Genomic DNA, 144,179 nt, shown 5'->3' on the forward strand with positions numbered 1-144,179 from the left:
CCACCGCTGTGGTGGTCGCTCTTGTGCATTGCCCCATATTCTTCTGTAGAATTGCCGGGTTCTCAGGAGTGAGCATTCTAACAATTGCGCAGTAACTTCCAACTGAAGCACAGGCTGGGACAAAGTACAGGAAATGAGGACAGGAACTAGCACTGCTATGTGCTCACTCCTGTCCTGTCTATCAGACTCCTGTCTGAAAATAGAGAGCAGGGGGTTACAGAGCAGCCTGCAATGATTGGATAAAGAGACACAGCACAGCAGACTCAGGGAGGGAGTGAATGCATGGTGAGTGAGGACATGCCCCTTGTAAACAGTGGATAAAAAGCCGCGTAAAGCATCTGCACGGCCTAGTGAGTAACATATATAAGCACTTTGTAGTGATATAACAGGTACACTTCAAGGATAGTAGATGTTCAGTGTATCTGGCCTCCTCAGCTCTGTGACCTGCACGTACTCAACATTAGTCATACTGCATTAATCTATGAGTAACATCAATAATAGAAGCGATTTCCTCTAATCACCGATGATAACCAATTCTGTGTTAGTGGTGAGTGTTAAAGCCGTCACTATAGGTGTGACCCCAGCGAGTGTGAGAGTTCCCAGAACACATTACCGTGGACCTGTTTGATTGCCTGATATTTGTCCGCATGGTGCTTGTTCAGATGAATAAACTTTAATCCACTATTAATATCACTATCAGCAATATTCATTGCAGTATTGTCCCCAGTCCTTGGGGCTGGTCCTCTTCCTTGTGTTACGCCGAGCGCTCCGGGTCCCCGCTCCTCCCCGGAGCGCTCGCAACATCCTTGAATCGCAGCGCCCCGGTCAGACCTGCTGACCGGGTGCGCTGCGATACCTCTCCCAGCCGGGATGCGATTCGCGATGCGGGTGGCGCCCGCTCGCGATGCGCACCCCGGCTCCCGTACCTGACTCGCTCTCCGTCGGTCCTGTCCCGGCGCGCGCGGCCCCGCTCCTTAGGGCGCGCGCGCGCCGGGTCTCTACGATTTAAAGGGCCACTGCGCCGCTGATTGGCGCAGTTGGCTTAATCAGTTCATTCACCTGTGCACTTCCCTATTTAACCTCACTTCCCCTTCCCTTCCTTGCCGGATCTTGTTGCCATCGTGCCAGTGAAAGCGTTTCCCAGTGTGTTCCTAGCCTGTGTTCCAGACCTCCTGCCGTTGCCCCTGACTACGATCCTTGCTGCCTGCCCCGACCTTCTGCTACGTCCGACCTTGCTCTTGTCTTCTCCCTTGTACCGCGCCTATCTTCAGCAGTCAGAGAGGTTGAGCCGTTGCTAGTGGATACGACCTGGTTGCTACCGCCGCTGCAAGACCATCCCGCTTTGCGGCGGGCTCTGGTGAAAACCAGTAGCAGCTTAGAACCGGTCCACTAGCACGGTCCACGCCAATCCCTCTCTGGCACAGAGGATCCACCTCCTGCCAGCCGAATCGTGACAGTAGATCCGGCCATGGATCCCGCTGAAGTTCCACTGCCAGTTGTCGCCGACCTCTCCACGGTGGTCGCCCAGCAGTCGCAACAGATAGCGCAACAAGGCCACCAGCTGTCTCAACTGACCGTGATGCTACAGCAGCTACTACCACAGCTTCAGCAATCATCTCCTCCGCCAGCTCCTGCACCTCCTCCGCAGCGAGTGGCCGCTTCCGGCCTACGACTTTCCTTGCCGGATAAATTTGATGGGGACTCCAAGTTTTGCCGTGGCTTTCTTTCACAATGTTCCCTGCACTTGGAGATGATGTCGGACCAGTTTCCTACTGAAAGGTCTAAGGTGGCTTTCGTAGTCAGCCTTCTGTCTGGGAAAGCTCTGTCATGGGCCACACCGCTCTGGGACCGCAATGACCCCGTCACTGCCTCTGTACACTCCTTCTTCTCGGAAATTCGAAGTGTCTTTGAGGAACCTGCCCGAGCCTCTTCTGCTGAGACTGCCCTGCTGAACCTGGTCCAGGGTAATTCTTCCGTTGGCGAGTACGCCATCCAATTCCGTACTCTTGCTTCCGAACTATCCTGGAATAATGAGGCCCTCTGCGCGACCTTTAAAAAAGGCCTATCCAGCAACATTAAAGATGTTCTGGCCGCACGAGAAATTCCTGCTAACCTGCATGAACTCATTCATCTTGCCACTCGCATTGACATGCGTTTTTCCGAAAGGCGTCAGGAGCTCCGCCAGGATATGGACTTTGTTCGCACGAGGCGTTTTTTCTCCCCGGCTCCTCTCTCCTCTGGTCCTCTGCAATCCGTTCCTGTGCCTCCCGCCGTGGAGGCTATGCAAGTTGACCGGTCTCGCTTGACACCTCAAGAGAGGACACGACGCCGCATTGAGAATCTTTGCCTGTACTGTGCCGGTACCGAACACTTCCTGAAGGATTGTCCTATCCGTCCTCCCCGCCTGGAAAGACGTACGCTGACTCCGCACAAAGGTGAGACAGTTCTTGATGTCAACTCTGCTTCTCCACGCCTTACTGTGCCTGTGCGGATATCTGCCTCTACCTTCTCCTTCTCTACTAAGGCCTTCTTGGATTCCGGATCTGCAGGAAATTTTATTTTGGCCTCCCTCATCAACAGGTTCAACATCCCAGTGACCAGTCTCGCCAGACCCCTCTACATCAATTGTGTTAACAATGAAAGATTGGACTGTGCCGTGCGTTACCGCACGGAACCCCTCCTAATGTGCATCGGACCTCATCACAAAAAAATTGAGTTTTTGGTCCTCTCCAATTGCACTTCCGAAATTCTCCTTGGACTACCGTGGCTTCAACGCCATTCCCCAACCCTTGATTGGTCCACAGGAGAGATCAAGAGCTGGGGTACTTCTTGTTTCTGTTACGCCGAGCGCTCCGGGTCCCCGCTCCTCCCCGGAGCGCTCGCTTCACTCTCCCTGCGGCAGCGCTCCGGTCACGTCCTCTGACCCGGGGCGCTGCGATTACTCGCTCTCCGTCTGTTCTGTCCCGGCGCGCGCGGCCCCGCTCCCTAGGGCGCGCGCGCGCCGGGTCTCTGCGATTTAAAGGGCCACTGCGCCGCTGATTGGCGCAGTGGTTCCAATTAGTGTGTTCACCTGTTCCCTGGCTATATCTAGTCTCCTCCCTTGCACTCCCTTGCCGGATCTTGTTGCACTTGTGCCTAGTGAAAGCGTTCCCTTGTCTGTTCCTAGTCCGTGTTCCTGACCTCCTGCCGTTGCCCCTGACTACGATCCTTGCTGCCTGCCTCGACCTTCTGCTACGTCCGACCTTGCTTCTGCCTACTCCCTTGTACCTCGCCTATCTTCAGCATCTTCAGCAGCCAGAGAGGTAAGCCGTTGCTAGTGGATACGACCTGGTCACTACCGCCGCAGCAAGACCATCCCGCTTTGCGGCGGGCTCTGGTGAAAACCTGTAGTGGCTTAGAACCGGTCCACTAGCGCGGTCCTCTCCATCCCTCTCTGGCACAGAGGATCCACTACCTGCCAGCCGGCATCGTGACAGTAGATCCGGCCATGGATCCCGCTGAAGTTCCTCTGTCAGTTGTCGCTGACCTCACCACGGTGGCCGCCCAGCAAGCCCGACAGATCGCCCTTCTAACCCGTCAGCTGTCGGAAATGTCCACCATTTCGCACCAACTTCAGTCGCAACTTCTCCAGCAATCTTCTCCTCCGCCAGCTCCTGCACCTCCTCCGCAGCGAGTGGCCACTCCTAGCCTCTGCCTGTCCTTGCCGGACAAATTTGATGGGGACTCTAAGTATTGCCGTGGCTTTCTTTCGCAATGTTCCCAGCACTTGGAGATGATGTCGGACCAGTTTCCTACTGAAAGGTCTAAGGTGGCTTTCGTGTTCTGCCTTCTGTCTGGAAAAGCCCTGTCATGGGCCGCACCGCTCTGGGACCGCAATGACCCCGTCACTGCCTCTGTACACTCCTTCTTCTCGGAAATTCGAAGTGTCTTTGAGGAACCTGCCCGAGCTTCTTCAGCCGAGATTGCCCTGCTGAACCTGGCCCAGGGTGTTTCTTCCGTTGGCGAGTACGCCATTCAGTTCCGTGCTCTTGCTTACGAGTTGTCCTGGAATAGTGAGGTTCTCTGCGCGACCTTTAAAAAAGGCCTATCCAGCAACATTAAAGATGTTCTGGCCGCACGAGAGACTCCTGCTGACCTACATGAACTCATTCACCTTGCCACTCGCATTGACATGCGTTCTTCCGGATGGCGTCTGGAGCTCCGCCTGGATATGGACTTTGTTCGCACGAAGCGTTTTTTCTCCCCGGCTCCTCTCTCCTCTGGTCCTCTGCAATCTGTTCCTGTGCTTCCCGCCGCGGAGGCTATGCAAGTTGACCGGTCTCGCTTGACACCTCAAGAGAGGACACGACGCCGCATGGAGAATCTTTGCCTGTACTATGCCGGTACCGAACACTTCCTGAAGGATTGTCCTATCCGTCCTCCCCGCCTGGAAAGACGTACGCTGACTCCGCACAAAGGTGACACAGTTCTTGATGTCAACTCTGCTTCTCCACGCCTTACTGTGCCTGTGCGGATATCTGCCTCTACCTTCTCCTTCTCTACTATGCTCTTCTTGGATTCCGGATCTGCAGGAAAATTTTTTTTGGCCTCTCTCATCAACAGGTTCTACGTTCCTGTGACCAGTCTCGCCAGACCCCTCTACATCTATTGTTTTTACAATAAAAGATTGGACTGTCTCATGCGTTTCCGCACAGAACCCCTCCTAATGTGCATCGGACCTCATCACGGAAAAATTGACTTTTTTTTCCTCAGGTTCTTTGGCCCCAAGAAGAGGGGGAGACCCAAGGGGGGGGGGTACTGTTACGCCGAGCGCTCCGGGTCCCCGCTCCTCCCCGGAGCGCTCGCTTCACTCTCCCTGCGGCAGCGCTCCGGTCACGTCCTCTGACCCGGGGCGCTGCGATTCCGCTGCCAGCCGGGATGCGATTCGCGATGCGGGTAGCGCCCGCTCGCGATGCGCACCCCGGCTCCCCTACCTGACTCGCTCTCCGTCTGTTCTGTCCCGGCGCGCGCGGCCCCGCTCCCTAGGGCGCGCGCGCGCCGGGTCTCTGCGATTTAAAGGGCCACTGCGCCGCTGATTGGCGCAGTGGTTCCAATTAGTGTGTTCACCTGTTCCCTGGCTATATCTAGTCTCCTCCCTTGCACTCCCTTGCCGGATCTTGTTGCACTTGTGCCTAGTGAAAGCGTTCCCTTGTCTGTTCCTAGTCCGTGTTCCTGACCTCCTGCCGTTGCCCCTGACTACGATCCTTGCTGCCTGCCTCGACCTTCTGCTACGTCCGACCTTGCTTCTGCCTACTCCCTTGTACCTCGCCTATCTTCAGCATCTTCAGCAGCCAGAGAGGTAAGCCGTTGCTAGTGGATACGACCTGGTCACTACCGCCGCAGCAAGACCATCCCGCTTTGCGGCGGGCTCTGGTGAAAACCTGTAGTGGCTTAGAACCGGTCCACTAGCGCGGTCCTCTCCATCCCTCTCTGGCACAGAGGATCCACTACCTGCCAGCCGGCATCGTGACAGTTTCAAGGACTGTCTTAAACCGGTTCCCAGTACTCCCTGCCGTGACCCTGTGGTTCCCCCTGTAACCGGTCTCCCTAAGGCTTATATGGACTATGCTGACGTATTTTGCAAAAAGCAAGCTGAGACTTTACCCCCTCACAGGCCTTTTGACTGTCCTATTGACCTCCTCCCGGGCACTACTCCACCCCGGGGCAGAATTTATCCTCTGTCCGCCCCAGAGACTCTTGCTATGTCTGAATACATCCAGGAAAATTAAAAAAAGGGGTTTATCCGCAAATCCTCCTCTCCTGCCGGAGCTGGATTTTTCTTTGTGTCCAAAAAAGATGGCTCCCTATGTCCTTGCATTGATTACCGCGGACTTAATAAAATCACGGTAAAGAACCGCTACCCCCTACCTCTTATCTCTGAACTCTTTGATCGCCTTCAAGGTGCCCACATCTTTACCAAACTGGACTTAAGAGGTGCATATAATCTCATCCGCATCAGGGAGGGGGACGAATGGAAAACTGCATTTAACACCAGAGACGGACACTTTGAGTATCTGGTCATGCCCTTTGGCCTGTGCAACGCCCCTGCCGTCTTCCAAGACTTTGTTAATGAAATTTTTCGTGATCTCTTATATTCCTGTGTTGTTGTGTATCTGGACGATATTCTGATTTTTTCTGCCAACTTAGAAGAACATCGCCAGCATGTCCGCATGGTTCTTCAGAGACTTCGAGACAATCAACTTTATGCCAAAATGGAGAAATGTCTGTTTGAATGTCAATCTCTTCCTTTCCTAGGATACTTGGTCTCTGGCCAGGGACTACAAATGGACCCAGATAAACTCTCTGCCGTCTTAGATTGGCCACGCCCCTCCGGACTCCGTGCTATCCAACGTTTTTTGGGGTTCGCCAATTATTACAGACAATTCATTCCACATTTTTCCACTATTGTGGCTCCTATCGTGGCTTTAACCAAGAAGAATGCCAATCCTAAGTCCTGGTCTCCCCAAGCGGAAGACGCATTTAAACGGCTCAAGTCTGCCTTTTCTTCTGCTCCCGTGCTCTCCAGACCTGACCCATCTAAACCCTTCCTATTGGAGGTTGATGCCTCCTCAGTGGGAGCTGGAGCGGTCCTTCTACAAAAAAATTCCTCCGGGCATGCTGTTACTTGTGGTTTTTTTTCTAGGACCTTCTCTCCGGCGGAGAGGAACTACTCCATCGGGGATCGAGAACTACTGGCCATTAAATTGGCACTTGAGGAATGGAGGCATCTGCTGGAGGGATCAAAATTTCCAGTTATCATTTTCACCGATCACAAGAATCTCTCCTATCTCCAGTCTGCCCAACGGCTGAATCCTCGCCAGGCCAGGGGGTCGTTGTTCTTTGCCCGTTTTAACTTTGAAATTCATTTTCGCCCTGCCGACAAGAACATTAGGGCCGATGCTCTCTCTCGTTCCTCGGATGCCTCGGAAGTAGAGGTCTCTCCGCAACACATCATTCCTCCTGACTGTCTCATCTCCTCTTCTCCAGCCTCCATCAAACAAACTCCTCCAGGGAAGAGCTTCGTTTCTCCACGCCAGCGTCTCGGGATTCTCAAATGGGGTCACTCCTCCCACCTCGCAGGCCATGCGGGCATCAAAAAGTCCTTGCAACTCATCTCTCGTTTCTATTGGTGGCCGACTCTGGAAACAGATGTTGTTGATTTTGTGCGGGCCTGTACTGTCTGTGCCCGGGATAAGACTCCTCGCCAGAAGCCTGCTGGTCTCCTTCACCCTCTGCCTGTCCCCGAACAGCCTTGGTCTCTGATTGGTATGGACTTTATTACAGACCTACCCCCATCCCGTGGCAACACTGTTGTTTGGGTGGTCGTTGATCGATTTTCCAAGATGGCACATTTTATTCCTCTTCCTGGTCTTCCTTCAGCGCCTCAGTTGGCAAAACAATTTTTTGTACACATTTTTCGTCTTCACGGTTTGCCCACGCAGATTGTCTCAGATAGAGGTGTCCAATTCGTGTCAAAATTCTGGAGGGCTCTCTGTAAACAACTCAAGATTAAATTAAACTTCTCTTCTGCTTATCATCCTCAATCCAATGGGCAAGTAGAAAGAATTAACCAGGTCCTGGGTGATTATTTACGGCATTTTGTTTCCTCCCGCCAGGATGACTGGGCAGATCTTCTACCTTGGGCCGAATTCTCGTACAACTTTAGAGTCTCTGAATCTTCTGCTAAATCCCCATTTTTCGTGGTGTACGGCCGTCACCCTCTTCCCCCCCTCCCTATTCCCTTGTCCTCTGGTTTGCCCGCTGTAGATGAAGTGACTCGTGATCTTTCCACCATATGGAAAGAGACCCAAAATTCTCTTTTACAGGCTTCATCTCGCATGAAAAAGTTTGCCGATAAGAAAAGAAGAGCTCCCCCCATCTTTGCTCCCGGAGACAAGGTATGGCTCTCCGCTAAATATGTTCGCTTTCGTGTCCCCAGTTACAAACTGGGACCACGCTATCTTGGTCCTTTCAAAGTCTTGTGCCAGATTAATCCTGTCTCTTACAAACTCCTTCTTCCTCCTTCTCTTCGTATTCCCAATGCCTTCCATGTCTCTCTCCTTAAACCACTCATCATCAACCGTTTCTCTCCCAAACTTGTTTCTCCCACTCCTGTTTCCGGTTCTTCTGACATCTTCTCTGTAAAGGAGATACTGGCCTCCAAGACGGTCAGAGGAAAAAGATTTTTTTTGATAGATTGGGAGGGCTGTGGTCCTGAAGAGAGATCCTGGGAACCTGAGGACAACATCCTAGACAAAAGTCTGGTCCTCAGGTTCTCAGGCTCCAAGAAGAGGGGGAGACCCAAGGGGGGGGGTACTGTTACGCCGAGCGCTCCGGGTCCCCGCTCCTCCCCGGAGCGCTCGCAACATCCTCGCAATCGCAGCGCCCCGGTCAGACCTGCTGACCGGGTGCGCTGCGATACCTCTCCCAGCCGGGATGCGATTCGCGATGCGGGTGGCGCCCGCTCGCGATGCGCACCCCGGCTCCCGTACCTGACTCGCTCTCCGTCGGTCCTGTCCCGGCGCGCGTGGCCCAGCTCCTTAGGGCGCGCGCGCGCCGGGTCTCTACGATTTAAAGGGCCACTGCGCCGCTGATTGGCGCAGTTGGCTTAATCAGTTCATTCACCTGTGCACTTCCCTATTTAACCTCACTTCCCCTTCCCTTCCTTGCCGGATCTTGTTGCCATCGTGCCAGTGAAAGCGTTTCCCAGTGTGTTCCTAGCCTGTGTTCCAGACCTCCTGCCGTTGCCCCTGACTACGATCCTTGCTGCCTGCCCCGACCTTCTGCTACGTCCGACCTTGCTCTTGTCTTCTCCCTTGTACCGCGCCTATCTTCAGCAGTCAGAGAGGTTGAGCCGTTGCTAGTGGATACGACCTGGTTGCTACCGCCGCTGCAAGACCATCCCGCTTTGCGGCGGGCTCTGGTGAAAACCAGTAGCAGCTTAGAACCGGTCCACTAGCACGGTCCACGCCAATCCCTCTCTGGCACAGAGGATCCACCTCCTGCCAGCCGAATCGTGACACCTTGTTTACATTTTCCCTTGAAAATCTCTTAAAAACTGAAACCTTTTCTTGATTTCCATTGATTCTTATAATTATTGTGTCTAATTGTACTTTAGAGTTGTTAAGTAGCCACAGTAAGACTGTGTTCACTCATATCTAGTAAACATGTTTTACCGTTACGTACTGCAGTTTTCTGGTGTGGTTATTGCCATAAAATTGTCACATGCTACAGAAGAGAAAAGGATGGGTGCAAACAATGGCCAAAAGAATTAGAATTAAAGACCAGGAAAGAAAGGCTGGCCACTACAAAAGACGCACAACCAATAAGATATACATTTAAAACCACTTAAAAAACAATATTCATGAGGTGGAGGGATGTAATCTTCTACACACCTACCTCCAAGTAGGTACAATACAACCAAAAAGGAAGGCCCCTGACATGGTAAAGAAGTATTATGAACCAGATAAATAGGTGCAGTTTCAGATGGACTACAAAATAGCCAATCGAAGTGTCACTATATATAAATACTCACATACAAATGTATGGATAAATGTATGGATACCTAAAAGTGTCAGCAGCCAAAAAGTGCACACATATATATATATATATATATATATATATATATATATATATATATATATGAAAATACTGGGATGAATGCCAAATGTGCGGCCTCACACAAACACCCGTATATCTGTAAATGAAAAAAGTATGTCACTATCCATGTAGCAGGGCACCCTCACCACCCTGAGGGATACAGCAGCTCCACGTGTTCCACTACCAAACGGTAGCTTCCTCAGGAGTAAGTGTGTACTGATAGGACTTCATTTTTATATACCTACATGTATTAAGAAATATAAATCACCTGTAGTGTGGGACCCATGACCACCATTCTTCCTCCTCATTGCTCAGCAATAGATTCCGGCAGCGTGTGACGCAACTGGAAGTGGGGCAAAGTTGTATGTATAGCGGAGACTGGATGTGTGGCAGAAGCCTGCGTCACACAAAACCGGAAGTGGGGCATAAATAACATCTTCTGCTCTGACAGAAATGGGGCCAATAGGGAGCATGAGTGTAAACATTTAACTAAATATGTACTTCCATAGGATTGCACGCCCTCTGTGCCCCCTGCCCCCCACAGAAAACAGGGGGGGGCGGAGGACGCTGCACCCGATCCACGCAGCGCAACATCAAAGCTCCATCGGACCCACACATAATATCTAAGTCTCCCTAGTGGTAGCCAAATAAGTACAAAATTACAAAAGAAACCATGACATAGATAATGAGCAATAATAAATGAAAATCATAATACACAGCCCGGGCATGTAAAGAAAATGAATGATAAAATAAAAATAAAGATGTAAAAAAATATATAAATGAACATAAAGAAAATTATATATTAAAGAAAGGAGAATTATATATTAGTCATATAGAAGATGCAACTTCAGAAAGTGCAATCCTGATTCGTCCTAGAAACGGGTGACTGTATGAGTGTTCCAACATCCGGGCGTGGCGAGGAACCCCCCCCCCCCCCCCCCCCCCCCACTGAGGTCGGGCACCCATTCAGTCAATCCCTGCCACCAAATATAGATAAACACCCTAAAAACATCACTATATACAATTGAAAAACCTATGTAGCCTAAGAGTGTTCAGGGGTTCCATAAAAACCATAGCTGTTTCCGAAACATACATTGTCCAAAGGAGACTATTACCGGGGCAGTTCATGCCTTCCTTCTTCTAGAGGCCAAGGCCATTTTATGACCATACAGTAAATCCAGTAAAATAAACACAGGAATCCACTTAAATGGCAATAGCTTTGTCCAGGGATATATGGTCCAACAGGAAAAATAAAGTAAGCAATCCACAATTATACAAGTGCAGGGCATCTTAAAGCATGCTCAAGGATATTTCATAAAGAGTATATGATGATCCCAGTATGATAATAGCCGGAAACCATTTCGGGGCCAGTGTTCATACGGAAGAATGATGTGAACTGTAACAAGAATTCCACTGTAATATAAAGAAACCAAAAACCACAAATGTACTACAAATCGATTCAAAAAATGTAAGTGAAGGGAGAGAGAAAAAAAATTATAATTTGTTTATTTGAATGTGTGAAAAATGTGTGTGTAAAAAGTGAAGTGTAGAAATTGCATAATTAATAAAATGATGTGAAAAATGATGTGTAATTGTATAGGTCAGTGTGCAAGAGAAATGTGTGGATGAAAAAGGAAGAGTAATAAGACGTGTATGGCAATTGTGGAAGTGAGTGAATGTGAATGCAGAGATGTGAGTGTGTAATGTGTGTGTGATTGTTCATATAAAAGTAAACAAATGAAAAAAACAATACAAACCAAACCACTCCAAAGCACCCACAAACTGCGTGAAAAAAACAAACAGACAAAAAAAACTGTTCATTCAAAACAATATAAATATATAATACTTTAATACAATATTAACCAAGAAATCCAGTAAATGTCAATTCCTCATTCAAGCCATTGGGCGTGACCGAATTTAAGTCGAAAATCCATCTCGACTCCTGTAAGGTGACCCTTACCTGTTATAAGCACACCTCTTCCCTGACGTCATCAAGCATCGGCCTGACAAAGCACTTCGGCGCGAGAACGGTCCTTCGCCAAGCTTGAATACCCCCGCATGTATACCATCTCGCTCCCCTGTCTGTAATCCTGCCTTCACGATGCAAGTGAAATAAAGAAATCCCTTTACCACATACCTGGTGAGTTGCTCCGCTTCATTCCTTGGTTTTTGAAATTGTCTGCACTATATCCAACAGCGTGTACAGCACCACACAGTTCACAGGTGTGACTTCAAGATATAGCATTTTGCCACTGGTTAACATTAAGACTTGAACAGCAGCAGGTAGCTAGTGCTGGTACCACATCTCTCCCACACATTGGCTCTTGAAATAAAGTTTTTAGAGTATCCTCTGGCCCGTAATCGGTCAGTCAAATCTTTTGCATGTTTCTTGAATTCCTCAGGTTCAGAGCAATTCCTCTTTACTCGCAGAAATTGGCCCATAGGGACACCTTTAAGTGTATGTTCCAGATGAAAGCTATCAAAATGCAAGAGGCTGTTAGTTGCTGTTGTTTTTTGGAACAAAGTTGTAATAATCAATCCTCCTTCTTCAACAACCTCAAATCCAAGAATTCAACCATAACATCTGAAATCTGCCAGACCAACTTGATATGTACATTGTTGTTGTTGAGTTGTTCAATGAATTCCACACATTGTTCCTTTATACCTGTCCAGAAAAACAGAATGTCGTCTATGAAACGGAACCCTTTATGTACATGTTTTTTATATGGATCAGATGGGTACACGTGTGCCCCCTCCCACCACCCCAAAAAGAGGTTGGCGTAGGAGGGGGCACAACAGGCACCCATCACGGACCCAGATGTTTGACGGTAATATTTGCCCCCAAAAAGAAAGTAATTGTGAAAAAGTACAAGTTATAACAAATCAATAAGAAAAGAGTCATGCATCCTATTGCGATTACCTTGGGAGTACCCCAAGATCTCAGAGACCACCTTAATTCCATCCACGTGCATAATATTTGAATAAAGAGATTCCACGTCACATGTGACTAGTAGAAAATTTTCCGGTAGACTGACATCCTGCAGCTGTTCAATAAGATGCATCAAATCCCTCACAGAGTGTAGATCCAAGACTAGCGGCTGCAAGAAAAAATCAATGTAAGTGCATGCCTGTTCAGTCAAACTGCCCATACCCGCCACTATCAGTCTACCCGGTGGGTTGGCAAGGTCCTTATGTACCTTAAGTAACATATAGAAAGTCGGTACCACAGGCGTTGTCACACACAGAAAACGATACTCCTTATCTGTGATTATTCCATATCTTTTGGTAGATCCTGTTTCGGAAACAGCTGCGGTTGTTACGGAACCCCTGGACTCTCTTAGGCTACATAGGTTTTTCAATTGTATTTAGCGATTTTTTTTAGAGTGCTTATTTATATTTGGTGGCAGGGATTGACTGAATGAGTGCCCGACCTCAGTGGGGGTGGTTCCTCACCCCGCCCGGATGTTGGAACACTCATACAGTCAGCCGTTTCTAGAACGAATCAGATTGACACCTTCTGAAGTTGCATCTTCTATATGTCTAATATATAATTCTCCTTTCTTTAAAATATAATTTATATATTTTTTTACATCTTTATTTTTATTTTATCATTCATTTTCTTTACATGCCCGGGCTGTGTATTATGATTTTCATTTATTATTGCTCATTATTTATGTCATGGTTTCTTTTGTAATTTTGTACTTATTTGGCTACTATTATGGGGACTTAGTTATTATGTTTGGGCCCAATGGAGCTTTGATCTTGCCCTGCACGGATTGGTTGCAGCGTCCTCTGTCCACCCCCCACCCCCTTGTTTTCTGTGGGGGGCACTGTCTCTGATCCAGGCCGTGTGATACTATAGAGGTACATATTTAGTTAAATGTTTACACTCATGCTCCCTATTGGCCCCATTTCTGTCAGAGCAGAAGATGTTATTTATGCCCCACTTCCGGTTTTGTGTGACGGAGGCTTCTGCCACACATCCAGTCTCCGCTATACATACAACTTTGACCCACTTCCAGTTGCATCACACGCCACCGAAATCTAATGGTGAGCAATGAGGAGGAAGAATGGTGGCCAATCCCACACTACAGGTGAATTATATTTCTTAATACATGTAGAAATATAAAAATGAAGTCCTATCAGTACACACTTACTCCTGAGGAAGCTACCGTTTGGTAGTAGAACACATGGAGCTTCTATGTCCCCCAGGGTGGTGATGGTGCCCTGCTACATGGATAGTGACATACTTTTCATTTCCAGATATACTGGTTTGTGTGAGGCCGCACATTTGGCATTCATCCCAGTATTTATATATATATATATATATATATATATATATATATATATATGCACTTTTTGGCTGCTGACACTTTTAGGTATCTATACATTTGTATGTGAGCATTAATATATAGTGAAACTTCGATTGGCTATTTTGTAGTCCATCTGAAACTGTGCCTATTTATCTGGTTCATAATACTTCTTTACCATGTCAGGGACCTTCCTTTTTGGTTGTAGTGTACCTACCTGGGGGTAGGTGTGTAGAGGATTACATTCCTACACCTCCTGAATGTTGTTTTTTAAGTTGTTTTAAATGTTGTATACTAGTTTAGGATTCCAATAAAGATTGTATATTTTCATCAATATCTTGTTGGTTGTGCATCTTTTGTAGTGGCCAACCTTTCTTTCCTGGTCTTTAATTATAAAATTGTTACATGGGAAACACATTTTGTTAACGATTTACCTTTGACCACATTGCAAAATCGTGGCAGTTTGTGTGGTTTACAGCATGGTAACAGTGTGGCACACTCCCTGTGTGAGTGAACCCAACAAATTAATCTCTGCACCCATTGATCTGTGGCTCTAATAGGAGAAGTTCCGAAATTGGGCAGTGAGTCTTCCTTTCTGAGAACTACACATTTTCATTATTCCTGCTTATACACCAAATATTGTTATGACTGGGGCACAGTAATCTTTGATTTACACAAGTCCTAAACTGGAGGACCACAAAACCATAAAGTGGTGACACTCATACACCACTAAATGGCCAGACAAAGTGGGAGATTGTGAAATGGCCGTAATTTTTCCTCATTCCATGCAGCGCCGGTTATTCTTTTTTCTTCTTCTACCTACCTTCTCTGACATATGAATTAAAGGGGTACTCAGCTGCTCAGCGTTTGCAAAACTGTTTTGAACGCTGGAGCCGTGAGCTCGTGACGTCATAGCCCAACCCTCTCATGACATCACGCCCCCCCCCCCCCCCCCTTAATACAAGTCTATGGGAGGGGGTGTGACGACCGTCATGCTCCCTCCCATAGACTTGCATTGAGGGGGAAGGGCGTGATGTCATGAGGGGTGGGGCTATGATGTCACGAGCTCCCGGCATCGGCTACAGCGTTCGGAACAGTTTGTTCCAAATGCTAAGCAGCGGAGTACCCTTCAAATAAAGTCTGAAGCTTGCATCACACTTTATGACTTTTTTTTAACTTGGATTGCATACTTTTATTTGACTGTGCACCCTCATGGCTTCATTCTGCGCAATGAGCTTTGCATCCATTTAGCTCTTCTTTGCAGGTATATACTCTAGTGCAGCAGTAGTTCCTCCCTTGCCTTCAGTCCTAAACTGTGGAGCTGCAAAACTTTTGTTTGTAGGCTCTTTTTACTTTTTGTTTATTTATAAGGCAAACAAGGAGATTTAACTGTGGCAGGTTCTTAAATAAGGTCCTCTCTGTGACAAATAAAATGATTAGATAGTACAAGATAAGCAATTAAGAAGTCTCCTCATCAGGGGGCAGCATCTGAGCCTCTAGCAAACATTATTAATGTGCAGAACCACACCACTCAGGAAACGTTTTATTGTAATTCACTAGGGGAGACAAGCAGCTGGTTGCACTTGTAGGACCTTCCCACTCAGTCAATCACTGACCGAGGCAGGACACCACTGCAGCTTGTGATTGGCTGTGGGTAAGGTCCTACAGCAAGCTGCTTATCTGTAAAGAAGAAAGCACAGAAGAACGAGATCTGAGACAGACCTACAGGGGACTGGGGCTAGGTAAGCATCAGTTTTCTTTATGTTTCCCTATACCCTAGTGCCGGGCCACCACCAAAATTCAAATGGGAGGTATTACTCATAGGATTTTGCGGGCAAATTATTGCAGTAATTGCGAATGGCTGATATTACAATTCTATTGTTTATTGCGATAAATCATGCAGCCCTATAATCCACACAATAAGCCAACACTCTTTCTACGCTTGTTTTTTTTTTTTTAAATGGTGGATATATAAACAGCACTGAAAGAATATCAAGGATGAGTACCACTGTCTTATTCTACCTATTGTGTGAATTGAATTTATTGACTTTTTGAGCACCACCTGTTTTTTGATTTTGCCATCCTCCTAATGGACTGAATATTTGCAGGATACTCAGTGCCATCTGCGTTTCTTTGCTTTATATAGACTTTTTATTGTAAGAACCTGTCATTAGAATTTACCGTTTATAACTATTGGCAACACCATACGAGGGCATAATAAGCTTTCTCACCATATCCTGATGTCCAACCAGGCCATTGGTAGTAGTGCAGAAAATAAGTTTTAAAGTCTCCTGCGCTGTATAGTTATAAGATGCAAGTAGCCATTGGGGTGTACGGGATCCTGAAGTAGTCACGGCGCTCCAGGCTGTAATCACTCTGGTCGATTTCACGAGCCCAGAAGCTTCTTGGACAGAGAAAACATAGCTTCTGTGCCTGCACGAGATTTAATTGAAGAACAATGACGTCAATGGTGCCCGGGCTGCAATCATGCTGGAGTAGGGGTGATTACAGACCTGAGCACCGCAACTAATTCAAGATCCCACATGCCCAGATGCTTGTACCCTATATGGTGCTGGAGAATTTTAAACCTTTTTCTTCTTTTTTTTACTATTGCTGATGGCCTGGAGGACATCAGAATATGGTAAAAAATAATAAAACATGTTGCCAACAGTTATACTGTAGAGGGTAATACCTGATGATAGGTTCCCTATAAATGGGTTAAAAAACGAAATAGGAATGAAAACCTCAGTGTTTTTATGTTTTCATCGCTCCTGGATTACTTTGTGGCCACAACAACTCTAGAATCTGCCTGTACGCAATACCCACCAAGCCTGAGTTATAATGGCCAAAACCCAGCAGATCTGCAGACGTGACAAGTGTACAAGGCTCATGCCGAGTGTAACAATTCACGCTTTGTCTTATTAAATCCTTACTGGAAACTCCCATTGAGTAATATGTCTCCAAAAGAAATCAAAATAGTGCAATTTATTACGTTATGTCAGTGTCTCCTTCAGTCCAGGTGAAACATTAACCACTTAAGGACCAAGGGCGTACAGGTACGCCCTGATGTCCTGGTACTTAAGGACCAAGGGTGTACCTAGGGGACCAAGGGGATGACTGCTGAAGTCATTTAGCAGGCACCCCATGCAAACCCCTGGGGAGGTTCTGAGACCCCCCCCATGACGGCAATCGATGGCCAATTCAGATCGTCGATTTGCGACGATTCTGGGTCAATCGGGTCACCGTTGACCCGGAAAAAAATGGGTGATTGTTACCTAACTCAGTGTTTCGCAACCAGTGTGCCTCCAGCTGTTGCAAACTACAACTCCCAGCATGCACTGATAGACCGTACATGCTAGGAGTTGTAGTTTTGCAACAGCTGGAGGCATACTGGTTGCAAAACACTGAGTTAAGTAACAAACTCTGTGTTTTGCATCCAGTGCCTCCAGCTGTTGCATAACTAAAACCCCCAGCATGCCACAGCAAATTTTCTGCCGCAGCTCAAACTTCCAGCAGAAAACTCGCTGTGAACCCCTGTCCGTGTGAATGTACCCTTAAAACACTACACTATGCCTACACCTACACAATATAAAAAGTAAAACACTACATGTACACATACCCCAACACAGAAAAGTCGTCAAACACCTGTGGGGTGTTAAGGCTCACTGTACCCCTTGTTACGTGCCTTGAGGGGTGTAGTTTCCAAAATAGTATGTCATGTTGTTTTTGTTTGTTTTTTTCCCGCTGTTATGGCACCATAGGGGCTTGATAAATGCGACATGCCCCCCAAAAACCATTTCAGCAAAATTTGCTTTCAAAAAGCCAAATGTGGCTCATTCTCTTCTGAACATTGTAGTGTGCCAGCAGAGCACTTGACATCCACATATGAAGTATTTCCTTACTTGAGAGAAATTAGGTTACACATTTTGGGGGGCATTTTCTCCATTTACCCCTTGTAAAAATTCTAAAACTGGGTCTACAAGAACATGTTATGGTAAAAAATTTAGATTTTGAATTTTCTCCTTCACATTGCTGTTATTCCTGTGAAACACCTAAAGGGTTAGCAAACTATGTGAATGTCATTTTGTATACTTTGAGGGGTGCAGTTTTTAAAAAGGAGTCATTTATAAGGTATTTCTAATATGAAGGCCCCTCAAATCCACTTTAAAGCTGAACTGGTCCTTGAAAAATTCAGATTTTGAAAATTTGGTGAAAAATTGGAAAACTGCTGCCGAACTTTGAAGCCCTCTGATGTCTTCCAAAAGTAAAAACATGTCAACTTTATGATGCAGACATAAAATAAACATATTGGGGGAGATTTATCAAAGGATTTAACAGTCAAACCAAGAATCTTTTATTGAAAAGAATAATGATAGCAGTACAAAAGGCAAAAGATAAATAGTAAAATGCCTTTACAGGCATAAAATCACATAATAACAGATAAAACAGAGAACATGGAGGTTACATCATCTCGTTGGTTCGCACAGAATACAGAAAACAGTACAAATACAGGGTAATGGCAGGATCGGTCGTCCCAAACAGTCGCCTCAAGCACATATAATACCTAGGAAAATTCCCCGCCCCCCAGTTCAATATAGAGAAAGGCAATTCTGCATAGGTGGGCAATAAGAGGAGGACTGCCATTCTTCCCATAATTTATCAAAATATTCCACCCTGTTCTCACGAATGGCAGACAATTTTTCACAAAGCATAATAAAGTTAACTCTATCGATTTATCAAAGGATTTAGACTGTTTTTTCCTGTCTAAATTTGTCGCACAGAAGGTCGCAGTCTAAATCTGTGCAACTTTTTAGCGACTTTTGCTTTAGAGGATTTTTAGAACATGATGCGTTCTAGTCTATTTTAGACAGAAAAATGCATTGCTGCTGAAATTATCAAAAGGGACTTTTCAGCGACAAGTCGCATCGGCTGAAAGTACGCCGAAATGTCAGACCATGTTGGAGCAGGTTTAAATACAGTCTAAAGCATAGACCCCGAAGTCCGTGCACAGAATTTATCAAGAGCCTTGCGCCTTTTGATAAATTAGGCGCACAATAGACCAGCCTAACCCTCTGTAGTTTGGTCTATATTGATGCGGGACATAGACAACTTTGATAAATCTCCCCCATTGTATATGTGAATCAATATATAATTTATTTGGTATGTCTATTTTCCTTGCAAGCAGAGAGCCTCAAAGTTAGAAAAATGCAACATTTTCACATTTTTCATGAAATTCTGGAATTTTTCACCAAGAAATTATGCAAGTATCGACAAAAATTTACCACTATGTTAAAGTAGAATATGTCACGAAAAATCAATCTCTGAATCAAATTCATAAGTAAAAGCATGCCAGATGCTTAAAGTGACAAGGGTAAGATGTGCAAAAAATGCTCTGGTCCTTAAGGTCATAATGGGCTTGGTCCTTAAAGGGGTACTCCGGTGAAAACCTTTTTTCTTTTAAATCAACTGGTGGCAGAAAGTTAAACATATTTGTAAATTACTTCTACTAAAAAATCTTAATCCTTCCTGTACTTATTAGCTGCTGAATACTACAGAGGAAATTCTTTTCTTTTTGGAATGCTCTCTGATGACATCACGACCACAGTTCTCTCTGCTGACGTTATTATAATACTAATAACGCTTTATTTATTGTTGTCCTTAGTATGATTTGAACCCAAGTCCCCAGCACTGCAAGGCAGCAGTGCTAATTACTGAGTCACCATGCTGCCCTTAGCATACATCTGCTATGCATGGTTGCTAAAATGGAAAGAGATGTCAGCAGAGAGCACTGTGTTCATGATGTCATCAGTGTTCCAAAAATAAAGGAATTTCCTCTGTAGCATTCAGCAGCTAATAAGTACTGGAAGGATTAAGATTTTTTAATAGAAGTAATATACAAATATGTTTATCTTTCTGCCACGAGTTGATTTAAAAGAAAAAAGGTTTTCACCGGAGTACCCCTTTAAGGGGTTAAAGGGGTAGTTTGAGAATATACCAATTGTATGACCTGCAGGAAATGTTATAAAGTACTGGAAATGTTATAAAGTACTGGAAATGTTACAAAGTACCAATGCAGCATTGGTCCCCATTGGTCTTTTTTTTTTTTTTGGGGTTCTACAGCAACTACGTCAACTATATATTCATATGATTAGTGTAGTCCTTGTGACTGCTGCAACTTATAGCTCAGGGACACTAAGTCACCTGAGCTATAGGTTAGAAAATCCAGGTAACACAAGTTGTGTGTTAGGTAGAATTTTCTACATTGTAAAACGGTTACTGACTTTTCTACAAACTGTTAAAGGGAAACTGTCATTAGTAATCTGTTAGTACAGGTGTGTAGTGCAGTGGGGCTGGGGTAGTGAAATAATACTGTTATTCAGAATAACATGCAGATTATCTGCATCATTTATAGAATCACTGCCGCAGAGCAGCACAATGACAGAGCCTGGAGGTGGCATCAGTATGAGGAGACCATATCGTGGCTGAATGACACAGCCTGGAGGTTTTGGCAGCATGAGTAGACCATATAGTGGCTGAATGACACCGTGTGGAGGTGTTGGCAGCATGAGGAGACCATATAGTGGCTGAATTACACAGCATGGAGGTGTTGGCAGCATCAGGAGACCATATAGTGGCTAAATGAAAAAAGCTTGGATGTGGCTGAAGCATGAGGAGACATATAGTGGCTGAATGACACAGCGTGGAGGTGTTGGCAGCATGAGGAGACCATATAGTGGCTGAATAACACAGTGAGGAGGTGTTGGCAGCATGAGGAGACCATATAGTGGCTGAATTACACAGCGTGGAGGTGTTGGCAGCATGAGGAGACCATATAGTGGCTGAATGAAAAAGCTTGGATGTGGCTGAAGCATGAGGAGACACATAGTGGCTGAATGACACAGCGTGGAGGTGTTGGCAGCATGAGGAGACCATATAGTGGCTGAATAACACAGTGTGGAGGTGTTGGCAGCATGAGGAGAACATATAGTGGCTGAATGGCACAGCCAGAAGTTGGCAGCAGCATGAGGAGACACTAGGCCTTCACAATCCCTAAGATTATAAGATGAATTCTGAATTTTAAACCGAAGATTTTGTGTAGCTAGTGCTACCATAACAAAAAAAAATTTCCCAGGTGCAGCAGCATCAGTAAACCATATACTGCCTGAATGACACAGCCTGGAGTTGGCAAAAGCATAAGGAGACCTTTGAAATATAAGAATTTTAAATAGAAATCTAAGATTTTGAAATTGAAATTGAGGATTTTGAAATGGAACTTTTTAACTCCCAAGTTTTAGTTTCCCCGGGCCCCGGCGTGTGGGTACAAAGGACCTAATCTAACAAGGAGTCACATGTCAGCACAATGACAGAGCCTGGAGGTGGCATCAGTTGGAGGAGACCACATAGTGTCTGAATGGCACAGCCTGGAGTTAGCTGAAGCATGAGGAGACCCCAGGGCTTCACAATCCCTAAGAAAAAAAGACGAAGTTTGAAATTTAAAGTGAAAATTTTGGGTAGCTAGTACTACCATAATAAAAGTTTTTATTCCCAGGCCCAGGTCAAGCCGCATCAGTAAACCATATATTTCGTGAATGGCACAGCCCGTAGTTGCCAGCAGCATGAGTAGACACCAGGGCTTCAAAATACCTAAGAAAAAAAGATGAATTCTGAAATTTAAACTGAAGATTTCAGGTAGCTAGTGCTACCATATCAAAATTTTTATTCCTAGTCCCAGCAGCATCAGTAAACCATATATTGCCTGAATGGCACAGCCTGGAGTTGGCTTAAGCATGAGGAGACCATATAGTGTCTGAATGGCACAGCCTGGAGTTTGCGACAGATAAGGAGACAATAGGGCCTCACAATCTCTAATAATAAAAGATGAATTTTGAAATTTCAATTGAAGATGTATGGTACCTAGTGCTACCATAAACATAAATAGGTAATGTTCTGGGCTCAGCAGCATCACTAAGCCATGTAGTTACTATATGACACATACAGGAGCAGGGAGCAGCATGAGTACACAAGAGGGATTCACAACCCCTAACATTAAAAGGTGAATGTTGAAATCTCTATTGAAGATGCATGTTAGCTAGTGCTACCATCCAAAAATGTAAGGCCCAAGCCCAACAGCATCAGTAAGCCAAGTAGTTCCTGAAACACACAGTCCAGAGCAGGCATCAGCAGTACACCAGCGGGTTTCATAACCCCTTACATTGAAAGGTCAATGTTGAAATTTCTATTAAGCATGTATTTAGCTAGTGCTAAACATCCAAAAATGTAAGGCCCAAGCCCAGAAGCATCGGTAAGCCAAGTAGTTCCTGAAACACACAGTCAGGAGCAGACATCAGCAGTACACCAGAGGTCTTCATAACCCCTTACGTTGAAAGATCAATGTTGAAATGTCTATTAAGCATGTATTTAGCTTGTGCTAAACATCCAAAAATTTAAGGCCCAAGCCCAGAAGCATCAATAAGCCGAGTAGTTCCTGAAACACACAGTCAGGAGCAGGCATCAGCAGTACACCAGAGGGTTTCATAACCCCTTACATTGAAAGATCAATGTTGAAATTTCTATTAAGCATGTATTTAGCTACTGCTAAACATCTAAAAATTTAAGGCCCAAGCCCAGAAGCATCAGTAAGCCAAGAAGTTCCTGACACACACAGTCAGGAGCATGCATCAGCAGTACACCAGAGGGTTTCATAACCCCTTACATTGAAAGATCAATGTTGAAATTACTATTAAGCATGTATTTAGCTAGTGCTAAGCATCCAAAAATGTAAGGCCCAAGCCCAGAAGTATCAATAAGCCGAGTAGTTCTTGAAATACACAGTCAGGAGCAGGCATCAGCAGTACACTAGAGGGTTTCATAACCCCTTACATTGAAAGATCAATGTTGAAATTTCTATTAAGCATGTATTTAGCTAGTGCTAAACATCCAAAAATTTAAGGCCCAAGCCCAGAAGCATCAATAAGCCAATTAGTTCCTGAAACACACAGGAGCAATCAGGAGCAGACATCAGCAGTACACCAGAGGGTTTCATAACCCCTTACAGTGAAAGATCAATGTTGACATTTCTATTAAGCATGTATTTAGCTAGTGCTAAACATCCAAAAATGTAACGCCCAAGCCCAGAAGCATCAATAAGCCGAGTAGTTCTTGAAACACACAGTCAGGAGCAGGCATCAGCAGTACACCAGAGGGTTTCATAACCCCTTACATTGAAAGGTCAATGTTGAAATTTCTATTAAGCATGTATTTAGCTAGTGCTAAACATCCAAAAATGTAAGGCCCAAGCCCAGAAGCATCAGTAAGCCAAGTAATTCCTGAAAGACACAGGAGCAGTCAGGAGCAGGCATCAGCAGTACCCAAGAGGGTTTCATAACCCCTTACATTGAAAGATGAAGCTTGAAATCTCAATTAAGCATTTATGTTAGCAAGTGCTGCCATAACATATTTGGAGTTAATATCCCAGTCTGAGTAGAATCAGAAAACAATATATTGGTTGAATGACACAGCCTGGAGGTGGCTGAAGCATGAGGAGACCATTGAAATACAAGAATTTTAAAAAGAAATCTAAGGTTTTGAGATTGAAATTGAGGATTTTGAAATGGAACTTTTAACTCCCAAGTTTTAGTGTCCCGGGTCCCGGTGTGTGGGTACAAAGGACCTAATCTTACAAGGAGTCACATGTCACATGTCAGCACAATGACAGAGCTTGGAGGTGGCATCAGTAGGAGGAGACCATATAGTGTCTGAATGGCACAGCCTGGAGTTAGCTGAAGCATGAGGCGACCCCAAGGCTTCACAATCCCTAAGAAAAAAAGACAAAGTTTGAAATTTAAACTGAAGATTTTGGGTAGCTAGTGCTACTATAATAAAAAATTATTCCCAGGCCCAGCAGCATCATAAAACCATATATTGCGTGAATGACAAAGCCTGGAGTTGGCTGAAGCATGAGGAGACCATATAGTGTTGAATGGCACAGCCTGGAGTTGGCAGTAGCATGTAGCATTGAAATCTATGTTTTTGAAATTTAAATTTAAGATTTTGAAATTGATATAATGGATTTAGTAATTGATATTTCACTACTCTTCCTGACATACTTATTGCGTATATGAGGGGAGTACAATACGCTTCAGTTCGCTGAAAACGGTATTTGTCTAGAACAGCAGCAGGTGTGTACTATTGGCTGTTATTTCGCAATATATAGACCCATGACAGATTAACAGGTACAAAATAGTACATTACTTAGATGTAGGTATGTGGTATGCACTAATGAGGGCAGAAAAATGTGCTACAGTACGCTTAGAGATACTTATTTTTACCTGTGTCCCAGATTACAAAATTCCTTTATAATCAGAAATTGTCAGAATACCACCTGACATTCAAAATAATAAAATTAGAGATATGTTCTCTGAAGAAAAGGATCCTTCATTAGATGACAATATGAGTATTGTGTGTTCCAGTGACATTAGCTCATCGGAGGAACAGGAAAACATGATGCAACTTAATTCTGCAACTGAAGAACCACAACAAAGAATGAATGACTTAAAGCCTACTGGAATTGAGGAACTTTAAAATGGTAAATCTACCACCTGGGATAGTCAGTCAATTCCAACAGCCGGTAGTCAGTATCCACAGTTCCCTTTTTCTGCTAGTCCTTGGCAATATTCCTTTTATTACTGGTCTGGTATCAACATGGCAAAAATGCTGGGAGAGTAACTCAAGGATAGCCACATGGTTCCTACAATACACAGTCAATATATGGAGACCATATAGTGGCTGAATGACACAGCCTGGAGGTGGCTGAAGCATGACGAGACCATATAGTGTCTGAATGGCACAGCCTGGAGTTGGTGGCAGACGGGGACAATAGGGCCTCACAATCTCTAAGAATAAAAGATTAATTTTGAATTCCATTGAAGATGTATGGTACCTGGTGCTAGCATAAACATATATAAGTAATGTTCTAGGCCCAGCAGCATCACTAAACCATGTAGTTGCTGAATGACACAGACAGGTGCAGTCAGCAGCAGGAGTGCACAAGAGGGTTTCATAACCCCTAAGATTGCAAGATCAATGATGAAATCTCAATTAAGCATCTATGTAACCTAGTGCTAACATCCCAAAAATGTAAGGCCCAACCCCCGCAGCATCACTAAGCCAAGTAGTTCCTGAAACACACAGCCTAGAGCAGGCATCAGCATGAGTTTACAAGAGGGCTTCACAACCCCTAACATTATGTTAATGTTGAAATCTGTATAGAAGATGTATGTTAGCTAGTGCTAACATCCAAAAAATGTAGGCCCAGCAGCATCAGTAAGCCAAGTAGTTCCTGAAACACGCAGCCTGGATCAGGCAGCAGGATGTGTACATAAGAGGGCTTCACAACCCCTAACATTAAAAGATTAAAAGATCAATGTTGAAATCTTTATTGAGCATGTATGCTTGCTATTGCTACCATAAAAACATTGTAGGTAATATCCAAGACAGTCCCAGCAGCATCAGAAAACAATATATTGGCTGAATGACACAGCCTGGAGGTGGGGAAAGCATAAGTAGCCCATATAGTGTCTGAATGGCACAGCCTCGAGGTGGCTGAAGCATGAGAATACCATACAGTGGCGGAATGGCACAGCCTGGAGGTGGCATCAGGAGTCCTGAAAGTCACCCAAATGCAAGGAATTTCTGAAACTGGGGACTAGCACCTTAATTATGTTTTGCAGTATCCATGGCCGCACAATGAGAGAGTCTAGAGGGGTAGCATCAGCATGAGGAGACCATAGAGCAGCACAATTATAGAGCCTGGTGGTGGCAGCATCAGCATGAGGAGACCATAGAGCAGCACAATTAGAGAGCCTGGAGGTGGCAGCATCAGCATGAGGAGACCATATGGCGGCACAATGACAGTGCCTGGAGGTGGTAGCATCAGAATGAGGAGACCATATGGTGGCACAATGACAGTGTGGAGGCGGTAGCATTAGCATGAGGGGAACATAGAGCAGCAGAATGAGAGAGCCTGGAGGTGGCAGCATCAGCATGAGGATACCATATTGCGGCACAATGACAGAGCCTGTAGGTGGTAGCAATAGCATGAGGAGACCATAGAGCAGCACAATAACAGAGCCTGGAGGTGGCAGCAGCCATGCCAACTGAGGGTTTAGTGTGAGGAACCCACTGACTGTTGACTGGGGTGTCGGATATCACTTGAGATGAAGTGGATGACCGAGTGAACCGATCAATCACGGTTGCTGGGTTGCACTACTTAGATGTAGGTATGTGGTATGCAGGTATGAGGGCAAAAAAATGCGCTACAGTACACTTGGAAGACGTATTTTTACAATGCATAGACTTGCATTGAGGGGGCATGGCCGGCCTCCACAGTGCACCCACAGCATTCGGAACTAAATGTTCCGAAAGCTGGCCAGTGGAGAACCCCTTTAATATATGAAATGGAGTGTTACACTGTGAGCCCTGGTCCTCACCACATGCACATTCTTCTTGCAGGGGTTAAAGGGGTATTCGGGGCAAAAACATCTTATCCCCTATGGAAAGGATAGGGGATAAGATGGCTGATCGCTGGGGGGGCCTGCTGCTGGGACCCCCGTGATCTCCCTGCAGCAGCCCGCATTCTATGCATAGCTGTGTCTGAAGTTTCGGAAACCGCTGGGCTTCCGAGACGGGGACGTGACGTCACGCCAGGCCCTCTCCATTCATTTCTATGGGACGTCACATCCCCGTCTCGGAAGCCCGGCGGTTTCCTAAACTTCAGACGCAGCTATGCATAGAATGCGGGCTGCTGCAGGGAGATCACGGGGGTCCCAGCGGCGGGCCCCCCGCAATCAGACATCTTATCCCCTATCCTTTCGATAGGGGATAAGATGTTTTTGCCCGGAATAACCCTTTAAGGGTGAAGTTTTTTAGTCTTTAGGCCCTCGTACACAAGACAGTAGTTTTTGATTATTGCTCCATTTAGAAAGGCCCAGTGATAGCTTATGAACAAGAAGACTACAACTGTTGCAAAACTACAACTCCCATTATGCTTTGACAGCTGTAGGCTGTAAGAACTCATCCTATGATTGTAAGAAACATATCATATCGGCACACTATGATAATATATTAATGATTAATAGTGTTGCTCGCGAATATTCGCAATTCGAATATTATTCGCGAATATCGCATATTCGCGAATTCGCGAATTTCGCGAATATAGCGCTATATATTCGTAATTACGAATATTCGTTTTTTTTTTTTTTTTTTTTTCTTCACAGTACACATCACAGTGATCACCCCTCTCTGCTTCCAGCATGTGTGGTGTAAAGAATTCTGTAATACTACTGTGTGAGACTGGCGTGCGAAAATTCGCATATGCGAAAATTAGCATATGCTACTTTTCGCATATGCGAATTTCCACATATGCTAATTTTGCATACGCGTATTTTCGCATACGCGAAAATAAAACGTGAATATAACGAATATGCGGATATTCGCGAATATATAACGAATATTCCTCCATATATTCGCGAATATTCGCGAATATTCGCGAATTCGAATATGGCCTATGCCGCTCAACACTAATGATTAATACCATCATTCAGTTACTGAATACGAACCAGTGCTACATAACAGTTTTGCACAGGCTCTGTAAACCATGCATTACCATGAGATTACAATGCAGTTATATCTAGTAAATACAGGGGGCGTCTTTTCTCCTCAGAGTAGTTCACTTTACCTTTTAATTTCCATCCTATCCAGGCTGCCATGAAGACTTCTTGCAGCCACAACTCTGCAGACTCCTCACTATTCCAGCACCATGTTCACCTTTCTACACATGAGATGTCTGATCGCGGGTGTCCTGCCGCTGAGGACCCCCGCGATCTCTCCTGTACCACCCCCGTTTTTCAGCTGCACAGAGCGAGGATCGTATGTAGATAGGTACTTAGGTCGACCCTTCCCTCCTAGGTTGAAAAAGAAAAGAGGAAAAAACAAACCAAACACAGATACTCACCTGTCCCACACTGCAGGCTCCTTCACACAACAGTTTTCTTCATTACACCGAGCCGCGTCCTTCTTCCTCCACAGTGCAGGCGCAGATGAGTGACGTCAGACAAAGGTTGCGGACTCCTGTGAGTGTAAGCTGTGAGTGTGTGTGCATACTGGTGAAAGGGGGCGCTCACTTACCTGGAGATATTAGCGGAGCGAGCTGGGGCCAGTCTCGGGGCTACGGGGGCCACGCCCAGGACTATAGCACTGTTAGCCCCACCGTCGCAACGCCACTGACTGGATCTATTGTAAACAATCATCTGCTGTGTGAGTAAAGCTAGGTCTTTTAGTCTTCTGAATATAAAGAATATTTCCAATCGATGACAGTAAGCAGGAATCATGGAAGTCGTGTAAGAGAAGGGATACCACTAGAAAAATTAGATCTTGAACAAAAGGAAGAATATATTAAATTTGGCCTCCCAATTTTGAGTCATTTTTTTTGTACAACCCCAAAAGTCATTGGGGGAGATTTGCCCATAGCAACCAATCAGATCGCTTCTTTCCTTTTTAACAAGGCCTCTGTAAAGTGAAAGAAGCGATCTGATTGGTTGCTATGGGCAACTGGGCAATTTTTCCTTTGCACAGGTTTTGATAAATCTCCCCCCATTGTCATTGGGTAGGAAGCCTCAGTGTCTAGGATAGAGGAGCCTGACTTACATGTTATTGTGATCATTATCCTAACATTTCGCTCTACATAAATGTCAGGTTGTAGTATATGAGCATGAGCTATCAGTATAAGCTTTAATTTAAAATGATGACTATTATATGGGCTGATACATAGGCACCAAATTAATCTGGGCACATGATTGTAATAAAACGCGCTTTATCCTGTCCTTCTTTTCAAGTGAACAGAGTTTATAGGATTATAAAATTAATATGTAACATTTTCTCTTGTTAAATCGTATTTACCGTGACTCCTGCATTCTCTTCTACCTCTATAGTTCACACATTAATTAATATTCTGCTCTCACTACTTTTATTGCATTTAAGTTTTACCTTTATGCCAAGTTGTACCAAGACACACACAAAAAAAAAATAATCATTTTTCTGTGTCAATGTAACCTTGGTGAGGACCTGTCAATCACCCTGCAGAAGCTCCACCCACATTCAGCTGCTTGACCAGTAAACTTTGTTGACAACACAGCAGATTGTACTATTTTCACAGGTTCTCCCCCTTCCACCCCCCCCCCCCCCCATTTATACCCTTTCCGATATTTGATGCACATTTATGTCAAATGTTGGGTTGCAGTGTATAGAAGGGGTTCAGGAGCTGAGGCCTCTTCACACACAGCAGGTGCCAACTGCTATCAGTGGCTGAAATCGGGAGACAACGCCCATCTCAGCCATTTAACCTATTAGATACAGTAGTCATCTAGATGGATAGAATCTGCTTGCGGATTCTTTAAAGGAGTACTCCGGCCCCAAGACATCTTATCTCCTATGCAAAGGATAGGGGATAAGATGTCTGACCGTGGAGGTCCCGACGCTGGGGACCCCCCGCAATCTTGCATTAAGCACCCACCTTGGGGAGCTGCACGCCGCGCTGCCAGCTCAGAATCTGCCGTGTGATGACCACGGGGCCAGAGTATTGTGACATCACGACTCCGCCCCCATGTGACATCATGCCCCGCCCACTCTATGCAAGTCTATGGGAGGGGGCGTGGCGGCCGTCACGCCCCCTCCCATAGACTTGCATAGTGGGGAGGGGCATGACGTCACACAGGGCGGAGTTGTGACATCACTAAACTACCCCTTTAAAGTAGCTGACACCGCCCCTCCACCCCCTCCACACACACACACACTCACACATATTTAAAGGGGTTATCCAGGAAAAAAATTTATTTTATATATCACCTGGTTCCAGAAAGTTAAACAGATTTGTAAATTTCTTCTATTAAAAAAATCTTAATCCTTTCAGCACTTATGAGCCACTGCAGTTGAGTTGTTCTTTTCTGTCTAAGTGCTCTCTGATGACACCTGTCTCGGGAACTGTCCAGAGTAGAAGCCAATCCCCATAGCAAACCTCTCCTACTCTGTGCAGTTTCCGAGACAAGCAAGTAACTAAGACAAGTAATTTACAAATCTGTTTAATTTTCTGGAGCCAGTTGAAATATAAAAAAAAGTTTTTTTCCTGGAATACCCCTTTAATGACGGAATATTTCCATTATGACACTTATAATGTGGTTGTCCAGCAAAAGTATTTTTTTTGACAAATAAAAGAAAACATGCCCCGGTTGCAACAAAAAAAAGTAAAATTGCTACTGTGGCAAGAAAGAGTCACACACTGATGTCGCACACGGAGTGGACATGGAGCAGAGGTCAATTCCAGTGCACATGAAGACGTCTCTCTCCCCCAGACTTCCCTCTTATAAGGTGACACATACTGTGGGAGGCTGGAGCGGCTCCTGCAGCAATTCTTATATTTTCCTATCCTCGCACTTGGCAGCCAATCCACTGTACATTCATTTACTGCTCATTATTCTGAGTGCCAGGACACATTCTGATATGTTTAATTGAACCACCAAGAACAACAATGATTCCCTCTGATGTTATTCGCTCCCATGGAAGTTTTATGTAGATGGGCGTTCTCTACCTGTCTTATGTCACTCCTCCTGGAGGAACACAATGGTGTCAGTGTTATTCCAGAGCATCAGGCGCAAGTTTTAACAAAGCGGCGAGGTGAGGCTCAGTATTATAGATGAGGCTGGTCCTTTCTCTCGATCACGCCCTGCCCAGGAAAAATCATAAATATCAGTGCCATGTTTATTTAACTCTTTTTACTACAGTACATCCATAAATCACGAAGGCTTCCACTAAGGGCAAGTGAATACCTTGTGATACAGAGACAGAGCAGATATACTGATGAAATTAAGTATACATACAACAACATTCCATAGAAAAAAACAACTGAAGTGGTCACTGAAACCCTATATTCCCAACCACTGAAATAATAAACTTGATTGAAAATAGACGCACATTTAAAATGAAGCAGTGTGCTGTGTCTCCTGCCTAATCAGAATACATGTGTAAGTTCCTGTACACCAGCTAAATCGGCTGGAATCTACATATAATATTCACATGTCGGACATGTTTGAGTTGTTGTCCCGCCTTAGGTACTTTGAGACCAGACATACAGTCTATTAAAACCAAAGACACAGTCCCCTTCAACGTTTCACCACATCTGTGGCTTTGTCAAAAGGCATATGGGTTATGGGTACATGCAACAACACTCACCTTCCATTGGAGAGTATGCTCTTGTACACAGCCTCAAGATGTCAGAGATTGAATAGAGGTGCTGTGGAGTGGGCTCCTGGACAATAGTCACTAGCTACAAACATCGTAGGGAACCCTATACCACTATAGCTACACTGTGGTGATCAGTCAGTTCCCTAGGTGTTACTTTGTGTCCCTGTTTACACTTTTACAGACCGTTATGTTAAATGATCGTTACCGTGAGCATTCCCATAAGGCTGTGATATGTCTCAGTTACGGTAATCTTCTTCTTTATTTAGTATATAAAAAGGTGCATTAAAAGGCATATACAGCATTCTAGGGAGTATGGTGCAGGATGCTGCTAATGCTCCATAAGGTATGACAGCTGTTTCACCCGCGTGCGTGGGCTTCATCTGACGAACGACATTTTGACCTTGAGGACACAGCTAATTTTAATTTTTGTGTTTTCTTTTTTTTCCTCCTTGGCTTTTGTCTAAAGGATATTCTATCTTGGCTCATATATGTCCTCTTGGTTTCCGACTCGGCTTGTTTTCTATATTGTGTGTTTGTTTGTTTTCCCTGAGTATTGTATAGTGTATATTTACCTTTTGTATTCCTGCCAGTTTCCTGACCTTTGACTGAGTTTTTTGTAGTTTGTTATTTTGACAGGATACTCCCAGCACTTAGGCAGGGACCATCTTCATGGGTTGTGGATCCATCGCATAGGGCAGATGTGCAATAGGAAAGGACAAGGGCTGTGGGTCAGTTTGGGGCCTCACTAGTTCCCTGTCCATACAAGGTACGGCAAACTCTCTTGTATTGCCCTTTGGAAGCTTTCTTTACCCAAAAAATAGGGGGTTTACAGTTTCTGGATCTTAGGGCTTATAACTTAGCTGGTCTTTTGCGACACAAAAAATAAAAGATTAGATCCATGGATCCGGTGGGTTTTTAAATTTATAGCTAGAATGTTCTTTATCGGCACTATGGGATTTAGAGACACTTCTCCACACCAAATTCAGCAACATACTGCACTAAGTATGGTCTAGCGCCCTCTTAAAGGACACTATTGTGGCCTGGAAAACAGTTTGTAAAATGTATAGCCTTTGCTATTTCAATTTTTTTTTTCCATTTTGGGCATCACTGTCCTTTCCCCAGGATAGGGATAATGGTTTGTTTGGCGTATGGAAGTGCAAGGGTAACTCTAACCTGGATCACCTCCTGGATGCCACTGCCACTTCTCTATCCTGCTGGGTTCAACTATCTGCCACTTATCCACTATCCCATTGCAATCCATTGTACTGAATATGCCAAAGATCATAGATTTATTGAAACACTTGCTATTTATTGGCATCCTTGGGACACTCAGGCTCAAAAAAATGGAAAATTGGGCTTTCTTTCACAAACACCCCAGGAGATATCCAACATGATCTCCGATTTTATTCATGTCATGCGACATTGTAAGACTGGTGTTAGTGGGTCTTTGGGGAAATGGAAAACAACTTGATTCCATATCCATTGTCCCTCCTACAAGCAATGTGATGTCACCTGTTTGTATCTAGGGGTATGTTTTGTATGGATTAGGGTAGTTTTTTGATTCCATATACAAAATTATTCTTGTTTTCAGGGAGACAATGGCCCTCATTTACTAAGAGTGGAGTGTAGGTTTCTTTGTGGGTTTTAATTCCCTACAATTTATTTTCCACGGTATTTACTAAGGTTTCCCTACATTTTCCACTTTCCCTACACTTTGCTTTTACTACACATGCTCTCATCTGTCGGGTTTTCCTCAGCTCAAATCCACGACATTTTATGTGGAAACCTTAGTAAATATGTTGGGTTTTTGTGAAAATGTCAGGAACACGCCCCTTTTCGGAGACCACAACCCCTTTCCCCGGTGGCCACGCCCCTTTTTTGGGTTTTCTTAGCAAAATGGAGAGTTAGTCACGTCACGACAAAACATGTCGGGTTTGCAATAGTAAATGAGGGCCAATGTCTTGCTCTGCTTAGTCCTTTATGCATCCTACCTTTTCCTGGAGGTAAGAACATACTTTCAGGACCTTACTCTCTGAGGTTTTGTCACGGCACTACTATAATATGACACTGGGTTACCACTGTCTTCTAGGAGGGCAAACGTGAACTCTTTTGGGTTGTACTTCTGTGCTGTGCTGTACTTCTGTTCTGTGCTGTACTTCTGTGCTATGCTGTACTTCTGTGCTGTGCTGTACTTCTGTGCTGTGCTGTAATTCTGTGCTGTGCTGTACTTCTGTGCTCTGCTGTACTTCTGTGATGTGCTGCGCTGTACTTCTGTGCTGTGCTGTACTTCTGTGATGTGCTGTGCTGTACTTCTGTGCTGTGCTGTAATTCTGTGCTCTGCTGTACTTCTGTGCTCTGCTGTACTTCTGTGATGTGCTGTGCTGTACTTCTGTGCTGTGCTGTACTTCTGTAATGTGCTGTGCTGTACTTCTGTGCTGTGCTGTACTTCTGTGCTGTGCTGTGCTGTACTTCTGTGCTGTGCTGTACTTCTGTGCTGTGCTGTACTTCTGTGCTGTTCTGTACTTCTGTGCTGTGCTGTACTTCTGTGCTGTGCTGTGCTGTACTTCTGTGCTGTGCTGTACTTTTGTGCTGTGCTGTGCTGTACTTCTGTGCTGTGCTGTACTTCTGTGCTGTGCTGTACTTGCAAGTTCATTGCTGACATGATTCTTTGTATTTGTGTGGTGAATCGTTATAATACTCTCAGTTTATATGAATCTGTTTTGTTTGCTCTCTCTTGTAAAATTCAATAAAATATTGTTAAAAAAAAATAAAAATGACACAGCCCATTTTGTCCTTGAGGACACAGCCAATGTTAATTTTTGCATTTCTTTTCCTCCTAGCATTTTAAGAGTCACAACTCATTTTTGTGCCACCAATTGTACTTTGTAATGACACCTGTCAGTTTATCATAAAATGTTATGAGTAACCCAAAAAATATTATTTGTCTCAATCTCTCATTCGCTGACATAAATCTGCTTTACATTCAGAGAGAAAAAAAAACACAGAACAAATATTTTTATATTTCACTTCTAGATTTTCTTTAAAAATAGATACTTTATTATAAATCTTATTCCAAATTAGTGTTACACAGGAGTAACAGAACTGTAACATGTACAGGTAGATCTGCATGGCTCCGTTCACACTGATACTACAGGAATCCATTCTCAGAACCAGCGATCGGCACACATGACTGTGCTTCAGTGAGTTGAATCGCCAAAATGTATTTTTTAAATAAGGCAATTTAAAGGGTTACTCCGCTGCTCAGCGCTTGGAACAAACTGTTCCAAACACTGGAGTCGGTGCTGGGAGTTTGCGACGTCATAGCCCCGCCCCATCATGACGGCACGCCCCGCCCCTCAATGCAAGTCTATGGGAGGGGGCGTGGCGCCCCCTCCCATAGACTTGCATTGAGGGGGCGGGGTGTGACGTCATGATGGGGGCGGGGCTATGACATCATGAGCTCCCAGCGCTGGCTCCAGCGTTCGGAACAGTTTGTTCCAAACACTGAGCAGCGGAGTACCCCTTTAACAAGGATGATAGGAAAATGCAAATGTGGATTCGGAGATAACACTTTATTTGCCAGGAGGTGATTTCAGTGAATTTTTGCTGGAGACAAAAGATGAAATGTATGATTATGACAGCATCTGCTATTTGATGGCCATGAATCGACCCCTGCAACAGAAATCGAGGTTTATAGAATAGAAGGTGGTCATCATTTTGTATAAACAATCAGATTTTTATAATGTAAATCCTATGTCTAGATGGGGAATTTCGAGCTCTGTATCAAAAAAACAGATGTGACTGCTATAAAAATGTATTACGAAATTAATGCTGAACCCAAAAATACCAAAGTGTTAACAGGTGACCCTGGAGCTTAAACCTTGAGAACTTTCTAACAATGTCAAACGTTTATCTCATATCAGTGTATGAGCTTTTCTCCATAAGGATCCAAAAAATTTTCCCATTTATAAACAGCATGGGGAGATCTAGGAAATGGTGAGGAGGTGAAACAAAAAAGAAGGGGAAATTCAAAACCTGGCTAGTTTTAACTTACACTAGGCAGTCTAAGATTGCGCCAGATTATTAATAGTGTATTAGACTGTTTGAAAATCTGGGGCATTTTACCAATGTTTACTCTTAGTCTGCCCCATTTTTTAGGTGGTATAGTTAAGGCAAGTTTTTTAGGGTGCTTACTATTTAAAATTTGGCACAATTTAAGCCCCATTCCTTGTCCGCCCTTGTTCTAAGGCCATAACCCCCCCCCCTTTTTCTTTTTCTTTTTTAAATGGTGCATTCAATTGGAATATCTCTACCAAGGTCTAATAGAAAGTTAAAAAAAACTTTTCAATTTACAATTATAAATCAGCAAAACCCATAGTCATGGATTTTGAAATTCTCTAGCAGCATATGCAATTTTAGTGGTCATATTCTGACTTTAGTTTGACAAGGATGGAATCAGAGAAAGGCACATAGAGGTGAATCAGCCACAATTCCTGAGATGGACATTATGTGGGAATAGTTAGCCTTCATTTAGCTTTTGCACATCCCCTATGTATATGCATTTCGCCACTGAACAAAATGTCATTTCTACCTCCGTAAATGAAGCTGAAATGGTCACTGATCTCTCAACAAACCTTTTAATAGCTGTTCTGTGTATGTACATAAGTAGTAGCACTATATCTGGCTATTATATAACATGTATATAGTATTCTTCACCAGTTTTTCCCTCTGCAAAAAAGAGATCCTGCCCTTATATCTTTATAGCACACCCTCAGAAACTGCAGCAGCATTGAGGACACTATGGAACAGTATTGAGCGGTGTAAGCTGTCAATCTAACACTGGGGGAGAGATAATTATTATAGCTTTCAGCAATCAGTTCCTTTGTGTCTCTGTCCATACCTTATTCTGTAACTCTTTTCTCCTCTGCCTCCCCTCTCCATAGACTTCTATTAACATTTGTAACTGATTCCTCAATGTACTGATCCATCTCCAGATAGACTTAAGGCACTTTTCTCTCATAAGATATATTATATATTTTTCTTTAAACATTAAACATTTTCTTACATTAGTTTGTACTATTGATTTATGTAAAGTTTGTTGAAACAACGGTGACCATTTATTCATTGTATTATGAAATGTTCTGCAACTTTCCAATATACATTTTCCCCCCCATTTTAAAGATTGTTTGCAGTCAACAAATAGGTAATTCTTGTGTAGGGACTGAAATCCTGTTTTTGGGTGCGTTCAGACGAGTGTATTTACAGTGCGTATTTTGCTGTGGATCCGCCGATGAAGGACCTCTGTATGCTGCCTTTACATGTGCCTGCTCAGAGCGGTAATACGCCGCTACGAGCAGACACACTGCAATGTGCGAGTCACCGTGCGCATGCACAGTATACTCACACATCGCGGCAGCTCTCGGCCTAGCTCATAGAGCAGGGGGAGCGGCCGCGATGTGTGTGAGTACACCGCGCATGCGCGGCTAATCGCACATCGCTTCAGTGTGTCTGCACGTAGCGGCGTATTGCCTCTCCGAGCTGGCACATGTAAAGGCACCATAAAGAGGTCCTACAGGAACGGATCCGCCACGTAAAATACGCTGTAAATCCGCTCCTCTGAACGTACCCTTAAACAATTTTAACTGAGGTTTTGTTACAAATGTATCCAGTAAACTATGTAAACTAAATTTCTGTCCTGAGGGTTTGTTACTGCCTTGAGTCTAGGCTGAGGATTATCTAGACCGGATAAAATGCAACAAACTGCTTTTCTGTTTACATACAGAATTTCAACCTCTGGATATAAATAGGAATTATCAGATTTATTGACATCAAGCTACTTTAGAATAGGAAGGGATCCAAGCACAAAGTTTTTTTTTAAGCATTCCAGAACTTTTCATCATATAATCATTGAGCATTATGTACATAAGGTGTTATCTGCAATTAGATTTATGTTTTGTTCATGTAATTTTGTTATTATAAGATGACATGATCTTTCCTCAACCAAAACTTTTCCCAAAGTTCATTAAATTGTATTTGACCATTTGCATAATGTAGGCACGGGTTAACAGCTAATGGGGCAATAATATGAATCATACCCTCGGTATTATTGATGGCATTTTCATAAGTGGTAAAATCAACTTTTAATGGCAGTATCCAAACGAAAACACATCTGGATAACGTAACAGGATTCTCCCGAAGCTGTGAGTCTGTTCAGCTTTTGTAGAATCCTGTTATGCTGTCCAGAAGTGTTTTCGTTCCATTACTACCATTGTATTCCAGATCAGGATGGCTGCAAAATGTCCATTATCTTCCATACATGCCATTCCTTTGTTATGTATGGTGTAGACAACCAGGATTTCACATTTTTCACGTTCACCCCCATTCTAATGTAACGTAATACACTATGGAGTGGTTTCCACTTGTATTTTAAAATCAAATTTATACCTGGATGTAAGTGTCAAGGAGGCGGAGCAAAGCTGCTAATGTGCAGCAACATTTCCCACCTCCTGGTACCCCCTTACCTCTATGATTAGCATGCAGTGTTTGGCTTACTGCACCAAGCCTTGTCTCCAGATCTCATTACTGCACTGTACTTACCAATGGCAGCGGATACATGGTGATGTACTGAAGCCACTGCCCTCCGAAGGATCTGTCACCATGTCTGCATGATTATGAAACATGGTGCAGTCAAGGAATTGGACAGGATTGGACACTGAGCTGAGCCCTGTATGTCAGACATGCAGAGCAGAGGGGGGAAGCGGAGCCAAGAGGCGGGGGATGCTGTGGCACTAAAGCGGCTCTCAGAAAAAAGCAAAAATAGATCAGCTCATCCACTCTTCATAAATAGCACACCTCCGAGATATGAGTCCTGGAGCACAGATGCAGGGAGCCACCACTCCCTGTAGACAATGACATGTCACTTAAAATAGACAGTGAACGGCAATGCATTTCGAGCTATTGCTCTTAGTCATGGCACACTAAGAGTGCCATGACTAAGAGCAGTAGCTCGAAACGCGTCGGTGTTCACTCTCTATTTTAAGTGACATGTCACTTGCCACTTGTTGTGGCATCCCTTTTTAAAATGTGCACTATTAAAAGTTAAGTTTTAGGATCCCTGTTTTTCACTAGGAGCTGGATTTTCTCTTTTGTATTTTTCCTCTCTAAAGCAGCCCTGCCACACCTACTTGACACTTTGCCTATGTTACAGTTTAATTTGAGTGATGACTTTCATTATTTTGGACCATCTAGTACAGTGGTCTTCAGCCTGTGGCTCTCCAGCTGTTGCAATATTATGACTCCCTTTTTTCTAGCTGAAAACCACAGGTTGAAGACACACGTCTAGTACATAGTATTATAGATATATATTTTTTCTAGATCAGTATCCTCCTCAGTTCTCCAAATATGCTACAATGTAACCTGTGACCGAAAAAATGCTTTGGATAGATTACTGTGGAGTTTCGCCTGATTCATGTCCTGCTTTGACTCCGTCTGGTGCTAAGACCTGAATACCATCCGCCCAGAGGACGTTTGCTCCATGCAATGACTGACCAAAGCCTCTTATTCCCATTTTATGGAATTTAAGCCCAAGTGGTGAACAGAGAAGAGATTAAAAGGCTGTGGTCATGAATTAACACATAAAGATTGTCTTACAAGTTTTAACATGCAAAAAAAGGCACTTAATGTGAAAGCATTCTCAAGTAAGTTACACTGGGAAACAGCTTCTTTCCCTTTTGCTTTGGCTTTTTTCACCCTTTCTACTGCAGTTTCTGGCACAATAATAAAGAACACTATATATACACTGTCCAATTGTTTTCCAAACACAGCAAAAATTCCCAGTCTTGTCTGTACAGACCCCATTAGTCACGGAGTTCTTCCATTCTCTTTCCTCCTCCATGTGGCTTTAACCTCTTCCCTTCTAGATAAAAGGACTTGGAGGGAAGATTTCCTTTACGGTAAGGGTCTGCACATAGGACGGATGCAGAGCACACACACCGGGTAACCCCCCAGATACTGTGGGCGCAGCTTGGCGCACTTTCTTGATGCACACATTATGTCTTTTTGTCTTTAGCTGGAGGAACCTCTGTCATTTGGGGAGGTGTTTATCTGTAATGTGGACGAGGCAAGAGAGGACCCTGATTCCAGCTGTTCACCTTCTTGTATATTTCCATCTAGTGTTTGTTCCTCTTGAGCTTCTTCTGGGGCATTTTCATTTTCCTCTTCGGTGTTATCTTCCTGGTGATGAGCCTCTTGTGCAAGTCTATTCAACTTCTCCTCGGCCTCAATTTCCTCTGAAGTTGGGATAGAATTTTTCTTTGGACGCCCTTTTGGCTTGGTGGGTGCCTCCTGTCCACCCTTGAGGACCTGTGGGAATATAAAGGAGGATTGTTCACAACTAAAATTGACCATTTTCTTACAACGTAATTTTACATTTGTATCTTCATGTCTGATTAATACTCAAAACTGTCATTATTAATATAGAGTAGGTCTGAAAACACTCTACATTGAGCTCATTCATAGGAGACCTCGGACTATAAACAGCATTTTGTGTGGGCAGGAAAAATCCACGGTTGTTGATGCTCTTAACTTTATATTGACCAGTGATCAACTTATAGACTTATAGAGATTTTCATACTATAAATTCTTAATATCTTTAATACTGTACATCAAAACAAATCATTTGTTAAATAAAATTAATGCATTCTGGGGACTTTGTTTGTTTTAATGTACAATTTCACACAAAGAAGAGGATAGCGGAGTGCTCACCGTATCAGATGACAGGCAGACAGATCAATCGGACATGTTCATCCACGGACTACAATCAATCCTAGCAGGGAGGCGGCAGGTGGATATGGGGGGAGCTCAGACACCGGGCTACGGACTGTATCACGCCCCTAGGTGGCCTGACAAAGCACCTAGGGGCGTGATATGGTCCGCCCCCCCGTATCCACCTGCCACCTCCCTGCTAGGATTGATTGTAGTCCATGGATGAACGTGTCCGATTGATCTGCCTGTCATCTGATACGGTGAGCGCTCCGCTATCCTCTCTTTTGTGTGAAATTGTATTGGATTCTGTCTGTTTCCAGTGTGTAGCACCACTCTAGCACCTATACCTGTCCATAGTTTTTAAAGGACTTTCTGGTCTGTTATTTGTGCTGGTTTCATTTGTAGCAGCGGTGCTGGCTATATTTGTCTTCCTCTTCGAGACTACATTGTTTTAATCTATATTTTCATCAAGCCATATTAACTAAAGGGCTTCTCTACCCAAATAAGTCATATCTGATTGTCGTCGAGGATAAACTGTTTAGCAACCACTGTCGTGGTCACCTGGAGACACTTTCATTGTAACTAGTGGGTCTCTGATTTCCCATCTAAAAGTGCTGCTGAACTGAGGGAAATACTTTATCCAGTACCCCTCCCCATATACTGCAGCAGAGGCAAAGATTTAGGGGTACAAAGGTTGCAGTCATAGATATAGATATAGAGGTGCAGAGATTGCAGTCAGGGAAATAGATACAGCAGTGCAGAGATCGCAGTCTGGAGAACACACACATATATATATATATATATATATATATATATATATATATATATATAACACAAATGTACCAGTTGCACCCTGGGGTAATATAAGAAGACACCAGTATATGGTCCCAGAAGCTTCCAGTTATGCCTCTAAGTATAATTAATTTCCAAGCGGGATTCCGATGCACAATGCACATAATGGAATTTTGGTCATCTTTTGGCAGAATACTCAAGTCAGAGATTCTGTACTCTGAATATAGCTTTACTCATCTATATACAATATGTTCTTTATTACTGGATTGTGTAGATGAGACATAATAAAGTTGCAACATTTCAATTGAATGTATTTTTTTTTGTTACATAAATTGGTGAAATCCAACAATATCATAATATCTAAACATCAGTATCTATGGCAGCTGCAGTAATTCCAATAGACCAGACTTACAATTTTTTTCCACTTCATTCTTCGATTCTGATACCACGTCTTAACTTGTAGCTGTGTCAAACCCAAGGACTGAGCCAGGTCTAGCCTGAAAATAAGAGGATCAGTCAGAACCAAAGGCAGAACAGGTGTCTTTATATACAGAAGATTATTCCCATTATTCCAGATTGTGCTTGCAAGACTAACAACTAAAGAGGGGAGTGTTTAGGGGGGACTGAACTAAGCATTTCATAGTGCTTTTATTCTGACACATTTAGGCTTTGTTTACATGGTGTATTTTCAAGTGTATTTTTTTTTTTTTTTGCGTCTGCATTTTCAAAATTAAAGTACTCTAAACTGTATGCAAAGAGAGTAAAGAATCGCACTCACCAATCCAGGGACATCAAGTAGCGGCTTTATTGAAGGAAATCAGGACATCAGCAAATGAAAAGCATTCAGTGTTCCAAAGCGGCAGAAAGTCAGAAGAGCGGGCGAGTGGAACACAGGTGAGGGGCGTAGGCAGTAGGGCAACGAATCGTTTCAAGTCATGAATGACGCTTCATCCGGCCTTCATAAGGGCAACGAATTGTTTCACGCCATGAATGACGCTTCATCCGGCTGGATGAAGCGTCATTCATGACGTGAAACGATTCGTTGCCCTTCTGGAGGCCAGATGAAGCATCATTCATGACGTGAAATGATTCGTTGCCCTTCTGGAGGCCAGATGAAGCATCATTCATGACGTGAAACGATTAGTTGCCCTTCTGGAGGCCAGATGAAGCATCTTTCACAACGTGAAACGATTCATTGTCCTTCTGGAGGCCAGATGAAGCGTCATTCATGACGTGAAATGATTTGTTGCCCTACTGCCTACTCCCCTCACCTGTGTTCCACTCGCCCGCTCACCTGACTTTCTGCCCCTTTCTGAGCAGGTGAGTGGAACACAGGTGAGGGGCGTAGGCAGTAGGGCAACGAATCATTTCACATCATGAATGCCGATTCATCTGGCCGGATGAAGCATCATTCAGACGTGAAACGATTCGTTGTCCTTCTGGAGGCCAGATGAAGCGTCATTCATGACGAGAAACGATTCGTTGCCCTACTGCCTACGCCCCTCACCTGTGTTCCACTCGCCCGCTCACCTGACTTTCTGCTGCTTTGGAACGCTGCATGCTTTTTGCTTGCTGATGTCATGATTTCCTTCAATAAAGCCGCTACTTGATGTCCCTGGATTGGTGAGTGCGATTGCTTACGCTCTTTGCATACAGTCTTCAGTGAGACTTCCATTACGCACCCCAATAATCGGGATCGGGTCAGTTGCCAGTTGCCCTAGCAGACCGTGATCATTAAGTTGTCCCAGTGGTGCCGCCCCCCCCCCCCCCCTTCTGCCTTCCTTGTATCTGTCTACCATTAATGTACTCTAATGTTTTTCAATACATTGATAAAAATTTGCATCCATATTTGCAAAAGGCATGTGCTCTATGTAAGTCTATAGGAAAATGTTTGTGCGCGCTGTATATATATATAAAAAAGGTTGTATTTTTTCCTTCTGCATAAATAAATAACATGTCGCTTATTTTTGGGAATGGAAAAAATACTGCCTTTTTTTTTTATTATACTGTGTGTACAGATAACCGCTTACCCAGAGATCACATGCATTTTTCAAATATGGATGCAAATTTTCAGCGATTTATCAACATATTGAACAAAAAAAATAGGCATGAAAATACGCTGTGTGAACATAGCCTTATTTGATGCATGTTCACTGTATGGCACTGTCATGTAGACCATTGGCCTGCAACCTCTCCAGTTGTTGTGAATCTATAAATCAGAAGTATGTGTGCAATGTATGGTACTGTTATTTAGTTATATATGGTAGTATTATTTTAAGTACTATATGGCACAAACTGCAAAAACCTAAAACCATTTTCCTGAGCTGGCAGCCAGCGTGTATTTGTGATAATATATTTGTTGGATCTGATCTGACATTTCACTGTACGGGAGCTTAAAGTTGGCCGTAATAAATTTCTCAGTCTACATCAGTTCTTTTCTATTTGTGCAAATTCTTCTGATCTTGGGCATGAGGGTAAAAGTCAGACCGATTGATCTTTCATACGGAGTACTTGTGCCAACTTGGATGCCAGAGCTGTATATGGGATTTGGCCATGCTGCCGGTTGACATCACCATGCAGCTGGGGAACCATTTAAGCCACAAACAGCTGGAGTAAAGTAAGGTTGGCAGAGAATGTGGACAGACTAAAGAAATGAAAGTGAATAGAATCATTTATTGTCGCAGGATTCCTGTTGCTCGGGAAGGAGACTGTCCTTGTTTTCGAGTGCAGTCATGCTCCTAGGGCTGCACAACTGTTTATCTGGAAGAAAAAAGCCTTTGATCTTTTGCCGGGTGTGAACACTCTATGACTGTGGACATTTAATGTTATATTTTCAGAATCTATGACCATGAGCTTCTTAGCCAATCGGCCGGCTGCTCACTGTCCTCGACTACCACTTATATACAGATAATGGTGGGTATGTATCAAAAAGGGTGTTGCAATGTGTGATTTTATGTATGTTTTTTGCGTCAAACGGACCGCAGTTGCGCCAAAATTATCAATTGTCACACGCAAATTTGTAATTTTAGCACAAATGCAGCCCTACAAAAGGCGCAGACTCCTGCCCCAGAATTCCAGGCAAAACTTTCTGACTGTGAGGCAGTTAAATCTGACTTTGGCTGGCTTACAGAGGTAAAGCTCGCACAACCAGGGCCTTTTTTTGCTGTTTTTAATTTGTCCATAGGATACGTTCACACGAGCGGATTTTTTTGCTGGTTTTCCGCTGCATATTTGAAAGTGGGCGGGCTCTTCTCGGCTGTCCGCAGTAGATTTTCTGGGGTGGAATTTACGCTGCGAAAAATCCGCCGCAGTCCCCACTGACTTCAATGGGGCTTGCGGCGGATTTTCCGCAACGTAAATTCCGTCGTGGAATGCTGCGGACAGCCGAGAAGAGCCCGCCCACTTTCAGCAGAAAACCCGCAAAAAAATCCACCCGTGTGAATGTACCCTTAGGGGGGATATTCATCCAGACCTCTGCCTTGGAATAGTGTTGCATTTTCCCCAACAACCAATCAGGTTGCTTCTTTTATTGTTCAGGGTCCTTTTTCCACTTTCTGGTTGGGCAATGTTTAAATGTTCTGCATTCTATTGTTGTAGCTATTTTCTCTGTCATTTTATTTTTGGTGTGGATTTGTGCCTTAATGAAGGTATTTTTGCCAAAATTTGTGCCAAATCGAAAAGTCGTAATTAACGAATTTCAAACCAAAGCATAATTGTAACTGAAATCACGACCTACACTGTCAAATCAGTAATAATGTTCTAAACCATTTGGCACAACTGTTTGTCTCAAAAAGTAACATATAAAGAAAATTGCGACAAATCACAGTCAAAATACAGTGTAAAATCCTTCACACATACTCCCAACGACTATAGTAACTGGACTGAAGTGTATGTGTGAATTCACATGCAACAGATTTAAAGGGGTGTTCCAGGAAAAAAAAAATTTATTATATATAAACTGGCTCCAGAAAGTTAAACAGATTTGTAAATTACTTCTATTAAAAAATCTTAATCCTTTCAATAATTATCAGCTGCTAAAGTTGAGTTGTTGTTTTCTGTCTGGCAACAGTGCTCTCTGCTGACATCTCTGCTTGTCTCGGGAACTGCACAGAGTAGGAGAGGTTTGCTATGGGGATTGGCTTCTAAACTGGGCGGTTCCCGAGACACGTGTCATCAGAGAGCACTTAGACAGAAAAGAACAACTCAACTTCAGCAGCTCATAAGTATTGAAAGGATTTAAAAAAAAATTACAGAAGTAATTTACAAATCTGTTTAACTTTCTGGAGCCAGTTGATATATATATATATATATATATATATATATATATATATATATATATAAAGTTTTTTCCTGGATAACCCCTTTAATGTAAAAATTTCTGCATCTGTCCATTCAGATGGAGAACATTTAAAGGGGTACTCCGGCCCTAATACACCTTATACCCTATTCAAATGATAGAGGATAAGATGTCTGATCGCGGGGTCCCACCACTTGGTCCCCCCCCCCCCCCCCCCTGCAATCTGTCATTGTGCAACCACCTTTGTGGCAATGACAGCGCTGGAGACTCCAAATGTGCAGCGTGACGACCACGGAGTATCGTGACATCCCGACTCCGACCCCGTGTGACATCACGCCCCGCCCCCTCAATGCAAGTCTATGGGAGGGGGCGTGACGGCACGTGACATTTGTGGCCCTTGTACAGCCTTTACACAGGGTCTCAGAGGCCTCTGACTACTCATGTACTCACCGGTCTGGAGTGGACAAATATTTCTGCTTCTGGAATTTTTTTTCCAGCCCCATGAGCTGAATTTCTGTGAATATTGTTCTGCTGCGCCGCGGCTTCTTCACACGAGGAGCTGTTTGTTCAAGTTCTGATTCGCTGCTTTGTGGAGCTTCGCTGGCTGGAGTCTCTGAGCGCGCACATGATGGGGAGAGATGTGTGGGAGACAGAAGCTGAATGGGGGAGGAGGATGTTGAGGGGACAAGGTGGCTGAGGACCCCGGGCTGGCGGCTGATGACAGAGAGAAGAGGGTATGATCGAAGAGGTGATGACCCTGTCAATGTAAACACAGAAGGGAAGGGTCTGTCAATATCCGGCTAAATATACATCATACGAAAGCCTAAAAAACAATCAGTGAGTTCGGAAAAGTTCTGAAATTTGCTTTGTGTTTTAAAGGGGTACTCCACCCCTAGACATCTTATCCCCTAACCAAAGGATAGGGGATAAAATGTCTGATCGCGGGTGTCCTGCCGCTGGGGACCCCCGCAATATAGCATGCAGCACCCACCTGTTTCTTGTCCGGAAGCGCTGGAGTTTGTGACGTCAGGACTCTGCCCCCGTGTGACGTCACACCCCGTCCCCTCAATGCAAGTCTATGGGAGGGGGCGTGATGTCCGTCACGCCCCCTCCCATAGACTTGCATTGAGGGGACGGGGTGTGATGTCACACGGGGGGCGGAGTCGTGACGTCACGAGCTTCCGTTCCCGTGGACGGGACCCAGACCCTCCAGCGCTTCCGGACAAGAAACAGGTGGGTGCCCCATGTTATATTGCAGGGGTCCCCAGCGGCGGGACCCCCGCGATCAGACATCTTATCCCCTATCCTTTGGATAGGGGATAAGATGTCTAGGGGTGGAGTACCCCTTTAATTCCTTAATATTTTTTAGACTTCTGCTTGCTGACAGAGATATAGGGGGAGATTTATCAAAATCTGTCCAGAGGAAAAGTTGCCCAGTTGCCCATAGCAACCAATCAGCTCGCTTCTTTCATTTTTGAAAAGGCCTCTGAAAAATGAAAGAAGCGATCTGATTGGTTGCTATGGGCAACTGGTCAACTTTTCCTCTGGACAGGTTTTGATAAATCTCCCCCATAATCCTTAGGCCTTGTTTACATCTGGACTTGAAAGTTTCATTTAGGCGCCTTATGTTTCCCTTGTTTAATAGATCTGAGACCACCACATTTTAGTTTTTCTGCCTTTATGGTGGAATTAAATTATTACTACTTAAAGCAAATGAGAACAAGCCCTTATTTACATCGAGGACCTGAGAACCTGTGAAAACGGGAGATCTGATTCACACGTGCAGCATAATACAAATACCCTATTTTTCGCCCTATAGAACGCTCCGGCATATAAGACGCACCCAATTTTAAATTAGGAAAATCTAGAATACAATGTAAAGTATAGGTCACAGTGATCTTCAACCAGCGGACCTCTAGATGTTGCAAAACTACAACTCCCGGCATGCCCGGACAGCCGTTGGCTGTCCAGGCATGCTGGGAGTTGTAGTTTTGCAACATCTGGAGGTCCGCAGGTTGAAGACCACTGGTATAGGAGGTAATACTCACGTGTCCCCGCCGCTCCGGACCCGTCACCGCTGCCCTGGATGTCGCCCTCCATCGCTGTCGCCACGTCCCTGGGGTGTCCCCGTCACTCCGGAACGTCTCTGCTGCCCGGTATCCTCGCTCTCCGTCGCCGCCATCACGTCGCAACGCATGCCGCTGCACATGCCGCTCCTATTGCGTGACGAGGTGATGACGACGAAGGAGAGCGCCGGCCATGCAGGGGATCCCGGCACGGAGCAGACACCGAGGAGGCAGGTAAGGTCCCTTCCGGTGTCCTGTAAGCTGTTCGGGACGCCGCGATTTCACCGCGGCGGTCCCGAACAGCCCGACTGAGCAGCCGGGTTAGTGTCACTTTCGCTTCAGACGCGGCAGTCAGCTTTGATCGCCGTGTCTGAAGGGTTAATACAGGGCATCACCGCGATAGGTGATGTCTTGTATTAGCCGCGGGTCCCAGCCGTTGATGGCCGCAGGGACCGCCGCGATAGGTGTGTATTCGCCGTATAAGACGCACCAACTCCCCCCCCCCAAGTTTTGGGGAAGAAAAAGTGCGTCTTATACGGCGAAAAATACGGTACCTACTGACCTGAATGCATGTGCAATTTGCCTGCAAACCACTTCTTAATGATTTTATTTGGAAATGCGCTGTTATATTTGGCTCTTTTTTTCAGGACATTTTCAACAGGCAACAATAGCAACAATAGTGAAGCAGAACATAACTTTTCCTACTGTGTATTACGACTCCAATACTTCCATTTAAAAAAAAAAAAAAGTGCTTCCTATATATCTGACATATACTACATATCTACATAAAAAGCAAAAAAAAAGGAAATCTTGCAGCAGCACACAAGTAAGGTGAAAAAATTGGTGATTTATTCCATAAGAAGTGTTTTCACAGCAAGCAACGTGAAAACACTTTTTATGGAATAAATCACCAATTTTTTCACCTAGCATTGTTTGAGGTGAGCTGTTCTACTCCCTATTGCTACATAAAAAGCAAGCTTCAAAAATGCTAGCAAATAAAAACATGCACAGATTTTAGAAGCATGACTTAGAATGCTAATTTATTTTTCCACCAAGCGAATAATGTCTGTCATAAAAGGTTTGTAAGGGTACGTTCACACTACGGAATTTCCGATTGGAAATTTGAGTACATTAGATTCCTATTGTCTTTAATGGGATTCTGCTGAACCATGCACACTGCGCAATTTCCCGAAATTCTAAATCCAGACTTCGCCGAAAGAATAAACATGTTCATATTTTTTTTTGTGGATATCCGCAAGGACTGCATTGCCATCAATTGTGATGGTGCAGATCTGCATGGTCCTAACCACTGATGGATATTGGCAGCGGCTGCTGTACATGGAATATTCACCCAGAATATCTTTCCAATCCTCTGTGAGCTAATACATTGTATCAGGACTAGGTCAGCACAGGTTTATTATTATTTGAATGTAAACAAGAACACTATAGTTCACTGACAGCAAACAGAGATCATGAAAATGATGATGAACTAAAACGTATAAAAGGTTTCAGAACCAATGATCATACTGTGATAAGGAAGTTAAAGGGATGTTCCAGGAATTTTTTTTATTTGACTATGCTACGGGGGCTGTAAAGTTAGTGTAGTCCATAATATAGTGTCTGTACCTGTGTGTGACGGTTTTCTCATAATTCTTCTCTGATTTTCACCCCAATATTTATTTTTATTAGCATACAAAATGACTGTTGTCTCAGATTTTTCCCAGGTTGCAATTCGGCAGAGACCTGACTCGCTAGTCAGCTGATGACAGGGAGCCTGTCTGCTTCAATGGGTGGAGGGATCTCTTGGTGGGAGAGAGATTAATCTGCAACTAATGCAACAATTGTAGGCACCCTGATTGAAAACCACAGGTCTTTTGAATGGATGCAGCTCATTTATGTTTCAATGGGTGGGGTGGCTGATGTGTGGGAGAGAGGAAAATGGAATATTGAGATTTGTAGTCAAAAAAAGAAAGCTGAAACAGGAAATACCAGTTCACAAAAAGCTAGCCACAGTGTTATGGTAATCTCACAACATAGCCATTTAGCCACAAGACAAGCACAGATCCTTCCTAAGCATGTCCATTACTGTCTGCCAGGTACATACTAAAATCACCATATGGTGGACAACCCCTTTAAAAAGCACATGAACAGTATCGGTACATATGAAAGCCACAATCATGAGAAGTAACTCCATATTATGCAGATGCTTGTTGTTGAGCTCATGTGTTGTGACTTCCCCATAGAACACACAGGTCTTTAGGAACGCTTCCTTCAGCTCCATAACCTCTCCCCTTATAATTAAGAAGCCACTAATAATGGTGTCAGCTCTGCCGCTTTGATAAATGAACAGCTGCTTTATTAATGAAGGGCCTGAACCGAATTATTCACCGCGGTTGTTTACAGTTGGCTCGATGCATGCGCCCCTGGGGATCTGCAATGCCAAACAAGGAACATTAACGTCTTCCTTGTGAATATCCAACAGAAGGATTTCCTGTAAGGCTCCTATTAGCTGTTCAGCACTGAAGAGGTTAACCTGCCAGAACTTCCCTCCTGGGCAAATACAACCTGTTCTGTTTTGGAAGTTGACAGGTGAATATGGGAGATTAATGAAAGTCAGTCATTGGCAAATTGATTCAGCAAGCAGCCAAATTACTGCATATACATTTTACAAACCAATGTGAAGTGAGGATAGACTGGAGGCAGCAAAACATTGTTGTCGTCCACATTATTGGCCCTCCCTAATCAGGGTACGTTCACGTGTTTCCCACTGTGGGTTTGAGCCACGGCTGAATGTCTGCAGTGGAATCCACAGCAGATTACAATGGTTCAATCAACCATTGAACAGTGGGGTGCCAACACCTGGTACCCCCACTAATCATATGTTCAGTGCCCACACCACACAGAGAATGAGGCCAGAAGCAGTTGGCTTCTCTTCCATAGGAGCTGAGGCTGCAGTAACACAGTGCTACCACTATATGGAGTATGGAGCAAACTGTTTACAGCTCCATTCTCTGTTTAATACAGGGGCTGATCAGCTGGGGTGTTGGGTGTGGATAGGCCAATCAAAAGTATGTTCCTCAAAAGGCCTTCAAAACCCCTATCGGCATTACAATATTAAAGGTAGAGTGGAATAATTGAATACATACATCACTGATCCTGCAGTATACTCCAGAGCTGCACTCACTATTCTGCTGGTTGAACCACTCTGTGCATACTGTACCTTACGTTACTTATCCTGTACTGATCCTGAGTTACATCCTATATTAAACTATGAGTATAAACAGTGTAGAAGATTTTCCCTGCATTCTGATTTAACAACACCAGCATTAATATAATGGTGGAGGAGGATGGCACAGACATGAGTGTAAAAATCAATATTGCAGTGGAGGATGAGGGCACAGACATGAGTGTGTACAATATTATAATAGTGAAGGATGAGGGCACATACATAAGTGTGTACAATATTATTATAGTGAAGGATAAGGGCACATACATGAATGTGTACAATATTATAATAGTGAAGGATAAGGGCACATACATGAGTGTGTACAATATTATAATAGTGAAGGATAAGGGCACATACATGAGTGTGTACAATATTATAATGGTGAAGCATGAGGGCACATACATGAGTGTGTACAATATTATAATAGTGAAGGAAAAGGGCACATACATGAGTGTGTACAATATTATAATAGTGAAGGATAAGGGCACATACATGAGTGTGTACAATATTATAATAGTGAAGGATGAGGGCACATACATGAGTGTGTACAATATTATAATAGTGAAGGATAAGGGCACGGACATGAGTGTGTACAATATAATAGTGAAGGATAAGGGCACAGACATGAGTGTGTACAATATTATAATAGTGAAGGATAAGGGCACATACATGAGTGTGTACAATATTATAATAGTGAAGGATGAGGGCACATACATGAGTGTGTACAATATTATAATAGTGAAGGATAAGGGCACATACATGAGTGTGTACAATATTATAATAGTGAAGGATGAGGGCACATACATGAGTGTGTACAATATTATAATAGTGAAGGATAAGGGCACGGACATGAGTGTGTACAATATAATAGTGAAGGATAAGGGCACAGACATGAGTGTGTACAATATTATAATAGTGAAGGATAAGGGCACATACATGAGTGTGTACAATATTATAATAGTGAAGGATGAGGGCACATACATGAGTGTGTACAATATTATAATAGTGAAGGATAAGGGCACGGACATGAGTGTGTACAATATAATAGTGAAGGATAAGGGCACAGACATGAGTGTGTACAATATTATAATAGTGAAGGATAAGGGCACAGACATGAGTGTGTACAATATTATAATAGTGAAGGATAAGGGCACATACATGAGTGTATACAATATTATAATAGTGAAGGATAAGGGCACATACATGAGTGTGTACTATATTGTAATAGTGAAGGAAAGGGCACATACATGAGTGTGTACAATATTATAATAGTGAAGGATAAGGACACATACATGAGTGTGTACAATATTATAATAGTGAAGGATAAGGGCACATACATGAGTGTGTACAATATTATAATAGTGAAGGATAAGGGCACAGACATGAGTGTGTACAATATTATAATAGTGAAGGATAAGGACACATACATGAGTGTGTACAATATTATAATAGTGAAGGATAAGAGCACATACATGAGTGTGTACAGTATTATTATAGTGAAGGATAAGGGCACAGACATGAGTGTGTACAATATTATAATAGTGAAGGATGAGGGCACATACATGAGTGTGTACAATATTATAATAGTGAAGGATAAGGGCACAGACATCAGTGTGTACAATATTATAATAGTGAAGGATAAGGGCACATACATGAGTGTGTACAGTATTATTATAGTGAAGGATAAGGGCACAGACATGAGTGTACAATATTATAATAGTGAAGGATGAGGGCAAATACATGAGTGTGTACAATATTATAATAGTGAAGGATAAGGGCACATACATGAGTGTGTACAATATTATAATAGTGAAGGATAAGGGCACATACATGAGTGTGCACAATATTATAATAGTGAAGGATAAGGGCACATACATGAGTGTGTACAATATTATAATAGTGAAGGATAAGGGCACATACATGAGTGTGTACAATATTATTATAGTGAAGGATGAGGGCACATACATGAGTGTGTACAGTATTATTATAGTGAAGGATAAGGGCACATACATGAGTGTGTACAATATTATAATAGTGAAGGATAAGGGCACATACATGAGTGTGTTCAATATTATAATAGTGAAGGATAAGGGCACATACATGAGTGTGAACAATATTATAATAGTGAAGGATAAGGGCACATACATGAGTGTGTACAGTATTATTATAGTGAAGGATAAGGGCACATACATGAGTGTGTACAATATAATAGTGAAGGATAAGGGCACAGACATCAGTGTGTACAATATTATAATAGTGAAGGATGAGAGCACATACATGAGTGTGTACAATATTATAATAGTGAAGGATAAGGGCACATACATGAGTGTGTACAGTATTATTATAGTGAAGGATAAGGGCACATACATGAGTGTGTGCAATATTATAATAGTGAAGGATAAGGGCACATACATGAGTGTGTACAATATTATAATAGTGAAGGATAAGGGCACATACATGAGTGTGTACAGTATTATTATAGTGAAGGATAAGGGCACATACATGAGTGTGTACAATATAATAGTGAAGGATAAGGGCACAGACATCAGTGTGTACAATATTATAATAGTGAAGGATGAGAGCACATACATGAGTGTGTACAATATTATAATAGTGAAGGATAAGGGCACATACATGAGTGTGTACAGTATTATTATAGTGAAGGATGAGGGCACGGACATGAGTGTGTACAATATTATAATAGTGAAGGATATGGGCACATACATGAGTGTGTACAATATTATAATAGTGAAGGATAATGGCACATACATGAGTGTGAACAATATTATAATAGTGAAGGATAAGGGCACATACATGAGTGTGTACAATATTATAATAGTGAAGGATAAGGGCACAGACATCAGTGTGTACAATATTATAATAGTGAAGGATGAGAGCACATACATGAGTGTGTACAGTGTTATTATAGTGAAGGATAAGGGCACATACATGAGTGTTTACAATATAATAGTGAAGGATGAGGGCACAGTCATGAGTGTGTACAATATTATAATAGTGAAGGATAAGGGCACAGACATGAGTGTGTACAATATTATAATAGTGAAGGATAAGGGCACATACATGAGTGTGTACAATATTATAATAGTGAAGGATAAGGGCACATACATGAGTGTGTACAGTATTATTATAGTGAAGGATAAGGGCACAGACATCAGTGTGTACAATATTATAATAGTGAAGGATGAGAGCACATACGTGAGTGTGTACAATATTATAATAGTGAAGGATAAGGGCACAGACATGAGTGTGTACAATATTATAATAGTGAAGGATAAGGGCACAGACATGAGTGTGTACAGTATTATTATAGTGAAGGATGAGGGCACAGACATGAGTGTGTACAATATTATGATAGTGAAGGATAAGGGCACGGACATAAGTGTGTACAATATTATAATAGAGTTTGCACTTTATTATAACAGTAGAGCATATCAATCACACTGAAGGAAAGTAGAATCTAGACAATAAAAAATATTTTTTTTAATTACTGTTATAACTATTATAAGATATTGACTACTCACTGCCTTTTTTTTTACTTATTGCCATTCAGATTCTGTATCTTCTTTTAATTTCCTTCCTATGATTATCACTGTTTATTATGTTCGCTACTAAGCTTATTAGTGAAGCTGGCGGTACGGCACGTCCTCATTATGAAAATGTGTCTTAATGTCATTGACTATTTACCAAGTGAATGCTATATAAATAAATCTAGCAGTTGCAGTCCTGAGGCGGTGGCTCTGTGTTCTGATTCCTTTTTAGGTTCATTAACATGTAGAAGTAATTGTTATGATGGATTAACTTTCCATGCAATCTTAAAAGGGTACTCCGCTGCCCCGACGTTCGGAACATTTTGTTCCAAACGCTGGGTGCGGGGGCCGGGGGTCGTGACATCACGGCCTCGCCCCCTTGTGACGTCACAACACGCCCCCTCAATGCAAGTCTATGGGAGGGGGCGTGACGTCCGTCACGCCCCCTCCCATAGACTTACATTGAGGGGGTGTGGCGTGATGTCACAGGCGGCCATTGCCGTGACGTCACAACCCCCACGATCAGACATCTTATTCCTTATCCTTTGGATAGGGGATAAGATATCTAGGGGCGGAGCACCCCTTTAACAATTACCCAGGCTAAATTATCTACTTCATAAGCAGAAGCTTCACTACGTTCCTTTCCTGGCCATTTTGTTTTGTTTTACTCATGTTCCCATTCAATTGCAAATAATTACATTATTAACTTTCTTCAGTATCAGAATTTTTTTTGTTTACTTTGTTGTTTTATATATATTCGTACAGAATGTTTTTTCTAGCAATAAAAGAAAAATTTTACACCAGTCTGCCAGTGCATATGGTGCCATTCAGTGCCAATTCATTAGAAGCACCCCCAGAATGACAGCTTTTCCAAAAGTTGAGTACCAAATGGGAATTATGAATCTAGGGGAAATTTAAACTTTTTATGGAATGCAATTTAAAGGAAAAATGTTTTTGTCCAAATTGTGGAAGATTTGTTATTTTGCATTTTACAGGAAAAAAATTAAAATATCAAAAATCGCATTTGTTGCGTTAAAGGGGGTATTCCAGGAAAAAAAACTTATATATATATATATATATATATATATATATATATATATATATATATATATATCAACTGGCTCCAGAAACTTAAACAGATTTGTAAATTATTTCTATTAAAAAATCTTAATCCTTTCAGTACTTATGAGCTTCTGAAGTTAAGGTTGTTCTTTTCTGTCTAAGTGCTCTCTGATGACACGTGTCTCGGGAAACGCCCAGTTTAGAAGAGGTTTGCTATGGGGATTTGCTTCTAAACTGGGCGGTTCCCGAGACACGTGTCATCAGAGAGGACTAAAACAGAAAAGAACAACCTTAACTTCAGAAGCTCATAAGTACTGAAAGGATTAAGATTTTTTAATAGAAGTCATTTGAAAATCTGTTTAACTTTCTGGAGCCAGTTGATATATATATATATATATATATATATATATATATATATATATATATATATATATATATATATAAAAGTTATTTCCTGGATAACCCCTTTAAGCTTATAATTTAAAGAGGTGTGATATACAATGAGGAAGTTTTTATACTGAGGTTTGGTTTGATGAACAATGAGGGCAAATGGTATCCATTGCCCCTATGTATTTCCTGCATCGTAAAAACCATGGGGGGAGATATATCAAAACCTGTGCAGAGGAAGAGTGGGGCAGTTGCCCATAGCAACCAATCAGATTGCTTCTTTCATTTTCCACAGGCCTCTTTAGAGGCCTGTGGAAAATGAAAGAAGCAATCTGATTGGTTGCTATGGGCAACTACCCCACTCTTCCTCTGCACAGGTTTTGATAAATCTCCCCCCATGTACTTGGGGTCTTAGTTGTTTCTAATAGAGAGGTATAGCTATGGAAGTGTCTTTCACTCACTCTATTGACTCAGACCTGAACCTCACAGGGATATTATTTTTTGGGATACAGCAGTAGTGTCATTGCTTTTTGAGTAAGGAATCCAAATTTCCAGTATTATGTAAAACTTGGATCTCCATTCTGTATGGTATCAGCATTTTGGTAGTTGAAATCTAGTGCTCCAATATACAACGACACAGAATGGCTTGTTAGCTTGTGGGAGTCGTCAACTAAAGGTGCCATATAGAGATGAGCGAACTGACAGTAAATTCGATTCGTCACGAACTTCTCGGCTCGGCAGTTGATGACTTATCCTGCATAAATGAGTTCAGCTTTCAGGTGCTCCCGTAGGCTGGAAAAGGTGGATACAGTCCTAGGAGACTCTTTACTAGGACTGTATCCACCTTTTCCAGCCCACCGGAGCACCGGAAAGCTGAACTAATTTATGCAGGATAAGCCATCAACTGCCGAGCCGAGAAGTTCGTGACAAATCGAATTTACTGTAAGTTCGCTCATCTCTGGTGCCATACACCATGGTAGAAATGGACAATTTTAACCAAAATGATGTTTTATTGGGTGAAATGTAGCAACCATTTTGTTGTCTGATGACAGATGACCATCTTCTAGTTTTACCTATGCAGCCGTAGATATTTTAGTCCATATCGCCCACTACATTTGTACACACACCAGCCGTACAATGTTCAATGACGCCGTGTGAAGGATGACCTGTCTTCCTGGGAGTGATCTGAGAACATTCTTTCCTCACAGATCTGTCGTCAAACATCAGCCAAAGACTTCAAATGCAGTGACTTCTTTCCAGTTCATAAAGATCTGCCACGAGTCGGCTAAAACAATAATTTTTTGTTAAAGGGGTACGCCACTTGCCACCCTTTGGAACATTTAGTTACGAACGCTATGTTCGCGCTGCGGGGGTCGGCCACGCCCACTTGTGACGTCAGGCCTAATGTGCCAAAAGTTTGGAACAAATCTTTTGCCCGGACCAAGCCAACTAATAGTTGTTTTTAAAGGGGTACTCCGACCCTAGACATCTTATCCCCTATCCTTTGGATAAGATGTCAGATCGTGGGGGTCCCACTGCTGGGGACCCCCGGGATCTCGGCTGCAGCACCCACCTGTACGGCTTCCGGCAACGCTGGAGGCTTCGGATCCCGACCACAATGGCGGAAGAGAATGATGTCAAGACTCCGCCCCGTGTGACATCACGCCCCGCCCCCTCAATGCAAGTCTATGGGAGATCCGTCACGCCCCCTCCCATAGACTTGCATTGAGGGGGCGGGGTGGGACGTCACACGGGGCGGAGTCGTGACGTCACGCTCTTCAGCCATTGTGGTCGGGATCCGAACCCACAGCGTTGCCGGAAGCTGTACAGCAGCGGGACCCCCGCGATCTGACATTTTATCCCCTATCCTTTCCTTTTGGATAGGGGATAAGATGTCTAGGGGCGGATTACCCCTTTAAAGGGGTACTCTGCTGGAAAACAATTATTTTTAAATCAACTAGTGCCAGAAAGTTAAACAGATTTGTAAGTTACTTCTATTAAAAAATTCTTAATCCTTCCAGTACTTATCAGCTGCTGTTATTTTCTATTTGAATTTCTTTTCTGTCTGACCACAGTGCTCTCTGTCCATGTCAGGAACTGTCCAGAGTAGAAGCAAATCCCCATAGCAAACCTCTCCTGCTCCGGACAGTTCCTTACATGGACAGAGGTGTCAGCAGAGAGCACTGTGGTCAGACAAAAAAGAAATTCAAAAAGAAAAGAACTTCCTGTGGACCATATAGCAGCTGATAAGTACTGGAAGGATTAAGATTTTTAAACAGAAATAATTTACAAATCTGGATAACTTTCTGGCACCAGTTGATTAAAAAAAAAAAATTATTTCCACCGGAGTCCCCCTTTAACTAAAATTGAATAGTGTAGATAAATAATGTCTGTGTGCTATTTTATTTTACTCAAAATGTATAATATATATATATATATATATATATATATATATACACACACTACCATCAAAGCAATATTAACAATAACATTTATTTTAGTTGTTTATATGAAAGAAAAAACATACAAGCAGTTATTCACTTCTCCTGTTATTGTATATTTCCTTTTTTTTTCGTGTATCTGTGTATACAGTTGTATACGGTTTACGTTTGATAGCTCGATCAGTTCGTTCTTCTCACTTTTTTCTTACAGATCCATACATTCACCCATACAATAGATCAGTGGTCTTCAACATGCAGACCTCCAGATGTTGCAAAACTACAACTCCCAGCATGCCCGGACAGCCGTTGGCTGTCCGGGCATGCTGGGAGTTGTAGTTTTGCAACATCTGGAGGTCCGCAGGTTGGAGACCACTGCACTAGATCCATCTGACATCAACCGTCAATGCAGGACAGAGCAAGACTGCAGACAAATAAGGTCCTGTACACGACCGATTAGACCAATCCCCTAAGCAAACCCCGGCTCAACCCCTCTGAGGGTGCGTTCACACGCTATTTGTTTTTGTGGGTTTTCCGCTGCGTATTTGAAAGTGGGCGGGCTCTTCTCGGCTGTCCATAGCAGATTTTCCACGGAGGAATTTACGCTGCGGAAAATTTGCCGCAAGCCCCATTGAAGTCAGTAGGGACTGCGGCGGATTTTCCGCAGCGTAAATTCCACCGCGGAAAATCTGCTATGGACAGCCGAGAAGAGCCCGCCCACTTTCAAATACACAGCGGAAAACCCGCAAGAACAAATAGCGTGTGAACGCACCCTGAAGTCGCGGAATAGGCAGCCAATTGGAGGAGTATAAGACAGACCTCCATTGGTGCTGGACTTCATGGAATACGTCCATACGGTTTTATTGAATCTTAAAGGGGTATTCAGCCCCTAGACATCTTATCCCCCTATCCAAAGGATAGGGGATAAGATGTCAGATCGCCGGGGTCCCGCTGCTGGGGACCCCGGGGATCGCTGCTGCAGCACCCCGCTATCATTACTGTGCAGAGCGAGATCGCTCTGCACGTAATGACGGGCAATACAGGGGCCGGAGCATCGTTATGTCACGGCTCCGCCCCTCTGATGTCACGGCCCGCCCCCGTCAATAGAAGTCTATGGGAAGGGGGTGTGGTGGCCGTCACGCCCCCTGCCATAGACTTGCATTAAGGGAACGGGCCGTGATGTCATGAGGGGCGGAGCCATGACATCACTCTGCTCCGGCCCCTGTATCGCCCGTCATTACGCACAGAGCAAACTCGCTCTGTGCAGTAATGATGGCGGGGTGCCGCAGCGGCGATCCCCGGGGTCCCCAGCAGCGGGACTGTGGCGATCTGACATCTTATCCCCTATCCTTTGGATAGGGGATAAGATGCCAGGGGCAGAGTACCCCTTTAAGTATATCTGAGTAATTAAGAGTTTACCGCATGATATAAAAATGTATATGTTGTAATCTCTTGATACAGTCTGTTCAGGTGACATTGTATCCTGACAGTCTTTGATTGACTCCCGTGTTAATAACCCCCCCTGATGACATCGCTTCATTAGGCAATAGAAACGCGTTGGGAGATTCAGTCGCCATCATTGGATGACTGAGGGAGTGATAATTGCTGGGTGACCCTATGTAAATGGTCACATTGGATTCGGATGTGCTTTGATACTAATAGAGCACTCCCTATTTTGATGGATGTGCTTTTATGATACTATAGCACTCCTTACTTGGATATAATGGTTGGAGGAAAATAATTTCCTTTTTAGCAGTATGTCCCTCGGTTTAAAGGGGTACTTCTCCCCTAGACATCTTATCCCCTATCCAAAGGATAGGGGATAAGATGTCAGATCACAGGGGACCCCCGGGATCTCTGCTGCAGCACCAACCTGTACGGCTTCCGGCAATGCTGGAGGCTTCGGATCCCGACCACAATGGCAGAAGAGCATGAGGTCACGACTCCGTCCCGTGTGACATCACGCCCCACCCCGTCAATGCAAGTCTATGGGAGGTATGTCACGCCCCCTCCTATAGACTTGCATTGAGGGGGCGGGGCATCAAACGGGGCGGAGTCGTGATGTCACGCTCTTCCGCCATTGTGGTCGGGATCCGAAGCCTCCAGCGTTGCCGGAAGCCGTACAGGTGGGTGCTGCAGCCGAGATCCTGGGGGTCCCCAGCCGGGAGACCCCCGCGATCTGACATCTTATCCCCTATCCTTTGGATAGGGGATTAGATGTCTAAGGGCGGAGTACCCCTTTAATGATTATCAGTGTGCAAACAAGTAACGACACTATTGAACTATATCTTTTACCGCGAAACTAATAAAAGTGATGTTTTAAAGCCGCCTCTATTCACTGGTGTAGATCAGCTGGTGTTTATAATATATTCGAACTTTTCTCCTGCCCTATTCTTTGCTCCTGACTCTAATGCAACAAAAAAATAAAAAATAAAAAAAAGGAACAGCTGCAAACAGAGGACAAAATTAGGGTTTTATCATCCATAACAGTCCAATGAAATCAGTGCGAGCTGTCGACAGATCTGTTCCTTCGTGTGTATGGGAGCTGGGAGGGGGGTTAATATAAAATAATTACGTGTGTCAAGATGCAATGCTCACAGTAATAAATGTTGGTAGCAGATTATTATTATTTGGCTGTTTATTTTAGGCTTTCTATTGCTGTTTTGCCCTTTTTTCTAAGTGGGCAATAATCTCTCCTAGAATATTTTGATATCCCCTTTCATGGCCATTATGGCTGAATTATCAGTGAAGCCTCAGTCCTTGGTTATGACTGTTTACACTGTATTTTGCCCTATATACCCTGCTATCCTTGTGATAGTTATTATCACTGGGTATTAGAAGTCACTGGTTTCTCACCCTATCTGGTTGGCGTGTCCGCACCTGCAGCCTCAGCGATCTCTGCGGATGAAGAATGTGGCTTCCATACTAATGCCTCCTCTCGGCAGCCTGTCATCATTGGATTATAATACATGCACAGCTGGATCCTTGTCATTAAATATGATAAACGTATAATTAGATTTTCATGATTGAATATAATAAACTTGTCATAATTAAAGCAGCAGCGAAACAAAAAAACTGTTAGCGTTGAGTCACAGAGGCCGCACAGGTGAATGCCGGGGCACTGCTTCTTCCCTACACACGTCCCATTACCACACAGCTCAGCACAAAACATGATTGATAGCCCACAATTTATAGAACTAAAGACGATTTCACAATGCTGTACAGAATGTTATCCCTTCTATCATCCCTGTCCCCAGAAATCTATTCTCTCTCCTAACTATCACATAAACAGTATCACTCCCATCATCTCATCACCCCAGAAATCTATTATCTTTCCTATCACATAAGCACTATCACTCCCATCATCTCATCACCCTAGAAATCTATTATCTCTCCTATCACATAAACAGTATCACTCCCATCATCTCATCACCCCAGAAATCTATTATCTCTCCTATCACATAAACAGTATCACTCCCATCATCTCATCACCCTAGAAATCTATTATCTCTCCCATCACATAAACACTATCACTCCCATCATCTCATCACCCCAGAAATCTATTATCTCTCCTATCACATAAACACTATCACTCCCATCATCTCATCACCCTAGAAATCTATTATCTCTCCTATCACATAAACAGTATCACTCCCATCATCTCATCACCCCAGAAATCTATTATCTCTCCTATCACATAAACAGTATCACTCCCATCATCTCATCACCCTAGAAATCTATTATCTCTCCCATCACATAAACACTATCACTCCCATCATCTCATCACCCCAGAAATCTATTATCTCTCCTATCACATAAACACTATCACTCCCATCATCTCATCACCCTAGAAATCTATTATCTCTCCTATCACATAAACAGTATCACTCCCATCATCTCATCACCCCGGAAATCTATTATCTCTCCTAACTATCACATAAACACTATCACTCCCATCATCTCATCACCCTAGAAATCTATTCTCTCTCCTAACTATCACATAAACAGTATCACTCCCATCATCTCATCACCCTAGAAATATATTATCTCTCCTATCACATAAACACTATCACTCCCATCATCTCATCACCCTAGAAATCTATTATCTCTCCTCTCACATAAACACTATCACTCCTATCATCTCATCACCCTAGAAATCTATTATCTCTCCTAGCTATCACATAAACACTATCACTCCCATCATCTCATCACCCCAGAAATCCATTATCTCTCCTAACTATCACATAAACAGTATCACTCCCATCATCTCATCACCCTAGAAATCTATTATCTCTCCTATCACATAAACACTATCACTCCCATCATCTCATCACCCTAGAAATCTATTATCTCTCCCATCACATAAACAGTATCACTCCCATCATCTCATTACTCCATAAATCTATTATCTCTCCTAACTATCGGATAAACAGTATCACTCCCATCATCTATTACAAATCTATTATCTCTCCAAACTATCACATAAACTATCTCTCCTAACTATCACATAACTATCACATAAACAGTATCACTCCCATCATCTCATCACCCTAGAAATCTATTATGTCTCCTAACTATCACATAAACACTATCACTCCCATCATCTCATCACCCTAGAAATCTATTATCTCTTCTAACTATCACATAAACACTATCACTCTCATCAACTCATCATCCCAGAAATCTATTATCTTTCCTATCACATAAACACTATCACTCCCATCATCTCATCACCCCGGAAATCTATTATCTCTCCTAACTATCACATAAACACTATCCCTCCCCATGGTATTATCACTGGATGCCGAAAAGGCCTTCGATCGTGTTGGCTGGGACCTCATGAGGGGTGTGCTGGAACGGTTGAGCCTTGGCCCGCATTGCAACACAAATTGTGTCCGTGCCAGAATTTGCAGTGCAGTGCTTCTAAATAAACCCGGAAAGGGGCGTGGTCTCCCAGGAAAGGGGCATGGCCAAGTGGGAAAAGGGGTGTTTTCTGACTACCCGACCTATTTACAATTGAATTCACAGAATAAAAACGGAATAAATGACTGGAAATTTCCACCAAGAAAAAGTTTTCCTGACTTTCTGAATCTGTGACTCCCCATAGTAAATAGAGAGGAATCCTGCAATTCAGAAACAACATTTCACACTAGTAAAAACTCAACACTCTTAGTAAATCATGGCCAGTGTATTTCTGCCATTATCCCTGACCCCAGGATCTCAAATCTAAATGATTTCTTATTTGTCAACTGACCACTGGCCCATATAGGCTGTGACAAGGAACACACTTTGGTGTAAACATATATAGTAAGGATGCTGCCTATGTTTATAGTCCTACACTACCAAAACTAGTAACCAAAGCCAGCACAAACACATCATGGGGCGGACACCAAAATCCCTGTGTATATTCTTTATTAGTACAAAAATCATTTGATATATTATTACAAAAAGCACACACTTAAAAACAATTAAAATACAGGGAGGGCAAGAAAGCCTCTAAGAGGGAGATTTATCAAAACAAGGAAAAGTTGTCCAGTTGCCCATAGCAACCAATCAGATCACTTCTTTCATTTTGCAGAGGCCATGTTAAAAATGAAAGAAGTTATCTGATTGGTTGCTATGGGCAACTGGGCAACTTTTCCTCTGGACAGGTTTTGATAAATCTCCCCAGATCCTACCTTAAACCACGGAGGGGGTCACGAAAAACTGTGACTACCCCTCAGGGACACCCGATTAACTCGTGAATTAGAACAATATAACACTCTACATGCACCATGTTACCACAATACACAATACATATAGCAATGGTAGACAATACCCTCCTAATACAAGTTCAGTGGCCCAATATGTGCTTGGCTGAAGATAGATAAGTCACAAGAAATACATCACAACGAGCCGGAGCGGGTGTCCCCCAGATAGGGGCGCATGATTTATAGGCTATGTTCACACGGTGCATTTTTTCTCGTTTTTTAATGGATTTTCACGCTATATTGATTCTGGTGAAATCACAACAAGAATGCTGCTATGTTACCACGATTGGCAAACCACGATAAAAGAGCACTATTTTGCCTCACATTCTACAGAATTGCAGGAAAACGCCTAAAAAAAAGACAAAAATGCACCTTTTTCCGCAGATGATCAGCCCATGTAAAAGGCTGTTTCGAATTTAGTAATATAAGGGAGTGACTATAACACAAAAAGGTTAAAATAATTATATTAGAAAATTTCCGCAATTTTGTAAAAGCTTTTAGGGGAGATTTATCAAAACCTGTGTAGAAGAAAAGTTGGACAGTTGCCCATAGCAACCAATCAGATTTCTGATGAAGAAAGTGAGTGAACAGATTTTGTAGATCCAATATAAAAATTTACAAATTTAGCATTTAGAACTCAAATAGGTTTCTATAAAAAGAACTTAGGGGACAATTTATCAAAACCTCTGCAAAGAAAAAATAACCAGTTGCCCATAGCAACCAATCAGCTCGCTGCTTTCATTTTGAAAAAGGCCTCTGAAAAATTAAAGAAGGAATCTGATTGGTTGCTATGGGCAACTGGGCAACTTTTCCTCTGCACAGGTTTTGATAAATCTCACACGAGCGCACCCACAGCGTATTTTATGCTGCAGATCCGCAGCTGAAGGACCGCTGCATGGCAGCTTTACATGTGCCTGCTTGGAGTGGCAATACACCGCTACGAGCAGACACACTGAAGCTATGTGCGAGTCGCGGCGCATGCGCGGTGTACTCGCACACATCGCGGCCACTCCCCCTGCTCCATGAGCTAGGCAGAGAGCAGCTGCCACGTGCGAGTATACTGCGCATGCGCGCTGCGACTCGCACATGGCAGTGTGTCTGCTCTTATTGCCGCTTCAAGCAGGCACATGTAAAGCCATGATGTGGGTCCGCTCATCTGAACGTACCCTTCGTCTTTAGACAGCTGAAGTTTCTTTTTACTGTGTATCGGTACTGCGCAAAGGAAAAGTTGCCCAGTTGCCCATAGCAACCAATCGGATCGCTTCTTTTATGTTGCAGAGGCCTTGTTAAAAATGAAAGAAGCGATCTGATTAGTTGCAATGGGCAACTTTTCATCTGCACAGGTTTTGATAAATCTCCCCCATAGTGATTGTTAAAGGGGTATTCCAGGCAAAAATATTTTATCCCCATCCAAAGGATAGGGGATAAGGTGTCTGATCGCAGGGGGCCCGCCGCTGGGACCCCCCCGTGATCTCCCTGCAGCACCCGCATTCTATGCGAGAGCTGCGTCTCCAGTTTCGGAAACCTCCGGGTTTCCAGGACTGGGGACGTGATGTCACGCCACGCCCCCTCCATTCATGTCTATGGGAGGGGGCGTGACGGCCGTCACGCCCCCTCCCATAGACATGAATGGAGGGGATCAGACATAAATTTGGCCAGAATACCCCTTTAATGTATCAGTGCTGTGACATAACCTAAAGGAAAGCAGTGATAGCAGGGAAGTTGTGCCTTCGCCAGGTGTGAATGGATCTTTAGCTTCGCCGGTTTGTCACTCGGTACCTGCCTCTCATTAATTCCTCTTGGCAATGAATTGTGCCAAGGAACTCCTAGAAAATCCATTAACATCTCTACTGCCTCTCGGGCTGTCCTCACATCTAATATTTGCTGTGGTGATGCCCGTAATCTCTTGTTGCCATCCTTTCTTTTACGTGGGAGTTTTCGCCCGATGTTCTGCACTGAATGTCACAGTAGTTTATACTGAAGCATAAGCGTTGTAGGAAAAGGAAGCGGGGAGAGCAAGGCCCACTACTACCAGGAGCATTTATGTTTACTCTCCTTGGTTAAAGGAGTACTCCAGTGGAAAAAACATTTTTTTAAATCAACTGGTGCCAGAAAGTTATACATATTTGTAAATGACTTCTATTAAAAAATCTTAATCCTTCCAGTACTTATCAGCTGCTGTATGCTCCAGAGGAAGTTCTTTCCTTTTTGATTTTCTTTTCTGTCTGCCCCCAGCACTCTCTGCTGGCACCTCTGTCCATGTCGGAACTGTCCAGAGCAGGATTGGTTTGCCTCATAGGGTTTTACTAAGTACTTTTTCTCCTCAAAATTGACTGGTTCACTGAATTTGGGTTCTTGGGGTCCCTAGAGACAGCACCAATAGACAGTGAACATTTTAAGCGCCAGATTAAAGTGGTACTCCGGTGGAAAACTTTTTTTTATTTTTTTTTTTAATTGGTGCCAGAAAGTTAAACAGATTTGTAAATGACTTCTATTAAAAAAAATCTTACTCCTTCCGGTATTTATAAGCTGCTCAATACTACAGAGGAAATTATTTTCTTTTTGGAACACAGTGCTCTCTGCTGACATCTCTGTCCATTTTAGGAACTGTCCAGAAGCCATATGTTTTCTATGGGGATTTGCTCCTGCTCTGGACAGTTCCTGACATGGACAAAGGTGTCAGCAGAGAGCACTGTGGTCAGACAGAAAAGAAATTCAAAAAGAAAAGAGCTTCCTCTGGAGCATACAGCAGCTGATAAGTACTGAAAGTACTGGCACCAGTTGATTTAAACAAAAACAAAAAACGTTTTCCACTGGAATACCCCTTTAAGTCTCCAGTGATTCCCAAGAAAAAGGCGAATTGCAGCAAAACGGCTGGGCAAATCTGGACGCCGTAAGTATCGTTATGATCAGCATTACCCGCCGTACAAGCCTGTGTGACAGCTTTAGTGCGGGTGATACTGCTGACAGATTTCCTTTAACAGTCTGCACTTCTGATAAATATATTCTGCAAAACTACTTTTGCTCCAATATAGACAATGCTCTTCAAGGACTCACAACTGATACATAGTCCTGCTCTCAGCTGAGAAATAGTTACAACTGTATCAGTATAGACCAGTGGTCTTCAATCTGCGGACCTCCAGATGTTGCAAAACTACAACTCCCAGCATGCCCGGACAGCCGTTGGCTGTCCGGGCATGCTGGGAGTTGTAGTTTTGCAACATCTGGAGGTCCGCAGATTGAAGACCACTGGTACAGACAGTGCTCTGTAAGCTAAACAGCTTGGACTCCGGACTGATACACTGTACATAGCAAGTCCTGCTCTCATCTCAGAAACAGATACAACTTTATCAGTCTAGACAATGCTCTGTGAGCTAAACCGTCTGCACTCCTGATTGACACATTCTACAAAGCTACTCCGTTTAAAGGTAGATACAACTGTATACAATCTAGACAATGCTCTTCAAGGATTGCAGAATGCATTGATACTAGAGATGAGCGAATTGACAGTAAATTCGATTCGTCACGAACTTCTCTGCTCGGCAGTTGATGACTTATCCTGCATAAATTAGTTCAGCTTTCAGGTGCTCCGGTGGGCTGGAAAAGGTGGATACAGTCCTAGGAGACTCTTTCCTAGGACTGTATCCACCTTTTCCAGCCCACCGGAGCACCGGAAAGCTGAGCTAATTTATGCAGGATAAGTCATCAACTGCCGAGCCGAGAAGTTCGTGACAAATCGAATTTACTGTAAATTCACTCATCTCTAATTGATACATTGCAACATTGCTGCAAATATATAAGTGTGCATATGCTAAGGAAGTATTTAACTCACAGAGCATTGTCTAGACTGGATACAATATTTATTTTAAATTTTTTTCAAAAATTGTATTCATTTATTGAAAAACACATCTTACAAAGCTCAATGAAAATATTTATATTTTAAGAGAAAGACTATGTACAGACTTACTACATCTGAATGTAAACAACACTGTTCTTATTTACTAATAGCAACACATCCTAAAAATGATGAGGAGTATAAACCCAAAGATCATTTCATTTATACAATGATTAAGCTTTACTGATATATAACTGTCAATTATCTTTAGTATGTTTCAGTCCTAGACATTCCTCATATATATATATATATATATATATATATATATATATATATATACAGGGGTCAAGTCCTGGGAAAAAGGCTGGTCCTACAGGACTCCAGCTAATGGGAACGGTCTTCCTGCTGTGGAAAAAGTGCAGGAACTCAGTTCCCACACGTTCCTTTAGGACTTGAGCCCTGTATATATATATATATATATATATATATATATATATATATATATATATATATATATATATCACGTTCTTTTTAGTTACATTTCTGTATAGTCTAGCCTAACAAAATAAGACAAAAATCCAGAATTAGCAGAAAGTCACGTAGGACAAAAAGAGATCTTACATAGTCTACATAGCATATTGTATGTATTATTTTGTTGAACATCTTAAGATTTGATTTTAGAAGACGTCTTTGGAGTCAGATACACCATGTTGTGTAATTGTATATAAAGTCTTAAAGGGGTACTCCGGTGGAAAACTTTTTATTTTTTTTATTTTTAATTTTTTTTTAAATCAACAGGTGCCAGAAAGTTAAACAGATTTGTAAATTACTTCTATTAAAAAAATAATAATCCTTCTAGTACTTATTAACTGCTGAATAGTACAGAGGAAATTCTTTTCTTATTGGAACACAGTGCTTTCTGCTGACATCACAAGCACAGTGCTCTCTGCTGACATCTCTCTGTCAGCAGAGAGCACTGTGCTCTTGATGTCAGCAGCGAGCACTGTATTCCAAAAAGAAAATCATTTCCTCTGTAGTATTCAGCAGCTAATAAGTACTGGAAGGGTTAAGATTTAAAAAAAAAAAAAAAAAGGTTTTCCACCGGAGTACCCCTTTAAGTATTTTCCTATATTCCTCCATGCAGACAATATTTCTACTCTATAAAAAAATTTTTTTTTATCACATTGATTCCCCTGATTCTCTCTTTACAGCGCACAGATATGATCCCGGAATATTTGTGCCTCCTGTATACGGTGCATAGTGTTCTCTCCCTGGCACATACTTCATGGACTGTGGGAGAATTCCGCAGTTGTTCCGAGTTCACATTGGGCCGTGTGTCCAGTCCGCAGCCTCTGGGAACCATCCTTCACGAGGAGATTAAAGCAGCCGCTCGTCCGCACTTAATACACAGAATACACCGATCCGTCAGCGCATTACACATGTGTTCCTCCCCATCTCACTACCATGGTGGAGGGATGTGACCTCCTCAGGAAATCAGATGATAAAGAACTGACCTTACTTTTAGCCTATGTCGGTGCACAAAATAATCCCATAAAATATCAGATTCCACAGGAGGCAAATATATTGTACTTTATTAGCATTTTATGAATTGGTATAATTTCTCATTTCAAATATTTTGTTTCTATTATTTTCTGTACATAATTCCAGTTTTCATATTCCATAATATTTACCGTACATCTCTTTTTTTTCATTAGAGATCACTGTGAAGTGTAAGGCCATGTTTATACACTGTAAAATCTGAAATTTTTCATAAACTATAAACCTCTAAAGCAGCAAAATGTGTAGAATAAACATCAAACCACCAGATGTGATAAATTTGAATTAGAAAATGTATTAAAAAAAATTATTAGCATATAATATTTTTCTAATTCTCAACTTTTCTTAGTTTCTTACATTAAAAGGGTACTCCGGTGAAAACCTTTTTTCTTTTAAATCAACTGGTGGCAGAAAGTTAAACATATTTGTAAATTACTTCTATTAAAAAAATCTTAATCCTTCCAGTACTTATTAGCTGCTGAATGCTACAGAGGAAATTCCTTTCTTTTTGGAACACTGATGACATCACAAGCTCAGTGCTCTCTGCTGACATCTCTGTCCATTTTAGCAACCATGCATAGCAGATGTTTGCTAAGGGCAGCATGGTGGCTCAGTGGTTAGCACTGCGGCCTTGCAGTGCTGGGGACTTGGCTTCAAATCCCACTAAGGACAACAATAAATAATAATATTATTATTATTATAATAACGTCAGCAGAGAGAATTGTGCTCGTGATGTCATCAGAGAGCATTCCAAAAAGAAAAGAATTTCCTCTGTAGTATTCAGCAGCTAATAAGTAAAGGAAGGATTAAGATTTTTTAAAAGAAGTAATTTACAAATATGTTTAACTTTCTGCCACCAGTTGATTTAAAAGAAAAAAGGTTTTCACCGGAGTACCCCTTTAAACAAAATGTATTCGACCCTTCGGCTGAGTTCACACATTGGCCCAGAATTGCTAATCTGTCTGAAACATTTACTAAGCGAAAACCGACCAGTTTTAGTCAGGTTATTTTGGCGCAGAGTGTCTGTGACATGTCTGCACCAGTCTGTGACAGTGTGCGCCAGGAAAATCCGACAAACCCGACATTACACTGTGAAAAGCTGAAAAAGGGCGTGATCTGTCACAAAAGGGGATTGGCCGGCCCTGAAAGGGGCGTGGTTTCAAAACCCAATTTATTTACTATTGAATTCACAGAAAATCGTGTGGATAAATGGCTGAAGATTTCCACCTAGCAAAAGCTTGTAAATCTGTGAATCCCCATAGTAAATAGAGAGGAATCCTGAAAGTCTGAAAGAACATTTCCCACTAGTAAAAATCCGACACTCTTCTTAAGGCTAAGTTTAGATTTTTTTTTTTCTGTGGCCCAAAAAATTGAAAGAAAAAAACCGCCAGAAAAAACACCACAGCATTCTCCTGTGTTTGGCGTCTCTTTCTTTTTTCTGGCATTTTTTGCCTTTGAGTGGAAAAAAATTTAAAAAAGGATGCAGTAGTGATGGGAACAAAAATTATTTTACGAAATTTATATTTTTTATAATGAAATTAAAATTAATTTTTAAACAGGGATCAATTTATGTGGGCAGGCAGGGCACTAAAAATGTAGCCAACAGTAATTAAAATGTAGTGTGTTTTTCACTTTTTTAAAAAAATTTTTAGGTAGTACTACTACTCCCAACATGGAACACACTGTTCCATGATGGGAGTAGTAGTTCCTGTACTAATAGACAGATCGCCCCGGGTGTCACTCCTGACACCCAATGCGATCATCTAAAATATAGCAGAGATGCGGAGCGGCTCTATACAGCGCTCGCATCTCTGCACTATACTCTGGCCGGCCAGTAATGTGAATAAAAATTCACATCACTCATTCATATTTTCCGGCCAAAGTGGGGATTGGCCAGATGGTGGCAGCCAATCTCCGCTCTCAGCGGGAAATGTGAATGAGTGATGTTCAAGCCCCCTCCCATAGGCTTGCATTGAGGGGGTGGAGCGTGACGTCACACGGGGGGGGGGGGGGCCGTGACGTCACAATGCTCCGGCCCCTGTGATCGCCAGTAATCAGACCCGGAGCGAACATGCTCCGGGGACTGATTATAAAGGGGTGCTGCGTGCAATATCACGGGGGTCCCCAGTGGTGGGACCCCAGCGATCAGGCATCTTATCCCCTATCCTTTGGATAGGGGATAAGATGTCTTAGTGCCGGAGTACCCCTTTAAGTTGATGAGAGTTGTAGTTTCTCAATAGCTGCAGATTCAGAGATTGGAGATCACTTCTCTAGAATTCTGTAATCTGTGCTGAATACAGTAGTTATGTTGTGTCCACATAGTCAGGATCTGCTGGTGTTAAGGGACTGGGCCTGGGCCCTGTTAGGTGAATGTGACATTGAGAGGGGTGGCAGAATTCACATTGACTTTCTGTCCCCATCAATAATTTTTGTCTTAATTCTGTTTCCTTCTCTGTATATAGAGGAGCTGACACTGACACCTGCTCCGATATCTCTGGCACTACCAGTCCCGCACCCCTTACTGTGGCCGAAAATCCTTAATTAGCATTTGTCTGTATATCCAAGTCACTTCAGACAAGGCAGCCCACGTACACATGCCAATCAGGGAGATGGACGCCGCAGGGTTAACCTGTATAGTTATCCCCTGCAGAGTGTGATAACAGTGCTGCAATATTAGAGCAAGCGCATGTGACCGACAGTAATCCCACCCAGCTAGCAAAAATCTGCTGCAGACCACAATGTAGTCAAAGGGTAGGAAAATTGACAGCAGAAAATCTGCAGCAAAATATGCACGTGTGAACGTACCATTAAGGTTTTTTCTGAGACTTTTTGATTGATGGCCTACTCACGGAACTTACTATTCCTAACCTGACAGTTTAGGATCGGCTTTTGCAACACAATTTTTGAACGTATGTTTTTGTGCACCAATATTCTACCAAATTGCAACACTTTACAAGAAACCCAAGCAATCCCACAAACTGCATTATCAACCTGATAAAGTTGGCATGTCCATAGGTTTTTCTCAAAACCCTACAGATTTATTATTGAAACCTAGACAAAAAAAGGACAGATTTATTTCACAAAGGACTGAAGATACACTCACTCCTATAATATAGATAGGATAACACAAGGCTCAGGAATTTTATCCTAGGTATAGCAGGAACTAACAAGGTAAAAACAGGACTGATAAAACACACAGTGTGTATACAGACTAAGGCAAAATAAAGCAAATGCAGGACAAGCATACCGAAATACTAAAACCCAACTAATGCACTAAAACCAAGCAGAATAAAATCTATGTGTCAAACAGGACACATAACCATGGTAAAAACTCAGGATAAAGATACTAAAAACAGACAAAAACATAGCTAAGGTGCATAATGAACCAGACATGATCAGAGTAAAGCTCAATTTCTAGCCCTGAGTTCCTGCAGAGCTTGGGTTTTAAAGGGATATTTCAGTGGAAAAAAAAAACTTTTGTCATATAAACTGGCTCCAGAAAGTTAAATAGATTTGTAAATTACTTCTATAAAAAAATATTTATCCTACCAGTACTTATCAGCTGCTGAAGTTGAGTTCTTTTCTGTCTAGCCACAGTGCTCTCTGCTAACACCTCTGTCTGTCTCTGGAACTGTCCAGTGTAGCAGCAAATCCCCATAGCAAACCTCTCCTACTCTGGACAGTTCCTGGGACAGACAGAGGTGTCAGCAGAGACCACTGTTTTCAGACAGAAAAGAACAACTCAACTTATAAGCAGCTGATAAGCACTGGAAGGATTAAAACATTTAATAGAAGTCATTTACAAATCTATTTAACTTTCTGGAGCCAATTGATATGAAAAAATTTTTTTTCATGGAATACCCCTTTAAAACCACACCTGAGCCACCATAGGCTGAGAGCATTAACTCTTCCAAACCAAGGGAGAATAGCACAGAAGTGGTTCAGACACAAAAACTAAGTCTGAACAGAACATAAGACAGAAAATTGACACTTCAGTTCCTTTTTTGTTTATAGGTCCTCTTTTATTACAAAAGAAGGAAATTTTAAATATTATAATGTACCAAAAATGTTAATATTAATACATTTTTATTGTTATACCACAGATTGTTTCCTCAGATGTGCACCATGTTAGTAACCTGGTAAAAAAAAAAAAAAAAAAAAAGTATAATATCCAAACCATGGGAATAAAAAAAAGAAAAAGAAAAAAAAACTACAACAATAGTAAAAAATCTAGGCCATTGTGTTTTAGTATTTGCATTGTTGGGGTTGGCATTTTCTGTTATATTTTTCCCATTGAAAATCATGTGGTTCATTGATCATGTCGTTTAAATCTGGGAAAGAAACATCCCAAAAATGTTTTAAAAACACAGCACACATTTAGGCATGCATATTTTTTAGCAGGTGAAAATTTACAACGGACGTCTCTAGGAGAAAGATGCCACAAACTGCCTCAAAAACAGCACTGACCGAAAACCAATCCACCCAACGTTTCACAAAGAAAGAAGAATTGTGAGTATATACACTTCTCAAAAAAATAACACATCCTAGATCTGAATGAATGAACTAATCATATGAAATACTTTCGTCTTTTTATAGTTGAATGTGCTGACAACAAAATCACGCAAAAATTATCAATGGAAATCAAATTTATCAACCCATGGAGGTCTGGATATGGAGTCACACTCAAAATCACAGGGGAAAATCACACTACAGGCTGATCCAACTTTATGTAATGTCCTTAAAACAAGTCACAATGAGGATCAGTAGTGTGTGTGACCTCCACGTGACCGTATGACCTCCCTACAATGCCTGGGCATGCTCCTGATGAGGTGGAGGATGGTCTCCTGAGGAATGTCCTCCCGGACCTGGACTAAAGCATCCGCCAACTCCTGGACAGTCTGTGGTGCAATGTGGCATTGGTGGATGGAGTGAGACATGATGTACCAGATGTGCTCAATCGGATTCAGGTCTGGGGAACGGGCGGGCCAGTCCATAGCATCAATGCCTTCTTCTTGCAGGAACTGCTGACACACTCCAGTCACATGATGTCTAGCATTGTCTTGTATTAGGAGGAACCCAGGGCCAACCGCACCAGCATATGGTCTCACAAGGGGTCTGAGGATCTCATCTCGGTACCTAATGGCAGTCAGGCTACCTTTGGCAAGCACATGGAGGGCTGTGCGGCCCCCCAAAGAAATGCCATTTCACACCATTACTGACCCACTGCCAAACCGGTCATGCCAGAGGATGTTGCAGGCAGCAGAACGTTCTCTATGGCGTCTCCAGACTCTGTCCCATCTGTCGCATATGCTCAGTGTGAACCTGCTTTCATCTGTGAGGAGCACAGGGCGCCAGTGGCGAGTTTGCCAATCTTGGTGTTCTCTGGCAAATACCAAACGTCCTGCACGGTGTTGGTCTGTAAGCACAGCCCGCACCTGTGGATGTCGGGCCCTCATACCACCCTCATGGAGTCTGTTTCTGACCGTTTGAGTGGACACATGCACATTTGTGGCCTGCTGGAGGTCATTTTGCAGGGCTCTGGCAGTGCTCCTCCTGCTCCTCCTCACAAAGGCGGAGGTAGCGGTCCTGCTGCTGGGTTGTTGCCCTCCTACAGCCTCCTCCACGTCTCCTGATGTACAGGCTTGTCTCCTGGTAGCGCCTCCATGCTCTGAACACTACACTGACAAGCACAGCAAACCTTCTTGCCACAGCTCGCATTGATGTGCCATCCTGGATGAGCTGCACTACCTGAGCCACTTGTGTGGGTTGTAGATTCCGTCTCATGCTACCACTAGAGTGAAAGCACCGCCAGCATTCAAAAGTGACCAAAACATCAGCCAGGAAGCATAGGAACTGAGAAGGGATCTGTGGTCACCACCTGCAGAACCACTCCTTTATTGGGGGTGTCTTGCTAATTGCCTATAATTTCCACCTGTTGTCTGTTCCATTTGCACAACAGCATGTGAAATTGATTGTCAATCAGTGTTGCTTCCTGAGTGGACAGTGTGATTTCACAGAAGTGTCATTGACTTGTAGATACATTGTGTTGTTTAAGTGTTACCTTTATTTTTTTGAGCAGTGTACTTTTTTATTTCTGTACTGACTTTTCAATAAAATATCTAGCCACCAAAAGCTGCTAAAAACAAATGAAAAATATTATTGCAAGACCAACATCTCACATGCCATCTAAATCAGTCCCCCGCCAGTGTTGGGTTCACTGTATTTATCAAAAGGGTTGAGTGTAACTTAAAAAATGGCCAAAAGAGGCATAATTTGTAAGCAAAAAAAGTAAAAAGAATTGAAACTAAAAATTTGTGGAACTTTTGGCCCTTTGTTTGCCAGCCACAGCTTCATAAATGTCCCCCGCCCGGTGTATGTTCACATGGCGGAATTTCCATGCAGAAATTTTGTTGGAATTCTTCCACAGAAGAATTCCAAAAGAAATTCTGCCATAATTTGCTGCAAATTGATTTGAACGTGATTCTGCAGGTCCATTCAAAGAGCAGAATTTCTGTGACGGCATTCCGCTGCAGAAATTCTGCTTTCCACATTCCGTCAAAATATAAGACTAGTCTTATATTTTGGGGAATTCTGAGACGGAATCCCATTGAAATCAATGTGGCATGAGTTTAAGCAGAATTCTGTGTTTAGATAACACAGAATTCTGCCGCAATTTCGGCTGAATTCCGCAATTCAGACGAACCAGTCAATTTTGGAGGGACTTAGTAAAGCAAATGATTCAGTCCTTTAGTCATGGACATAACTTAGTGACCATTCACGGAGAGTGGCTCCAGGATTACTAGTATGACTAGGATGACTTTGCTCTCAGTTTCTGCAGATAACATCAGCTCCAGGTCAGTGAGGCTGTGAAGCTGTCAGTACATAATGCTCATTTATCACGGTCACATTTCCAGGAGTATTCACCCTGCAGATGGATCCTCAGGCCTCAGCCATGTTGCCAACTACTGTGCCAGCGTGTCATTCGTTGCCAGTGCATGTGAGCTGCTCACAAATCATTATACAGAAGATATATATCCATTACTGAGCTTTACCCTGTGGGCAGACAGGTGGCCCATACACTTCTGCCATACACAGAAACCTGACACAAATATGGGCACAGAAGGCAAGTACCTATGTACACGTACCACGGCACCTGCTCTTGCTTCTTAACTTAGTCATACTGGCAGGACATGGCCTGTTTGTATGTGTCGAGGCAACAGCGTATACAGGACTATAAGGAGGCAAGAGGGAAACGGTGGATTAATCTGTAGGACATAGGTGAAACATATTAATGATATAATATAGAATTATATAGATAGAGAATAACCTAAAGCAGTGGTCTCAAAACAGTGGACCTCCAGATGTTGCAAAACTACCGGCATGCCCTGACAGCCGCACATCCAGAACTTCTCTACATCCAGAAGTTACCAAATGAATCCTGACCTAACACGTCTCACAGATGAGGATTTCCTACTTGTATCCAGTCTAAACAACCCTCCTGTAGCAAACGTGTGTACACCCAAAACTGAACATTTCACCTGCACTGATACATTGTAACAAACTGTGTATACAAAAAGAAAATCGAGTTCAGACACCACCTTAATAATTAAAATCATGATTTTATTAAAGCAATTTTTAAAAACAACGTAAACAGACGCCAATGATTGGAGATGGAATTAAGGTTAAATACCAGTACAAAAAAAATAGGGCTACTGCCAGCTACAATAGGCTTGCCTATAATATGGTGTAGAAGGTAATCAGTTTGGTTTCTCAGTCTCTAAGAGAACTGCACTACACATAAATGATTCCTGCTAGAGTGCTCTATGTGCGGTATATATAGTATACACTTACCACAATTGTGGGTATTACTAAATATTGAACCAGTTCAATAAGGTGCCTGAGTATATTAAAATGCAAATGTGCATATACATACAGTGTATTAATACAATGATATTTATATACAGTAATATAAAGATATAGTAATCACTCAAGCACTATCCATGGATACATGCAGACTACAGAGACATGGAAACTAATCAAGTCAAGTACATATAGTAACCTTACCCATATTGAGCAGCAGAGCCCTGATCCCTACGATCGTTTCGGTTTCCCTTTATCAAGAGGTACTCAACAAACTGGCAGTCTGGAGTACAGGCTTCTTATCGTAGGCTGGGTTCACACCACGTTTTAGGCAATACGGGACCGCATACGGTTGGGGGGGAGCTAAAACCGGGCGCTCCCGTATGCAGCCCGTATGTAATGAATTTCAGTGAGATGACCGGAGTGAAATGCTGACTCTGGTCGGCTCATTTTTGCCCCGTATTCGGTTTTCCCACTGGACCTAAAACCGTGGTCTGCGGTTTTAGCTCCCCCCAACCGTATGTGATCCCGTATTGCCTAAAACGTGGTGTGAACCCAGCCTAACAGAAGGTTGTCTATATTGGATACAGTACGAGGTCAGGATGGATTGTAAGGCCATGTTCACAGGGCGCACAATGTGCGGACATTCTGTGCATTTGAATAATCTGGCAGACACTAGGACCGCTCGGAAATGTGCCATCTCATAGCACTCTTGGCAATGCATTTCCAAGAAAAATCCACAAAATGAATAGACAAGTCCGTCCTTTTTGCAGACGCCGAAATTGAAAATTCAACAATGTAGCAGAATCCCATTGAAATGAGATGAATATCCATGCGGTTTATTCCGGTTTGTGCCCTGTGAACATAACCTAAGAGGGATTTATCTTTAACACCTAACATATTCTTTACTCTTCTACTAGCAAATTTGTCTCAAATAATTATTGGACTAGGGTCATAAATTTAGGGGCTAGGGTCATAGGGGGAGATTTATCAAAACCTGTCTAGAGAAAAAGTTGCTGAGTTGCCCATAGCAACCAATCAGATCATTTCTTTCATTTTTGAAAAGGCCTGTGAAAACTGAAAGAAGCGATCTGATTGGTTGCTATGGGCAACTCAGCAACTTTTCCTCTGTTTTGAAAAAGTTCCCTCATAGGGTTTTACTAAGTACTTTTTCTCCTCAAAATTGACTGGTTCACTGAATTTGGGTTCTTGGGGTCCCTAGAGACAGCACAAATAGACAGTGCACATTTTAAGCGCCAGATTAAAGGGGTACTCCGGTGGAAAACATTTTTTTTTTTTTTTTATCAATTGGTGCCAGAAAGTTAAACAGATTTGTAAATGGCTTCTATTAAAAAATCTTAATCCTTCCGGTATTTATAAGCTGCTCAATACTACAGAGGAAATTATTTTCTTTTTAGAACACAGTGCTCTCTGCTGACATCTCTGTCCATTTTAGGAACTGTCCAGAGCAGCATATGTTTGCTATGGGGATTTTCTCCTACTCTGGACAGTTCTTAAAATGGACAGAGATGTCAGCAGAGAGCACTGTGCTCGTGATGTCAGCAGAGAGCTCTGTGTTCCAAAAAGAAAAGAATTTCCTCTGTAATATTCAGCAGCTAATAAGTACTGGAAGGATTAAGATTTTTTTTAATAGAAGTAATTTACAAATCTGTTTAACTTTCTGGCACCAGTTGATTTAAAAAAAAAAAAAAAAGTTTTCCATCGGAGTACCCCTTTAAGCCCATAGAAAAAGTGTCTCCTTAAAATTAAAGGTATAAGGCTGGGTTCACATGTCTCCGGCATAGGTGAACTCAGCCTAGATCTCGATGCAACTGACGCCACAACTGATGACAAGTTGTCATCAGTTGTATGGCACGTTTGTTTCTGTACGGCGGACAGCAAGCTGCGTTCCCCTCGTCTAGTGCCCTCTGGCGTGTCCATCCATCGGGCTTCAAAAATTGAGAGGCTGGATGATTGTGAACTGTCCTATTAAAATGAATGGGATCAGTTCTAGCATCAGTTTCCCTCCAGTGCACGCCGGAGAGAAACTATGCCGGACGCCTGATATATGTGACCCCAGCCTAAGTTATCCTTTACCCACAGAACAGGGGATAGCAAGCTGATCAGTGGGGGTTCGACAGCTGGGACCCCTACCGATCCCGAGAATAAGGGCAAAATAGTGTGCATTACGGAAGAATCAAGGGCATTTCCAGCAGCAGAGCACATTTTTACAGCCAAAACGTGGGACTGCCCCGGAGAGGGAACAGGTGACAACGCTGCAGATCTGAAGCTGTTCTATATTTAACGTGTGATACACAGAAAGCGCAGATGTTGGGCTCCATTTTCAGTGCGTTTTGCTGACCTCGTGTACATCGTGTCATGGCGGCCTCTGCACGCCAGCCCACTCTTTGCGAGCTATATGAATTGTACGTGTATATTGAGGGATGAACCAGTCCAGGATTCCCTTTCTGAATGTGAAGAATTGTCAGGAAGATTCAACCCCGGCCAACACCACCCCTGCCCAAGCTCCTGCTGCTAAAAATAAAGACCATCTTGTCTTTTTTTTTAGCTTACTCTCTCCTTAAAGGGGTACTCCTGTGGAAAACTTTTTTTTTTTTTTAAATCAACTGGTGCCAGAAAGTTAAACAGATTCGTAAATGACTTCTATTAAAAAAAAAATCTTAATCCTGTACATCTCTGTCCATTTTAAGAACTGTCCAGAGTAGGAGAAAATCCCCATAGCAAACATATGGGCTCTGGACAGTTCCTAAAATGGACAGAGATGTCAGCAGAGAGAACTGTGGTCGTGATGTCATCAGAGAGCATTCCAAAAAGAAAACCATTCCCTCTGTAGTATTCAGCTAATAAGTACTGGAAGGATTAAGATTTTTTTTTAAAGGGGTACTCCGGTGAAAACCTTTTTTCTTTTAAATCAACTGGTGGCAGAAAGTTAAACATATTTGTAAATTACTTCTATTAAAAAAATCTTAATCCTTCCTGTACTTATTAGCTGCTGAATACTACAGAGGAAATTCTTTTCTTTTTGGAATGCTCTCACGACCACAGTTCTCTCTGCTGATGTTATTATAATAATAACGCTTTATTTATTGTTGTCCTTAGTGGGATTTGAACCCAAGTCCCCAGCACTGTAAGGCAGCAATGCTAACCACTGAGCCACCATGCTGCCCTTAGCATACATCTGTTATGTATGGTTGCTAAAATGGACAGAGATGTCAGCAGAGAGCACTGTGCTCCTGATGTCATCAGTGTTCCAAAAAGAAAGGAATTTCCTCTGTATCATTCAGCAGCTAATAAGTACTGCAAGGATTAAGATTTTTTTTAATAGTAATTGACAAATCTGTTTAACTTTCTGGCACCAGTTGATTTAAAAAAAAAAATATGTTTTCCACCGGAGTACCCCTTTAAAGCTCATATGCAAATTCTCAGTTTATTGCCTTGGAACTTAGAGGAAGATTTTGTAACCAGTATTTATGCTTGGCTGAAACATGGATTTATTCCTATTTCCTATTCCTATGAATCACTAAACATGTTTTTTTTTTTTTTCTTACACCTGTTTACAGGCAAAAAAAGGATCAATTTGTATAAGTTTAGTTTACCTGTTCAACTTGTATTGTCTCAGTCATGGTAAAAAAAAAAAAAAACTCTGACACTGACTCAAGGCTAGGCTCACACATTGCAAAATGAAAACAAAAAATACTACAGTATAATAGGTATAAAAAGTGACAGTATTTTTAAAAATCTAATAATGTGTTCCATTAAAGTCTATGGCAGTGTTTTACAAACAGTGAGTCTCCGGCTGTTGCAAAACTACAACTCCCAGTATGCCCGGACAGCCATAGGCTGTCCGGGCATGCTGGGAGTTGTAGTTTTGCAACAGCCAGAGACACACTGTTTGAAAAATAACAACTGATAATAACTAGAGATGAGCGAACTTACAGTAAATTCGATTCGTCACGAACTTCTCGGCTCGGCAGTTAATGACTTATCCTGCGTAAATTAGTTCAGCTTACAGGTGCTCCGGTGGGCTGGAAAAGGTGGATACAGTCCTAGGAAAGAGTCTCCTAGGACTGTATCCACCTTTTCCAGCCCACGGGAGCACCTGAAAGCTGAACCAATTTATGCAGAAAAAGCCATCAACTGCCGAGCCGAGAAGTTCGTGACGAATCGAATTTACTGTAAGTTCGCTCATCTCTAATAATAACAATTGATTATATATCACTAGTTCTCAGCCACTAATATTGCACATATGTCATAGATGAATCCACAATACACAGTTAGAATACAGACCCACTGGTAAATATATCAGAGAGACTCCGGAGTTCCCCCACCTCACACTCCAACGCGTTTCGCCCCGCTTCATCACTCCCGGAGAACCAGTGATATATAATCAATGGGCACCTTTTTCGCTGCTATATGCACGGCTGCACTTTATTTTTTCTTGTATTTGGATTATGCTGGGTCCGGATCTGTATTAGGCTGGGTTCACACCACGTTTTGTTAAATACGGTTCCCGTATACGGCCGGGAGGAGGGGGGTGGGCGGGGCTTAATCGCGGCGCCCGCACTCAGCTGTATTCGGGAACCGTATTTAATGCATGTCTATGAGCCGACCGGAGTGAACCGCAGCCTCCAGTTGGCTTCGTTTACGGCCGTATGCGGTTTCCCGACCGTAGGCAAAAACGCAGTCGACCACGTTTTTGCCTGCGGTCGGGAAACCGCATACGGCCGAAAATGAAGCCGACCGGAGGCTGCGGTTCACTCCGGATGGCTCATAGACATGCATTAAATACGGTTCCCGAATACGGCTGAGTGCGGGCGCCGCGATTAAGCCCCGCCCCCCCCTCCTCCCAGCCGTGTACGGGAACCGTATTTAACAAAACGTGGTGTGAAGTGTGAACCCAGCCTTAGGCTGAAAAGGGCTGTACATGATTACTAATCCGGTCCCAGCATATACCACATAGATACTTTGTTTTGCTCCATATATATATGAATTTGTGACTCTGGGTTCCCCCACTGCTGCTGAGTTTTAATCATGTCTTAGTGTACAGTGAACCCTCAACTTACAATGGCCTCAACATACAATAGTTTCAACATACAATGGTCTTTTCCGGCTCATTGTAACTTGAAACCAGACTCAACATACAATGTTATGGAATCTGCGAAACGTGTCAATGGCTGGAAGAACCGACCAATCAGAATGGGCATTCACTGGTAAAACCCCCTGTATTCCTAAAGTGCATGTACTGACTGGTGTGTGGTAGCGCCCCCTACAGTACAGGGAGGTATTACATGTTCTGTACTACTTTAACCTGTGCCACGATTAGCTGCTCCTTTGGACACCAGGTGAGGGCGGCTCCATTTTACTTTTTTAGAACATTGCGTGTACTGTACAGGACCCTGAAGAAGCTCCTGTCCTCTACATAGACCAGTGTTTCCCAACAAGGGTGCCTCCAGCTGTTGCAAAACTACAATTTCCAGCATGCCCGGACAGCCAAAGGCTGGATATGTTTACGTGTCATAATACAGATATGTATACACGTCATAATAGAGATATATATATATACACGTCATAATACGGATATGTATACGCAGCATAATACGGATATGTATACACGTCATAATAGAGATATATATATACACGTCATAATACGGATATGTATACACGTCATAATACGGATATGTATACACGTCATAATACGGATATGTATACACGTCATAATACGGATATGTATACACGTCATAAAACGGATATGTATACACGTCATAATACGGATATGTATACATGTCATAATACGGATATGTTTACGCCTCTATAATACGGATATGTATACGCAGCATAATACGGATATGTATACACGTCATAATACGGATATGTATACACATCATAATACGGATATATATACACGTCATAATACGGATATATATACACGTCATAATAGAGATATGTATACACATCATAATACGGATATATATACACGTCATAATAGAGATATGTATACACGTCATAATACGGATATATACACGTCATAATAGAGATATGTATACACGTCATAATAGAGATATGTATACACGTCATAATACGGATATATACACGTCATAATAGAGATATGTATACACGTCATAATACAGATATATATACACGTCATAATAAAGATATATATACACATCATAATACGGATATATATACGCGTCATAATACGGATATGTATATGCGTCATTATACGGATATGTATACGCCTCTATAATACGGATATGTATACGCGTCATAATACGGATATGTATACGCCTCTATAATACGGATATGTATACACGTCATAATACGGATATGTATACGCGTCATAATACGGATATGTATACGCCTCTATAATACGGATATGTACACGCATCATAATATGGATATGTTTACGAGTCTATAATACGGATATGTATACGCCTTTATAATACGGATATGTATACGCCTCTATAATACGGATATGTTTACGAGTCTATAATACGGATATGTATACACGTCATAATACGGATATGTATACGCCTCTATAATACGGATATGTACACGCATCATAATACGGATATGTATACGTGTCATAATACGGATATGTATACGTGTCATAATACGGATATGTATACGTGTCATAATACGGATATGTATACGCTTCTTTAATATGCCTGTGTAGACTAGGTTCAAACAGTATTTTGATCAATATTTGGAACTCATTGGGGGAGGTTGCCCATAGCAACCAATCAGATCGCTTCTTTCATTTTGCAGAGGCCTTTTTTCAAAATTAAAATAGTGATCTGATTGGTTGCTATGGGCAACTGGGCAACTTTTCTTTTCGACAGGTTTTGATAAATCTCCCCCTATAATTTTACTCTGTATCAGTTTCATCACTTCTGCTTTTGGTATAAATTTTTTTTTTTATAGAAATACTGACAAAACTGCGGCCTAAAATATGTTCCAAATAGTAACTTAAACACTGCGCGTGAATTGAGCTTAATAACTGCCCTGGATTTGTTGCCAACAAACAATCTTGAGTTCATTTCATTATATGCGTCGTGCACAGAAACTAATAAAAGAAATGAACGGCAATAAAACAATTAGGATTAAAGGTTTTACTCTACACAACAATAGGATGACAGTTCATCTGCCGAGCGCATTCCTTTTATTTCGGGTTATTTATAGGTGTTTTCTTTGTTGTACAGAGAGGGTTTTATGTTTACAATCTAATTATTATTATTGCACTTATGTAACATAAATTGAGCTTTTATGGGTGGATGCCATGTTCTAGTTCCAAGAATTTTTATTGGAAATTATAAGTTTAACAGAGGGTTAAAGTATTGTAAATCTCCAAGCAGGGGGTAACTATGTCAGTAGCAATATAGTGGTCCCTCAAGTTACAATATTAATTGGTTCCCGGACGACCATTGTATGTTGAAACCATTGTATGTTGAAACCAGAACTCTATGGAACCCTGGTAATTGGTTCTAAAGGCACCAAAATGTCATCCAAAAATAGGAAAAGGTGAGGATTAAAGAAAAATAAGTAGATAACTAATACAGATAAAGCAAATCCTTCCATATAAAAGTAAGAAAGATCTGCTGGGAGCTGTAATCACTGTCTATGTCAATGTTTCCCATGCAGGGAGCCTCCAGCTGTTGCAAAACTACAACTCCCAGCATGCCCGGACAGCCAAAGGCTGTCCGGGCATGCTGGGAGTTGTAGTTTTGCAACAGCTGGAGGCAACCTCCTTGGGAAACACTGGTCTATGTAGAGGACAGAAGCTTCTTCAGTGTCCTGAACAGTACACAATGTCCTAAAAAAAAGTAACATGGAGCCGCCCTCACCTGATGCCCAAAGGAGAAGCTAACCCTGGTACAGGTAAAGAGTACAGAACATGTAATACCTCCCTGTACTTTAGGGGGCGCTACCAGACACCTGTCAGTGCATGCACTTTAGGGATACACGGGTTTTACCAGTGAAATGCCCATTCTGATTGGTCGGTTCTTCCAGCCATTGACACATTTTGCAGATCTGGACTGTCTGTAGCATTGTATGTTGAGTCTGGTTTCAAGTTACAATGGTCCAGAAAAGACCATTGTATGTTGAAACTATTGTATGTTGAGGCCATTGTAAGTTGAGGGATCACTGTATAGGAAGGCAGTGTATGATACGTAACCTGCACATGACCATTATAGAAGGGGGTGGATGGTAGATTAGGGTGCAAATCCACGTAGACATACGCTAGAGCGAAACGTAGATATATAGTAAAAGCTAAAAGAGAATAATATCTCGAAAGACAACTGGGAGAATATACTGAAATGTTTGGGGGAGATTTATCAAAACCTGTCCAGAGGAAAAGTTGCCCATTTGCCCATAGAACCAATCCGATTGCCTCTTTGCCTGATTGGTTGCTATGGGCAACTGGGCAACTTTTCCTCTGGACAGGTTTTGATAAATGTCGTTTTTTTAGCGCCTTTTTCTAAATTTTTTTGGCCTTGACTTTTGAGATACATTTGTTATGCTGAATTTTTTACTTTTTTGTTGTTGTGACTTTTCTCCATGCCCGTCATTTTGTTTTTTGATCTGAATAGAGGGCAAGGTTTAAGTCTTACTATATATCCCAAAATCTCACTCCTTACAATGGATGACGTAAAAATCCACAAGACAAAAAGAGTTTACTGAAATAATATAATTAAAATCAGTCAAAGATCCCGCATCGGTACGATACATTTTATGCTTTTAAAATTGGCCTAGGGGAGACGGTATGAGCTAAAAAAAAAAAAAAAAAAAAAAGCGGGTTGAAGATGTAATGATGCAAATTATAAATTCACCCAATGTTTTTTTTAAATAAGCCCCTAAGGCTAGGTTTCCAGATATTAGCTGCCAATCGGTAGGGAATTGCAAAACGCAATTCAAACTTGCCATTTGTCTCTTTGGTGTTTTTTTTTTTTTTTTACTCCTCTTTGTTGTTTTTCGGCACTTTTTGGCTTAGTGGCAGTTTTCCAAAATTGAGGCATGTTGAGGCTATGGCTTTTTTTTTTCAATGAATTCTTAGCGTTTTTTTTCCAATAGAAGTCTATGGGTGAGAAAAAACGCCACTTAAAATGCAATGTGGGTTTTGAATTGGCTTTTTTTCTGGCATTTTTATATTTTTTCTGGTAAATATATATATATATATATATATATATATATATATATATATATATATATATACATATGTGCAAAGAAAGCAGTCAGCACTCAAGAGTCCCAGTGCGTCTGCAAGTCTCCAACCAGCGTGCCACCGTCGGATCAAGCAAATTCCATCCAAAGCGAAGGCACAGCAAACTGCAGCGAAATATGGGTGAATAAAGTGGCTAGAAGTTTATTTGCACCGACAAGTACATGCAACGTTTCGGCCAAATGGCCAAATGGCCATTTGGCCGAAACGTTGCATGTACTTGTTGGTGCAAATAAACTTCTAGCCACTTTATTCACCCATATGGTGCTGCAGTTTGCTGTGTCTTTGCTTTGGATGGTAGATAGATAGATAGATAGATAGATAGATAGATAGATACATAGATAGAAATCCCAGTTGAAGCAGCACCTCCTTATAATTGCTTTGAGTGGGTGCCAGCCCTAAGACCTCGGTGCTTCGGTCCGTTTTCCAATAAAGATAAATGTAGGCAGCACACCGGGATTCATGCACAATTAAAGTGCTTTTATTCCAAGGAACAAGACAACGTTTCGGCGATCTCACACCGCCATTTTCAACTTGAAAATGGCGGTGTGAGATCGCCGAAACGTTGTCTTGTTCCTTGGAATAAAAGCACTTTAATTTTGCACGAATCCTGGTGTGCTGCCTACATTTATCTTTATTAGATAGATAGATAGATAGATAGATACACAAATACTCTAGAAGTTTAAATAGGTCGTCACTACAAGTCCCAGACGGCTAGAGCACTATCTTAATGCAAAATACAGATCAGGCTTGTCCATAGGATATGACTACCTACTGCAGATCCGGACAGTGATGCTCAATTATTCTAGCAGAAATCCAAGCCAAAAAATAATAGAAGGTAATAATGGCACTCACCACAGTATCGTCATGCCGGTATGCTCTATAGATGGACCCATAAGTAGAGCTTACCTGCTGTGGACTTCTCCATTCTTTGTATGACTGAATATAGAAGCTGTTCAGGAAGATATCATGGTGAGTGCCATCATTACCTTCATTTTTTTTTTTTTGTCAATAGAATAATAAGGTAGAAAATACTGTGTATGAACATAAGATAAAAAGATAATTTAGTTAAAGATAATTGAGAAGATAAAATTGAGAAAATAAAAATAATAATACATTGTATTAAATCCAAATAAATATCTCATCTCTATTTTTCCTTAACAAAAATAATAATTGTTGTGTATTCTGTAATAAGCTGAATATTAGGGGCAATTTTTTTTTAATTCTTTATCTCGGTGTAATGGTTTATACAAAAAATGTAAAGGAAAAGAAATATGGGAATGAAGTTAAAAAAAAAAATGAAAAATAAAGAATTTCGTGTATAAATGACAAATAATTCCTGATGTTTTTCTTCGGTTAAAATGAAGTACGAAATGTAACTGGATAACCTGGGAACAAGATGCCAAAAAACTTTTCATTATTATTTCTAAAAATAAAATAAAAAACAATGTATTCACACTTGAGGAATTTATTAGAAATAAGATTAAATTTATCTGGAGTCTTCTGGGGATTTACAAGATTTTTGCATAGTATTGCATATGTATTGTTTATACAGAACTGATGTGGAATGACTTTAGGTAGGACATTTAACATCAGATGCTGCATTTATTCCTATTTCTTCCTTTCATCTTGTTGTTTTATGGATATCATTTTTATTTATTTTTTTATTTTTTTTTGTTCTTTACATATAAAACAATGAAGCGCTGTAAGGAGGCGAATCCTGTCATCGGTTAATTCTCATCACATGACCCTTCATCATTTCGTTTATATGTTATTTTGTAAATTTTGTGACGAAAAATGCTGTAAATCCGCTAAACAATATTGAAATATTGATTTATGTGACGGTATCATATTTTGTTATGTGTAAAGGGACAGAGATTACACTGATTTTTTTTGTTGTTTTGTTTTTTGGTTTTTTTTTGCTGCAGAATTTATTTATTTTTAACATTGATAGATTCCGCAACTTGTACAAAACTAGATACATTTAATTTTTTTAGATTTTTTTGTTTTATAATTTATCCTCTGTCATTTTTTATTTATTTATTTATTTTGCAAATGTATTTTGTCTTCAGTTTATGGCTTATTACAGGTAATATTAAGGTTTGCAATTTGGCAGATGCTTTGGTATAAACATACACTCCACAGAATTCAAGGAAAAATTTAGCTTGATGGGTTTTGTTGCGTTTTGCAAATGAAAATATTTAAATATCTAAAGAAAAACAATCACTGTGTAGACAGGAGCCATGTTATTTTTATTTTAATGGATACTTAAGGGTGCGTTCCCACGGCCGTCTGTCCCCGTTTTTTCCCCCCGTTTTTTCCCCCCGTTTAGGTTCCGTTGTGTTCCCATTTTTAGGGGAGAAAAGACGGTGCATGCAGTCAAAAATGGAAGAAAAAGTGGATACAATAAATTTAACATTGATGTTTAAGGAAAACGGATGAGCCTTTAATGTCACCCATTTGCATCCATTTTTTTCAATTAGTTTTTTGATCCGTTTTTACTTCTGAGCATGCTCAGAAATTTTTTTTATTTATTAACTGAGCAATAACGGATCCAAACGGATAACATCCATTTGCATCCGTTTATTGTCCATTTATATTTTTGACGGGAGAACGGGACAGGTCCAGATGGCCGTGTGAACGCAGCCTTAACTGAACTACTTTTGCATATTTTCCTTTTATATTTTCTTGTTTTTTCATGACAAATTATGAAAATCTGTCCCCATTTTTTCCCCCGTTTAGGTTCCGTTGTTGCTGCTTGTAAACGGATTACAAACGGTTGTAAAATTATCCCATTTATGTCAATGAGATATTTTAACAATCCTTTCACATCTGTTTGCACCCGTCTGCGCTCATTTCCATTTTTTTTTTTTTTTTTACTTACGGGAGAAAAGACGTGCATGCAGTATTATTTTTTTCCCGTCAAAAAAACGGAAGAAAAAACGGATACAGTAAATTTAACATTGAAGTCTATGGAAAATGGATGAGCCTTTGATGTCATCCGTTTGCATCCGTTTTTTTCAATCAGTTTTTTGGTCCGTTTTTACTTCTGAGCATGCTCACAAAATAATTATTATTTTTTTTTTTTGGTTTATTAACTGAACAATAACGGATAACATCCTTTTGCATCCGTTATTGTCCGTTTATATTTCTGACAGGAGAAGAACGGGACGCTTTATATGGCCGTGTGAACGCAGCCTTAACAGAACTACTTTTGCATATTTTACTTTTATGTTTTCTTGTTTTTGTTTTTTTTTGAAGACAAACTACCGAAACACTAACATAAGAGCTACCACAGAAAAATAAGAAGCTACATCATCCAGCAGATCTGCCCTAACAATCCACAGAGCACAGGACAGAAGCACAAGGCTTCATTTAAGGCTTGGTTATTATTACAATATAAATCAAAAGCAATTTTTGTATTTTACAATTTGTTCTGTTTTTGCGTTGTATTCAGGTTTTTCATATTTTTTTTTCCAATATCGCAATGATTTTGGATGTATTTGGATGTAAAAAAAAACAAACAAAAAACAAATACACCCAAATGAAATAAACAAGAAGTAAAATCAACCGATTGACTTCTTTGAGCTTTATATGGTACTGTGTGTGCTGTGTATTGAACAAAGTAAAAAGTACATAAATAATGTGTGTAGTAAAAAAAAAAAAACATGTAAATGAACATAAAACTATTCAAATCTACTGGCACCATTTTAATGGCACAAAAATGGAATCCAGACACAATGGCCCTCATTTCCTTAGAAAATCGGGTTGTAAGTCTATATTGCTTTCTTACCCGATTGCTTTTTTCCCCTGGTATTTATTATTATGTCGCATCTTGTTTGTCGCACGTGGGTTTTGTTGGTTTTGGTTTCCAACTCCTCTGAGCTGTCGGGAAAAAATCCACAACAATTCAACAATTTCGGGTTGGAAACCTTTATAAATACGTGGGAAAGCTCAGAAATGTCGGGTTACGCCCCTTTTTCGGGTTTGGGAGAATCCACATCGGGTCCGTCGGGAAAAAATGTCGCATCGTGTCGCAGACTGGCGCATGATGTCTGCGACATGGCGCAGACAAAGATGCGACAAAAAAACCCGACAAAAGAAGTCGGGTTTAGAATAGTAAATGAGGGCCACTATGGAAGAGTGAATGTGCCCTACAGCTGGGTGACTCTGTCAGTGTTCCCCAACCAGGGTGCCTCCAGGGGTTGCAAAAATACAACTCCCAGCAAGCCTGGACAGCCGAAGGCTGTCCAGGCATGCTGGGAGTTGTAGTTTTGCAACCCCTGGAGGCACCCTGGTTGGGAAGCACTGCTCTATGTCAAAGTGTGCCTGGCTAGAGGAACTCCAAGGCAGCAGATGATGGTCAATGACTAGGGCCAAGTTCACACAGCAGCATTTTGGTCAGTATTTTACTATATGTCAGGACTGAATAAAAAATGAAATAAAGAACATGAAAACCACAACTAACTGGAATCCTATACCAATACATCACTGCTGCTCTGCTAAGAAGTTTCTCCCACTTATTTCTTACACTATTGATCCCCAACATATGGCTTTCAAGCTGTAAGGAAACTACAATTCCCAACATGTAAGAACAGCTGTTGGCTGTCCAGCCATGCTGGGAGTTGTAGTTTTTTCAGCAACTGGAGAGGCACAGCATAACACCATCACAGTATAACACCATCACTAACTAGTATTTGCCACCGAATTGACCATCCTGTAGAATATAACTTTTTCACCTTGTGAAGTCATGACATTACAGATAGAGATGAGCGAACTTACAGTGAATTCGATTCGTCACGAACTTCTCGGCTCGGCAGTTGACTTATCCTGCATAAATTAGTTCAGCTTTCCGGTGCTCCGGTGGGCTGGAAAAGGTGGATACAGTCCTAGGAGACTCTTTCCTAGGAATGTATCCACCTTTTCCAGCCCACCGGAGCACCGGAAAGCTGAACTAATTTACGCAGGAAAAGTCATCAACTGCCGAGCCGAGAAGTTTGTGACGAATCGAATTTACTGTAAGTTTGCTCATCTCTAATTACATATAATGGGGTGAATTTGTCATTATGTTTGGAAGGGGTTTTTTTTCCATCTATTTTTTGTAGCAATATTTTGTCGCAGTCTTTTTCTTTTGCAGCAAAAGCGGGCGACTTTTCATATAGAAGATTTCTAAAGCTGTTTACTATGACGGACATTTAACAAGCGATTTAGTTAAATTTTTTTTTTTTTACTAAAAATGTCGCACAAATGTCGCACCTGCGACTAGGTGATTTTTCGTGCAACATTTTGACTGGAAAGCGAGAAAAGCAAGTTTTCCAAAACTTAACTACGAAGTAATAATTTTAAAATGGACTACGGGTAGTCTGGTGTTCATTAACTGCGACAGTCGCAACTGCGCAAAAAAAAAAAAGTTGCAACAAGGTTAAAAATTGACTCAAGAAAAAGCGACTACCAAAGTAAAAAATAAAAAAAATTGCCTACGCCAAAGAAATTTTGCATCAGGCTGAAACCAGTTGATAAATAAATCACACATAAGCAAAAAAAAAAAAAAGTAAAGAAAAAATTATAAAAAAAAATAAAAAAGGAATACATAAGCAAACATTGATAAATGTCCCTCTATATTGTTGTGTTTAGTTAGGAATTTTGCAGTGGTGGTGTATTTACTATATGTGCGACTTTTCAAAAAGTCGCATTTTGCTGACTGCGACTGGCCTTCAAACGTGTCGCAAACACACACTACACTTAGAAAACTGCCTGTACTTACTCCAGAAAGTTATAATAGTCAACATCACATATGCCATGCAACAAAATGATAACTTTGGCGCAGGACAGCTAAACAAACAAAACAAGCAACAACAACAACAACAACAACAACCTGCATTAATGATTTTACCTAATGTTACTATGCAGCTAATTTTCAAGGCTACAGCCACTTACTGTCAGCTCCTATGGCAGGGCTTTGTATCTCTTCTTTTGCAGCAGTTTTTGGGTTATTGTTTATGTTTTTAGCGACACAATAGTGTAAATAAAACCAACCAGTCTATAGTAGATGACTGGGCTGATCCTATTATTTCCTAAGGGCTGTAAACCAACACAAAAACACATCTTTCAGGACACGATCTGATTGTACAGGATCCAGAACTTGCAAGCGGTTGGTCAAATCTCCAAGTACAATTTTATACGAACAAAAATACAGCAACAGTAAATAAATAAATAAATAAATAAATAAAAAGAAAAGACCTAAAACCTGATATATATAGAAAGCCTCATAAAAAGGGCAATATTAACGCGACCGACAATTTAGTCATCTCCCTAAACTGCAGGGATCTCCGTAATTTCACCGATCTCTAGTCGTTTGTATGATCGCTGATCGGTGGCTCAGTGTCAATAATTCTCATTCACTTTGCGCCTGTTGTTAAGATTCAGTGTTTTTAAGGAAATAATATTAATTTAATATATTAGGAAATTTCCTGCACTGAGCCAAGTGTAAATGGGATCCAACCAACCAAGCAGCGATCGTTTTCTCTAAACGACCAGATCCTAGAAAACCTTCCCCTATAGATCAGAGAGAAAATCTACCCCTATAGATAAGAGAGAGAAGCTTCCCTTATATCAGTGTGTCTCCAGCTGTTGCAAAACTACAACTCCCAGCATGCCCGGACAGCCTCTGGCTGTCCGGGCATGCTGGGAGTTGTAGTTTTGCAACAGCTGCAGAAACACTGTTTGGACAACACTGTCTTAGATCTTCATCGCAGGCAGTCGGGTCGCTCGGGTTCATTTTGTTTGTTAATAAAAATGTTTACATATAAACGATCCCCAAACTACAAGTGACCGAATGCGGCTCCTGTCAGTGACCGATCAATTCAGGGATTTACAGCCTCCTGTTATCTGTCCTGTAGGATAGAGATTTATTGGATAAAAACCGATCGATTCCCATATTACCGCGTGTATAGCTGGATCTGTGTGTATTGTGCCAGGAACAGCAGAAGAGGCACAAGTCACTGCTGACAGCCAGGAATGTAACCAGCAGAGACCCCTGATCAGTGTATGGCAGCGAGAGACCCTGCTCCAGAGTACATGGCAGAGACAGAGACCCCTGATCAGTGTATGGCAGCGAGAGACCCTGCTCCAGAGTACATGGCAGAGAACCCTGTGCAGAGTACATGGCAGAGACAGAGAACCCTGCTCCAGAGTACATGGCAGAGACAGAGACCCCTGATCAGTGTATGGCAGCGAGAGACCCTGCTCCAGAGTACATGGCAGAGAACCCTGTGCAGAGTACATGGCAGAGACAGAGAACCCTGCTCCAGAGTACATGGCAGAGACAGAGACCCCTGATCAGTGTATGGCAGCGAGAGACCCTGCTCCAGAGTACATGGCAGAGACAGAGAACCCTGATCAGTGTATGGCAGAGACAGAGAACCCTGCTCCAGAGTACATGGCAGAGAACCCTGTGCAGAGTACATGGCAGAGACAGAGAACCCTGCTCCAGAGTACATGGCAGAGAACCCTGTGCAGAGTACATTGCAGAGACAGAGAACCCTGCTCCAGAGTACATGGCAGAGACAGAGACCCCTGATCAGTGTATGGCAGCGAGAGAACCCTGCTCCAGAGTACATGGCAGAGACAGAGACCCCTGATCAGTGTATGGCAGCGAGAGAACCCTGCTCCAGAGTACATGGCAGAGACAGAGACCCCTGATCAGTGTATGGCAGCGAGAGAACCCTGCTCCAGAGTAGATGGCAGAGACAGAGACCCCTGATCAGTGTATGGCAGCGAGAGAACCCTGCTCCAGAGTACATGGCAGAGACAGAGACCCCTGATCAGTGTATGGCAGCGAGAGAACCCTGCTCCAGAGTACATGGCAGAGACAGAGACCCCTGATCAGTGTATGGCAGCGAGAGAACCCTGCTCCAGAGTACATGGCAGAGACAGAGACCCCTGATCAGTGTATGGCAGCGAGAGACCCTGCTCCAGAGTACATGGCAGAGAACCCTGTGCAGAGTACATGGCAGAGACAGAGAACCCTGCTCCAGAGTACATGGCAGAGACAGAGACCCCTGATCAGTGTATGGCAGCGAGAGACCCGTCCTCTAGTGTACATGGCAGAGACAGAGACCCCTGATCAGTGTATGGCAGCGAGAGACCCTGCTCCAGAGTACATGGCAGAGACAGAGACCCCTGATCAGTGTATGGCAGCGAGAGACCCTGCTCCAGAGTACATGGCAGAGACAGAGACCCCTGATCAGTGTATGGCAGCGAGAGAACCCTGCTCCAGAGTACATGGCAGAGAACCCTGTGCAGAGTACATGGCAGAGACAGAGAACCCTGCTCAAGAGTACATGGCAGAGACAGAGACCCCTGATCAGTGTATGGCAGCGAGAGACCCTGCTCCAGAGTACATGGCAGAGACAGAGACCCCTGATCAGTGTATGGCAGCGAGAGACCCGTCCTCTAGTGTACATGGCAGAGACAGAGACCCCTGATCAGTGTATGGCAGCGAGAGACCCTGCTCCAGAGTACATGGCAGAGACAGAGACCCCTGATCAGTGTATGGCAGCGAGAGACCCTGCTCCAGAGTACATGGCAGAGACAGAGACCCCTGATCAGTGTATGGCAGCGAGAGAACCCTGCTCCAGAGTACATGGCAGAGAACCCTGTGCAGAGTACATGGCAGAGACAGAGAACCCTGCTCAAGAGTACATGGCAGAGACAGAGAACCCTGATCAGTGTATGGCAGAGACAGAGAACCCTGCTCCAGAGTACATGGCAGAGAATCCTGTGCAGAGTACATGGTAGAGACAGAGAACCCTGCTCAAGAGTACATGGCAGATAACCCTGTGCAGAGTACATGGCAGAGACAGAGAACCCTGCTCCAGAGTACATGGCCGAGACAGAGAACCCTGATCAGTGTATGGCAGCGAAAGAATCGTCCTCTAGTGTACATGGCAGAGAACCCTGTGCAGAGTACATGGCAGAGACAGAGAACCCTGCTCCAGGGTATATGGCAGAGAACCCTGTGCAGAGGTACATGGCAGAGACAGAGAACCCTGCTCCAGAGTACACGGCAGAGAACCCTGTTCAGAATACATTGCAGAGAACCCTGCTACAAACTACAGGGTATAGAATCCTGCTTCAGAGTACACGGCAGAGACAGAGAACCCTGTTCAGAGTACATGGCAGAGAACCCTGTTCAGAATACATTGCAGGCAACCTTGATTAGAGTACATGGCAGAGAACCCCGATACAAACTACAGGGTATAGAACCCTGCTTCGGAGTACACGGCAGAGACAGAGAACCCTGTTCAGAGTACATTGCAGAGAACCCTGCTACAAACTACAGGGTATAGAACCCTGCTTCGGAGTACACGGCAGAGACAGAGAACCCTGTTCAGAGTACATTGCAGAGAACCCTGCTACAAACTACAGGGTGTAGAACCCTGCTCCAGAGTACATGGCAGAGAACCCTGTCCAGAGTACATGGCAGAGAACCCTGTCCAGAGTACTGTCCAGAGTACATGGCTGAGAACCCTGCTACAAACTACAGGGTATAGAACCTTTCTCCAGAGTACATAGCAGAAACAAGGAACCCTGCCCCAGAGTACAGGGTATAGAAATCGTTTCAGAGTACATAGCAGAGACAAATAACCCTTCTCCAGAATACAGGGTATAGAACCCTGTTTCAGAGTACGTGACAGACAGAGAACCCTCCTCCAGAGTACAGGGTATAGAACCCTGCTTCAGAGTCCATAGCAGAGACAGAGAACCCTTCTCCAGAATACATAGCAGGGACAGAGAACCCCTCTCCAGAGTACATAGCAGGGACAGAGAACCCTTCTCCAGAGTACATAGCAGGGACAGAGAACCCTTCTCCAGAGTACATGGCAGGGACAGAGAACCCTTCTCCAGAGTACATGGCAGGGACAGAGAACCCTTCTCCAGAGTACATAGCAGGGACAGAGAACCCTTCTCCAGAGTACATGGCAGGGACAGAGAACCCTTCTCCAGAGTACATGGCAGGGACAGAGAACCCTTCTCCAGAGTACATGGCAGGGACAGAGAACCCCTCTCCAGAGTACATGGCAGGGACAGAGAACCTCCTCCGCAGTCTATTGCTGTCTTCCTCACAGGCCGCCGCATTGTTATTCCTGCAGACAAGTGACAGATCACAAATGTTGCCGCTTCGCACAAAAGCTCAATTGTGTCTGATGATTTTTTATTTCCCAACAGTTTCTCTTCATTCAACAAGAAGCACGTGCTCCCCAATCCACAGCCCCCCCCCCCCCCCCCCCCCCCCACACCACTTGCATGACCTCCGCTTCAGGTTCAAGTGTGAAGGCTGCAGAAGAGTCAGCTATAGGGGTGCAGACAAGATTTAGGGGAGAAGTGTCAGCTATAGGGGTGAACAGAAGATTTAGGGGAGAAGTGTCAGCTATAGGGGTGAACATAATATTTAAGGAGAAGTGTCAGCTATAGGGGTGAACAGAAGATTTAGGGGAGAAGTGTAAGCTCCAGGGGTGAACACAAGATTTAGAGAGAAGTGTCAGCTATAGGGGTGAACACAAGATTTCGGGGAGAAGTGTCAGCTCTAGGGGGAACAGAAGATTTCGGGGAGAATTGTAAGCTCTTGGGGTGAACAGAAGATTTAGGGGAGAAGTGTCAGCTCCAGGGGGGAACAGAAGATTTAGGGGAGACGTGTTAGCTATAGGGGTGAACAGATAATGCACAGAGAAGTGTCAGCTCTAGGGGTGCACAGATAATGCACAGAGAAGAGTCAGATCTAGGGGTACACAGATAATGCAGAGAGAAGTGTCAGCTATAGGGGTGCACAGATAATGCACAGAGAAGTGTCAGCTCTAGGGGTGCACAGATAATGCAGAGAGAAGTGTCAGCTCTAGGGGTGCACAGATAATGCACAGAGAAGAGTCAGATCTAGGGGTACACAGATAATGCACAGAGAAGTGTCAGCTATAGGCGTGCACAGATAATGCAGAGAGAAGTGTCAGCTCTAGGGGTGCACAGATAATGCACAGAGAAGTGTCAGCTATAGGGGTGCACAGATAATGCACAGAGAAGTGTCAGCTCTAGGGGTGCACAGATAATGCACAGAGAAGAGTCAGCTCTAGGGGTGCACAGATAATGCACAGAGAAGTGTCAGCTCTAGGGGTGCACAGATAATGCAGAGAGAAGTGTCAGCTCTAGGGGTGCACAGATAATGCAGAGAGAAGTGTCAGCTATAGGGGTGCACAGATAATGCACAGAGAAGTGTCAGCTCTAGGGGTGCACAGATAATGCAGAGAGAAGTGTCAGCTGTAGGGGTGCACAGATAATGCACAGAGAAGTGTCAGCTCTAGGGGTGCACAGATAATGCACAGAGAAGAGTCAGCTCTAGGGGTGCACAGATAATGCACAGAGAAGTGTCAGCTATAGGGGTGCACAGATAATGCACAGAGAAGTGTCATCTCTAGGGGTGCACAGATAATGCACAGAGAAGTGTCATCTCTAGGGGTGCACAGATAATGCAGAGAGAAGTGTCAGCTCTAGGGGTGCACAGATAATGCACAGAGAAGTGTCATCTCTAGGGGTGCACAGATAATGCACAGAGAAGTGTCAGCTCTTGGAACCAACTGAGGGTGCAGGGAAAGGTATTAGATGTAGAGGTGAGGAGTCTATATTGATAGGTGTCACCTCGAGGGGTGAACAATGGATGGAAGGATCGGGGCTGACATGGATGATATCAGTGGATGGAAGGATCGGGGGCTGACATGGATTATATCAGTGGATGGAAGGATCGGGGCTGACATGGATTATATCAGTGGATGGAAGGATCGGGGGCTGACATGGATTATATCGGTGGATGGAAGGATCGGGGCTGACATGGATTATATCAGTGGATGGAAGGATCGGGGGCTGACATGGATTATATCGGTGGATGGAAGGATCGGGGCTGACATGGATTATATCGGTGCATGGAAGAATCGGAGGCTGACATGGATTATATCGGTGGATGGAAGGATCGGGGGCTGACATGGATTATATCAGTGGATGGAAGGATCGGGGGCTGACATGGATTATATCAGTGGATGGAAGGATCGGGGGCTGACATGGATTATATCGGTGGATGGAAGGATCGGGGGCTGACATGGATTATATCAGTGGATGGAAGGATCGGGGCTGACATGGATGATATCAGTGGATGGAAGGATCGGGGGCTGACATGGATTATATCAGTGGATGGAAGGATCGGGGGCTGACATGGATTATATCGGTGGATGGAAGGATCGGGGCTGACATGGATTATATCAGTGAATGGAAGGATCGGGGCTGACATGGATTATATCGGTGGATGGAAGGATCGGGGCTTACATGGATTATATCGGTGGATGGAAGGATCGGGGCTGACATGGATTATATCAGTGGATGGAAGGATCGGGGGCTGACATGGATTATATCGGTGGATGGAAGGATCGGGGCTTACATGGATTATATCGGTGGATGGAAGGATCGGGGCTGACATGGATTATATCAGTGGATGGAAGGATCGGGGGCTGACATGGATTATATCGGTGGATGGAAGGATCGGGGGCTGACATGGATTATATCGGTGGATGGAAGGATCGGGGGCTGACATGGATTATATCGGTGGATGGAAGGATCGGGGCTTACATGGATTATATCGGTGGATGGAAGGATCGGGGGCTGACATGGATTATATCGGTGGATGGAAGGATCGGGGGCTGACAGGGATTATATCGGTGGGTGGAAGGATCGGGGGCTGACATGGATTATATCGGTGGATGGAAGGATCGGGGGCTGACATGGATTATATCGGTGGATGGAAGGATCGGGGCTGACATGGATGATATCAGTGGATGGAAGGATCGGGGGCTGACATGGATTATATCAGTGGATGGAAGGATCGGGGGCTGACATGGATTATATCGGTGGATGGAAGGATCGGGGCTGACATGGATTATATCAGTGGATGGAAGGATCGGGGGCTGACATGGATTATATCGGTGGATGGAAGAATCGGGGGCTGACAGGGATTATATCGGTGGGTGGAAGGATCGGGGGCTGACATGGATTATATCGGTGGATGGAAGGATCGGGGGCTGACATGGATTATATCGGTGGATGGAAGGATCGGGGCTGACATGGATTATATCAGTGGATGGAAGGATCGGGGCTGACATGGATTATATCGTGGATGGAAGGATCGGGGGCTGACAGGGATTATATCGGTGGATGGAAGGATCGGGGGCTGACAGGGATTATATCGGTGGATGGAAGGATCGGGGGCTGACATGGATTATATCGGTGGATGGAAGGATCGGGGGCTGACATGGATTATATCGGTGGATGGAAGGATCGGGGGCTGACATGGATTATATCAGTGGATGGAAGGATCGGGGGCTGACATGGATTATATCAGTGGATGGAAGGATCGGGGGCTGACATGGATTATATCGGTGGATGGAAGGATCGGGGGCTGACATGGATTATATCAGTGGATGGAAGGATCGGGGGCTGACATGGATTATATCGGTGGATGGAAGGATCGGGGGCTGACATGGATTATATCGGTGGATGGAAGGATCGGGGGCTGACATGGATTATATCGGTGGATGGAAGGATCGGGGGCTGACATGGATTATATCGGTGGATGGAAGGATCGGGGGCTGACATGGATTATATCGGTGGATGGAATCCTTTATATAACATCTCTACTGTCAGCTATTTCCTGTGTCACATTGTTTTCTAGGAATTTACAAAAAAGACCTGGACTCCGCCCACCATACGACAAATTATTATTATTATTATTATTATAATCACCATCGTATTATTAATAATAAATATACATAATAATTGATATCTTTAGTAGTATATGAAAATACAATTCAGCTCAATAACAATGACAATCTCGGTGGACCAGTCCCGGCCAATACAATACAGCAATGTACAACCTCCTATATCAGTGTTTTACAAACAGTGCGTCTCCAGGTGTGACAAAACTACAACTCCCAGCATGCCCGGACAGCCATCAGCAACAGCTGGAGACACGCTGTTTGGAAACTCTGTGATCATTCTGCTAGAACAGCCTGCGGCATTACTACACCATTTCAGATAAATAGGTATAGAGATTAGATAGATAGATAGATAGATATGATATGATAGGAAATAGATAGATAGATAGATATGATATGATATGAGAGATAGATAGATGATAGATAGATAGATAGATAGATAGATATGATATGAGATAGATAGATATGAGATAGATAGATAGATAGATAGATAGATATGAGATAGATAGATAGATAGATAGATAGATAGATAGATAGATAGATACATAGATAGATAGATAGATAGATAGATATGATATGATATGAGATAGATAGATAGATAGATAGATAGATAGATAGATAGATAGATAGATATGATATGATATGAGATAGATAGATTGATAGATAGATATGATATGAGATAGATAGATAGATAGATAGATATGATATGAGATAGATAGATAGATAGATAAATAGATAGTAATAGATATGAGATTGTAGAGAATGGGCAGCACAAGCTGGATGACTTGGTCAAAAGTCCAGTAAATTCCATAAAGAGAGACAGCAGCACTCCAATTTTTTCACCGACATTGGAGTGCTGCTTTCTCTCTTTATAGATATGATATGAGATAGATAAATAGATAGATATATAAATATGATATAGATAGATAGATAGATATGAGATAGATAGATAGATATTAGATAATATAGATATATATGAGATAGATAGATATTAGATATATATTAAATAGATAAATATATATGAGACAGATAGATAGATAGATAGATAGATAGATAGGTATGAGATAGATAGATTGATAGATATGTAGATAGATATTAGATAGATATTAAATAGATAGATAAATAGATATGAGATAGATATGAAATAGATAGATAAATAAATAGATGAGATAGATAAATAGATATAAGATAGATATATCTGAGATAGATAATGGATAGATATAAGATAGATATGAGATAGATAAATAGATATAAGATAAATATATATAAGGGATAGATAAATACCGTAGAGAGATAAACAGATATTAGATAGATAGATAGATATAAGATTGATATATATATATATATATATATATATATATATATATATATATATATATATATATATATGAGATAGATAGATTAGATAGTCATGAGATAGGTAGATATGAGATAGATAAATAGATAGATATGAGATAGGTAGATATCAGATAGATAAATAGATAGATATATATTTGATAGATATGAGATAGATAGATAGATAGATAGATAGATAGATATGAGATAGATAGATCGATAGATAGATATGAGATAGATAGATAGATAGATAGATAGATAAGAGATAGATAGATAGATAGATATAAGATTGATATATATATATATATATATATGAGATAGATAGATTAGATAGTCATGAGATAGGTAGATATGAGATAGATAAATAGATAGATACATATTTGATAGATATATAGATAGATATCAGATAGATAAATAGATAGATAAGAGATAGATAGATAGATAGATAGATAGATAGATAGATAGATAGATAGATATGAGATAGATAAATAGATAATTATGACATAGATAAATCGGTAGATAGATATATGATGATAGATATGATAATGGATATGACAGGTATCTAGACACATATATACTTTACAATAGATAAATAAGAGATACAGGAGAGCGATAGATATATACTAGATGTATATAGTAGCTGTGTAGCATAGTATATACCGGCGGCTCTTACCGGGACAGGAGTGCAGGGGTTTGGGTCGCACCAGCAGGGACGGACACACCGAGTACAGGGACAGTTTCTCGAAGTAGTCGCACGTCTCCTTGGACAAGATCTCGTCGATCATGAAGGACTTGTAGCGCCGTCTGGCCGCCTTCAGCTGTCCGGGGGAGGTGAGCCTGAGCTCGGCTTGGCAGTGCATGTTGTGTCCGGATAAGGTATCCTGGCGGGTTCTATGCTGCTTCCTGCGGAGTCCTGCTGGGAGTTGTTGTCCTCTGAGGGTTTTTTTTGGCTCCTCTCTATATAAACTTCATTTCAGTCCCTTTTTGGGTAGAGAGCAGCTGTCAGTGAGAGCCGTGCATTACCAGAGAGTGCCGAGAGGAGGCCGTCAGCAAACGCTGTCCAAGACGGTGCTGTCACTGCCTGCCTCCTGCTGACTGTATGTGCCGAGCTCCCTCCCTGTATATGTCTATGTAGCCTCTACAGCAGCTCGTCACTCCCCTTCTATTAGGAGTAGGTGTCTCTCACACCCATCTGCCTGTCTCTTTTCTTGTGAGTTTCTCATTGCTCTCAGGTAATGACATCTTCACCATACAGAGGGGCTTCCAATATACAGCTCAGCTCCCAGGCAATGGGGGGTAGTCATGTCCCTATAGACAGGTGTATCCCCAAGGTTGTTTGGGCATGCTGGGAGTTGTAGTTGTAGTCACTGATGATCTTTCTATAAGTCAGCAATTCCCAACCAGGGCGCCTCCAGCTGTTGCAAAACTACAACTCTCAGCAGTGTTTCCCAACCAGGGTGCTTCCAGCTGTTGCAAAACTACAACTCCCAGCATGCCCGGACAGCCAAAGGCTGTCCGGGCATGCTGGGAGTAGTAGTTTTGCAACAGCTGGAAGCACCCTGGTTGGGAAATACTGCTATAGATTTTGCTGCAGAATGTCTGCTGCTGATTTTCCTACCCTTTCAAATCAATGATAGCAAAAGACGCAGCAAAATACGCAAGTGTGAACTGTACCCAAAGGCTGTTCGGGCATGCTGAGAGTTGTAGTTGTAGTCACTTATGATCTTCTTATATCTTCCTATATGTCAGCGTTTCCCAACCAGGGCAACTCCAGCTGTTGCAAAACTACAACTCCCAGCATGCCCGGACAGCCAAAGGCTGTCCGGGCATGCTGGGAGCTGGAAGCACCCTGGTTGAGAAATACTGTTATAGATTTTGCTGCAGAATGTCGTCTGCTGATTTTCCTACCCTTTCAAATCAATGCTAGCAAAATACGCAGCAAAAAACGCATGTGAGAACTGTACCCAAGGCTGTCCGGGCATGCTGGGAGTTATAGTTTTGCAACAGCTGGAAGCACCCTGGTTGGGAAATACTGTTATAGATTTTGCTGCAGAATGTCTGCTGCTGATTTTCCTACCCTTTCAAATCAATGATAGCAAAATACGCAGCAAAATACGCAAGTGTGAACTGTACCCAAAGGCTGTCCGGGCATGCTGGGAGTTGTAGTTTTTCAACAGCTGGAAGCACCCTGGTTGGGAAACACAGGTATAGATTTTGCTGCAGATTGTCTGCTGATGATTTTCCTACCCTTTCAAATCAGTGGTAGCAAAATAGGCAAGTGTGAACTGTACCCAAAGGCTGTCCGAGCATGCTGGGAGTTGTAGTTGTAGTCACTTATGATCTTCTTATATCTTCCTATAAGTCAGCGTTTTCCAACCAGGGCACCTCCAGCTGTTGCAAAACTACAACTCCCAGCATGCCCGTATAGCCTTTGGCCCAGATTTTGCTGCAGATTGTCTGCTGCTGATTTCCTACCCTTTTGAATCAATGGTAGCAAAATACGCAGCAAAATAACGCAAGTGTGAACTGTACCCAAAGGCTGTCCGGGCATGCTGGGAGTTGTAGTTTTGCAACAGCTGGAGGCACCCTGGTTGGGAAACACTGCTATAGATTTTGCTGCAGATTGTCTGCTGCTGATTTTCCTACCCTTTCGAATCAAAATACGCAGCAAAATACGCATGTGTGAACGTACCCATAGACAGTGACACTTTCCCTTCTGTTTTTTTAAGTTGTGTTACAACTTTAAGACTACTGTAGTCCGAAGTACAATTTGGGCTCTGTTCACATTTGGTGGATCGGTCATAAACGCCATCATACTTGATGAAATGAATAGCACACAGTGCAGCAATAAGCTTCCTATGGAAATGACAGACATCAGGGGAGAACACACATAGTCCCATTATAAGTCAGTGGGGTCCAGGACTGGCATTTCTCATGGATCCAGTACTTTATCATTTTCAACTTATTTAATCTATGATGGAACAGAAAAACAGAATTTACACTGCAGCTAAGTATGTCATTTTTGGGTGGATTTTTCCTAATTTTGGTTAAAAGTGCAGGCATGGAAAAAAAGAAAAAAATCCTAACTCAGTGCCATATCTTCCTGAGTGACACCACTGCGTTCACAATACGTTTTTGTCTCTGATTTACTGTTTCTGTTACAGTACATTTAATTTTACTGTATACAAAAAATCATATATATATAGGTGCAAATCATAAAATGTTGCAGTATCTTGTAATACCTTTTTTTATTGGACTAACAGCATTTTGTAGAGACAAGCTTTCGGGATTCCTCCCTTTATCAAGTCCAAAGCAAATCTCTGGACTAATATGGCTACTCAAATTTACTATAAATATATATATATATATATATATATATATATATATATATATATATATATATATATATAAAGGAGTGTGTGAGACAGCACAGGGGTTCGACCTCTGTGCCCCTGGTTGCCCAGGATAATTGTACAAGTGGTCCAAAATCACAGCACCAAACAGGTCATGGTCTTTATTGTCCCCAAAACAAGAGCAACGTTTCGGCAGTAGTAGCCTTTATCAAGCAGGATAAAGGCTACGTGAAAAAGACAACCCAGCTTTTTAAAGATCCATGACCTGTTTGGTGCTTTGATTTTGGACCACATGTATATATATATATATATATATATATATATATATATATATATATATACACCTGCTTTAGAAAATCATATATATATATATATATATATATATATATATATGTATATGTATATATATATATATATATATATATATTTATATATATATATATATATATATATATATATACACCTGCTTTATAAAATCATATATATATATATATATATATATATATACACCTGCTTTATATAATCATATATGTATATATATATATATATATATATATATATATATATATATATATATACCTGCTTTATAATGTAAGCAAATGGGAAATGGGCTCTGCTGTATGATAAACATCATCTGTTTTATGCAGCTAATAATATATATGTTTTTTTTCCTTTTCAAGGGTATACAATGCATACCTTAAATGAAGACAAAAACGCATGCAAACGCACAATGTCGGAAACAGTTTTTTGTTATTACAGACGGGGGTGACCCTGACAGGGGGCTTCTCCTAAAACAAACAAGAACCACACCAATCGGGACGACCTGGTGATCTTTGAAGGACTCTTACACATTTAATGATGAGTCCTGAGCCCTTATTAATTGTAACTAGACCAATATAAAACAGGCTGCCTTCCAAAAAAACGTAGGCGAGTTTTAATTTGTACCATAGCGATAATGATATATGTTAGTATAATGATAATACAAATAGTAATCAATAATAATAATTATATATAAGAATAACAGCTATGTATAATGATATATAGGATACTTATAATAACAAAACACAATAATATAAAAATTAATAATAGCCTATAAATGTATAGTAATAACGATATGATAATTGTAGTTAGGCACATTGTGTTGAGCTGTGTTTATATTAACACACACATTTTTATAGGGATAGAATCATATACAAAAGTGTAATCATTGATGTATATGGTGCAATGTAGACAAATGGAATGTTTTTGGTTGTCTACATTTCCTATGTTTCCCATATTAATTTTTATTTTTTACATATATATATATATATATATATATATTTTTTTTTTTTTTTTTTTTTTTTTTTTTTTTGCTGTATAGTATATTTGTCTATGCTGTACTGTTAAGGTTCACAGTTCTTTCCAATAGGAAATTGATTTTTTTTAAATTTATTTATTTATTTATTTTTGCTGTATAGTATATTTGTCTATGCTGTACTGTTAAGGTTTACAGTGCTTTCCAATAGGAAATGGATTCTGTTGTAGGGTATACAGCAGAATTAATTTGTAGCATCCGTTTAATGTATTTGTTTACAGATGAATCTACGTTTTTAATTGAATTTAACATTTTTAAGTTTAAGTGCCCATACCCCCTTTCTTTTAAGCACAGAAACTTATTTTTGTTTATTTTTTACAAACATTGGATCCTGCCATCCTCAGATTTTATAGTATGAATTGGCAGAGTTGCTCAACTTTTGACTGCTTCAGACTCCACTGTGATAGTTATGTATTTTAAAAAAAATATTTATTATCTATTAATTCTTCTGCTTTAAATAAATAAAAGATCATCAGAATAAATGAAATATAGATAACAATAATAATAATAATAAAAAATAATAGTAAATAAATAATAATAATAATAATAAAATAAATGATAATATATAATATAATAATATATAATATATATATATAAAATAAAATTAATAATAATAATAACTAAATAAATAATATATATATATAAAATCAAAATAAAATAAATAATAATATATATATATAATATGTATAATATATATATAATATTATATTATAATATATATATAAATATATATAAATATATATATATATATATATATATATATATATATATATATATATATATAAACACCAAAGTCCTAGAAAAATGCAACACAAACTCCCATGTGCCCCAGTGACACCCATAGGGGAGTGCGTACTAATCCTGTCAAGGACAGGGGAACTCCGTAAATATATGTTCACAGAAAAATTGGAGTTATAACACCACCTTAAGTATAAACATATAAATCTTTATTGAGATGTTTTACATAAAATACATATAAATGCAAGAAATGAAGTAACGCAATGGAAATCCAACACAAGAATGACTGGCGCAGAGCAAGAAAATGACATACAGAGGAGTAGATAGGATGTCCACACACTATATATAGCAATATATGGAATAAGTCATTTGGCCACTATGGACCATCCATACAAGTGCTGCATAATTACAAAAAGGCTATACTAGATGTAAATTTCTATTTTGTAATTATGCAGCACTTGTATGGATAGTCCATAGTGGCCAAATGACTTATTCCATATATTGCTATATATATTGCTATATTCCAATTTCTCTGTGTACATATATTTATATGAATAGATAGATAGATATAAAATAAATAATAATAATAAATAAAGAATAAACCTGACTGATGCCCAGTCCCAGTCCCCATCTAGAAGCATCATCTACAGCAGTGGTCTCCACATGCTGTGGTTTTGGAAAACCGCCAAGGAGCTGAAAAACGACAAAAAAGAGTGAAAAAACCCTAAAAGGTTTTAAAAAAACAAAACACCAAAGTTAGAAACGCCAAGTGGAATAAGATTTTTGTGATTTCTCAGTGATTTACAGCTAACATTTTTGGCTGAAAAAAACGCCATGCGGCAGAATTGGCGTTTTTCTTGGCATTCCCCCCCCCCCCCCCCAAAAAAAAAAACAAGTAGAAACTTAGCCTTAGGCTGGAATTCCACTTGCTTTTTTTGGGGGGGGGGGACGCCAATCCTGCCACATGGTGTTTTTTCGGCCAAAAAATGCTGCTGCCAGATGTTAGCTGCAAATCAATGAGAAATCGTAGGATTCTTATTCCACTTGGCATTTTTCCCTTTGGCGTTTTTTTAATCCTTTTGGTGTTTTTTCACTCTTTTTGGGCGTTTTTCAGATCGTTGGTAATCGCAGCATGTTGAGCCACTGGCAATTTTTTTCAGTCTGTGGGAGGGAAAAAACGCCAAGAAAAACGATATGTGGGTTTTAACTTTGCCATTTTTGCAGGCGGTTTTTCATGCGTTTTTTTTCTACCCAAAAAACACAGCACAAAAAAACAAGTAGAAACTTAGCCTTATTGTCAGTACCATGGTAAATGTAGATGCGCTGGGGACGACTCTACAATGGTTGTCACCTACTATGTACCCCATCTGCCTGGTGATGCATTGATACCATGTCGGCCTTGTATTACAGCATTGCTCAGCAGCTTTAGTATACAGGTGCCTTATAAATAGCTAATTGATCTGACTGAAACCTATCTTGTCTGTCAGAAAACATGCTGAAAATTCTGTCTGCCCATTACCATGATGAGAGTAATGTGTAAACAACATCTGAGAGACAACTCTAGGATTGAAAATAGCAGGATCCTAAAATATCTGTGTCTGTAAGCATCTAGAACAGCCCTGTACCTATCTGTAAGATCTAATTGGTCAGAGATCTGCTACCAGATGGCTATATTTATTTTTTAGGGATTGTTATTTTTAAATAGTTTTCTTTATCAGCAGTAAATTAGTTAAAGGGGTTATCCAGGGCTAGAGAAAAAGAACTGACCTGTCCACAGTTTTTGTGGTGTATGTCAGTTCCATTGCAGTAAATGGAGCCAAGTTGGCAAGTTGTAATACTACACAAAACCTGAGGATAGGTGTGGTGCTGTTTTTGGAAGAAATTAGCTCTTTTTTCTATTCCTGGATGAGCCGTTTAATCGGTCTGAACTGCATTCAGGATTGGGTCTGCACTGAGACTGGGACTAAGATCAGGCAATGTACTGTGCTTCGGCGAGGCTGCACTCAGTGGTGAGACTGCAGTCAGATGCTGGGGCACCTAAGGCATATGCTGTGCTCAGGGGCCAGGGTAATACTCAGGGGCTTGGGCTAGACTTAGCAGCTGGCACTGCAGTCAAAGACCAGGACTGTATGTAGGGGCTAGGGGTGTTCTCATGGGCAGTGATGCTCATAGGGGTGGGGCTGCACTCTGGGGACTGGAGCTACTATAAAGAATCGGGTCCAAGCAAGGGCAAGGTGGTTGGTATGTACTGAGGCTTAGATTAGGGGGTTGGGCAGCATTCAGGGGTGGGCTGCACTTAAGATTGGGGATGTGCTCAGTTGTTGTCCTGCATTCAGGAGTTGGGGCTACATAAAGGGGTTTGGAATGCACTCAGGAAACGTATGTCTGTACATGATGACTATCACTGTTCTCTGTGGTTTAGGCTACACTGAAGAACTAAGGTAGTGCCAGGGCCAGGGGATGCAATTAGGGGCTGTGCTGAAGGTTTGGAGCTGTACTTAGGGGTGGGGCTGCACTCTGGGGCTCTGCTCAGGGGTGGGGCTGCACTGAGGGTCTGAGGCTATACTAATAGGCTGCCATGCTCAGGGGTGGGGCTGCACTGAGGGTCTGATACTATACTAATAGGCTGCTATGCTCAGGGGTGGGGCTGCACTGAGGGTCTGATACTGTACTAATAGGCTGCTATGCTCAGGGGTGGAGCTGCACTGAGGGTCTGATACTGTACTAATAGGCTGCTATGCTCAGGGGTGGGGCTGCACTAAGGGGCTGATACTGTACTAATAGGCTGCTATGCTCAGGGGTGGAGCTGCACTGAGGGTCTGATACTATACTAATAAGCAGCTATGCTCAGGGGTGGGGCTGCTCTGAGGGTCTGATACTATACTAATAGGCTGCTATGCTCAGGGGTGGAGCTGCACTGAGGGTCTGATAGTATACTAATAGGCTGCTATGCTCAGGGGTGGGGCTCCACTGAGGGTCTGAGGCTATACTAAGAGGCTGGGGCTTTAGTCGGGTAGGTCTATGCTCAGGGGTGGGGCTGCATCCAAGGACTGGAGCTATGCTTAGCCACTGAGGCTACACTCTCTGACTGGGTCTTTGCTCAGGGGCTGGGACTGCACTCAGGGGTGGGGCTGCACTGGGGATTTCAGGCAATGCTCAGGTACGTGGTCTGCATTCAGCCTTTTTTTCCTTGCTGAGCTTGTTTCCTGTGTCTCTAGGCTCTTCCAATCTCCTCTCATTAGTCATATTTTGCATGTGGTGTTTATGTTCCCAGCACATATTGTATCTGTCAATCATGTTGTTTGTGCTCTGGGACTAGGGGAAAATGAGAGTTCTTGTTTGGTTTAACAACTTTAATGAACAGGGTGAATGAGCTGACCAGCTGGCAGCAGGAGGGGCCCTACTCTGTCTGTGGGGTCTCCCTACTTCATCAACCTCTTAACCCCTGGGTAAAACACGTGTGTCAATAAGTAAATATTCGACTGTCCCCTGAGTCTTGCAGGTTGTATTGGTTCTTGGGAATTTGCTAAAAATACCAGTGTAGTTAGGAGAAATCTTCTGCTGGAGTGCGAAGAGGATGTTGGGTGTACGAATTACTACCATAGTAATCCTTTACAGGTATAAAACACTTTACCTTTATAATGTCAGCATTAATATAGTATTAACAACTAACCCTTATAGATGGAAAGGTTGGAGGTCTGACCTGAGCCTCACTCTACGGTGTCCATTTTAGGACATCGTCAGTTGTCAGCCGTACCTTCGCCCTCCGTCAGGCAAAACAGCGTCCCGCCTCCTCCCTCGGACCAATCTTCATCAGGCGTCAGCCGCAACTCCCTCCTCCCTCCTTTGTCATCCAAAACTCCATCATCCTAAAGTCTATTGTCCAAAACTCCGTCATCCCTCAGTGTCGGCTCTCTGCTATACGGGTTCTGCTGTATATGCTATTCAATGTCGGCTCTGCTATACAGTGCTGTACAGTGTCGGCTCTGCTATGCGGCAGGAAGTTGCATCTAGGGGAGAATCGTCTCGCATGACGGGGTTTTGGATGAGGGACTTTTGGATGAGGGACTTTTGGATGAGGGAGTTGAAGGATGACGAGCGATTGGTGTGAGGGAGGAGGCGGGACACCGTTTCGCCTCACGGAGGACGGAGTTGCGGCTGACGACTGATGGCGATTGGTGCCAGGAAAGAGGCAGGATGCTGTTTTGCCTGACGGAGGACGGAGTTGCGGCTGATGACTGATGGCGATTGGTCCGAGGGAGGAGGCGGGATGCTGTTTTGCCTGACGGAGGACGGAGGTACGGCTGACGACTGACAATGTCCTAAAATGGACACCATACCACTCTATATATGATCATTCAGAGACATCACTATACAGTGACCCCCCGACCTACGATGGCCCAGACATATGATGAAATCGACATACAATGGCCTCTCAGAGGCAGCATCAACATACAATGCTTTTTTATGTCGGGGCCATCGCATTAAGTGCTATCCGGCAGCGCCAAATGCTTAAGCTGCTGCTGGATAGCAGCTTAATGTTCCCCGTGTGTTGCGGTAAGTATTACTTACCCCTCCACGATGCTCCGGGGTGCCCTCCGGGTCCAGCGCTGGTCTTCCGGTGTCTTCTTGGCCCTCTCCGATGACGTCAATAAGCTGCTGCGCACGTCATCCAATAGGAATGGCGTACGCAGCGGCGTAATGACGTCGCTACGCAGGCCCAGTAAGGCCTTGCAGAAGACAGAAGAGGACCGGAGAAGACAGAAGAGGACCGGAGAAGACAGCAGAGGACCGGAGAAGACAGCGGAGAGACCAGCGGAGGCCGGGGTCACCATCGGGAGCGGCGGGGACACCATCTCGAGCGGCGGGGACAGGTGAGTACAGCTTCCTATACTTTACATTGCACAAATCCCTCAACATACGATGGATTCGACAAACGATGGCTCGTTTGGAACGAATTACCATCGTATGTTGAAGGACCACTGTATTAGGAATTGCAGCCAAAAGTCTGAAGGTCAAGTGCATAGAAAGTGAAGAGAAAACCTAAAACAAATGTAATCATTTAATCCTACAGAGACAAGAGACAGTGACCGCTGGAGTGATCTCATCATCATATAGCGATCTTGAAAGTAATTGTAACATAGTACATTAAATACATACAGAACTTTCCATTATGCAATAGTTCCCCAATGGGAGGCTTTTCTGTTGTTGCAAAAGTTTTACAATAGAATAGTGTAGACCAGCGTTCCCCAATTTCTCCAGCTGTGAAAAAAATCAACTCCCATCATGCCATGTCAACCTTTAGTGTGTGGTATGGGGTGTGATGCAGGGCAGATGGAATTATCCTAGGGGCAGATGGCATTGACCCCTTGTATTCGTGATGCCAGGGTGTGGTTTATCCTCAATACCACCCGAAGGTATACAGCTGGATCCTGGGCTAGGCGCGGGGGGCAATAATGACGCCAGGTTACAGACAACGGTAGCTTTACTGCGTGACAGATGGAACCGTCTATACAGTGTAGCCAGGCCCACGGAGGTGACCAGTGACTTCAGATACCTTAAGGGTTTGCTGGGACTTGCAGCAGTTATGGACAATTTAGTGCAGGCCACGTTGACTTAAATATAGATGACAGACTTGACTGGAGACAGACTAAGCTGTGACTCTCATGCCCTGACAGCCTTCAGCTGGAGAGTCACAGGTTGGAAAACATTGGTGTAGACAGCCCCTCTTTCTCCTGTCCTGGACTCTAGGCTTTTAACTGCTCTGATACATTGTAACAAATCCTCAGCTATGTGAATAGAACCTGGTCATGACTAGTTTGCTACCTCTCAATGTAAGCAATGAATATATCACATCCCTGGCTACAGAGACATTTGAGTTTGGACAAGGTGCCCATTCTCCACTGCTGCCAGTCTCATATTTGTATCTCAAACTGAGGAGGCGAAGAAAAAAAAAAAGTGGAAATACAGCTATAAATTTGTCATGTTCGCCAATTACATTTCCCTTTTGTCAGGGTTTTGGCCTCTTCTACAAACAGCTTCATTTAAAGGAATAAAAAACCTGGGGTGTCAGGATTCCTCCCATGGATGTAATGACAGTAATTTGTGCTTAGTGTTTGGAGTCTGATTGACGTCTCTGGATGATTTACTGACATTCTCATCTGCGATAAATAGTTGTGTAATTACGGCTGATAATCTCCGGAGTAGCCCCCGCCCCGGTATTATCAATGTCATCACCACTGTGCGCCTGAATCCTTCTTACATATTTATTATAGAGGGGAGGGGGCACTGTTCATTCACAATACAAGAGCTCCCTGTCCTCCACTCTCATCCTTTATCCGGTGTTACATAATGAAAAGATTGATTTGTTCATAGCTATAGAATTGTGGAGGTGGACAGGCCTAGCCCCAGCATGAGGGGATCCTTTCTATGGGAATCTATGGTATTACCCAGCTGAAATCAGAGTTAGACACAACTAAGGAGTGCTCTAACAAAAGGTGTGCTTAATACATAACTTTTACTAGGTTTCTATTAAAATCCACCAATTTCAAAAAGTGCCTGTGTATACCAACACCAAACGAAAAATAAACATAAAAGTGGTCATCACCATTAGCAACCATGCATGATGAGGCTCTGCTGGGCCCTGCCAGCCCCAAATGCAATAATGGAGTAGTATTCACATCCGCCGACGCGTTTCTACCACCTTGTAGATGGTGGTTTCATCAGGGAGGTGTTAAATATAAATGACCATGACTGGATTAATAAACCAGTATACAGTGTATGGGGGAGGGGAGATATTGTAGATTAATAAAACAGTATACAGTGTACAGGGGAGGGGAGATATTATAGATTAATAAACCAGTATACAGTGTACTACCCAGTTGCAAACCTACCATATGTGCAATGTGAGGTCCTGGAGTAGGTGAGGAGACAATGCTTTGATGAGTACCCCTTCCATTTGTTAATTTCCTGGCTAGCTTGTGATCAAGACTTAGTGCCAAAAATTGGTACTTTTCATTGTTATTGTTATATTGTTTCTTTGTACTAACACAGACCTACTTTATTTATTGGTGTTTGAACTTGTGTTCTTAGTTCCTCTTTGATCTGTATGATCTGCATTTCCGTGTGCTAACTTCATTGCTATAACAGATATTGGGAAACAGCACTTCAAGGGTGGAACACAGGATTCTTTCGGCGCTAACCCAAATGACCACAGTGGATTGGTGAGAACAACTTTAATACCTATTTATTTTTGCTACTTTTCAGTTATATACATCTTTTGATATACATTGTTCATCATAGTCAAGAGGGCCTTGTGTATCATTGGGAGGCTTGTGGGGAGGGGGTATATTTGTACTACCGTATATACTCGAGTATAAGCCAACCCGAATATAAGCCGAGGCCCCTAATTTCCCCCCAAAAACCCAGGAAAAGTTATTGACTCGACTATAAGCCTACGGTGAGAAATACATCATCCCCCCCTGTCATCATCCAGACCCCCGTCATTAACACCCCTGTCATCATCACCCCGTCATCATCACCCTGTCATCCCCCACACAGGGACGTTCATGCGCAGGAATATCACGGACGTCTGCTGCGCACGGACATCCCTGTGCGTCATCGTCAAGGCAACGTCACTAGTCCGGGGCCGGCCCGGAGCGGAGAAGAAGGCCTCCCGGTGAAGATGGACAGCCCGGAACGACTAACCCTCTCCACCGGACGGTCCCTGCAGCATAGATGACCCGGACCAGCTCACCCTTCCTTCCCACCGAGGGGAGGTGAGTAGAAAACTAAAGGGGGGGTCTGGATGATGACCAAGACCGAAGTGGTCTTCAACCTGCGGACCTCCAGATGTTTCAAAACTATAACTCCCAGCATGCCCACACAGCCGATGGCTGTCCGGGCATGCTGGGAGTTGTAGTTTTGCAACATCTGGAGTTCCGCAGGTTGAAGACCACTGAGAAGGGATTGACAGGCGGAGAAAAATCGTGCTGAAAAACTCACCTTATACTCGAGTATATACGGTAATTGTAGTTTTTACTCATAGTAGAGCTGCCACGTATGGATTACCTAGGAACAGTGGGAGTGTTTTGCATATATCCTTTGTTTCTTAATCGCAGGTAGGTGTCCGCTGGAGGGTGTGCCACTGTAGCCCCCTCCACTTGTCCAGGGTTGCCCAATAATGTTTGGGTGTTTTTAAGTGTTTTTAACATTGTATTTTTGTGTCATTTTTGTAATAGCTATATGTGCAATAAAGTATTTTTGCCAAACTATTTGAATCCATTATTATGAGAATCTTTGTGTGAGGTGTGCTGTTTTTCTGAGACGTGTAGCTTTTCGTCATGTGGTGTATTATACATTTTTCATGCCTCTAACAGCACCCTCTTTACTATGTGAATTTATATAAAGCTGAGCCCCCCATCTCCTTTTGTTTGTAACAACTTCATTCAAACATCATGCAACGCGTTTCACTGCACGAGCAGCTTCATCAGGCATGATGTCTGATTAAAGTTATTAAGCACGTCCTCAGTCCTTTTATCTGAGTAAGAAGGGTAAACTGTCCGAAAAGCGCATTTTATAATCGAACGAAATAAATCTTAATTGCCTTTTGGAAAACTACTGGTTTACTGTTGCGCTCCTTGAGACATCATTTTTCAGTTTTTTTCTGTTACGCTATACCAACCCCACTGTTGAACAGTTAGGGGTATTTGGGAGTGACTCGCTGTCGCATGGTATCCAGTATATCATTTCATTTCTCCCTGAAGAGGGATTGATGGGCTATTTATGGAGTTGTGGCTACACCACCCACTATTTATGGAGTTGTGGCTACATCACTACCCACCCAGGTGAGCGGCTTTATTGCTAACTGGTATTTTTATCATCTTCTGTGATGTTTTTACCCTATGTAGTGCTCCGCCTGTGTGTCTCTTTTTTTCTTTTGTCTATCCACTGACTTATATTAAGACATGTATTGGCATCCATATTACATGCAGGTTTATTCCCATGAAATCTGGCTGAAGTGCCATAGTATAATAAAGGGGGGTGGGGGAAAGACAGAGCGCCTCATAGGGTAATAGTTTTAGGACAGTAGTGAGACCAGAGCATTTAAAGTGTACCTGTCATCAACAAAAAACTATTCATATAATGTAGATAATTCCATTATATGTATATTTGTAATGTACATTGGTTAAAATTTGTGTATATTGTTGGGTGAAAAAATGCTGTCCATGCAGCTATTGCCTATGTGTCTTTGTGAGGAGTCCAAATACAGGAAATGAGGGCGGGACAAGCAGTGCACTGTGCAGACTCCTGGCTTGTCAATCATCCTAATGTGTGAGCATGTCACAGAACCTCACTGCACAGAGCCCTGCTGGTCCTCAGTGTACAGAGCCCCGCATGTCCTCAGTGTACAGAACCCTGCTTGTCCTCAGTGTACAGAGCCCTGCTTGTCCTCAGTGTACAGAGCCCCGCTTGTCCTCAGTGTACAGAGCCCCGCTTGTCCTCAGTGTACAGAGCCCCGCTTGTCCTCAGTGTACAGAGCCCCGCTTGTCCTCAGTGTACAGAGCCCTGCTTGTCCTCACTGTACAAAGCCCTGCTTGTCCTCACTGTACAGAGCCCTGCTTGTCCTCAGTGTACAGGGCCCTGCTTGTTCTCAGTGTACAGAGCCCTGCTTGTCCTCAGTGTACAGAGCCCTGCTTGTCCTCAGTGTACAGAGCCCTGCTTGTCCTCAGTGTACAGAGCCCTGCTTGTCCTCAGTGTACAGAGTCCTTCCTGCATGTACTCAGTGTACAGAGCCCTGCTTGTCCTCACTGTACAGAGCCCTGCTTGTCCTCAGTGTACAGAGCCCTGCTTGTCTTCAATGTACAGAGCCCTGCTTGTCCTCACAGTACAGAGCCCTGCTTGTCCTCAGTGTACAGAGCTCTGCTTGTCTTCAGTTTACAGAGCTCTGCTTGTCCTCACTGTACAGAGCCCTGCTTGTCCTCAGTGTACAGAGCTCTGCTTGTCTTCAGTGTACAGAGCCCTGCTTTGCCTCAGTATACAGAGCCCTGTTTGTCCTCAGTGTACAGAGCTCTGCTTGTCTTCAGTGTACAGAGCCCTGTTTGTCCTCAGTGTACAGAGCTCTGCTGGTCTTCAGAGTACAGAGCCCTGCTTGTCCTCGGTGTACAGAGCGCTGCTTGTCCTCGGTGTACAGAGCGCTGCTTTTCCTCAGTGTACAGAGCCCTGCTTGTGCTCAGTGTACAGAGCCCTGCTTGTTCTCGGTGTACAGAGCCCTACTTGTCCTCGGTGAACAGAGCCCTGCTTGTTCTCAGTGTACAGAGCGCTGCTTTTCCTCAGTGTACAGAGCCCTGCTTTTCCTCAGTGTACAGAGCCCTGCTTGCCCTCAGTGTACAGAGCCCTGCTTGTCCTCAGTGTACAGAACCCTGCTTGTCCTCAGTGTACAGAGCCCTGCTTGTCCTCAGTGTACAGAGTCCTGCTTGTCCTCAGTGTACAGAGCCCTGCTTGCCCTCAGTGTACAGAGCTCTGCTTGTCTTCAGTGTACAGAGCCCTGCTTGTCCTCACTGTACAGAGCCCTGCTTGTCCTCACTGTACAGAGCCCGGCTTGTCCTCAATGTTCAGAGCTCTGCTTGTCTTCAGTGTACAGAGCCCTGCTTGTCCTCACTGTACAGAGCCCTGCTTGTCCTCAGTGTACAGAGCTCTGCTTGTCTTCAGTTTACAGAGCCCTGCTTGTCCTCAATGTACAGAGCCCTGCTTGTCCTCAGTGTACAGAGCTCTGCTTGTCCTCAGTGTACAGAGCCCTGCTTTTCCTCAGTATACAGAGCCCTGCTTGTCCTCAGTGTACAGAGTCCTGCTTGTCCTCAGTGTACAGAGCCCCGCTTGTCCTCAGTGTACAGAGCCCCGCTTGTCCTCAGTGTACAGAGTTGCGCTTGTCCTCAGAGTACAGAGCCCCGCTTGTCCTCAGTGTACAGAGCCCTGCTTGTCCTCAGTGTACAGAGCCCTGCTTGTCCTCAGTGTACAGAGTCCTGCTTGTCCTCAGTATACAGAGCCCTGCTTGTCCTCAGTGCACAGAGCCCTGCTTTTCCTCGGTGTACAGAGCGCTGCTTGTTCTCGGTGTACAGAGCCCTGCTTGTCCTCAGTGTACAGAGCGCTGCTTTTCCTCAGTGTACAGAACCCTGCTTGTCCTCCATGTACAGAGCCCTGCTTGTCCTCAGTGCACTGAGCCTTACTTGTAGCAGTAAGTTCCTGCGACAGTAGGTACAGGCAGCAGAATTCCCCCATCAGTGGGTACAGGCAGCAGAGTCCCCCCCATCTACTCCTCCCCAGGATGGGAAAGAAACGACTCACCTGACTATATCCCACGCAGCAATCTCCTCTGCGTCTTCTATCCTCCACAGTGCAGGCACCGAAAAGCAAAAAAATTCCAAAAAATAAATAAAACAAAATGCAGGAAACCGTAGTGGTAGTTTTTCTGCAGTTTTTTCAGGACAAAAAAAAAAGTGAAAACCTAGCCTAAAGGAAATTCCGGTAAAAACAGCTCAGGGGTCTTGGAGTACAGAGTGATGATTCCTGCAGGAATTTTTATGATGGCCATGGGACAGCGGAAAATCCATTTACCAAAATGTTAACTTGTTACAGAATTTGCGAGCTGAAAATTTCAAGCAGAATTTGAGAGAGAAATAACAAAGACATTTTGCTGAAATATGCCTCAGGGCATATTCACACGGCAGAATTTCCAAACATAATTTCACAAAAATGTTCCGGGCAGAAATTCTGCTGTAGCATATTTCTATTGATTTCAAAGGGATTCTGCTGCATTGTGCACATGGCAGAAATCATGATTCCTGCGTCAGCAGAAACAATGAACAGGTTCATTTTTTTTTTTTACTTTCCTGCCCCAGCCCTGTCCTGACTGTGGCCGCGACTGACCATCGGGGGCCAGCTTGCAAAGGAGCGTTAGCCAGAGGGTACACTGCTACATTAAAACAACACTTGCTGCTGGTATTAGACGCGCCTGTGCATGGCATGTCACTTACCAGTAGCCACTGCTAGAAGATGCAAGCCAGTGATGTCGGCCGACGTGTCCACCCTCTACCTTCCTAGTGCCCACAACAGAGGAGCAGAGCAGTTCCTAGTATTTACTTATTGTAGCTGTAAATGTGTAAACATTAATGTAGGTAAGATAATTTTTCAGAACCAATGATGCCGGTATACAAGGAGGAAATATATACCTATATACTACCACACAAGAACTGGATAATACCACCATATTGTACTGAATAAATCCACTAAACACAGACTAGTATTCCACCATACAGTGCCCATATAGTTGAAGATACCAGCTGTACACAGGATCTGTATATCATATAAGTGATTAATACAGGACCATATGGTGGTAGATACCAGATGTACACAGGATCTGTAAACCATTTAAGCGATTACATACAGTGACCACATAGAGGTAGATACCAGCTGTACACAGGCTCTGTATACCATATAACTGATTATATATAGGCCCATATAGAGTTATATACCAGATGTGCACAGGATCTGTATACCATATAAGTGAGTATATACAGGACCATATAGAGGTAGATACCAGCTATATACAGATCTGTATACTGTATAACTGATAATATACAGGACTATATAGAGGTAGATAACAGCTGTACACAGGATCAGTATACCATATAACTGATTGTATACAGGTCCATATAGAGGAAGATACCATCTGTGCACCGGATATGTACACATTATAAGTGATTACAGTTACACCTAGGGACTCAATTTTCTGATTGGCAGTGTTTATTCTTATCTAATCGGCAGCGTCTTCCTTTCGTCTCCATCCAGTTCAGATCACCATGTCGACTTCTTTCAGCCAAAACTCATCTCTCGACATCTGCAGGACAAACATGTAAGACTCTGCATTTTTTTAGTGCCGTTCCCTCCTCTACACATTCTCCCCATTTATGGGTCCGAATTTTAATAATGCCCTCTTTGGTGTCCTGCATAGAAAGGGCAGGTAGGTAGCCAGGTAGGTTGCTAACTATGTAGTTAGGTAGCCAGGTATGAACATAAGTATGTCATCAGGTATTTAGGTATCCAGGCATGTAGGTATCAAGGTAGCTAGCTAGGTAGTTAGGTAGCCAGGTATGTAAGTAGGTAGTTCTGTAGTCAGGTATGTAAGTAGATAATTAGGCAACCAGGTGTGTAGGTAGGTAGCCAGATACATAGGTAAAACAACAACAAAGACATGGTCTCAAATGGCTGGAGGTGCTCAACCCCAAATGCAGTTGTACATTTATACTGGGGGAGCAGATCTTGCCTTTGTGGTCTGTTGCTAGGGGCGATCCACAGCATAAAAATGCATACAATGGAGGATGCCTGCAGTGGACTACAAGCGCCACAACAGAATCCTACACCAGATAAACGGTGTAGATGTGTAACAATTAGAATAATACAAGAATTTAGGTGCACTACTGTGGTAGATGTAAACAATGACATTGGCTAACCCTCAACACTAATGTTAAAATTGAGACATTAGCCAGTATATCCTTGTATGAAGGTCATACCTGAGCCCGCACACCAACGCCAAGGTTTCTCAAGTGGCACGGGACCTAACACTAAACCTACCTTTGCGTGATAAGCAAAACCAGGGACCAGTGGGCAATTACGGCAGCATTAGGCCGAGTCACAGCCTACAGTCGCAGACTACAAGCCCGACCTAAGTTGGCTAATATAGGTGCCGTTCTCACAGGTGCTCCTTAATGCTGCCTGGAAGATGTTCAAGGCGTATTACCTATGGAGTTTACACCCCTCCAAATATAAAGATACATAGATAGTTAGTTAGCCAGGTATGTAGGAAGGTAGTTAGGCAGCCAGGTATGTAAATAGGTAGCCAGGTATATAGTTAGGTAGCCAGGTATGTAGGTGTTTAGGTGGTTATGTAGCTAGATTTGTAAGTAGGTAGTTATGTAGCCAGGTAGTTCAGTAGCCAGGTATGTAGTTAGGCAGCCAGGTATGTGGGCAAGGTTAGGTAACCAGGTATGTGGGCCAGGCTAGATAGGCAGGTATGTGGGGCAGCCAGGTATGTGGGGGGGGGGCAGACAGCTATGTCGGGAGGGGGGGGAGGCATCCATGTATGTGAGGGGGCAGCCATGTATGCTTAAAACATGAACATACGTGATATTGCCACTTATGAAAGTGTCAGAACTATTAAAATATGACATTAATGAAAATGCAAGGCCAATGCCGTAAACGCAAAAAAATTTAAAATAATCCAGAATTGTGAATTTTTGTCACTTTATATACCAGATAGAAATGAATAAAAAATTATCAAAAAGTCCAATCGAAACAAAAAGTGTACAGATAAAAACTAGAGATAATGTTGCAAAAATACATACAGTACATCCCCGTAAATGGAAAATACATACATCCCCGTATAAGGGGTCAGAAGTGGACAATTTTAAACATACTAATTTTTGCATAAAAAGTTGTACTTTTTTTAAAGTAGTAAAACAAAACCAAGCCTATATAAAATGGATATCATTATAATCTCATGGACCAACAGAATAAAGATCATTTGTCATTTTAATCGAGGTGCACTGTATAATAAGGTGTACTACATGAAAAAAGAAGCCCCTAAAATTTTCAAAGCGGCGTTGTTTTAAAAAAAAAAAAAAATTGTCCCACAAATGATTTTTTTGTGTCACCGTACATTTTGTGGTAAAATGGGTGAAGACATTACAAAGTACAATTGGTGGTTAAAAAAAACAACAAGCTGACATATAGGTCTGTATGTGTCAAATGGAAAGCGTTATGGCTATTAGTATTAGAAGGCGAGAAGGGAAAAAACAAAAATGCTAAAATACTGTAATACAGTATATGGTGTCCGGGGGCCTCATGACTTGTCAGTCCACCCCTGGTATGTACATAAACGTGTTGTTTTCTTCTCTCTACTCTCCCATGTAGTATTTTGTTCTGTTTTTCTTATTACCGTATATACTCGAGTATAAGCCGACCCGAATATAAGTCGAGGCCCTTAATTTCACCCCAAAAACCCAGGAAAAGTTATTGACTCGACTACAAGCCTAGGGTGGGAAATACATCATCCCCCCATGTCATCATCCAGTCCCCCGTCATTAACACCCCCATCATCATCCCCCCTGTTATCATCCAGACCCCCGTCATTATCACCCCCGTCATCATCCCCCCCTTCATCATCACCGCCTGTCAATCCCTTCTCAGTGGTCTTCAACCTGCGGACCTCCAGATGTTGCAAAACTAAAACTCCCAGCATGCTCGGATAGCCATCCCGTCATCCAATAGGAGCGGCGTGCGTAGCGACGTGATGATGGCAACTGAGAGCGTGGATCCCGGGGAAGAAGACGTCCGGAGCGACGGGGACAACCTGGGGATGCGGCGCCAGCGATGGAGCGACATCCAGGGCAGCGGTGACGGGTCCGGAGCGGCGGGGACACGTGAGTACTACCTCCTATCCAGTGGTCTTCAACCTGCGGACCTACAGATGTTGCAAAACTACAACTCCCAGCATGCCGGACAGCCAACGGCTGTCCGGGCATGCTGGGAGTTGTAGTTTTGCAACATCTGGAGGTCCGCGGGTTGAAGACCACTGAGAAGGGATTGACAGGCGGAGATGGACGGCCGGGATCGGGACAAGCCAGAAAGTTTTTTTGTTCACTCGAGTATAAGCCGAGGGGGGGAAGTTTTCAGCACGAAGAAATCCTACTGAAAAACTTGGCTTATACTCGAGTACGGTATACGGTAGTCAAAACCAGTAGAGGGTCCTAAGCATAGCAAAAAAAAAAAAGCAAACCTCTGTGTCCGTCCAATTACTGGTCTTAGTTTAAAATACTAAACAAAAGGATACTGACAAAAACAATGACCAATATATTAATAAGGCCGGTTTCACATGGCAGTATTTGGCTCCGTATTTTGCATCAGTATCTGGAAGCTAAAAGCACAAGTGGAACCTACAGGTTAAAAACGTAATGGAAAGATTTGTACCTTTTTGTATTTTGTGTTTTGGCTTACAAATACCGATGTAAAATACTAAGCCAAATACTACTGTGTGAAACCAGGCTACGGTTCCTCTACGTGTTTGTAGATCTGGTAATGGATGGCAGGGTGACACAGGGTAACAGATGAGTCAGGGATGAGTACTCCAGAAATCATTTCCTTCAGGACATCACACGTGTGCTTACTGAATTATTTCTGACCGGCCTGCTGCCATGGGAAAAGGCATGTTTCGGATGTGAGAAGATATTCATGCTGGGGTAATGTCTTTAGGAGGAGCTTGTGCTGTATCTCTGCCCCCTGGGTAAGGCACACTTGGCAGCAATTTTGTCAGTCAGGCAGAATCCTGATCCAAGAGGGAGAATACAAAATATCAGGTGGAACAAGCCGTGTAAATCTTCCAGAATATGGTTCACATGTTGATTCCAAGATAAAGACTACTCCAAAGAACAAAAGGATAAGCGGCACCAGCGACTAATATCTAAATCCACCAATGGACCAAGGGCAGCTATGGGAGTCTAGAGTTCAACAACCCGCGGCGGTGCTAGGACAGAGGGTCAGTTTCACTAAATAGTACAATGAAAGAGAAAACATATCCTGCACTCACCGCACAGTACGGGTATCGCGGCCTCAGATTCCGGACCTCCTCGAATGGCGTGGGAGTAGCAGCCGCCGCTGACAGCGCTCAGAAATGGGCAACAGCTGGCGGTTTCGCGTTACAATCAACGCTTCTTCGGCGTTACAATCAACGCTTCTTGGGCCGGAAGAAGCGTTGATTGTAACGCGAAACCGCTGGCTGTTGCCCATTTCTGAGCGCTGTCAGCGGCAGCTGCTGCTCCCACGCCATTCAAAGAGGTCCGGAATCTGAGGCCGCGATACCCGTACTGTGCGGTGAGTGCAGGATATGTTTTCTTTTTGATTGTACTGATTCCAAGATAAACACCACAACATTTCCAAAAAGCTACACACCAAAATGTGAACCATGGCAGCAGCATTAATAGTGACTAACCCCTTAAAGGAGTACTCCGGCGCTTAGACGTCTTATCCCCTATCCAAAGGATAGGGGATAATATGCCTGATCATGGGGGTACCGCCGCTGGGGACCCCCGTGATCTTGCACGCCACACCCCGTTAGAATCAGTCCCTGGAGCGTGAGACATGTAAAAAAAAAAAGAAAGAAAATGGCAGCAGCACACTTGGTCAACAAAATGGCTCTTAGTGCGCTTTTTGATCAAAACGTATCCCCCCATCCACCATGCGGAGGTGGCCTCATATAGGATGGGACCCTAACATTCACTCACCTCAGGCTGGGCGATATGCTGGATCCACTAACAACCTAAAACCATCTCCTGTGAAAATAGGGGAGGGGATGCGCGGCTACAGAGGGAGCCACTCCCCCCACATTGCACAGCAAAAACAAAATGAAACAAAAATGTAGCCAGTGTTCGCTCCAGGTCTGATTACTGTCTATGGGAGGGGGCGTGACAGCTCCCATAGGTTTGCATTGAGGGGGCAGAGCGTGACGTCACATGGGGCGGAGCCGTGACGTCACAATGCTCCGTCCCCGTGATCGACAGTTATCAGACCCGGAGCGAACATGCTCCGGGGACTGATTCTAACGGGGTGCGGCATGCAAGATCACAGGGGTCCCCAGCGGAGGGACCCCCGCGACCAGGTATCATATCCCCTATCCTTTGGATAGGGGATAAGATGTCTAAGCGTCGGAGTACCCCTTTAAGGACTCAGCCCATTTGGGCCTTAAGGACAATTTTATTTTTACGTTTTCGTTTTTTCCTCCTCGCTTTCAAAAAATCATAACTCTTTTATATTTTCATCCACAGACTAGTATGAGGGCTTGTTTTTTGCGCGACCAGTTGTCCGTTGTAATGCCATCACTCACTTTACCATAAAATGTATGGCGCAACCAAAAAAATACTATTTGTGTGGGGAAATTAAAAAGAAAACCGCAATTTTGCACATTTTGGAAGGTTTTGTTTTCACGCCGTACAATTTATGGTAAAAGTGACATGTGTTCTTTATTCTTTGGGTCAATATTATTAAAATGATACCCATGATAATATACTTTTCTATTACTGTTGTGCTTAAAAAAAATTGCAAACTGTTTAACCAAATTAGTACGTTTAAAATCCCCCTATTTTGGAGACCTATAACTTTTTCAATTTTCCGTATAAGCGGCGGTATGAGGGCTCATTTTTTGCGCCGTGATCTGTACTCTTTATTGATACCATATTTGCTTATATAAAACTTTTAATACTTTTTTTATAAAAATTTTTGGGAATAAAAAAGCAGCTATTTTGGACTATTTTTTTTTTTTTTTACGTTCACGCCGTTCACCGTATCCTATCATTAACATTTTATTTTAATAGTTGGGATATTTACGCACGCGGCGATACAAAATATGTATTGATCACGGCATCTGAGGGGTTAATGGCTGATGTCCGCCATTACGGGCGGGTCCCTGGCTGCTATCGATGCTCGCGGTTATGCATAGGACGTAAATGTACGTCCTGGTGCGTTAAGTACCAGCTCACCAGGACGTACATTTACGTCCTGCGTCGTTAAGGGGTTAAAGAAGATGGTGTCACTCATGATATCCTGAAATCATGATCTACAACCTCTTATAACGTCTTCACTGTATATGATGGAGGTTTTGGATCATACGGTTCCACTCAGACCACCTAGGAGGACGAACAAATGCAAGATTCCTAGTGAAATGAGTGAAATGGTGTAAAGGTGGCTATATATAGTGAAAGCCTGACTACTGTGTACACATCATCCCGACTACCGACTACTTTGCCTTACTTCTATGTACAGTACTCATCTTCTCATGAGTTTTTATGGCACTGTATCCAGTAAGGTAAAGAATCCTTCCCACTTTCAGATTACACTGGGTCCAAACTTGTGAAAACATTTTGCTTTACATTTATGTTGAACTTTCTAAGGGTGGGTTCACATCACGATTTTACTATCCTACTTTTTCTCACAATTTTTTACCTTTAACCCCTTAAGGACTGAGCGTTTTTTCGTTTTTGCACTTTAGTTTTTTCCTCCTTAACTTTTAAAAATCATAACCCTTTCAATTTTGCACCTACAGACCCATATGATGGCTTGTTTTGGTGGGACAAAAATGAAACAAAAAACACCATTTTGTAACTTTGAGGGGCTTTTGTTTCTACGCAGTGCATTTTTCTGTAAAAATGACACCTTATCTTTATTCTGTGGTGTGTGTCCATACGATTAAAATGATCCCCTACTTATATAGGTTTGATTTTGTCGCACTTCTGGAAAAAATCATAACTACATGCAGGAAAATTAATACGTTTAAAAATGTCATCTTCTGACCCCTATAACTTTTTTATTTTTCCGCATACAGAGATGCATGAGGGCTCTTTTTTTGTACCGTGATCTGAAGTTTTTATAAGTACTATTTGTTTTGATCAGACTTTTTATGAATTTTTATGGTATAAAAAGTGACCAAAATACGCTATTTAGGATTTTTTTTTTACGTGTACGCCATAGAACATGCGGTTTAATTAATGATATATTTTTATAGTTCGAACATATACACACGCGGCAATACCATATATGTTTATATTTATTTACATAGTTTTTTTTTATGGGAAAAGGGGGGTGATTCAAACTTTTATTAGGGTAGGGGTTAAATCCCATTTATTAACTATTTTAGGGGACTATAACAGTACGCCCTGCATTCTTAAAGGAGTAGTCCAGTCCTGAAAAACTTATCCCATATCCTATGGATAATGATAAGTTTCAGATAGCGGGATGTCCCACTGCTGGGACCCCCCGCGATCTCAAGTACGGGGCCCTGTCTCTCCCACCCGATAGCGTGTGTCGACCACCGCATGAAGCGGCGGCCGTCACGCCCCCTCAATACATCGCTATGGCAGAGCCGGAGATTGCCGAAGGAAGCGCTCCGGCTCTGCCAAAGAGTTGTATTGAGGGCGCGTGTCAGATGCCGCTTTGTGCGGTGGTTGACATGCCCCCTTCCCACGGGCTGCCGCGGCCCCGTACAGGAGATTGCGGGGGGTCCCTGCGGTCGGACCCCCCGCTATCTGAAACTTAACCCCTAACCTTAGGATAGGGGATACGTTTTTCAGGACTGGACTACTCCTTTAACAGGTTAAATTGTATGCCAAGTCGTATCTATTGACTTCCATTGAGAAATCATATCCATCAGTTTTGATCCGCATCCGATTTTGCACAATTTTATGTCGGGGGTGAAATCGTTGTTGACCATGATTTTTTGCCCAGATTAAAAATTGAATTGAAATCATATCTGATTTTTAGATTATTATAAATCATATGGAATCATGTGATTGTGCAATTTCATCAGATTTATGGCACAAAACATTTTTTTTTACACTTATGTAGTAGCCTCAGAATACTCTGGAAAGTGCTAGAAATGGCCTGCTTGCCATTTTGGTACACCTGCTAGATACAATGGCCCTTATTTACTATTGCCTGTCTGTGGCCGAATTTTCGCCAGAATTGAAAAAACCTAACTCTCCATTTTACTGAGAAAACCCGAAAAAGGGGCATGGCCATCAGTAAAAGGGGGCATGGTCACCGAACACAGGCGTGTTCCTGACATTTTCACAAAAAGCCTACATATTTACTAAGGTTTCCACAGAAAATGTGGTGGATTTGAGCCGAGGAAAACCCCACAGATCAGAGCATGTGTAAAAAAAGCAAAATGTAGGGAAAAGTGTAAAAAAAGGGGAAAAAATTTGTATGGAATTAAAACCCACAAAAAAACCTAAACTCCACTCTTAGTAAATCAGGGCCAATGAGTTTAAAGATCCGATGAAAAAGCTTTAAAACTTTGTACCATACGATTTTGGATACAATTTCAAATCGGATTCCTAACAATTTTTGAGAATACAATGGTATACAATTTCAGGGAATCAGTTTTTGTCCGATTTTACTGTCTGTTAATCGGAAGGTAAAATCTGATGTAAACAAAACTTAAGGGCGCACCATGATTTATCTGTCATATCTGTCATACAGTCATGGCCGTAAATGCTGGCACCCCTGAAATATTTGAAGTATTTTTCACAGAAAAGGATTGCAATAACACATGTTTATTCCCCCAAAAAAGGGAGGAAAAAAAGCAAATTGGACATAATGGGGTTTATTTATTAACGTGATCCTGACTCTTTTTTGTAGGGTTTTGCACCCAAATTGTGACGCACGTTCCATGCGACACAATTTGCGACCCAACAAAACAAAACCCTCCACTTTACAAGGAAGACCCGAAAAGGGGCATGGCCACATGATGAAGTGGGCGTGGTCACAACAAAAGGGGCGTGTACCCGACAGTTTTGAAAAATTCCAACATATTTACTAAGGTTTCCACAGAAAATGTGGTGGATTAGAGCTGAGGAAACCTTACAGATCAGAACAGTTGTAAAAAAAAGCAAAACGTAGGGAAAAGAGCAAAATGTAGGGAAAACTTAGTAAATAAATACCTTGGGAAAATTCCTGTCAGAAATCAAAACCCACAAACAAAACTACACTACATTCTTAGTAAATAAATCCCAATGTCACACCAACTTCCAAAAATGGTCTGGACAAAATTATTGGCACCCTTTCAAAATTGTGGATAAATAAGATTGTTTCAAGCATGTGATGTTCCTTTAAACTAACCTGGAGCAAATAACAGGTGTGGGCAATATAAAAATCACACCTGAGAGCAGATAAAAAGGAGAGAAGTTCACTTAGTCTTTGCATTGTGTGTCTGTGTGTGCCACACTAAGCAGGGACAACAGTAAGAGGAGAAGAGAACTGTCTGAGGACTTGAGAACCAAAATTGTGGAAAAATATCAACAATCTCAAGGTTACAAGTCCATCTTCCAGAGATCTAGATTTGCCTTTGTCCACAGTGCGCTATATTATCAGGAAGTTTGCAACCCATGGCACTGTAGCTAATCTCCCTGGGTGTGGATGGAAGAGAAAAAATTACGAAAGGTGTCAACGCAGGATAGTCCAGATGGTGGATAAGCAGCCCCAAACAAGTTCCAAAGATATTCAAGCTGTCCTGCAGGCTCAGGGAGCATCAGTGTCAGCGCAAACTATCTATTGACATTTAAATGAAATGAAACTCTATGGCAGGAGACCAAGGAGGACCCCACTGCTGACACAGAGACATAAAAAAGCAAGACTACATTTTGCCAAAATGAACTTGAGTAAGCCAAAATCCTTCTGGGAAAATGTCTTGTGGACAGATGAGACCAAGATAGAGCTTTTTGGTAAAGCACATCATTTTACTGTTTACTGAAAACGGAATGAGGCCTACAAAGAAAAGAACACAGTACCTACAGTGAAATATGGTGGAGGTTCAATTATGTTTTGGGATTGTTTTGCTGCCTCTGGCACTGGGTGCCTTGAATGTGTGCAAGGCATCATGAAATATGAGGATTACCAACGGATTTTGGGTCGCACTGTACAGCCCAGTGTCAGAAAGCTGGGTTTGTGTCTGAGATGTTGCGTCTTCCAGCAGAACAATGACCCCAAACATACATCAAAAAGCATCCAGAAATGGATGGCAACAAAGTGCTGGAGAGTTCTGAAGTGGCAGCAATGAGTCCAGATCTAAATCCCATTGATCACCTGTGGAGAGATCTTAATATTGCTTTTGGGAAAAGGCCCCTTCCAATAAGAGAGACTTGGAGCAGTTTGCAAAGGAAGAGTGTTAAGTTAAGTGTACCAATAATTTGTCCAGCCCATTTTTGGAGTTTGGTGACATTATGTCCAATTTGCTTTTTTTTATTCCTTTTTTGGTTTAGTTCAAATACATACAAAGGGAATAAACATGTGTATAGCAAAACATGTGTTACTGCAATCATTTTCTGTGAGAAATACTTTTGCAGGGGTGCCAACATTTACGGTCATGACTGTATGTTTTCTGCTTTTTTTCCCCATTGATTAGAAACTAGTGTACTATTATTGACCATGATGAGCTGACAATGATGAAAGCTCACTTCTATTTGTATCCATAACATTGCTTTTTGCACACAACATCAGCTTTAAAAAAAACAATTACAGATAAGCACTTCATATACTATGATCATCAATGCAAAACTGGCTGTATCAACAGCACAGCACCTGAGCATGCCACCTAGTGACAAAATACAAAACTGTGCAATATAAGATATATCTGGCTACAAACAGCACATACACTGGAACAAACTGTAGGGACTTTTTACGATTTCCTATTTATTTTCTTGGGTGAAAAGCTTGTTTTTGTTTTGTAGAGAATATATAGGGCTGTGCACACACAGCTGAACACAGGGCCGGCGTTAGGGCGGGGCAACCCGGCAGTTGCCCAGGGCCCCCATCCAAAAGGGGGCCTCTGAAAAGCTTTAGGGCATTACTAACAATACTGCATTTTGCACAAAATCAAAATTGTTGCATTTTTGCTACGATTTTGAGCAAATCACAGCAAAATACAGTAGTGTTAATATAGCCCTAAAGCTGTCCGAGCCCTAATAGACTTACTATGGACCTTCTAGGGCCTGCGATGAATCCTATAGGCTAGGATTCCTGATGATGTAATTGCAGGTCTTGGAAGATCCATAGTAAGCTTGTGCTGTGTATGTATGGGCTCTGTGCAATGGATACAAAAAGAAGGTAATAAGATAATAGGGGGAGGGGGGTATTAAATATTCAATTACAGCATATATATTGCTGTAACCAGTGTGGAACCATTGACAGATATTGTGGGGGCTCAATTAAGATTTTAACCCCTTGAGGACACAGCTAATTCAGATTTTTGCCATAACTCATATTTTTCCATCCACAGACCCATATGGTATTTGTTTTTTTTGCACCATCTATTGTACTTTGTAATAACACCTTTCATTCTACCATAAAATGTACGGCACAACCAAAAAAATATTATTTTGTGGGGAAATTTAAAAGAAAATTATTTTTCATGCAGTCCACTTTATGGTAAAACTGACAGGTTCTCTTTATTCTGTAGGTCCATAGGATGTAAAATATCCCCATATTATATGCTTTTCTATTCTTGTACTGTTTCAACCCCTCTAGGACGCAGGGTGTACAGGCACGTCCTGACGTCTTGGTACTTAAGGACTCTGGGCGTACCTGTACGCCCTGGTCCCGCTTACCGGGTTTAAATCGTTCTCACCAGTGGCTAATGACGGGCACCACTGATAGGGCCGATACCTGGAATTAACGCTTTAGATACCGCAATCAAAGTTGATCGGGTCATCAAAAACAAAGGTGAAAGAATCTATGCAGCTCAGCAGAGCTGATCGGGACTATCGCGACAAAATTGCGATGTCTCGATCAGCTGAGAGGACGACGGGAGGGTGCTCACCTGCCTCTCTGTCGTCCCATCGGCAATCTACTGCTCCATGCCTGCTCAGCAAATATAGAGTCAGTTACGTTGCAGTTTGTTAATCATGCAGTAACTCGTGTAGGTGTGATATACAGACCACCTAGCCAAGTTAAAGAATTAGATGATCTACTAGTTGAGGAAATAGGTAAAATGACAATAAAAGGAGAAGTTATCATTATGGGAGACTTCAATCTTCTGGATATAAACTGGAAAACCAAAACAGCTAGTTCTGCCAGGAGTACAGATATTCTAAATTCCCTACTGGCATTATGTCTACAACAAGTGGTTGAGGAGCCAACCCGGAGGGAGGCCATTTTGGATTTGGTATTCAAAAATGGGGATATGGTATATGATGTAGGCGAAAGCTTGGGATCTAGTGATCACCAGTCAGTGCGATTTAATATAAGAACAGTGAAGGAGTCACACCACACAAAGACAAAGATTTTAGAAAAAACTACTTTTCAAAAATAAGTCATAAATGAGTCCCTATCAGACTGCAACAGATTACATGTAGTCCAGAAGAAATGGGACTACTTAAAAGATGCATTATTGAAGGCAACCGAAAATTGCATTAGATTTGTCAGTAAAAACAGAAAAAGGAAGAGACCACTGTGGTACTCAGCATAAGTGGCCAAAATCATAAAAAACAAACAAAAAGCTAGCATTTAATAATTCTAAAACAACCCAGAGCAATGAAGATAGGGAAATCTACAAGACTAGAAAGAAAGAGGCCAAGCAAGTTACAAAACTTCTAAAGCACAGGCAGAAGAAAAACTAGCTCAGTCTGTGAAAAAAGGGGATAATTCTTCAGATATATATATGAGGACATTCTTCAGATATATAAATGAAAAAAAGGAAATTAAAACAAGGAATAACTAAATTTAAAACAAAGGAAGGAAGGTTTGTAGAAGAGAATAAATGGCTAGCCGACTGCCTTAATGAATACTTCTGTACAGTTTTTACAGAAGAAAAAGAAGGAAAGGGACCTCAATTAGGGATGAAGACTAATGAATCGTTTGATGCATGTGTCTTTACAGAGGAAGAGGTTCTAAGTTTGCTGTCTAAAGTTAAGACAAATAAATCACAGGGGCCTGATGGAATACATCCAAAATTATTTAAAGAGCTTAGCGGTGAGCTAGCAAAACCGTTAACAGATTTATTTAACCAATCACTGGTAACAAGAGTCGTCCCGGAACATTTGAAATTAGCAAATGTTGTGCCCATTCACAAGAAAGGTAGTAGGGAGGAATCAAGCAACTATAGGCCAGTAAGTCTGACATCAATAATGGGGAAATTAATGGAAACCCTACTAAAGGATAGGATTGTGGAACATCTAAAATACCATGAATTGCAAGATGAAAAACAACATGGGTTTACTTCAGGGAGATCATGTCAAACAAATCTTATAGATTTTTTATTGGGTGACGAAAATAATAGATGGCGGAGGGGCAGTAGACATCACATATCTAAATTTTAGTAAGGCTCCTGACACTGTCCCACATAGAAGACTCATCAATAAACTGCATTCACTGAGCTTGGACTCCAATATTGTTGAGTGGATTAGGCAGTGGCTGAGTAACAGACAACAGAGGGTTGTAGTCAATGGAGAATATTCAGAGCAAGGTCTTGTTACCAGTGGGGACCTCAGGAATCTGTACTGGGACCAATTTTGTTTAATAGCTTCATTAGTGATATTACAGAAGGTCTCGATGGTAAGGTATGTCTTTTTGCTGATGACACAAAGATATGTAACAGGGTTGATGTTCCTGGAGGGATCCGCCAAATGGAAAAGGATTTAGGCAAACTAGAAGAATAGTCCGAACTCTGGCAAAGGAAATTTAATGTGGATAAGTGCAAGATAATGCACCTGGGGCATAAAAACCTGGATTGTAAAAAGGTTGGATGTATAGGGAGAGGTATAAGCAGCAGAAGGAGAGAAGTGCTCATGCCGCTGTACAGAACACTGGTGAGACCTCACTTGGAGTATTGTGCGCAGTACTGGAGGCCGTATCTCCAGAAGGATATAGATACTCTAGAGAAAGTTCAGAGAAGATACTAAACTAGTACATGGATTGCAGGATAAAACTTGTCAGGAAAGGTTAAAGGACCTTAACATGTATAGAAGAAAGAAGAGACAGAGGGGATATGATAGAGACTTTTAAATACATAAAGGGAATCAACATGGTAAAGGAGGAGAGGAGATTTAAAAGAAGAAAAACTACCACAAGAGGACATAGTTTTATATTAGAGGGGCAAAGGATTAAAAGTAATATCAGGAAGTATTACTTTACTGAGAGAGTAGTGGATGCATGGAATAGCCTTCCTGCAGAAGTGGTCGATGCAAATACAGTAAAGGAGTTAAGCGTACATGGGATAGGCATAAGGCTATCCTTCATATAAGATAGGGCCAGGGACTATTCATAGTATTCAGGATATTGGGCAAACTAGATGGGTCGAATGGATCTTATCGGCCAACACATTCTGTGTTTCTATGGCATAGCATTGATCAGTGTAAGAAATCAGCAGATTGCATGGTACAGCCCCCTGCGGAGGTAAAAAATAAAAAAATAAAAAAAGAGTGTAAAAAAAAGTTAATAACAGTTCATTGTCCCCTTCCCTATTGAAAGTTGAAATCACCCCCCTTTTCCCATTTTTTAAATAAAATAATGTAATAAAGAATAAAAATAATCATATATGGTATCGCTGCATGTTTAAATGTCCAAACTATTAAAATATAAGGTTAGCTAAAAGTCAATGGCGTACATGTAAAAAAATACCAAATTCCAAAATTGTGCATTTCTGGTCACTTCAGAAACCATACAAATATTAATAAAAAGCGATCAAAAAGTCTCATCAAAACAAAAATGGTACCGATAAAAACTCCAGATGACGCAGCAAAAAATGAGCCCTCATATAGCCCTGTATGCGGAAAAATAAAAAAGTTATAGGGGTCAGAATCTGCCAATTTTAAACATACTAATTTTGGCGCATGTAGTTTATAATTTTTTTAAGCATTAAAATAAAATATAACCCATATAAATTAGGCATCCTTATAATGGACCTACAGAATAAAGATAAGGTGTCAATTTTACCCCAAAAATGCACTGCGTAGAAACGGGAGCCCCCAAAATTAACAAAATGAAGTTTTTTTTTTAAAGTTCACCCCATAAATAATTTTTTTTGTTTCGCCACAGTTTATATTATAAAATAAGTGATGTCATTACAAAGTACAATCGCTGACGCAAAAACAAGACCTTATATGGGTCTGTAGGTGCAAAATTGAAAGCGTGATGATTTTTAGAAGGGATGGAGGAAAAAACTAAAATGCAAAAACGAAAATTTGCTAAGTCCTTATAAAAGGGGCATTTGTACAGTGCGGGGCATTAAGAGGAAAACTATTACTGTGTAAAGAATAAAATTAGCGCTATTACAGACAGGCAGCACTGAGAAGATCACTGTTATAGTCTATGTGGACGCTATTACTGACAGGCAGCACTGAGAAGATCACTATTATAGTCTATGTGGATGCTATTACTGACGGGCAGCACTGAGAAGATCACTATTATAGTCTATGTGGATGCTATTACTGACAGGCAGCACTGAGAAAATCACTATTATAGTCTATGTGGGCGCTATTACTGACAGGCAGCACTGAGAAGATCACTGTTAGGGTAAGCTTACACGTATTTCACACTGTGGATGTGCCGGTGACCCGACCCATTTTGTGACTGCAGCAGTTGCCACCCCCCCTTCCCCCTGTGTGGCTGCTTGTAGTGGCGGATTGCTGCAGCGAGCAGGCCAGGGGCTGGCGAGGCGGGGGAAGGAGGGCTTGGCAACAGCTGAAGGCATGGGTCGGGTCAGCGACAGATCCGCAGCGTGAAATATGCTGCGGATCTGTTACGTGTGACCCTAACCTCGTAGTGTATGTGGGCACGTTGAATTCAACAGGATTCTGCTGCCCTGTGTACATGGCGGAATTTCCGTGCCAGATGTTTCCGGCACTGAAATTCCACTTTCTGTGTCCGCACAAAGAATGAACACGTTCATTCTTTGTGTGGAGTCCGCATGGCATGCACAGCTGTCTATGAGATGGCGCATTCCTGTGCAGTCCTAGCACCGGCATATTATGTCAGTGTCCCCCAGTTTGCGGAATTTTATTACGTTTCTCATGTTGTAGTCACATGGTTTGCAGCGCAGTCTCATTTACTCACATTAGCCGAGATGCAGCACAATTCAGAGAGCGCAACACAGTGATCTTTGGTCACGCAATCTGGGGGCCCCATTTTTCATTTTTGCCCAGGGCCACATTTAGTCTAAAACATGCCCTGGCTGGACATCAATGTGGAGGCAGATAAATGATGAAGAAAGCACAAAGCGCCATCATGTGACCTTTCAGGTTCTATTTTTACAATGTAGCTGATGGCAGAATTTATCTAAACATCAGAAAATAATGACAAGAAAAATATATACATTCCAAAGTCAATAGAGCGCACGTTTGTGTATCAGTCACCACAGAAACGCTCCCAAAACAAGGAGTCACACAAAACATGTCTGTTCTCCAGCATTAGAGACCTTCCCGTGCCAGCTGCAGGTCACAGCGTACGGAAGGCGACGTATGGAAGATTCTTGGCACCTGACGGAGGCAAAATGTATAAGTGACCAGTCCATGAAATCATAGAATGCTTGGAGCGCTGAGATATAGAAAGACATTAGATAGATAGATACATAGATAGATATGAGATAGATAGATAGATAAATAGATAGATATGAGATAGATAGATAGATAGATAGATATTAGATAGATATGAGATAGATAGATAGATAGCAAACAAAAATGTAGAGCAGCGCCCAAGTAGATAGTAGATGGTGCAGGCAGCGATGAAAAAATCCTAGGTCAAGGTAGGTTACACATCCAAGAAGAGGCTGCAGCACTCAAGGATTATGAGTGTAAAAAAAGGTGTTTATTCCATGTCAATACAAAAAGTGCAACGTTTCTGCTGCCAATGCAGCCTTTTTCAAGCAACAAACAGTGATCACATGGGTGCTATATGTATGTAAATGCACAAACAAATCAATAAAGGAACTAATCAAACAATTAGGAGGTGTATACCATGTAAGGTGCAATAAGATATAGGGTAAAAACTACCACTATAATGATAAAGTGCATAGTGGACCATGTATGTTAAAAACACAATGAAACTTTACAAAGGCCACAGTTTACAAACAAAAGTGTCATAATACAGTAATTACATCATTAAATTCAAACATGTGTTACATAATTAATGACAATACGGGAGGCGAGATGGTTCAGTTGCACTCACCCTATATATTATATTCGAATCATGAATCCAGTGTAACCAGCGATGCAGCATGGGCGTCCGCGCGCGCGGCCACGTGACACGCCAAGTCACATGATCATCCTCCACCGCGTCACGTGTCCGCGCGCACTTCCGGTCATGCGCACCGACATGTAAACAATGAATGGCTACATTGGAAAAAATGCGCTTGTGCGCATGTCCAACAATGTGACTCTAAGTGCGGTTCGCAACGGCCGCAAAAAAGGTCAGAATAGAGTCTGAGAAGTAACAAGTATAAGAAAAATTGAAATAAGATAAGTCCAACAAAAAAATATAAAAAAATATAAAAAAATGTATGGAGTAATAAGGTAAAGTATAAGTGAAATAGAGAAAAACGGATAAGTAAAATAAATAAGTAAAATAAAAATAAGCTTGATAAATAATTAATACAAGGAGAATAGGAAAAATTAAATGTAAAGGTAGAATAAAAGAAAATGAAGCTAAAGAAATAAAAAATTAATAAGGAAATATAAAAAAATATATAAAAAAAATATATATAAAAAAAATAAATAAATGAAAAAATGAATAAATAAAAAAATAAAAAAATAAAAAAATATATAAAGTATAGAAAATGATAAATGAAAATAATAATAAATAAATGAAATAAAATAAAATAAAATTATTATAAAATACATAGAAATGGACAAAGATGCACATTGCTGTCTGTAAACCAGGCATGTATATCAATCACTCAGGGCCAAAATTTTTTTGTATATATAGTAGTACCTCTGTGCCTATTATAGGGCCACCCAGGAAGGTGGTGTATCCTCACCCAGGTGAGCCCTACCACAGGAGACGTGAAGGCGTAATTAAACGTCATCTCGCCAACTATGGAAGGCCAAATCATGAGGTTGGGTCACCCCCTTTAGAGGCCACTGCATCCATACAGACATCCGTACTTTGTCAGACTGGTGCTCAATATGTCCAAAAGAAAATAAATAAACTAAAATGAAATGAAATAGATGAAAAAAATTAAAAAAAATGAAAAAAATTTTTGAAAAAATGAAAAAAATGAAAAAAATATAAATGAAAAAAATATAAATGAAAAAAATGAAATATAAAGAAAGATATAATAGAGGTAATAAAAAGGGATAAGAAAATGAGTCAGAAAGGAAGAGTAAATCATTTATTGAAAGAAAGAGTCACCATAATAATAACATAGTAGAGTTGAATATAGGTCACACTGAGCTAAAAAATAATGTGTCAAATTAACAAAGTCTATAGGGTGGCTGCAACATTCTCCTCTCGCCAGCCTGAAAAACATAACATAATATTTTTTTATTTATTCATTTTTTCATTTATTTATTTTTTTTATATATATTTTTTTTATATATTTTTTTATATTTCCTTATTAATTTTTTATTTCTTTAGCTTCATTTTCTTTTATTCTACCTTTACATTTAATTTTTCCTATTCTCCTTGTATTAATTATTTATCAAGCTTATTTTTATTTTACTTATTTATTTTACTTATCCGTTTTTCTCTATTTCACTTATACTTTACCTTATTACTCCATACATTTTTTTATATTTTTTTATATTTTTTTGTTGGACTTATCTTATTTCAATTTTTCTTATACTTGTTACTTCTCAGACTCTATTCTGACCTTTTTTGCGGCCGTTGCGAACCGCACTTAGAGTCACATTGTTGGACATGCGCACAAGCGCATTTTTTCCAATGTAGCCATTCATTGTTTACATGTCGGTGCGCATGACCGGAAGTGCGCGCGGACACGTGACGCGGTGGAGGATGATCATGTGACTTGGCGTGTCACGTGGCCGCGCGCGCGGACGCCCATGCTGCATCGCTGGTTACACTGGATTCATGATTCGAATATAATATATAGGGTGAGTGCAACTGAACCATCTCGCCTCCCGTATTGTCATTAATTATGTAACACATGTTTGAATTTAATGATGTAATTACTGTATTATGACACTTTTGTTTGTAAACTGTGGCCTTTGTAAAGTTTCATTGTGTTTTTAACATACATGGTCCACTATGCACTTTATCATTATAGTGGTAGTTTTTACCCTATATCTTATTGCACCTTACATGGTATACACCTCCTAATTGTTTGATTAGTTCCTTTATTGATTTGTTTGTGCATTTACATACATATAGCACCCATGTGATCACTGTTTGTTGCTTGAAAAAGGCTGCATTGGCAGCAGAAACGTTGCACTTTTTGTATTGACATGGAATAAACACCTTTTTTTACACTCATAATCCTTGAGTGCTGCAGCCTCTTCTTGGATGTGTAACCTACCTTGACCTAGGATTTTTTCATCGCTGCCTGCACCATCTACTATCTACTTGGGCGCTGCTCTACATTTTTGTTTGCTGTCTAGAGTTGGTCACTGGAGCCTGCACCCTGATACCATGATGACTTCTGAACCTACTACTGATACGGTGATTCCTATCAATACTTTTTCTTATACTGCTGATGATGTTAATAGGATACGCAGTGAAATTAGTGGGGACGCTTCCTTTTTACATACACCATCGCTTGTTGATTTACAACGCCAATATACTAATGAAACCAAGAGACTGTCTGCTTTGAATTTGCATATTGTCACTTTGAATGAATACCTTAAATTTAACCGTATCCCGAGAGGCTTGAGATTTCAACCAAGTGAAAATGCCTATGCACATGATTTGGATTACCGGTCTAAATATGAGTTAATCTCCAACAAATACTCCTTTGACATCATGTTACTTAATCTGGAGTTTTTACAGAAAGACTCTAAAGAAACCCAACTCCGCATTGACACTATTGTAACATCATTGCGCTCTTTGTGTTTGGAGGATGACTTTGGTAAACTTATTGATAAACAAGATAAATTTCTTTCTAAATTCAAAACGGATCAGGAGACCATGAAAAGACATAAGTGGCACAGGGACAATCATGATTATTCTACAGGACGTGTATACACATGGGGAAATCAGTATTCCCAGAAGAAGTTCCGTCGTCAAAAAGATACTGATACAGACTCTAATAACACTTTTTTTGACTCTAAAAATGTTGTTCAAAATAATTCAGATTTTTTAGGCATAGAATCAAGACCCAAAGAGGACCCACCCGAAGGGGCGGGCGACGCCATAGAAAATTCCGGAAGAACCAGGGCACAGAGGAATCCAAAAACTCAACAGGCCAAACTACCATTCAAGAAGAAGTAGACACAAGAGCCACGGTAAATATTTCATCCGTTCCCTTGACATCTGATCAATTGAAATTATTGTCCAAAGGACTTAACTATTGCCCCTCCCATTATACTGACTGGTTCCAACTAGAGCTAGATTGTTTACAGTTTTTCAGGAAAATTAAGTTAAAAATTTGGTTTTCACAACATCCAGTTACCAATGATGTGTTTGTACCCTCCAATCAATCTCAGACACAAGGCTTCGCCTTTTCTGATTTTGATTTACATATTCCTAGTCGTTTCCAGCCTGCCATTGACTCTTGTGGATTTGAAACTTTTTGCCAATTTGTTAAACGTGATATTGAGAAACTAAGAATTGCACCTACAGAGCCATCACATTTCAATCTCACCAGAGTTGAAATGCAGTCCCTCAATGACTTGATCCATAACCACAATTTGGTAATGAAGCCTGCAGATAAGGGCGGAGCCATTGTGGTTATGGATCGTAGCAAGTATATTGAAGAGGCAAACCGACAATTAAGTGACCAAGATACATACCGCACTCTGTCCCGTGATCCTACTAAGGAAATCTCCACAAGAGTCATGGATTTGCTTGATACCGCTTTGGAGAAGGGCTTAATAGATAGGACATTGTATAATTTTTTGCATGTTGAACATCCTGTAACTCCCGTTTTATACCTGCTACCAAAAATACACAAGTCCCTGCAGAACCCCCCTGGAAGACCTATCGTCTCCGGGAGGGGTTCTATCACAAGTGGCTTGTCTATTTTCACAGATCAGATCTTGCGCCCATATGCCATGCGCGCAAGATCTTACCTGAGAGACACATCGGATTTTCTTAAAAAAATATCGGATATGTATATTCCTGACGATACCATTGTGGCTACTCTGGACGTGACTAGCCTGTACACCTCCATCCCACACGATGGGGGTGTACAGGCTGTCAGGTCCATGATTGAACGTGATTACTCACCAGAACAAACCGAATTTGTGATTAATTTATTGTACACAATTTTACAAAACAATTATTTTCTCTTTAATGATGTTTTTTACCTCCAGACCACCGGCACCGCCATGGGCACGAATGTTGCGCCTACGTATGCCAACGTGTACATGGCGGTGCTGGAGGAGACATCTATCTATGTGTCCCACCACTCTGACAATCTGTTGGGGTGGTGGAGATACATAGACGATGTCTTCTTGGTCTGGAAGGGCACGTTAGATTCACTTTATGATTTCCATCACTTTTTGAATTCTATTAATACACACATTAAATTTACTTTAACAGCATCACATAATTCGGTTAATTTTCTGGATACTATTGTTTCTATTAATGAACATCGTTTAGTTACAAGTCTGTATACAAAACCTACAGACTGTAACTCTATGTTACATTATAGAAGTAACCATCCACGCCCGATGGTCCGGTCTTTGCCCACAAGTCAAATGATGAGGGCAAGACGGATCATCGAGAGAGAGGATGAATTGGAACCAGCCCTGGACAAAATGATTAGAAATTTTTCTCAACGCGGCTACCCCTCCAAACTTTTGGAGGAGAGCAAACAGCATGTCATGCAGATGGACAGAACAAAATTGATTCATGAATCTAGAACTAAGTCTTCTGTGCCCCGTGTCCCTTTTGTATCCACATTTGGTGATCACTCGGGATTAATTTCCAGAGTGGTCAACAAACATTGGAGATTACTGGGTGAATCTTTTCCGCAGATCCCTGAGTTTGCGAGTCCGCCCCTTATGTCCTATCGGCGACCTCGCAACCTCAGGGATAGATTGATCAAAGCTGATGTGTCTCGCCAGACCTCTACTCAGCGTTACCTTACAGTACAAAACAAGGGTTCATACCCTTGCTGCCGGTGCGTTAACTGTTCCCAGATGGTCAAGGGCCCACAGTTTACGCACCCTACTAGCGGCAAGGTGTATGACCTCAAGTACTACTTGACCTGTACTTCCACATTTGTTGTGTATGCCTTGGTTTGCCCATGTGGTCTCATCTATGTAGGTGAGACCACATGGGATTTTAAAACTCGGTTTAATCACCACCGGTATACGGTTAGGAAAAAACGGCTAGACCTGCCAGTGGCAAAACATTGCACTGAACATGGTCATACCGAACGAGATTTGCATTTCACTCTGATCGACCACGTACCCCAACAAAAAAAGGGGAGGTGATCGGATCAGTAAATTGAAAAAATTGGAACTGAAATGGATCTTTGAACTACAGACACTTCGCCCAAAGGGCCTCAATGTGGACTTTACTTTAACACCCCAAATATATAGTGCATAAACCCCACTTCACTGAGGACCTAAGCATCACGAACGTATAAGAAATGTGATCACTTATTAAATATTACAATACTTTTTGTTATGTTTTTCAGGCTGGCGAGAGGAGAATGTTGCAGCCACCCTATAGACTTTGTTAATTTGACACATTATTTTTTAGCTCAGTGTGACCTATATTCAACTCTACTATGTTATTATTATGGTGACTCTTTCTTTCAATAAATGATTTACTCTTCCTTTCTGACTCATTTTCTTATCCCTTTTTATTACCTCTATTATATCTTTCTTTATATTTCATTTTTTTCATTTATATTTTTTTCATTTATATTTTTTTCATTTTTTTCATTTTTTCAAAAATTTTTTTCATTTTTTTTAATTTTTTTCATCTATTTCATTTAATTTTAGTTTATTTATTTTCTTTTGGACATATTGAGCACCAGTCTGACAAAGTACGGATGTCTGTATGGATGCAGTGGCCTCTAAAGGGGGTGACCCAACCTCATGATTTGGCCTTCCATAGTTGGCGAGATGACGTTTAATTACGCCTTCACGTCTCCTGTGGTAGGGCTCACCTGGGTGAGGATACACCACCTTCCTGGGTGGCCCTATAATAGGCACAGAGGTACTACTATATATACAAAAAAATTTTGGCCCTGAGTGATTGATATACATGCCTGGTTTACAGACAGCAATGTGCATCTTTGTCCATTTCTATGTATTTTATAATAATTTTATTTTATTTTATTTCATTTATTTATTATTATTTTCATTTATCATTTTCTATACTTTATATATTTTTTTATTTTTTTATTTTTTTATTTATTCATTTTTTCATTTATTTATTTTTTTTATATATATTTTTTTTATATATTTTTTTATATTTCCTTATTAATTTTTTATTTCTTTAGCTTCATTTTCTTTTATTCTACCTTTACATTTAATTTTTCCTATTCTCCTTGTATTAATTATTTATCAAGCTTATTTTTATTTTACTTATTTATTTTACTTATCCGTTTTTCTCTATTTCACTTATACTTTACCTTATTACTCCATACATTTTTTTATATTTTTTTATATTTTTTTGTTGGACTTATCTTATTTCAATTTTTCTTATACTTGTTACTTCTCAGACTCTATTCTGACCTTTTTTGCGGCCGTTGCGAACCGCACTTAGAGTCACATTGTTGGACATGCGCACAAGCGCATTTTTTCCAATGTAGCCATTCATTGTTTACATGTCGGTGCGCATGACCGGAAGTGCGCGTGGACACGTGACGCGGTGGAGGATGATCATGTGACTTGGCGTGTCACGTGGCCGCGCGCGCGGACGCCCATGCTGCATCGCTGGTTACACTGGATTCATGATTCGAATATAATATATAGGGTGAGTGCAACTGAACCATCTCGCCTCCCGTATTGTCATTAATTATGTAACACATGTTTGAATTTAATGATGTAATTACTGTATTATGACACTTTTGTTTGTAAACTGTGGCCTTTGTAAAGTTTCATTGTGTTTTTAACATACATGGTCCACTATGCACTTTATCATTATAGTGGTAGTTTTTACCCTATATCTTATTGCACCTTACATGGTATACACCTCCTAATTGTTTGATTAGTTCCTTTATTGATTTGTTTGTGCATTTACATACATATAGCACCCATGTGATCACTGTTTGTTGCTTGAAAAAGGCTGCATTGGCAGCAGAAACGTTGCACTTTTTGTATTGACATGGAATAAACACCTTTTTTTACACTCATAATCCTTGAGTGCTGCAGCCTCTTCTTGGATAGATAGATAGATAGATAGATAGATATGAGAGAGATAGATAGATAGATATAAGATAGATAGATATGAGATAGATAGATAGATAGATAGATAGATAGAAGATAGATAGATAGATAGATAGATAGATATGAGATAGATAGATATGAGATAGATATGAGATAGATATAAGATAGATAGATAGATAGATATGAGATAGATAGATAGATAGATAGATAGATAGATAGATATGAGATAGATAGATAGATAGATATGAGATAGATAGATAGATAGAAGATAGATAGATATGAGATAGATATGAGATAGATATGAGATAGATAGATATAAGATAGATAGATAGATATGAGATAGATAGATAGAAGATAGATAGATAGATAAATAGATATGAGATAGATAGGTAGATAGATAGATATGAGATAGATAGATAGATATGAGATAGATAGATATGAGATAGATAGATATGAGATAGATAGATATGAGATAGATA

General features: G+C 42.1%; 1 protein-coding gene and 2 long non-coding RNA genes across 5 annotated transcripts; all 3 read right to left on the bottom strand.

Annotated features, from left to right (window-relative positions):
• Positions 1–11,555: 11,555 nt before the first annotated feature.
• On the bottom strand, positions 11,556–28,366 carry LOC130294150 (uncharacterized). Its single transcript, XR_008848403.1, has 3 exons — positions 28,134–28,366; positions 12,560–12,737; positions 11,556–12,304 (listed from the first exon to the last, which is right to left on the bottom strand). It is a non-coding gene; the product is annotated as an uncharacterized LOC130294150 (long non-coding RNA).
• Positions 28,367–38,319: 9,953 nt separating this feature from the next.
• On the bottom strand, positions 38,320–102,232 carry BARX2 (BARX homeobox 2). 3 transcript variants are annotated; one of them, XM_056543652.1, is made up of 4 exons: positions 101,877–102,232; positions 45,544–45,850; positions 41,209–41,293; positions 38,320–39,602 (listed from the first exon to the last, which is right to left on the bottom strand). In XM_056543652.1, exons 1-4 carry the CDS (start codon positions 102,061–102,063, stop codon positions 39,306–39,308), a joined length of 876 nt encoding a protein of 291 aa, XP_056399627.1. In that variant the 5' UTR covers positions 102,064–102,232; the 3' UTR covers positions 38,320–39,305. The 3 variants fall into 3 exon arrangements, with proteins under 3 accessions (XP_056399627.1, XP_056399629.1, XP_056399628.1); XM_056543654.1 differs by lacking the exon at positions 101,877–102,232 and adding an exon at positions 54,735–54,857; XM_056543653.1 differs by lacking the exon at positions 101,877–102,232 and adding an exon at positions 53,928–53,999.
• LOC130294151 (uncharacterized) lies at positions 56,478–63,911 on the bottom strand. The gene is made up of 3 exons (XR_008848404.1): positions 63,639–63,911; positions 60,677–60,804; positions 56,478–56,667 (listed from the first exon to the last, which is right to left on the bottom strand). It is a non-coding gene; the product is annotated as an uncharacterized LOC130294151 (long non-coding RNA).
• Positions 102,233–144,179: the final 41,947 nt, after the last annotated feature.

This window comes from Hyla sarda, chromosome 10 (assembly GCF_029499605.1).
Source record: "Hyla sarda isolate aHylSar1 chromosome 10, aHylSar1.hap1, whole genome shotgun sequence".
In the NCBI taxonomy this organism is placed as follows: Eukaryota; Metazoa; Chordata; class Amphibia; order Anura; family Hylidae; genus Hyla; species Hyla sarda.

What these genes read in the sequence shown, in the direction of transcription:
- BARX2 (XM_056543652.1), bottom strand. Translation starts at nt 102,063, where the DNA reads ATGCACTGCCAAGCCGAGCTCAGGCTCACCTCCCCCGGACAGCTGAAG. An exon ending in ACCCCTGCACTCCTGTCCCG is followed by an intron (nt 45,851 to 101,876) that starts GTAAGAGCCGCC and finishes TTACATTGACAG; the next exon opens with GGTCATCACCTCTTCGATCA. An exon ending in GAATGAAGTGGAAAAAAATT is followed by an intron (nt 39,603 to 41,208) that starts GTAAGTCTGGTC and finishes ATATTCCCACAG; the next exon opens with GTCCTCAAGGGTGGACAGGA.